This window comes from Malus domestica, chromosome 16 (genome assembly GCF_042453785.1).
Source record: "Malus domestica chromosome 16, GDT2T_hap1".
NCBI lineage: Eukaryota > Viridiplantae > Streptophyta > Magnoliopsida > Rosales > Rosaceae > Malus > Malus domestica.
In genome coordinates, this window is record NC_091676.1 from 17,088,222 (window position 1) to 17,229,418 (window position 141,197).

At 40.0% G+C, this 141,197-nt stretch overlaps 11 protein-coding genes and 2 long non-coding RNA genes across 30 annotated transcripts; 9 read left to right on the top strand and 4 right to left on the bottom strand.

Annotated features, from left to right (window-relative positions):
- The first annotated feature begins 5,747 nt into the window (after nt 1–5,747).
- Nucleotides 5,748–7,597, top strand: LOC103416852 (acireductone dioxygenase 1). Its single transcript, XM_008355065.4, has 5 exons — nt 5,748–5,889; nt 6,012–6,099; nt 6,204–6,298; nt 6,665–6,904; nt 7,325–7,597. Exons 1-5 carry the CDS (start codon nt 5,878–5,880, stop codon nt 7,451–7,453), a joined length of 564 nt encoding a protein of 187 aa, XP_008353287.4. The 5' UTR covers nt 5,748–5,877; the 3' UTR covers nt 7,454–7,597.
- A 1,076-nt stretch (nt 7,598–8,673) lies between these two features.
- LOC103403944 (acireductone dioxygenase 2) lies at nt 8,674–12,386 on the top strand. Of its 2 annotated transcripts, XR_003769965.2 has the most exons (8): nt 8,674–8,893; nt 9,468–9,579; nt 9,963–10,057; nt 10,401–10,515; nt 10,601–10,725; nt 11,270–11,340; nt 11,449–11,663; nt 11,795–12,386. XR_003769965.2 is itself a non-coding variant. In XM_008342786.4 (7 exons), the coding sequence occupies exons 1-7, from the start codon at nt 8,876–8,878 to the stop codon at nt 11,513–11,515; spliced, it is 603 nt and encodes a 200-aa protein (XP_008341008.3). In that variant the 5' UTR covers nt 8,674–8,875; the 3' UTR covers nt 11,516–11,770. The 2 variants fall into 2 exon arrangements, 1 of the variants encoding a protein (XP_008341008.3); XM_008342786.4 differs by lacking the exon at nt 11,795–12,386 and having other exon boundaries at nt 11,449–11,770.
- Nucleotides 12,387–16,130: 3,744 nt separating this feature from the next.
- On the top strand, nt 16,131–17,468 carry LOC139193189 (uncharacterized). Its single transcript, XR_011577599.1, has 2 exons — nt 16,131–16,624; nt 16,912–17,468. It is a non-coding gene; the product is annotated as an uncharacterized lncRNA (long non-coding RNA).
- Nucleotides 17,469–23,988: 6,520 nt separating this feature from the next.
- LOC139193022 (uncharacterized) lies at nt 23,989–24,444 on the bottom strand. Its single transcript, XM_070815981.1, has one exon. The coding sequence runs from the start codon at nt 24,442–24,444 to the stop codon at nt 23,989–23,991; it is 456 nt and encodes a 151-aa protein (XP_070672082.1).
- Nucleotides 24,445–31,141: 6,697 nt separating this feature from the next.
- On the top strand, nt 31,142–33,865 carry LOC103403943 (heat stress transcription factor A-6b). Of its 2 annotated transcripts, XR_011577643.1 has the most exons (3): nt 31,142–31,883; nt 32,422–33,384; nt 33,630–33,865. XR_011577643.1 is itself a non-coding variant. In XM_008342785.4 (2 exons), exons 1-2 carry the CDS (start codon nt 31,608–31,610, stop codon nt 33,214–33,216), a joined length of 1,071 nt encoding a protein of 356 aa, XP_008341007.3. In that variant the 5' UTR covers nt 31,142–31,607; the 3' UTR covers nt 33,217–33,582. The 2 variants fall into 2 exon arrangements, 1 of the variants encoding a protein (XP_008341007.3); XM_008342785.4 differs by lacking the exon at nt 33,630–33,865 and having other exon boundaries at nt 32,422–33,582.
- Nucleotides 33,866–45,151: 11,286 nt separating this feature from the next.
- Nucleotides 45,152–66,959, top strand: LOC103403945 (uncharacterized). 13 transcript variants are annotated; one of them, XR_011577536.1, is made up of 21 exons: nt 45,237–45,681; nt 54,444–54,686; nt 55,574–55,700; nt 55,981–56,044; nt 56,127–56,256; nt 56,340–56,484; nt 56,608–56,856; nt 56,944–57,028; nt 57,621–57,723; nt 57,937–58,062; nt 58,139–58,252; nt 58,490–58,608; nt 58,741–58,828; nt 58,910–59,002; nt 59,125–59,214; nt 59,331–59,450; nt 59,555–59,646; nt 59,930–59,987; nt 66,085–66,203; nt 66,470–66,533; nt 66,730–66,959. XR_011577536.1 is itself a non-coding variant. In XM_008342789.4 (19 exons), the coding sequence occupies exons 1-18, from the start codon at nt 45,477–45,479 to the stop codon at nt 66,163–66,165; spliced, it is 2,205 nt and encodes a 734-aa protein (XP_008341011.3). In that variant the 5' UTR covers nt 45,152–45,476; the 3' UTR covers nt 66,166–66,203; nt 66,539–66,959. The 13 variants fall into 13 exon arrangements, 7 of the variants coding, with proteins under 7 accessions (XP_008341011.3, XP_008341012.3, XP_008341013.3 ...); XR_524253.4 differs by lacking the exon at nt 55,574–55,700 and having other exon boundaries at nt 45,152–45,681; XR_524252.4 differs by lacking the exon at nt 55,574–55,700 and having other exon boundaries at nt 45,152–45,681; nt 66,606–66,778.
- On the top strand, nt 46,855–52,955 carry LOC139192951 (uncharacterized). 2 transcript variants are annotated; one of them, XM_070815883.1, is made up of 2 exons: nt 46,855–48,595; nt 51,423–52,955. In XM_070815883.1, exons 1-2 carry the CDS (start codon nt 47,003–47,005, stop codon nt 52,812–52,814), a joined length of 2,985 nt encoding a protein of 994 aa, XP_070671984.1. In that variant the 5' UTR covers nt 46,855–47,002; the 3' UTR covers nt 52,815–52,955. The 2 variants fall into 2 exon arrangements, with proteins under 2 accessions (XP_070671984.1, XP_070671985.1); XM_070815884.1 differs by having other exon boundaries at nt 46,855–48,217; nt 51,264–52,955.
- LOC103403947 (early light-induced protein 1, chloroplastic) lies at nt 66,950–67,980 on the bottom strand. The gene is made up of 2 exons (XM_008342793.4): nt 67,687–67,980; nt 66,950–67,572 (listed from the first exon to the last, which is right to left on the bottom strand). The coding sequence occupies exons 1-2, from the start codon at nt 67,822–67,824 to the stop codon at nt 67,129–67,131; spliced, it is 582 nt and encodes a 193-aa protein (XP_008341015.3). The 5' UTR covers nt 67,825–67,980; the 3' UTR covers nt 66,950–67,128.
- Nucleotides 67,981–70,359: 2,379 nt separating this feature from the next.
- Nucleotides 70,360–71,338, bottom strand: LOC139192857 (uncharacterized). Its single transcript, XR_011577341.1, has 3 exons — nt 71,260–71,338; nt 70,488–70,605; nt 70,360–70,380 (listed from the first exon to the last, which is right to left on the bottom strand). It is a non-coding gene; the product is annotated as an uncharacterized lncRNA (long non-coding RNA).
- A 4,935-nt stretch (nt 71,339–76,273) lies between these two features.
- LOC103425701 (transmembrane emp24 domain-containing protein p24beta3) lies at nt 76,274–80,828 on the top strand. Its single transcript, XM_029096135.2, has 4 exons — nt 76,274–76,753; nt 78,366–78,552; nt 78,796–78,903; nt 80,511–80,828. The coding sequence occupies exons 1-4, from the start codon at nt 76,547–76,549 to the stop codon at nt 80,642–80,644; spliced, it is 636 nt and encodes a 211-aa protein (XP_028951968.1). The 5' UTR covers nt 76,274–76,546; the 3' UTR covers nt 80,645–80,828.
- Nucleotides 80,829–83,185: 2,357 nt separating this feature from the next.
- Nucleotides 83,186–85,723, top strand: LOC103403948 (stem-specific protein TSJT1). The gene is made up of 4 exons (XM_008342794.4): nt 83,186–83,520; nt 84,473–84,713; nt 84,850–84,970; nt 85,287–85,723. Exons 1-4 carry the CDS (start codon nt 83,321–83,323, stop codon nt 85,475–85,477), a joined length of 753 nt encoding a protein of 250 aa, XP_008341016.1. The 5' UTR covers nt 83,186–83,320; the 3' UTR covers nt 85,478–85,723.
- On the bottom strand, nt 85,633–89,343 carry LOC103403949 (meiotic recombination protein DMC1 homolog). 3 transcript variants are annotated; one of them, XM_070815889.1, is made up of 15 exons: nt 89,203–89,343; nt 89,015–89,100; nt 88,542–88,633; nt 88,390–88,461; nt 88,219–88,257; nt 88,004–88,061; nt 87,870–87,915; nt 87,675–87,720; nt 87,216–87,277; nt 87,007–87,073; nt 86,829–86,921; nt 86,678–86,746; nt 86,521–86,599; nt 86,245–86,425; nt 85,633–86,109 (listed from the first exon to the last, which is right to left on the bottom strand). In XM_070815889.1, the coding sequence occupies exons 1-15, from the start codon at nt 89,217–89,219 to the stop codon at nt 86,106–86,108; spliced, it is 1,011 nt and encodes a 336-aa protein (XP_070671990.1). In that variant the 5' UTR covers nt 89,220–89,343; the 3' UTR covers nt 85,633–86,105. The 3 variants fall into 3 exon arrangements, with proteins under 3 accessions (XP_070671990.1, XP_070671989.1, XP_028951538.2); XM_070815888.1 differs by having other exon boundaries at nt 85,690–86,126; nt 86,262–86,425; XM_029095705.2 differs by having other exon boundaries at nt 85,835–86,118; nt 86,259–86,425.
- A 26,282-nt stretch (nt 89,344–115,625) lies between these two features.
- On the top strand, nt 115,626–128,446 carry LOC103403950 (uncharacterized). The gene is made up of 11 exons (XM_008342797.4): nt 115,626–116,464; nt 123,178–123,442; nt 123,934–124,096; nt 124,221–124,968; nt 125,062–125,467; nt 125,572–125,753; nt 126,020–126,176; nt 126,348–126,575; nt 126,673–127,023; nt 127,442–127,543; nt 127,966–128,446. Exons 1-11 carry the CDS (start codon nt 115,845–115,847, stop codon nt 128,203–128,205), a joined length of 3,462 nt encoding a protein of 1,153 aa, XP_008341019.3. The 5' UTR covers nt 115,626–115,844; the 3' UTR covers nt 128,206–128,446.
- The last annotated feature ends 12,751 nt before the right edge of the window (nt 128,447–141,197 follow it).

Here is a 141,197-nt window from a genome sequence, read left to right on the forward strand (position 1 = left end):
GCACAGAAAAAGATTGCTAAACAATCTTATAATCGACAAGTTAGGTAAAAGACGTTCAGTGAAGTTGAGTTAGTATGGCAAACCCTATTACCAGTTGGTATTAAAGATCCTAGATTTGAGAAATGGTCACCGAATTGGGAAGGCATGTTCATCGTCCACAAAGTTCTCAGTCATGGGGCATACCACCTTAAGGATCGGTTTGGTTTAATTCATAAATTACCAATCAATGGGAAATTCTTAAAGAAATATTATCTGGTCACTTGGGAAATGCAAGAGTAAAATTTTATTTCATTGATTTTAAAAAGGGTGTACAAGTTACAAAAAGTCAATCGGCCTACAACTAAAGACAAAATCCTAAGAAGTCAAAGGAAGAAAAGCTTCAAGAGCGGCTTTCAGTTCTAGCCACCTTACCTCGTCCATCGTAACCTCGGCTTGTCTTGTTCATTTGCCAAGTTGTAGTTACTGTATCCATTTCACGCTTGCCGCGTACTTTGCCAGTCAAGGTTTATTCGACCCGAAATCCTTTTCAAGCTCAGAAGCAACGGCCGACCTTTGACATTGAAGTTTAGCGATTTGACGGTCAAGATTGGCCAATTGCTCATTCTTTACCTTTATCGCATCGAGCTCTGGTTGGATAGCTTCATGATCAACCATTGCAGCCTTAAGGTCATCCTCTGCCTGAAGAGCCTTCTCGAAGGTAGTGAAATATTACCAAGTTCGTTCTAGGACAATAGACAGGTGAACGACACTCTCGTTGCTTAGTAGGCCATCGGTTGCAAGGTCGTTCAAACATTCTCCTACAGAGTCAAGGCCTTTGCGTTGAAGGATTTGTGAGGCTGAAAGAGACAGAAGCTCATGAAGCTTGGTGAGAGCGCTAAACTCGGTCGCGATTACAAAAGGCTCGGTTGCAGTAGCAGAAGGCCCAACTGTCCCTGAAGTATTGGAGAGAAAGGCGTTGAGCTCGACTTCTTATGAAGCCTGGATAGAGAAGAGTTTATTAGGAAAAGGAGAATTCAAAGTAACGGTAGAAAAGGAAGTTGTTTTAGACCTGCCGAGAAGAGACTTTGACCATGTCTGCTGGTTCGTTGCTCGAACCCAGAGAGCTTAATGGCTGAGCCCAGTGTTTAAGGCAGCTTTTTAATTCATGTGGCCGATAAAGGTTATCTATGTTTGATGGCCACTAAGGTAGCCAAGAAATATAAATAACGCCTTTCGGCGTATAGACTTTTCGGTGAAATGAGCGATTGGGCACCTGAAATTTAATGTTTTCTTGGTTTAGAATTCTAAGGTTGGAAATTAATAAAAGAAAATGATTGAGCCGTACAAAAGTCGAAGTGGCCTCCTGAGGAGGAATGCCGAGATTTTGGTCCTAAGGATGAATCGGCATCTTTGTTGTCGCTTTTGGCTCGATTAGAGGCGCCGCTTCATGTCCCGGACCTACTTCGGCCATAAGAGGGTTTACCTGGCCGGCCGGCTAAGGATTGGTAGTTGGTAGTTCAACTTGTCGATAGCGCCTCACCAAAGGTACTTTGCTCTCGTTCTCTTGGTCATATAAACTGATTGTTCGTTAGTCGGGAGATCCAGTTAAAATAAAAAGAGAGTAATCATTAAAGAAAATGGTCGTACCTCTTATTCCAAGACAATTACTTGAGTCTTCTTTGGATTTCGGGGAGGGTTTTTCTCTGCCGTGGTGACTGTCGCCTTCAAAATAGTAGCTGCTGAGCCGACATCAGCAAGAGCAACAACCGGCTTCAGAGGTGCAAGTCCCTCGATCATAGGGATGACGACTGGTTCGACTTCAAAGGCGGCCTGCATGATGGGTTGAACCATGGTCACATGGCCCATGGTTGGGATCGAGGGGTTTTGCGACACTTCTGACGAGACTTGGTTAATGGGAAAATGGAGAGGGACACTAGGAGTGGTTGCTCATGTGGTTTGACTTTAAATGACATGTATATCCCGTTCTCATTTCTTTGCCTTCTTCTTGATGCGTTTTTTGGGTCGGACAAAGTTGCTAATCGTCTTGACCTCCAAACAAAGCCGTTTGCTCAGACCGGTCAGAGTATGGGCCGTTATTGGAGTTGGTCCAGCTGAAGGAAGTGCGATGATCACATCCTTCTTGGGAGGATGAGAGAGTTTCTTTTTTGCCGCGACCATCGCAACCACGTCGACCTGTTTTATGGCACGACCACCTGGAAAAACAAAATAAGTAGATAAACAAAAGAAGTAAAATATATATACCTTGAGCTGTTTCTTTAGATTTTGGGGCGAAGTCTTCCTCGGTCGATCTTTAAAAAGCTTCTTCGAAACTTCCTCTGCCGAGGTGCCGAAGAAATCCTTGACGTAGGCATCCCACCAGTCGGTGAAGGTGCTGGTACAATGATTTCTGGGGTATATGGCCGAAGGCAAAATTTAGTATATCGATCTAGGAATTCTCTTTCGACCTCATCGAATTCCCTATCTGAGGAACCAAGGAGGCGTTCTTGGCTCAAGAGTGAGCGAGAAGCGAGGAGTGGTAAAGGACAGCCCTGGAGGTAGCCTAGTTGGCTGGCTAAGAAGTGAGGATGGTAAACCTCATAGCTAGCCCATCAAGTATCGTAACCGAATGGAAGGTCACAAGCCATGACAAACGACCCCCAGGACTATCGAAGATTGGTTTCCTCTACTTCTCCTCATTCCGATGTAGGGAGCCTGATGGAAGATGGATATTTTTGGCAGTGGTAGACCAGAAACTCCTCGCCAGATAGATCTTCAAGGTCAAAGAAATATTTGAATATGTCTTCGGCCGAGTGAGCAAGAATAGGGTGTGATGCCAGTTGAAGACTCATCACCTCAAAAAAGTTAAAGCTAGGGATCTCCAGCCTCAGCGTGCAGAAGTAAACCTGCAGCAAGAGTTGGAAGACCCAGAATTGGCCGTTATGATGCAGATCGATCTTCCCAATAGAAGCTGCGACCAAGCACCAGTTGAGGTTAGCAAGAATGGTCAGGCTAAGGGCCAGAACATGGCCAAGGCTTCGGCCACGAGCATGCTCTTGGCCAAACACTCATTCAACTTGGTACAAAAAATAAATTTATTGTACCAGTAGAACAAGAAGGCCTTGTGCTCTTCATTTTTTAGAGCTTCCCCTCCGAGCTAGCAAAGTGGGTGATCATGGTGCTATAGTTGAAGAAGTTTTTATGTAGTTAGTGCACACCTTCTTTCGACGGCTCATAACCTTATTTCGGCAATGCTTTAATGGCATGCTCTTCAAAAACAACTTTTAGATCCAAGTTAAAATGATACCGAGAAAGAACGGTATCGACTGGAAGACCAAAAAAATAAGTGCCAAGTATGGCCGTGATGTCTAGCACGGTAGGGCCAATAGAGCCGAGAGGAAAGACCATTGTATTGGTGGCCGAGCACCAAAAGCTCAGGGTGGCAATCAAGAGCTCTCGATTCATGATGATTTCATGGGTTGAAAGTTTGATGGCATCAAAGATACCGAGAGCCTTTCACTCGTCTCCAAAGTGTGGCTCAATTCGAGTAACCCAAGTAGCCCAGGTCGAGGGGGTTAAGAGCCAGGCTCCTTGGGGTTTGGCCGATTCCCATTTCGACCAATTGTACCCTTGAAATAAGGGTTCAAGGCAGTGGGCCTTCAGCATCATAGTGCTGGATTCTGGGACGTCATCATTGAAAAGTGGTCCCAGAGTTTGGTGGGAAGCGCTCGAATCACCCTCAGATCAGAGGGTTTTGATGACGTTCCGATCAATGAAGTCTCGGCACTTGTCACATTCCTCAGTGAGCTTGGTGATGAAGGTGTTGGCAGCTATTGATGAAGACTTGAAGGTTTTTTGGGTTTTAAATTTGGTTTCTTTTCTGGGTTAAGAGCAAATGGCAAGAAGTTTTGAAAATTTGAAAGCGTAAAAGATCGTATGAAGTTGGGCTAGGTATTTATATGCGGTTAAGAAAGAAGATCAAAGGTTTGGGTTTAAAGTGGGAAGGGTAAATCTGATCGAAAGAATTTCATAATCATGACAAATCCTTTGAAATCTAGATGAAGAGGTCGAAAAGCATGGGAATTTAGGTTGCACGATTGTGTGTAATGGTGAAATTTATGATGAAAAGACGTTTCGGCGTCAACACGCCTTGAACCTGGGGCGACGAGGAGCTGCCACGTGTCAAGTTATGCAGAAAGAGACAGAAGTGGGAGAATATGGGAGCTGCCACGTGTCAAGTGGTGCAACGTTGTCAGAAAATTTGATGGGTGAAATACCATGCTTAATAAATGCGTATGGACGTTTGGAGTGTTCGAGGCTTACAATATTCTTTGGATTTCTAGAGGGAATAAGCTAAGGGTTTATTCTTCGACAAAGAATCACTTCAAGGTCGAGGCTCGGCCAAAGATTGTAGGCCGAAGACCTTAGAAGCGATGGGACAATGTTTGGGCCCAAAATATTGTTTTGGTTCGAGCTCAGAGTTGTTCTTGACCCAGTAACATTCATCTAGAATTGTCATGGGCCGTCCAGTCAAGGTTGGCCGAATCCTATTGCGAGGATGATTAGTTTAGATAAGGGTAAGGTAATCGAACCCTAATGTAACAATGAGTCTTAAAGCTACAGATGTTTAGAATTAAGGGATGAATCTGGTTCGTTATGAAACTTGGTTCAAAGTCATATTGGAGCTATGATTGGCCGAAACCTAACCAGATTGGGTTGAGGAGTCCTAATCCGAGTATATTTGTAGTTCGGCCATGAATGGGGTTAACTATTATAAATAAAGAAGAGAGTGCATCATTCAAGGTCCTTCCAATTCAACACACAAATTGCCCTGCGTAAAGCTTCTCAACAACCTTTGAGATTTTATCCTCTCCTCATTTCTTCTCGCCAACACATCTTCAATTTGGATAAATAGCATTGTGAAGGCTACCGGAGACATCTTCAGTTTGGATAAACAACATTGGAGCTATAGAATCAACAGATCATTGAGCACCTTCAGTTTCGATAAACAGCACTGCTTCGAGACTGACTGGTTATTTATCCAATTCTCAATCGATAAGGATTTTTGAGTCCTTGTTGGTAAAGGTCATCTCATCAGCCTTCTTGGCGAAGTGAGATGTTACAGGTTACTAGGCTCGGCACGTTTAATGTTGAGTTGTTTTATGATTGGATATTCACAAGTACACTTTAGAGTTCGGCATTCCGACGGCCGAACCACATTTACCATCAAGACATACATCTCTTTCAAGTATTTGTGTCCATATAGTCTGGTACCAGTTTGACGAGCTTATACTTTCACGAATATAATCACCGTGACCGAACCCAACGCCAACGATTTGTGAACTTCGCAGAACTAGCAGCCTTGTCTTCAGGCTCTAGAACCCGAAGGCCGAGACATGTTCCTTCCTCAACGCGACATCAACATATTTTACTCTTCAACCAAGCTCGACTATCGAGTTGGCACGTCCCGCACATAATCGAATGACGTAGTTAACTTATTAGTTACTCAGTCTGCGCGCCACGTAGGCTTGATAGTTTTTAGTGTCAACACTAACACATACGAAATCATAAAAATATCAAATCCCTTGCAATTTCTTTAACCTTGTGATAGTGATTTGAAAACGATACTTGAACTTTATGTGCACAAAATATTTGTGCTGTACAACTTTCGAATCTGGACCTTTGGTTTTTGATATTTGATAGTCTAGTGATATACACCATAATCAAATGGTGACAAAATTTCCAAGAATAATGTCCACAAATAACTTAAAGGGAAATCGAACCGTACACGTGGCAAAACCATTCATTCTAAACGACAATCCTACACCCCCATAATAAACAGTGTTTGTGTTAGTTTGCTCATCATTAAAAGTTAAAACCGAGCTGGGAAGCGAGTCAGCCATGGCGATGGAGGTGAGTTCATAGTACAACGATGATTTCCATGTCGGTTTTTGATACGAAGAAGAAATGAGTTGGTGTTAAATTGTTAATTTTAATTGAAATTAAGTTAAATGGATTAATGGAAGCTGCTGCAGGCATGGTTCATGGAGGACAGCGATTCAGACCCAAGGCTTCCTCACCATCGCAACCCCAAAGAGTTTGTTCCTTTGGACCATTTGGCAGGTCAGACTAAATCCCTTCCTTAATCAGTAATTATGAATTAATTAGCATCTAATCATTGATCTTAGACTAATTAAAGAAGGATGGTGGGTGTACCGGTGTTGCAGAGCTGGGTGTGCTCCACTGGCGCTTGAACCCAACGGATTATGAAAACGATCAAGAACTGCGCAAAATTAGGGAAACCAGGGGATATAATTACATGGTATTACTATTATTATTACATCACCATTTCTTAGTCAAAAAACTTCATTTCATAGTAAAAAACACTTAAACTACCATTTAACTCTGACCGCAACTGTTATTGCACCCGACTATTATTGAAACCGACGTTAACCGTTGACTTGTTAGGGATTTTTCCTTTCGTTTAATTATTAAGTGTTTTTCGCTAAAATTAACAGTTGAGGTTTAGGGCTTCTATTGTGCTATACATGCTTGCTTTTGTGGGGATTGGTGACATTATAGTTGTTATTTTGTACGTTGGGTTTTCGAAAAAGTTGATTTTTATGCTAATATGCTGTTAGGGTATCATCAAAGAAATAATCTTTCATATGGTTTGGGGATTTTGTAGGATTTGCTTGACATATGCCCAGAGAAATTGAACAATTATGAGGACAAGTTGAAGAACTTCTACACAGAGCACATACATGCTGATGAGGAGATACGCTACTGTTTAGAGGGAAGCGGGTACTTTGATGTCCGAGGGAAGGATGACCGTTGGATTCGAATTTGGTTTAAGGCCGGTGATCTTATCATTTTGCCCGCTGGGATTTACCACAGGTTCACCCTTGATACCACCAATTATGTTAAGGTAAGAGTCCAATACCTAGTATCATGTTCATGGGGCATGTCTTGATGCACACAAAATTTTAGTTGTTAGAAAGAAATGAGATTTTAGCCGACCCCATTTAGTGGGAAAAGGCTTTGTTGTTGTTGTTGTTGTTAGAAAGAAATGAGATTTCACATACCACTAATTTGATTTGAAGTATTTTTTGGTACCAATGTGATGCTTGTGTTCAGAACGACGAGTTCAGGGACAAGTGTACTGTTAAGGTTTAGGATATTTGACCACAATGTAATGAAAGCATAACACGGGGCAGATTGAAAGCATCATATGACTAGAACACCCAGAAAAGAGGATTTTGACCCAATTAATTTACTTGTTGGTACGCATGATTTGTGAATGTTTTGAGTTTGATGTGATTAATTCGTATTTATGGGTGTTTTGCAGTTGATGAGGCTGTTTATGGGAGAGCCTGTGTGGACTGCGTATAATCGGCCACAGGAAGAACATCCGGCTAGGAAGGAGTATGTAGAGAGCTTCACTAAGAAAGTAGGAGTGGCATTAAAAGCTCATTAAAGGGTCCTTCCTTGTAGAGTATGGATATCTATAGTTTGAACGTTTTTATTATGTTTATATGTACTTGAAACTTGAGGTGGAAGTTTCATTCTAAATATGGTGATGTATGTACTCCCTTGTTATGAATTTCATAACTTTTCTGCACTCTCATTTTCATGTTCTGCACTCTGTGCTCTTTTTGCAGTCATTAGATTGAATAAATTAAAAGAAAATCTAGAAACATAATTAGGGGGGGGGGAAATACATAAAGTAAAAACGAAAGTACAGAAATCGCGCCCCATTAAGGGGTGGTTTGGGAGTGAGGTGCTTAAAAAAAGCACCCATGAAAAAAAGCTGTGAGAGTTTTAGGTGTTTGGTAAACTAAAAAAAAAAGGCTTATTTTGGAAGCTGCTGTGAGAATAAGCTGAAATCAAAGGAAAAAGCTGAAGCTACTATTTGCAGCTTTGGAAAACTGGTTTTTTTTCAAAGCACAAGGAGTTACAGTGCTCCTTTAATAAAAAGACCTACTATCAGACTGCTTTTTTTTTTTTTTTTCAAAAGCACTTTTACAAAAAAGTTTACCAAACACTCTGCTAATTTATTTCACAGCCGCTTATTCTCACAGTAGTTTTTTTTTCTTCAAAGCACAGCAATACCAAACCAGCCCTAAAAATCATGCTTTTGTTGAAAGTCCTTTTTATGTCTATGATCCCCCCAGCCAATGGTTATGCTTCTAGTTTTTCTTTTGCTTCTTTTGTGAAGAAAAAGGATGAAAGAAGAAGTGTGACAAGTATTGGGCCTCTTTTCTAACGTAGTGTTTGAATTTGCATCAATCGACCTGACCGCAATAATATTGTGGGAGTCGAAATCTATGAACGATTTGGTTCTTCACTCGGAAAACAGGATGCTTCACCGACTTCAATATTTTTCTTATGGCAAACCGATTTCCCATTGAGAGACGAGTAAACTTTTGGTGCATGCGGAATACATTTATGCGGTGATACTATTCTACTTAAATTATGATATATTTTACATATCTTATAGTTATATTGAACGTGTCGTCTATTCATATAATAGCATGTAAAATAGTAACATCACGTCGTCATGATATTCTAAATAAACACAAAAAATGCGACCATGCTCTAAATATACACAAAAAACATGAAAGGCCAAAATTAGTCATAACAGCATCTTCCTGTTTAGTTTATTTTATAATTACTTTTATGAGGCGTTGAATATTTGTAGCAAAGGATTTTTTTTTCCTTCTAAGTATGGTGTAGGTTGTTTTGTCCTGTATGTCCGGATAAAACGACGACGTAAGCGTCACTCAAAATAACGACGCGACCTTTGGAGTGGGCCGAGGCACGCGTGGTCTCAAAGCCGCTCCAGATTTTTCAGGAATCGTATCGACAGCCAAAACGCATAGCGACACCAGCAGCAGCCATGGTTGCCACCCAAAAGGTACCTCCAAATCCCAATTATCTCTCTCGCTCGAACTTCCTTGTTTCCCCGGAAAAAAGGAGCCATCTTTTTCCCGGAATAATTTTCTGTTGTTTTTGTGGGTTTTGGTTTAATTATATGTTTTTTGGTCAAAGGTTCAAGCTTAATGCATCATTTGTTGATTAATTTCTGTTAATTATGTTTGTAATTGGTTTAATGGGTGATTAAGGTGATTCCAGTAGTATTGTATTGAATTTTGAGTTATTACCAATTAGCTTTGTGTGAAAAGTTGTGAGAATTAAGATATTGCTTGAAAGTAATTTTGTTGAATTGTAGTAGTGGAAAGGCAGCTAGATACAAGTACTAGGCTATGGCGGCGACTGCGCCAATGGGTTTGTTTTGATTATAAATAGTGATTAAAAGGGTTGGAAGTGTGATTGTTGAAGAATTACACACTTTTCCAGCTCCATGGTATTGAATCTTGGGGTTTTCTACGCTATGTTCGATGTTACTTTGTTTGTAGGAATAAAGATGGAAAGAAAAAACATGCATTTTTGTGATCAGGATATCGTTCTCATAATGTTGACATATGCAGGATCCTAGAGAGGAAGTCATCCAAGCATGGTACATGGATGATAGTGATGAAGACCAGAGGCTCCCCCATCACAAGGAGTCCAAGGAATTTGTATCCTTGGACCAACTTGCCGGTAAGCATTTTTTGGGAAACAAATATGTTTTAACATATTGTGCTTGTTTTAGTTTTTCAAAATCAATGTATTAGAGAAACCTTGAGAGTGACATCTCTTATTGATGAAATAAGATGAACTAGTCTTAGGTGGTATTGATTTATACAAAGTAGACCGGCTAGATGGGTTTTTAACCAAATGATACTAGTTAATGTAAGGGATAAAATACCAAGCATGCCAAGACTAATCTAGGAAGAGTTGGAAAAGATTTATAAAACTTAGGTTTCGCAGGAGATACCGTTTATAATGTAAAACGTAGGTTGATTCCACTTGGTTGGGGCAATAAGGATGATGATATTTTTTCCAGTTATTAACTTCTTGGGAGCAATTATGTTGATCTGCAGAGCTTGGAGTGCTCAGTTGGCGTCTAGATGCTTATAACTATGAAACAGATGAGGAGTTGAAGAAGATTCGTGAAGAACGCGGTTACTCCTACATGGTTTGTCACACTACCTTTTGTTGTTCTTTTCTATATTTTTAACTTCTTTGTGTCATGTAACCAAACTCTTTAGTTCATTATGTCAAGGTACTGATTTACAAGAATGTCACGTTTCGTCCATTGATCTCCAATATCTTGTGAAAGTGATTGTTTCTAATTGACTATTAAAATGTTAACCCTTTATGAATGCACACTTTGGAATGTTGTCAGCCTTTTTCCCCTTCCCGTTTATGGTTTGAATACCAATAACCAAATTATGGTAACTGTGAATACGCAAATTCACAATAACTCTCTCTGCACGGTTGTACCGTATATTTAACCGGATAATGTTTTCCTCTTCTAGGACTTCTGTGAGGTTTGCCCTGAAAAGCTTCCTAATTATGAGCAGAAGTTAAAAAATTTCTTTGAGGAACATCTTCACACTGATGAGGAGATCCGATACGCTGTGGATGGAAGTGGTAGGATTAGTTATGCTTTATCTTAGTATGTTATCCCTTCTTTACTCACCTCTTCCGATTAGTGATTGTGTACATTTTTGTGAAGGTTATTTCGATGTTAGGGACCGAAATGAATGTTGGATTCGCGTATGGGTGAAAAAGGGGGGAATGATTGTTTTGCCTGCTGGAATTTATCACCGATTTACATTGGACACAAACAACTACATAAAGGTATTGGTTCATAGCGCCAAAATGTTGCAATGTCTACTTTTTGTTTTTTCCCTCTCTTTTTTTTTTTTTTTCCAGCGATTGGAGACTAATTGTGCTTGTACAAAGACACACTTCTACATTGTGACTTCTTAAAAGCATTCTATTTCTGGGATGATGGTGAAGGTTCAGGATGGGGATCTTCCATTATTTGCTTCAAATTTTTTTCTTACGTAATGAAACAAAATTTCGTCCCCATTCATCGGTGTGCACTTTGTCATCATGATTTCCCACTGAACTTGTGACAAAAAAACACTTAAGTAGTTGAGGCACTGTCACATGACACTAAAGCAGATATCAGCACTTGATACGGCCTTTGATGGACTTGTTCATAAAAAGTGCATTAATTGTAATGTAGATGTGAATCTAATGATTTCATGTGCCTTCGATATGCGAGGCCTGAATTGTTTTTACATTTGTGTTTGTGTCGATTAAGAAGTTGCACATTTAACCTTATAGTGTTTAATTTAATAACTTCAATGTTCTCAAAAACATATGTTTAATGCAGGCAATGCGTCTCTTTATTGGTGATCCAGTTTGGACTCCCTATAATCGTCCTCATGATCATCTTCCCGCAAGGTATGGCTCTGTCTTTCTCTACATTTTGGACATCCCTACTTACATTTATGCATGTGATAGAATGTCGGATAGTCTTTGAGTCTTCTTATAAAGGGACCTTTCTTTCAGGGAGGAGTATCTTAAAGCTTTTGTGCATAAGGAAACTGGTGACCATGCAGTTAATGCTGCGGCATAAAATATGGCTTTTGCTTCTAAATGTGGGTTTACAAATAACGAAGTACGATTATGGCTATGCATGGTAAAGATACATATGGTTGTATTGTCTGGGATGCAACTTGTAACTTTAAGGTGTCGTATGATGCTAGTTAAGCTGTGTTGTGGTGGTAAGCCTGGCCTTTGCGTAAAGCTCCAATAATCTTTACCTGTCGTTCTTTGTGTATTGATACATAAATCGGTAAAAATTTAATAAATATATAGTTATATCGTGTAATATTGTGAGTGCTTGTGTTTGCAGTGTAACCTTTATGCCCTGGCCTGGCATGCTAGAAGGTGTTGGCTCCTTTGTGTTTCTGGTTCAGTCACCTCACTCAGATTTGGAAGCTACGGCATATACTCGTTTTGTGGTGCTCAATTCTTTTAGATGATGTGGCCAAACTCGTGACGTTGGATTTTAGTATGATGGTGACGACATTATGTGGTGTTATTAGTCCCGTAAAGGTAGACAACTATATTGATATGATAGACTAGGAATGCTACGTGGCGGTGTAATGGTTCTACGGAAAAACTTATCGTCATTTTGAGTGGGTTCTTGCTGTGTATAAGGGGTTTGCTTTTGGGCTTTCTACTGAGTTGAAATAGGATGGATTAGAGTTGGTCAATACTTGACATCCAAGTTGAAACGATCCAAAACATGGCTTGATTGCTATCCTTATGATTTAGCTTCTCTCAAATGCTTATACAAATTGAGGAGGCTTTCACTTGGTTTCGATAACGCTAAGTGCAGCGGAATTTGAGAGTAGAGGAATGTACGGGTAATGAACTTGTAATTCAAGTAATTAAGAGTATTTCTCTCGAGTATTGCATATGCAAAGAAACTTTTTGAATCATGCTTTACTTTGGGTTCGATCCAAACACGACTCGATTTTTGTGGTAGTAAATTTCCGTTGTTTACAGTCTTAACAAAATTGTACCTACAAAATTAAATAACACCTTTGACGAGGTGGGGTGGAGTTTGGTCAATAGATTTCCGATGCCTAAGGCAGTTTCTCTAAAAAGAGAGCTTAGGCTTAATTGCGTAGCATAAGCTTAACTGGTGGAGATGAGGTGTTTATAGAGCTAAGGCCAGCATGGGTGTAGGGTTTTGCTACACATGGCAGCATCCGATTGGCCAAGGTGAGTCTTCTGTATGATGGATGAGGAAATAATAATCCCAAAAATATAAATTAAGAGATAATATCTTGAGATTATCTGGCAAGTATCCTTGGTTAGATGTGATTGAAATTCCTTCACTATTTGAGTTGATCTTCAATTAGAAGAGTATTAAGTATAAGATTTGGAACTTAACCCTATTCTTTGACTTTTCTCCTTGCCAGTGGCAAGAGAGCTTGATGACGTCATAGTATCGTCTTCAAGTCTTCAAGGAGATTGAACTGCACCTGTATTAAATGCGCGCCTTGCCAATTTAATTAGGGCATTTGTCTTATTCAAAAAAAATAAAAAAATCTACGTGGCAGTTTCATAATTTTTAAGATTATTTTTGGCTTGCAATTACTATTCCTAGTTGTCAATTATGTCTTTTTTCCTATTTGTTGTGGCATTAGGTGATGACAAAGAACCGGATATCATTGTGGTTGCCGGATCCTGGTGCAATAATTTAAGACCAAAATTGATTCTTGTTAAAGTTAGATTTGGACCCCCCTACTTTGCTTTTTGAAATATATTTTTGTCGGCTATATTCCATGAGTTCTACACACATCTTCGAGCCCTTAAAATATCAGTTCTTTTAAGCACTTGTTTAATCAGAATTGGTCTCCTACACTGTTGATTTGATTGAGTTTTAGGTGACTAGCGAAAATTCCAAGCTGCAATAAAACCTTCACCATCTCCTTCGACCCAATTACATTTACAGGTGTGCTGTTTTCGCACCGTGGTAAGGCCCTCAGTTACAGTAATTTGAAAAAGTTCTAGATTCCAACTAGTATATCACAGTCAACTTATTATTCGTGGATTTTACTCAAATGTATGTTTATCTTCACTCATCACAACCACGTCTCATTTGATTTTGATGTGGTCTCGCTTGTGATATCGCTTATTAATGATCATTTTGTTTGTTTTTTTGTATAGATATTGTTGTATTTGCCGTCTTTGTAGCAAATATATACCAGTGGTACTCGTACTTGTAGTAGCTGTGTAGGGTCTTACAATTTACATTTGTTTGTGCAAATTCTCTTCAAGTCAATGTAATTATAGACTATGTACTCATATAACAATATAACATCTTATGTAACTGTTCTTGTTCATAGATTGTAATAAAAAGGGTTGAATTTAGTTTTGATATAGGTGCTTTTGAAAGGTTTTAATTTTTGTTGTGTTCTTGAGTTTATGTCTCTAAAAGCACCTTAATTTTGTGATTAACTTAAGTCTTTGCGTTTTGAAGCAGAGTAGATTGGCACTTGGGAGAGAATGTTGCGTGAAGATGATCTTGGAGGCCATCCAGGGAGAGCATTTTCAGGTCATTAGGATGTAATATATGTATATACACACTACTCTTGGCACATATATTTCAAAACTCTCTAGACCTTCAACAATGTTTTAAACCCCGCAACAACGCAAGGGTACACCTGCTTGTATTAACTAATTTTATGTCAGATTGTCTTTCTACTTTAATACATTTGCTTATGTATAATCAATCTTGTATTTAGTTTATTAATTTACTTTCTACCATTACTTCTAAATTAAAACGTGATATGTACAACAAGTGGTCCTTTACCACAATAGTGGAAAGATGTTGAGCCTTTACATGACCGCGTGGATTCAAATCTCGTATGTGGCTAATCTAATATTTAATCTAAAAAATACATGATCTTTGTAAAAAAACATAAATATTAAGTTAGATGGTTGGGAGGGTCTAGTAAAGGGATTTTTTTAATTCCATGATTTAATGTCACAACATTATAATGTAAGATGATCTGATTTATGCATATTATATATTTTAGCAAATAATATATTTATATAGAAAGTTGTGGTCCCCGCTCCTCAATTTTATTTTCTCACTCATGTTTTAATGAAATATTTAAGGGGTAATAATACATTTGACCTATTATAAAATGACTTTTAAAGCTCTAATAAAAATTAGGGAGCTTTAATAAAAAAGGATTTCTTCAACTTTTTCTTAACAAAAAACAACCTAATAACTTCATTTAGTAATAAGGGTTGAATTCTAATGAAAATTATAATAAGCAAAAAACCGAAAAAAGGCCGTGAGGCCCCACCTCTCTCTCACTGTTCTCCCTCTCTCTCTTCACTTATAATCACCATCTCTCTCTCATTTTTCACACATCACCATCATCTCTCTCCTCTTTCGTCCTTCACCATTAACTCTCCCTTCTCTCTCTCATGTCATTCCTTCCTCCTCTTCCTTTTATTTTTTAATTTTGTGTCATGTATAAAATTTAAAGATTAGTAATATTTTTTGAGACATAATAATATGAATTATTTATCACATGCCAAAATTCAATAAAATAGTTATAATTTTTTTTAATACACTTAACAATATTTAAAAAAAAATTGTTTCTTAAAAATATTAACTTTTTAGAAATAGTGACACTACTTTTAAAAACAGTGACAATATTTCTAGAAACGGTGACACTATTTTATAAATTGTGTCATTATTTTTAGGAATAGTGATCACTAATTCTATAAAAATAATTTGAAAATTTCTTTTTTAAAAGCATTAACAAAAAATTAAGTGTTTTTCATGAATAAAATTTCATAAAAAATAATTCAAAAAATATATAAAAATAAAAGGAGTGGATGACATGAGAGAAAAGAGAAAGAAAGAGAGAGGGGGTTGAGAGAAGAAAGAGGGGGTGGGGCCTAGTAGAAAGGGAGAGAAAAGAAAAAGACAATCTTATTAGGCCATTTTTATTAGGCTATTTAATCATTAAATATAGTTAATAGGATGCTTATGGTGAAGGTTTAAAGTTTTGAAGCCTTTTTATTAGTTTCATTTAAAAATCATCCTATTCTATTTTCATAGTTGAAAGAAAAAAAAATTAAACATAAGAAAATCTAGAAGAAGACAAAACTACAAAATTAGAGGAAAAAGGAAGAGCCTAGCAAAACCTACACAACCACGAGCCACCCCCGATCCAATTTGACACCTGACTGCAACCATCATCCACCCAACCAAGCCCTATCTGTGGATGCAAATTTTCGCCATCTGTTCCTTTGACGAAAAAATGCACCCGCAAAATAATAACACCTAAGATTAAGGCCAAAAGTCTCACCCACCCATGATGAATGGGGGGCTTTGGCAGAAGAATCTTCGATGCTAAAGTTAGAATTATGAAAAGAATGTGTTTAGTTGTTTGTGGGTAGCAAAAAGCCTCTTAAATTTTAGAGATAAATGGTGTATTTATAGGAGAGGAGAGGAGTATGGACTGGCCCTCTACGTTTAGGGGTGGCCGGTGAAGACAGATGTCTCTTGATCATTGGTTATTGTGTAACCAATGCCACATCACCCTAAGTTGTTAGAATGTTTGTTAGGTGGTTAAATGAGTTGTTAGTTGGTTAATTAGTTACTTTGTGGTTATTGTTCAGTATATAATGTACTTCAACTTACAAATGTAATCAGTTGTCATTTTTCCTCAAATATACAGAAGTTTCATTTCTCTCTAGATCTTCAATCTTTCTCAATTCTTTAATATTCTTTGATTCTTTCTCAATGTAGTTAACATGGTATCAGAGCCAGCAGGCTCACGCCATGGATTTTGGTGGTTACGTTTTCATTAGATTTCATCATCTTCTAGTTTTATTTCTCTTCCGTTTAGTTCTTCAGTGCTTTTGCAATCATTCTCAATTTTTTTTCTCTTCATCGTTCTATAATTTCTAGGTTATTTTTCCTTCTGGATTGTGTACAGAGATTGTTAGGGATATATGGGTTTTTGAAATTGTGGTGTAATCTGGATGCAGTTGGCTAAATGCAGTTGGCTAGTGAGTTCTTGCCTATCACCTGTCTGATCTTATGTGTCAATGAAATTTAGTGTTAGAACAAGTGATCTTGCATGCCATGTGTTCGAGATCAACTATTTGATGGATTGCTCAAGTCAGGGATATAAGAAAGGTTTTATTCTCAGTCCTCTATGATATATTTGGAGTTTGTGTATGATTCATTTCTGAATTCTTGGTTCAATTGATCTATGACCCATGTTGAAGAAATTCAAGAGACGTCTAATCATATGAATGAAAAGCTCACATCCTTGGTTTTTGATTATGGGTTTCTTTATATCTGATGGAGTTGCTAAATTTTTATGGAAAAATTCGTGACACTCATTAATTGTCTGCCATGGGTTTGTCACTACGCCTAAGAGAACTGGGTTTTTTTGTTGGCCTTTTCATTTTGTTGTGAAGATTTCAATGGAGTGAGAGAGTGCGATCAGAGATGTTATGGACACGATCGATTGCCAGAGATCGGATGGTTCTAAGAGACGATTTCTAATTGATTTTGGAATCAATCCATTTGGAAGTAGTGGAACGAGATCTCCCAAGTTTGGTAACTTTCTCTTAATTCACCAAAATCCTAATTCTTGATAACTTGATGTATCTACCAGTGATTTGTGTTAATTGGAGATATTGTCTATATATCGAATTGCTCATGTTTCTCTACTTGAAGACTAATGAAAGTCTGAAACAATCTCAGGCTCAACAATTTGCTCACATTGCTGCAATCTCAGGCTTGGTACCCTAGTTGAGATTGATGGGGGATGAAGACATATGTCTCTTGATCATTGGTTATTGTGTAACCAATGCCACATCACCCTAAGTTGTTAGAATGTTTGTTAGGTGGTTAAATGAGTTGTTAGTTGGTTAATTAGTTACTTTGTGGTTATTGTTCAATATATAATGTACTTCAACTTACAAATGTAATCAATTGTCATTTTTCCTCAAATATACAAAAGTTTCATTTCTCTCTCTAGTTCTTCATTCTTTCTCAATTCTTTAATGTTCTTTGATTCTTTCTCAAAGTAGTTAACAGATGGCCTTAGGTGGTATTTTGGGTGAGAATATTCCAAGATATTTGATTAAATAAATATCTTGGAGTAATTAGGTAAATATCCTAAATTGATGGGATTATGGTTACTTACTTGGAAAAGGTCTTCTATGATTAGGAATGTATTTATGATAAGAATAAGGAATATCCTATCATAAATACCCTTGACTTTTCTTATGGGCAGAGGTGTCTTGAGCAATCGTTGATCTTTATTTGCTTTACCTCAACTGCGCGTGGTGAATGAGACTACTCCCTGCTAATTTAATAAGGGCAGTCTTGTCTTTCTTGGGAAATAATCCATGCGTCAACTCCATGATTTTTGGGATTATGTTTTGCTCCACAAATGCCCCAACACCTGATGGGCTGCTCATAGGAAATGGTAGGAGGTGTAGGACGAAGTTTGTGCCCCAATTTGATGTAGTTCCCTCTTTGTTTTGGAATTTAAATTATTCTAGGAAAAAGGAATGTAATTGCCACCAAAACCTATTTAAGTCTACGTCAAGCAGGGGTTAAATAAATTTGGAGTGCAATTAAAACCCCGCAAGAAAAAGAAGGGTTTAGGGAAGTAGCATGAGGTTGTTGCTGGGTAGACGGCTTGGCAATGAGTCGATGGTTGGTGAGGCTCGGCTCAGCTGATTGTGGCCAGGTGTGTGTGGACCTGGGCACTGAGGTGCCAGTCTTGGGTTGCTTGAGAAAGGCCATTAGGTGCGGGCCTATGTAGCTAAAGGGTCTTTTGGGCTTGGGCCCGTGCAGTGTGAGAGAATGCGAGAGAGAGAGAGAGGCGCAAAGGTGCCAGCCCTCCTCAATTTGAACTTAGGTCGATGATGATAGGAGGTAGCAATGTTGCCTATTTGAGCCGAGAGGTAGGGCCTGGCGTGCTGGGTTCATGGGGCAGCTAACTAGGTTGCGGCTTGGCGCGATGCTTCATGCAAATTTTTCCTATTTTTTTGTTTCTTAAAGCAGCCTTCTAATAATTTTTCCTTGCGCCGTTGTAGGATTTTCGAACATGTCTTCCTCGAGTCATAAGAATAATGAATTTATTCTTTCGTTGTATCATCAGGGCAAAATAGGTTCTAATAAGCAGTTCAAAGACTTCTTTGAGACGTTTAAGCATGCAATTCCGTCTGGGGTTCGCGTGAAGCGGGTCAAGGATGGTAGTGGTCATGAACTGTGTGGGTCTAGGAAAGCTATCAAGTTTCACCCCTACTACTTCGTATTAGGGTTCACCCTTCCTATGCCTCGATTCTTCCAATAAGTGATCTGTTTCATGAAGTGTGCTCTTGCTAAGTGCTCTCTTTGCCTGGGCTACTGTTCTGACTTCTTTCATCGATAATAAGTAGGCTACGTAGTCTCTAAGCTATTTTATACTTTTGTTAAGCTGCCTTCTGACTTATCCTTCTTTGTTTATGTATATTTGGAATGTAACTCAACTCTCAAGACTTTTTTATACATGAAGAAGGTGCACAACAATTTGGGATCCCTACTAAATATCACATGTGGCATTGGTTGCTTAGTCATCTTTGTAGGGAAAAAGGTGGGCTGCCCCTGTTGGAATAGATTAGGAGGATCAAGGGTGAGGCGTTTGCTCATTCGATCGCCACTATGGAGTTTGATGAGTGTGAAGGCGAGAGAAAAAGATCTTCATCGCCTGCTCGAGAGCCGTCAGTGAAGAAAAAGTTGAAGACTTCCTCCGCTGCTCACGAGGGTGCGTCCAGTACAGGAAGGCTCGTGATTGACTTAACCTTTTTTAAGGGGAAGAAAGAGGTTGCTGGATCTGAGCCTGTGAAGCCTGTTGCTCAGAGGGTTGCTAGAACAGTTGCTAACATGATTACGCAGCGGAGGAGTTCTGTCGTGCCCCCTATGCCTAGTTTTATTCCAAGATAACCTTCCGTGCCCAAGTCCAATTCAATTCTAGAGATGCGTGCAACGATGAAGAGCGAGGATGGTGATTCCACTGCTAAGGTGGTGCCAAAGCCGGCCGTTCCTGCTGAGAAGAAAGCGTATACCCGTATGAGCAGCCGTGAACAGCCTGCCAAACCAGCCTTAGGGGAGTTTTCTGAAATTCATGCTTTGTTGAAGCTCGATTTGCTTGAGGACACGGAAGCATTTGCCAAGTTTGTTGATGGCGTAAGCAAGGTTGTCGAGTCCAGTTTCTTCGTGAGGTTTGAAACTCACTCATGGAGGGGTTCCCTGCTTGCTATGATGCAGAAATATGTGATATTATCAGCCGAGTACACGCTTATGGAGTAGGATGATGCCAAGGCTGCTAGGGAGATAGCGGCAGCCATGGTAACAGAAGCTTGCTCGGCTGTTAAGAAAATTAAAGAGTTGGAGTCTGAACTTGCATTTTTAAAGGGATCTGATGCCACTGTTCAGCAGTTTGAGACCACTCGCCAAGAGATTAGTGACTTGAAGGCTCAACCTGACGCGATCCGAGGGATGTATGGCGTTGCAAAAAATGAGATTGAGGTCCAAGCATTGCTAGTGCGAGACCTTGAACGTGCCATTTCAGAATTTTGGTTTACCCATGATGCCAAAGACGTAGAGCTACTCGTCATGCATAATGACGTTGTTTGACTCAGGAAGGTCGTCAGTAGACTTGAGTTCAAGGAAGTGGAGCTACAAGGAGCGTTGTTTGCCAACGATAACCTAAAAAAAGAACTAGATAAGTTGCAAAATGCTCGTACTGACCTGATTGAGAAGAATAAGCAACTAAAGCCCAAGGTCAAGCTGACTTCTACAAGCTTGGCTATATAGATAATTTCCTTAAGATGCCGTTTGACTACGCCTTCTCTGATAAAGACTTTGACCTTTTTGCTATTTCTTCCAATGATCTACTTAAGTTTTCCTTCGAGAGCATCGTTGGTGGAGTAGTTGAGGATCAGGCTGCCTAGGTAGGTGTAGCCGAAGGTGATGCTGCCCAGGCTGGAGCAGCTTGCGACAATACTGCTCAGGATGGGGCAACTGTAGATGAAGCGCGAAAGGTTGATGCTGTTGGAAACGATGCGGCTGGTGAAGATGTCCAAGCTGCTAAGGAGTAGTCTTTTTAGATAGACTCTAGGATTTACTTTCTTTTCCTTTCCTATTTTGCTTTTTCTTTTGCTTGAACTCTGTTGACCTTCATGCCAGTTTACCAATTTGCTAAAAATTAATAAACTATTTTTCTTCACTTTACTTCATCTTTGTCTCTTTGCCTCGCTTCAAGCTTTAGCCGTAGAATGAACAACTAAGCAGACTGATTTGAACGAAGCAATCAACCCTATCTTCATTGCATTAGGCGCTAACTTCGGGTTGTCGGGTGTTGGTCTTTGCTTGCTTGAGGCACCTTTTGAAACTTCTAACTTGCAAGGCTGAATGACCTCTGTAGTTGCATGTTTCATACTAGTGGTCTACTAGATCTTTAATTACAAGGTCGTTAGTGAAACGCGCTGCTTTTTAATAAGCAGACAGGCATGCATGGCTTATGTGGTTGTTGATCTAGGCTTAGGACCTCTACAACCAAAGAGTCAGTAGCTAAACACCTTAGTTACAGAAGTAGGCGAGTTTGCATGATAGCTCGATTGTTAACCTTGATCTTCTAGGGTGTTAAACTGCTAAGCTTTATCTCGCGTTGTTGCCCCCTGACCATTGGTTACTTAGTTGGTCGTCATTTCTCCAATCCTTTAAGTTGTGTGGCCTATATCACAACATACTAAAGATTATTGGGACACAAAATTCGCTACCATTTCGCATCAAAAGTGTGTGCTTCTATGGAATTTTGTGGGCAGTGGTTCAAAAGAACGCTTTGCATTTTATGTAACTAATTATGTAGGCTTCATAGCAAGTAGCACAACACTTTAGGAATCAATGCGAACCTGTTAACTGCTTAAAATTCCATAGAACCACACTAGGGGTTGTTCTGCGCTAGGCAGTGCATATGTGCGTTAACCTTTCACAAGGTTATGCAGTTGTATAGGTTTATATGGCTAACTGCTTGAAGGGTGTACCGTAGATAGTTTTCCAGAAATTGTAGGCTATTCATTGAATTGGCAGCGACTTTAGGTCTATAGGGATCTTTCATAAATCGTAGGCTGCTCGTTGAATTGGCAATGACTTTAGGTTCCTATGTACCTTCCAAAAACCATAGGCTGCTCGTTGAATTGGCAGCGACTTTAGGTTCCCAAGGATCTTCCAGAAATTGTAGGCTGATTGTTGAATTGGCGGCAACTTTAGGTTTCCAAGGATACGCAAAGATCGCTAGTTGGTCACGTATAAGATTCTCAGTTATTTATGCTAGCTGGTTACATCAATGATGCTTAACCGCGTGAACCATGTGCTTGTAGCCGGAGCTAGAATTATGTATCCTCACAGAGATCACGTACGTATTGCAAATGCTAGCTGGTTATATCGCGAATGCTCAAAAGGGATGTTACTCTAATGGGTAAAGGGAATACATTTCATAACACGAAGATCGCTAGTTGGACACATACAGAATGCTCAGCTGGGGGTTGCTAGCAGCTGGTCACATCAAGGATGCTCAACTGCGGTCCATCTTTGTAGGCAGCTGTCCAAATGGTGAGTTGTGCAGCGTGCCTCCTCTATCTTTGAGGCTCGGGTCCACGCAGATCAAACCAAAGCCTAAAATCCTTCAATCTAGCTAAGCCTTGAAAAATACCATTGTGGCTACTTCTAGGGATGCCGGTGCAGGCCATCATGCTCTAGTTACACCAAGGCAGCCTGACCCATCCACGTCTGGATATTCGGAGTGTATAGTTTACCCTGTCATAAGGAGAGAGCATGATTGGTCCTCAAGGACGATGCAATTCATGTGATAGGTCCCTAATTGAGAGCGATCTTCAATGAGAGCAGAAGTAGATAGCTATTGCAAATACGCAATCGAGCCAAGTGATGAATAACTTTAAAAATCTTAATTGAAAAATTAGAAGAAAGATATTGAACTTAGTTGAAAGGTAGAAAATGCGTAACAACTGGATAGTCCTCGGCTTGTGAGGTAGTGCTTGTCGAGCTGCTTAAGTCTTCGACCTTTATTTCTCTTGAGCAGAGCTCAGAGAGAAGTAAGAGGTCATGCGTAGTACTTCCGTAGGTTGTAAGCATTCTACTGCTTATTGATCTCTTTGTTATTCATAATGGTGAGGGTGTAGCTACCCTTGCCGCCTGCTTTGCTGACCTTGTATGGACTTTCCTATATAAGATTCATCATTTTAGAGCATTCTCTTCGGGCAAAGATGAATGCTTTTCTTAGGACTAGATTTTCAGGTTGAAATTGCCAGATCTTTGCCCTTCTCTTGTAGCTGGAGATGAGCTGCTGCTGGTAAGTTGCAATGCGGGTGATGACATTCTCGCGTTCCTCTTCTGCCAGATCTAGATTAATGGTCATCTCCTTTCTGTTTGCTCCAAAGTTGGCACTATGATGTTGATGCTTAGCAAGATGACATTGGGAGGGATGATTGCTTCTGAACCGAATACCAAGGAGAAGAAAGTTTCACTGGTTACTTGTCATTTGTTTGTGCGATACGCCCATAGGATATTAGAAAGTTCATTTGGCCACTTTCCCTGCTTGTCTGTGAGAGATTTCTTGAGATTTCTTGTTGGATGCCTCCGTCTGCTCGTTGCCTTGAGGATATCTAGGCGTAGATGCTTGATGCCATATTTCTGGAAAAACTTCGCCAAGTCTTTGCCCATGAATTACGTGCCGTTGTCGATGATGACAGATTGAATGATGTTGAACCAGCAGATAATGTTCCTCTATATGAATCACTCTATGTCTGATTGAATAGTGGTGGTTATGGACTTAGCTTCTACCTACTTGGTGAAGTAGTTGGTAACAACAATCGGCATACCTCTGCTACCAATAATAGGTGGCATGGGCCATACCAGGTCGATTATCCCTACATGAATGGTCATGAGCTTGTCGACAGGTGGTACTCGCTGATAGGTATTATGGGTACACACTTGAAGCGTTGGCAGCAGTCGCACTTTTGAACAAATTCCTTAGCATTTATATGCACGGTAGGCCAGTGGTAGTCGGCGTTGAAGACCTTCTGTGCTAAGGATCAACCTCCTGAGTGGTTTCCACAAACTCATTCGTGGATTGAACTTAGAACTTTCAAGTCATCTGATGGCACTAGGCAGTAGAGATATGGGCCTAAAAAGGATATTCGAACGAGAATGTCGTTCCACATGTAGTAGCGTGCCACCTTTATTTGGAGCTTTCTAGCTTCCAATCTTTCTACAAGGAGTGTCCCATTGACTAGGTAGTTGTTGATGAGATCTTGCCAACTTGGGGTTATATTAACTTGTAACAACTCGGCTGATGGTTCTTTTTCTATGCTCGTCTTTCCCAAATATTTAATCGGGATAGAATGTTTAAACTGGTAGTCCAAAGTGAAATCTAAGGCTGCCAAGGCGTCTGCATAAGCATTGTCTGCCCGTGGCATTTATGTGAGGGTGTAAGTCTGAAATGCCTCAAGCTGCTTTCGTACATTCTCGAGGTATAGTGCCATCCTTGGATGCTTTACTGCATACTTCTCGATGGTCTGGCTTGTGATAAGCTGAGAATAGAAATGGATTGAGAACTTCTTGACTGCAAGATCTTGTGCCATTCGGAGGCCTGCCAATAAGGCATCGTACTCTGCTTCGTTGTTTGATGCCTTGAAACCTAGAGTGATTGCCCGCTCGAGCATTGAGCCGTCTAGGGTGATGAGAACCAAGCTTGCTCCAGAACCTTTATAGTTGGATGAACCATCGATGTGCATACACCAAAAACCTTTGTCAGAAAGGGTTGGTTCAGCCAAGGCGTGCTCGAAGGCGTATTTGGGTTGTGCTGTCGCGTTTTCCAAGCCAGTAATGAACTCTGCTATGAAGTCCACCAAGGCCTGAGCTTTTTTCGCCATGCAGGGTCGGTAAACAAAGCTATATTGGTTGAGAAGTGTTTAGACCATGTAGAATAGATCGTAGGGGATACTGAGTTAAAACAACGACCGTATATGCTTGAAAGTATGGTCTTAGCTTTCGAGCTGCAACGATTATCTCCAAAATTAGCTTTTCAATCCTCCGGTATCTTGTTTCCCTATCAAGGAAAGCTTTAGAAGTATAAAATACTGGCAGTTGGGCCTCCAACTCTTCTTGTATGAGGGTAGAGCTTACTGCTACGTATGAGACTGCCAAATAGATGTATAATTCCTCGGCTGCTTCCTGCTTGGATAGTAGCGGAGGAGATGTCAAATATCTCTTCAAGTCTTGAAATGCTTTCTCACACTCGTCATCCCACTTATCTCTTTGCGCTTTCCTGATGGCCTTGAAAAAGTGCTTGCATCAATCGGTTGAGCGCAAGAAGAAACGGTTGAGTACGGTTGGGCTCAGTCGTGAATCGATTCTAGCTGTCTTATCCAGCTGCTCAGGATCAAGAATGATGTATTAGGCATCTTCTTCTGGTTTCCATCTTTTTTCTTGTGTCGGTGTGTCCTCCTAAACGCCATTGTCTTGATCCGCCTGTTGTGGTTTCCATTTGGTAGCAACCTTGTCCTTTTGAACCTTAATGGCTTCTATGAGGGTGAATGACTTCATCTTTGAGTCTTTCAGCATTTACACTGTGCATCATCAGGATGCGGTTTGGTCAAACTTGATTTCTCTGACTCATTTTGCCTGGATGTGGAATCAAATTTTCTGGTACTTGACAAAGGTTACGGTGCCTAATTTCACTAGTTAGGGCCTTCCCAAAATCCCGTTATAGAGAGACGGGTCGCTGACTATTCTGAAAGTCTGCTATGAGACTGATGGTAGTGTTCACACATCGAATGTTATGTTGCCAATAACAGTTGAGGTGTATCCATTGAATTCAGTGAGTACCTCTGCTCAGCATATTATCGTGCTTTCTAGGCATATCTTCTAAATGATAAATAGCTGAAGTAGATTTACTAAATTGCCATTGTCCACCATTACTTTGTTAACTATGGCGTGGGCTAATTGGATAGAAGTGATTAGGACGTCGTTGCGTGGAAACTCTATTTCTTCAACGTCTTGTTTGGTGAAGCCGAAGATGGGTCCAAGGTTGATGTCAGTTGTCTGGACCTGCGAGACCAATATGGCTTGCTGAATCTTCCTCTTCTTGGAGTTGTTTGTGGCCCCAAGTATTCAAAATCAGCGAAGATGCTGTTGATTCTAATGGTCTTGGTAGACGGCTCATCGTTTGCATTTGTGTTCCTTTTAGCCTGCACAGCTGGCTTGTTCAGGTATCTGTCGTATTTACCCTTATTCACCAGCTTTTCTAAGTAATCCTTCTAGGTATAGTAGTTGTCAGTCGTGTGATTAAGACCTCGGTGGAACTCACAGTACTTGGTGTGATCTAGTTTGGAGATGTCTCATTTGGTTTATCTTGGCAGCTTGAACCAAGGCTCACTCTTAAGGTCGCGGAGAATCTGGTTGATCGGGATCGTGAACTTAGTATCGTTCTTGGTAGCCTGACTTCTTTTTACAGAGGACCTGTCTCTGCGCTTGGCCCTCTGCCTACTTCATTCATTGGACTACCTCTTATCCACCTTCTTCTAGGCTGCCTCAGACTCATTCTGAGGCTGCTCAGGTGTGTTGTTTGCTCGTCGAGCCTCATCTCAAAGCACATGCTTCTCTGCTAAAGCAAATGGGTCTACTAGAGTCAGGTCTTCTTTCATGATCAATTCTCAGAATAGGGGATGGTTTGCTAGGAATCCCTTTTTAAAGGTTGAGTTGGCAATCGAGTCATTGTAGCTGATTGTCTTTGCCTTCTCCGCCTTGAACCCCTTTACATAGTAGCAGAGCGACTCCTTCAGATTGTTCTTGATGTTGAAGAGATGATCGAACTTCTTCTTGATCGAGTGGTAGGATAAGTATTCCTTAGTAAAAACTACAAAAAGCTAGTCGAAACTCCGAATGGACTGTGAAGGCAAAGTAATGGAAAATATCTTGCACATTAAAGCTTTGTTGGCTCTGTAGAGGATTGTCACGTTGCGGTAATGCTTCAAGTGCATTTCCAAGTCTCTGTCTTCCTTAAATAGGGTGAAATGTAGCATATTGAACTTACGCGAGGGCTCCGTCTGCTCGATCTCATTCGTGAAAAATGATTTGTCCTTGTGTGCCACGTCCCTGCAAAGGGCCTCGTTTGTGGTCTCGGTGCACTAGAATCCACACAACCGCTCAGTAAAGAGCCTTTCTACTTCTTCCTAAATTTGCCTCTGCAGGGGCAATGGGGCTTCCAGCTGCCCCCGTTCATAACTTGAGGGTTTCAGCTGCTCTTCCCTATGCTCAGCTTGTTTATGTTATGGATACGATGCATGTGGTATGTTCCTAACAGGCGAGTGGATTATTCGTAGGTTGCCGGTTGAACTTGAGCCAAATTGAGCGACTTTTTCTCTTCGTCCGTCGTGCTGCCTACTCCGATATGAGGTGGATGACGCTTCTTACGGGCCTAGCCACGAATGAACACTTCGCCTGGAGGTTGTCTATGTTGATCATCGGAGTGTGGCCTCAACTGTCAATGTATGCTCGTCCAGGGGACTAACTAAGAGTGCACGCTCGTCCACGTGCTAAGATGAGAGTATACGTTATCTTGTGAGGCTAGGTGGAAGTGTATGTTACCATAACGCTGAATTTGTGGCTGGTCGAGGGGCTGCTTACCGGGATACTGCTGGAGAGAAACGTCATCACCTGTCCTTGTCCTACTTTAAGACACCTCGTCTGGGGCACAACTGCATCTCGGTGCACTACAGGAGTTGATTCACTAAGGTAGTCTGCTGCGTGAGGGCACTTGTCCATTCGGCTACCTATCGGGATAGGTGTTGTTCACCATTTGGAGTGGAAGAGTTGGGACGGTAGACGTCTACTTGAGTTGTGGAAGTGTAATAGACTCCGAGTGCAAAACTTGAGCCAAGATGGGTCAGATCTGCAGTAAGGTAGGCTGAAAATACCCTTGGTTCAACCGTTGGCCTCAGAATATGGATCTAGGCTGGTTGAACTGGTCTGGGACCATGTTGAATAGTCTCGAAGGCTACGATAGCAGGTCGGGCATATGGGAGCTGGGCCGCCTCGATTTGTCCTGCTTGGCGGCTGGAGGCTCGTTGGGCTCACGTTGGGTTGCAAACTGCGTCGCAATTGATACGGCTTGGGCTGCCTTAGTTTGGGCAGCTTACGTCCAAGTAAATGTGGTAGGCGCCAGGGGTTACTACTGAAGGCAAGCAGCTGTTTGGGTCTGTGCCTGATGGCTACTTATGTTATAGGCCTCCTACCCTAGGGTTTCCTTGCGATGAGTGGGGGTTGCCTCATGGGCCACTACAGCGGTGGCTGCAGCTGCTAGCATGGCCACGGTACCCCATGGAGGTAAAAAAATAGTGGTCCTTGCCATGATAAGCCTCAAGGTGGAACGACGTAGAGCCACGTCGTGATCTCCATTGTTTAGTCCATATCTTTCAACGTGGGAGGTCCTATTGGTTGTAGTTTTTGAATTCCCTGCCATCGTAGTCATGGATCTACAAATGAAGGAAGTTGAAAGCAAGTCTTTTTCGAGACTTTAAATCAGAACTCTCAATGAAAACACCAATTTATGGATGCAAATTTCCGCCGTCAGTTCATTTGACGAAAATGCACCTGTAATATTAATAACCTAAGATTAAAGTCAAAAGTCTCATGTGCCCACGATGAATGGGGGGCTTTGGCCGAAGAATCTTCGATGCCAAAATTAGATTTCTGAAAAGAATGTGTTTAGGTGTTTGTGGTTAGCAAAAAGACTCCTGAATTTTGAAGATAAATGGGTATTTATTGGAGATGAGAGGAGTATGGCTCGGCCCTCTAGGGTTTAGGGTGGTCGGCCCTAGGTGGTATTTTGGGTGAGAATATTCTAAGATATTTGATTAAATAAATATCTTGGAGTAAATAGGTAAATATCCTAAATTGATGGGATTAGGATTACTTACTTGAAATAGGTCTTCTCTGATTAGGAATATATTTATGATAAGAATAAGGAATTATCATATCATAAATACCTTTGACATTTTCTACGAGCAGGGGTGTCTTAAGCAGTCGTTGATCTCGGTCTGTTCTACCTCAGTTGCGCATGGTGAATAAGACTGCTCCCTACTCATTTAATAGGGACATTCTAGTTTTTTTTTATGAAAAATAATCCACGTATCAACTCCATGATTTTTGAGATTATTTTTTACTTGACGTTATGTTTTCCTCCACTCCTAATCTCATTTTTTCTCCATCACAAAAGATTAGGAGTTTAGCAACCCAGCGGCGGGTCAATGAACAATAGCAGCTGAGCCACCACCAAATTCATCGGCCTACTTTGCTCATACCTAGTAGTTCCCCCCCCCCCCCCCCCGCGACGCCATTTTCGAAAACTCCCTCTGATTTTCCTAAACCATCAACTGGTCTATCGTTAAAAAGGTTTAACCCCTAGTGGACTGCATTGGCGAACCCATGGCTCCGGCAATGAGCTAAGAAAATGACCTGAAATTCGACTCAAGGTAAGTGTCAAAGAATTAAGGATGTCGCTCCTCCTCCTAATCAAGGTTTTCTCTTACAAATTTTCATAGAGACAAAAAGTTAGTTGGCAACGAAAAGGGCGTTGGGTTCCCTTTATTTATTCCACAGCCTTCAATTACTCATTCTCTAGCTACGAGTCTTTTTAGCTACAATTACAACACTCACGAACTATTATCTCTCTCTTTCGTTGGAAAAGAATTAAGAGCAATCGTGCATAAGTGCTCGATTATTTCTAATTATTGATATTGTAAATCTTATTATATCTCATAATTTCGTATACATTTGTGATCAGAAATCATATAACTTCACTTCATTATTCTTTATTATGAAAAATGGCCTTTAATAATACTGTTCAACGGGTCCCACTTATACCCACCTCACCTTCCAAAGGAGAACCTTCTGAACTCCCATTTTTTTTATTGGTAAAACAGGAGGACCACGAAATCAAATCTCACAAATTAGTTCTTGGTTTTTTTTTAAAGATAAATCCCAGAACTTGTTCTCCAACCTTCTAATTTAAAATTGATAAAGTACAATTCAATTATTGTTTTGTGAACTTTTCTTTTATTTAAATGCATGCTTGGTCTCTCAATGTCACTTTCTTTGTCCATTGGTCGTGATAGATGTAATGTGCTAGATGGCTTTCCCAAAAGGGAAATAATATTAGGGTTTGGGACGGATTAAAATATCTTAAATTCTGATTTCCATTTTCCATTTGAAAGTGCTTTAGATTACTTTTTTTTTATCTGAAGTGAAATTCAATGATTAAGAATCCAACTCGATCGGATTCAACTTGAAATTTGATCTCTTACAATTGATTAAGGAGAGGATAGTTAAGTTTGTGTTGTCATAGCTCATTTTTCTGTTTGTCATTGCCAATGTTCTTGTTAAAACTGTGACCAACGTTGGCTGATAGAAACTTTTGACGGCTCTTGGTGCTAACCAAGGCTTATGGGTTTGTGGTGGCGCTACGGCGACCATGGCGGCTCGGGCTGAGAATCCCCTTACCACCCATCCTTTTGTGCGATGTCCTATCTACAATTGGCGTCTCAAGTGCCTTGCCTAGCCACACCTTCTGCCAACTCTGTACCCGCCTCTCTTATGTGGACATGTCATCGACTCTACTTTTATTTTTTAGTTTAGTTTATGCTTTTGTTTATACCACTTGGAGCGGGTTAGGTAGTAGTGTTGTTTTGTGTCGCTATGATGATTTGTGTGAACTTGTTTTTTGCGATGGCTTTATGTGACGGTCTAGACTTGTTGTGTCTATCGTTATTGTGAAAAATCTAAATCGGATCTCTTGATTCTAGTGGTATGTGTGGTGGTCGTGTAAGGGTTTAAAATCATTTATGTTTTATGTGAATTACCTCTAGATCAAGAAATTGGTCACTACATAAATGTACCCATCTGACACCTCTTTGTAATTGGTTATTCTAGGTATTCTATGGATTCTGTACAAACAAAAGGTTTGTGTTGCCACATTATCAATCCCAAATTGTTGGAATTGAGTTTGAGTTAGTAGTCCAAAGTCTTGTTTAAATTCTCCACACAAATCATCAATAACTAACTATAGATTACAATGAATCTAAATTATACATTTACACAAAAATACACTTAATAAATGATTATATGTTGTTAGACTATCTGAAAAGACAACATTTTTTATAGTATGTAATAAATATTAGACAAGAGATAATATTTGTCAAACTTACATCTTTTAACTTTTAAGTTAAACCTCACGTGTTCAATTTAGACAATCAAGCTTCACGAAACTTTTCAAGCATTGAGCTTGAATGTATTTGGTCTCCAATTAGTTTGAGCTCAAATCAAATCAAATCAACTCAACTCAATACGGTTCAAATATCATATTAACGTAGGAAGGGAGAATCGAACTTAACTATAAGCTTGATAACGCTCCTTTTTGGATCCGAATCCTTGCCTATTAAACCCGCCTTTACTTGCACCCCTACCCACTATATAACATTAAAGATCATTTCATAAATGAGGAAGAAATTTGGCAAAAGTAAAAATCAGAAGAGGTCTTGTATGACATGTATCATTGTTTCTCAACGAATCCAGCAAATCTTTGCCTAGCCAAAAAGGAAAAAGAAAAAGGGAAGAAATGGGAAAAAAGAAAAAAGGCACTACTAGTACTACCCCCTATTTATAAATTGATGGGTACCCCCCAACTCCCAGCAGCAGCAGCCTATTTCGTTGTTGCCTTTCGTCTTTAAACCAAAAAACCCAGCAGCAGCCTTCTTGTTCCTTAACAACCATTTCTCTCTTGGGCTTCTTCGTCTCCATAGCAACCAGATATCTTTCTCTTTCTCTTTCACTTTCACAACCATTTCTCTGTAACTTTTCGTAGTTCACCCTATCCCTTTGTTATAATAATATTTCTACCTGCATTTCCAAAACCCATTTGACAAACACTCATTGCTACCAGAAAGTTGACTTTTTTTTTTCAGAAGAAGAAAAGAAGAGCAAAAGACAGCAACCCAGACCAGTGATTAGTAGTTAAAGTTTACTACACATACAAAAAATGAATCTTGATCAAGACCCAGTAAGCTTTTCGTCTTCGAGTGCGGCCCTTGATCATCCTCTGCCATTGGAGAGGCTCTATGACCAAGGTCCTCCGGCATTTCTCACCAAAACGTATGACATCGTCGATGACCCATCAACCAACCACATTGTTTCATGGAGCAGAGACAACAACAGCTTTGTTGTTTTGGATCCCAATAGCTTTGCCATGAGTCTTCTCCCCAGATATTTCAAGCACAACAATTTCTCCAGCTTTGTCAGGCAGCTCAACACCTATGTAAGCATCACTCTCTAGCACTCCCCTTTTATCTGCATATTATGCAAAGTTTGCAAACCCGAGCGTAGTCCTGTTGGCTAGAGTAGTTTACTCCCCTTTTGCATGAAGTTGGAATCTCACTTCTCGTAGTTAAGATTGGATTAGATTATCGCTCAAAAATGAAATTTGGATATTGAATACATATTGGTGAGGTTCTTTGGATGTGGCTAGTTTGTGCATTCATGCTCTTGAAACAGCTATAAATGTGTCACTTTTATTTGTTTAATTGGGTCCATTTTGTGTTTTTTTAATGGGGTTACTAAATGTGGACATATTGTTTGTTAAATGGCTTCAAAAGAGAAACTGCAGGAACCAATGTATAAAATATGCACGACTATTACAAAGGGAGCTGCTTTTGCTTCTATTTTAAATCTTGATGAATCAGTTTTTGTTTGTTTGATTTTTTTAATCTCACTTTCCTTTTCCTTGGATGTGTCGGATTTAAAGCTTCATACGGATGATGTGATCATGGAGAAGTTCTTTGATTTGCTTAATGTAGGGATTTAGGAAGGTTGATACAGACAGATGGGAGTTTGCTAATGAAGCGTTTCTCAGAGGGCAAAAGCATCTTTTAAAGAATATCAGGAGGAGGAAGGCATCCCATCTTCCTCAGGCATCACAGAAAACTTTGGACTCTTGTGTAGAAGTTGGGAGGTTTGGATTGGACATAGAGATCGACCAGTTGAGGCGCGATAAACAAGTACTAATGGGGGAACTAGTGAAGCTTCGACAGCAACAGCAAGCTAATAGAGTTTACCTCCAAGGAATGGAAGATAGACTGAAAAGGACAGAGTTGAAACAGCAACATATGTTAAGTTTTTTGGCAAGGGCAATGCAGAATCCTAATTTTGTACAACAATTGTCTCAGCATAAGGACTTAAGGAAGGAACTGGAGGAAGCAGTTACCAAGAAGAGAAGGCGGACTATTGAGAAAGGGCCTAGTAATGTTGAGGTGGATGAATTTGGCCAAGTTGGAGTAGAGACATTTGTTAAAGTTGAACCACAAGAACATGGTGACATTTCTGATCAGTTTGAAGTTTCGGAGTTGGACCAATTTGCTATAGACATGCCGGGGGTAAGCAGAAGCCAAAATGTTCATGGTGACCAAGAATGTAAAGAGAGAGACGAAGAACATGAAGGTAGAGGCAAAGACCTGGATAAGGGTTTTTGGCAAGACTTGTTCAATGAGAATATTGATGAAGAAATTGGTTTGCTTGGTGTTCAAGAAGAGGATGAGGAAGATGTCAATGTGTTAATTGAGGAGCTTGGTTTTTTAGCTCCCAGTCCAAAGTAAAGAAGACGATGAGCTTCTTATGCATACTTTCTTCAAGGGTGTGGGTTTGAGACCCTCATCATCAAGATATCATGAAGTTCCTTGCTCGTTTCTAAGTTGGCATTGACGAGTGAACGAACACATGAATACTGAGAAGTTACACTGTTCCATTGCAAACAGCTACATGTGGTTAGTTTCCTTTTATGATCACTTGAATTTCTTGGTTTTCTTATATCTCTGCTTTCCATTCGTTCCTCGTCTAAAATCTGATTGTATTCCAGCCAGTGTTTGAAAATCAAAGGTATGTACTTATCCTGAACAATCATTAATCTTGACATGACTTTAGAAATTCAGTTATTCAGTTATCCAAACAATAATTTGTACCAATTCTATGTTTTTTTCCCCCTAAGACTATAATTTATCATTCGATGAAGGCGGATCATACATCAGACATGATGGTCTCACCAAGACGATTAAAAGCTCGAAATCTGAATTGCATCCTGAAGGGGGGCATCAAGAGGGTGGATGCCATGTTTCAGTGTTTCCACACTTCATAAAATGACTGCTGCTTGTGTTAGATCACTTATGGTTTTATAAAACGATATTGTTGTTCTACAAGCTATCAAGTTCCACCATGACATATAAAAGATTAACTGAGGAAATGAATTTAGATTTAGGTGTTAGATGGTGGTGGGTGCAAAACTTTTAATTTGGACTTGTAGATCAAATGGTTAAAAGCGTTTACCTCTACATACAAAACGAGGTCATATTTCGACGCCCAAAGCCACTATTAGGGATGGGCAAAATATTCATGGGTTTGGGTAACTGCGGTTATCCGCCCATTTAAAGTTCACAGTTACGGTTATGGGTAACTGTTTAAACGAACAAACGGTTATGGGTATAACCGTTTATCCGTGAAATTTAAATGGACGGTTATGGGTATTACCCGCAGTTATAACAGATATCCATCGATTATGGGTATTACCCGCGATTATACGGATATCCATTTACCCATTTAATTTAATATATGTAAAAAAAAAATTATGGATTTTGAGGGGTTTTAGAAGCAGGCTCTCTCTCTCCTCTCCTTCCCAACGACCTGCAACCCCAACCAACAGAGCCAAACTTCAATTATATTTCTGCACATCGCCAAGTTCGGATTCAAAGCTTCCCCAACTTCGCTTTTTTACCATAATTGAAATAATAGAATAGGCGTAAACTATTATTTTACAATAATTGAAAGTCGCATTTCTCTCCAAGAAATATGAAATAGGCGTAAACTATTATTTTATATAATTGAAATAATAAAATAGGCGTAAACTATTATTTCAATTATTAGAATTATATGAAGACTTAAATGATTAAAATAGAGAAATGCATGCTAAAATGTACTTATAACGGTGTTTAATTATCAGAAAACGAAAATTATGACAAATTTTTATTTTGTAATTTTCAAGTTGTTAAAAAAAACATGTAGACAGATGAAAAAATGATAAATGGGTAAAAAAATAATAAACGGGCTCAAAAACGGGTAAATGTTTATGGTTATGGTTAAATAGGTAAATGATTATGGTTAAATGAGTACACGATTATAGGTATAGATAACCGTTTATAAACGGTTATGGCTATGAGTATAACCGTTTATGCAATTACCCAACGGGTAAACGGTTATGCGGGTATGAACATAAACGGTTATGGGTAAATAACCACAATTACCTGTCCGCTATAACCGTTGCCCATCCTAGCCACTATCACTTGTAATGCGTTATATGGTTGTGATCCTTTTTTAAAGCTTAGGGGGCCAACAGCCTAACAAAATAATGAAGCATACTATACATGTCCAGTTGTTAAAGATACGTGTTGGAAGTATATCACTTTTTCTCTTTCCAGGCCAAAGAGAATAATTTTTGTTTTTTTAGAATATTAGCTTGCTTTAAATGACAGAAAGTGTTACGGTGCAACATCTGCACTTAGTTGGAAGACATGGAAAAGCTTGTCTTCTGAAAGCGATAAGGTTGCACTTGATGTTCATGACTGGCTGCCATTATCGAGGGAGTAATTTTTCCTGAGTTCGTAACACCGCCACGAAGATTTGTAACATTACGTATAGCTGCCATAACCTAGTAGTTTTTATAGATTAATAACATTTCGTAACAGTGTAGCTGCCATTCTCTCTCCCCTCGGCATCCTCCCCACCAATTTCTGAGACCTCGCCACCATCTTGCTCTTCATCAAATAGTGAACCTCCTTCACTAGAACAACCCAGAAAAAAAGGACCAAAGAGATTTTAAATAATCAACTCCACCTAGAAAAGGATTTCAAACAATCAACCCATTTTATTTACAGAAAGAGGTAAAGGATGGTGTGGATGCAGGAGGTTGGATGTAGGGGGCTCGGGTGGTTGCGGGTGGCTAGAGGTAAAGCTTGGTTTAATTTTTTATTTTTAATAATAAAAAGCTAGATCCAATGCTCTACATTAAGCAAAATTTAAAGACTAAAATTAATAGAATTTTAGTTTAAGACGAAGTCTAAACTATAGTGAAAGTTCAAGGACCAAGTTTACTCAATTCACAATTGACAAATTTCCCAAATTTCCTACTTGGGGTCTCTACGCTATTATTTCGCATGTAAAAAAACCTTTCTCCACACAGGATATTTTATTTATTAGAATAAAAAAAAGTACTATTATTCTTACTAATTTGTCTTATTTTCTACTCATATATATATATCTCTCTCTCTCTCTCTCTCTCTCTCTCTCTCTCTCTCTCTCTCTCTCTCTCTCTCTCTCTCTCTCACAGTGGAAATGTTTATAACAAGTTAGAATACAATATAAGCGGAAAAATACAACAAGTAAAGTAGGTGTTATAACATACCTTCTAAATAAACACATGAAATTAAAGGGCGAACAAAGAGGCCATGGTCCATGGTGTTAGCACTAGTAGGGGAATGTTCACTTATTAGTACAATATATATACAAACAATGCACCACTTATGTGATTGTTTTCTATTTGAATTTCTTTCAATGAATGTTAGTGTAACAATCTGTCCCGGAATTTATGGAACGAATGGGTATTTTTGGTAATTTCACTAAGTTTGGGATATTTATTTTAAAATTTGTTTTTGGGTCTTAATATGTGTGCCCGTGGGACCCATTTGTTTGGTTTTGTCCCCCGGGGTCCAAGTCTCTCTCTCTCTCTCTCAGTTTCATTTCTGTCTCTCTCCCTTGTCTTCGCTCTTCTCTCCTCCCCGTGAGCATGAAACCGAGACCACCACTATTATACCCACTCCAACAACCACCACCCACACCACCATTCTTCTTTCCCCTTGAGCTCCACGAAATCTAGAGCAAATGAGAAGCACACAAGCTCTCCGTGTCTCGTGGCACCACGAGTGGCCACTGTACACCTCATCCTCCGCGCGAACCCTTGACCATGGTAAGCTCATTGAACCCCGTAGATCATGTTTATGAGTGTTTTGTAATGTCTCTGAATAGTTTTTGTGGTTTTTGGACGAAGAATACCTCGGAGGAGCTAAACCCAAAATTCAGGCAAATACCCGTGACTTTCAAACCACTTTTCGACCATCACACGTCGTGAGAGTGGTACGGTTTTCTTCCTCATTCATTGAGCTTCAATTTGGTATATTGCATGACGTGTTTTCGTTGAAGTTCGAGGTTGACCGGAGCTTGGGAAGCTTCGGCTTCCTTTTTCCGTCGAAACCAGGCCGTTTGTGTCACATCCCGGCCTAGGCCCCTACCATATCCCGAGCTCGACTCCACCATAACATAATATTGTTCGCTTTGAGCCCTGACCACGCCCTCACGGTTTTGTTTCTGGGAACTCACATGAGAACTTCCCAGTGGGTCACCCATCATGGGATTGCTCTTGCTCGAACTCGCTTAACTTCAGAGTTCTGATGGAACCCGAAGCCAATAAGCTCCCAAAAGGCCTCGTGCTAGGTAAAGATGGGAATATACATATAAGACTTATAGGATCCACTCCCTTGGGCGATGTGGGATGTTACAATCCACCCCCCATAAGGGCCCGACGTCCTCGTCGGCACACATTCGGCCATAGATTGGCTCTGATACCAAATTGTCACATCCCGGTCCGGGCCCCCACCACATCCCAAGCTCAACTATGTCGTAGCACGATATTGTCCGTTTTGGGCCCCGACCATGCCCTCACTATTTTGTTTTTGGGAACTTACACGAGAATTTCCCAATGGGTCACCCATCATGGGATTGCTCTAGCGTGAACTTGCTTAACTTCAGAGTTCCGATGGAACCCAAAGCCAGTGAGCTCCCAAAATGCCTCGTGCTAGGTAGAGATGAAAATATACATATAAGGCTTATAAGATCTACTTCCATGGGCGATGTGGGATGTTTCAGTTGGGCTGTGCCAACCCAAAACCCTTTTACCCTGAACCGGCCCAGGTCTTTGGGCCATGGACTTCAGCCTAGACCTTGACCCTTTAAGCTAAGCCTCACCCAAGCCTTAGGCCTAGCCTAGTTTCCAAACCCATCCACCCTAGAAACCTGTTAGACCCCAGCCCTTGAGCCGTACAAACTTGGGCCTCTGGCCCGGTAGCCTCAAGCCCAAAACCTAGTTGACCCAGCTCATTTGACCAGGCTGTTAACCTGACGGAATATTCTCTGGAATATTCTCGTGTTGACTTTTTCGAAATTTACCCGAGACCCTTCTTAAGGTAATTTGACGTCCTGAATCCATTTTGACGTCCGGTTTCCCAAATTCAATAGTTTGATTAGAGTTTTATTAATTGGACCATTTATCTGCTTAGGGGCAATTGTTTATGGCGCTTCCAACTTCGTTCGTTTGCGTGGTTTTCGATGGCGAAGTATCTGTGAGTGGACCCTTTTTAAAATGCATGTTTTAATAGTAGAAATGCATACATAAAAAGCATGATTTAATGGTTATGTTTTATGAAACGTTTTATGAGTAAATTACATTTACACTTTATGATTATCATGCTTTACTGAGAATATTTTGGAATAGCGAGAATGACGAGTTTTAAGTTTGGCCGGATTATCGAGGCTTTTTCCAACAGGTTTTTGGCGGTTTCAGGGCTCAACTCAAGTACGGTTTGATTCGTCTTGGTGAGATCTTTAAAATGGTTCAAATTTCATTAAGTTTGGTGTTGAAATGAGGGGGAATTAAGGATTTGAAGTTTTTCTAGAAACCAGCGAACAGTTGCCGACGTCCAATGACTCGTCAGGGAAGAAGGAGTATATTCCATCAGTTTTGATGGAATATGCTAATGGCGTAAGGTGACGCCGTTAGTTTTTAGACGGAATATTCCATAATTTAACGAAATATTCCTTAACGTCGTTACTGCCATCGTCATTGTGCCAAACACGTGCTCGCACGTGGACGGCGCGTCTGGCCGTGCCTTGGCCGGCGCGTGGGTGGTAGAATTTTTTTTCTAAAAATATGGGGATGTTCGTGGAGTTGTGTAGATCACAGTGGTATATTCAAACACCCCATTTGAGCATTGTATGAGAAATTATTAGCTAGTTTTGTCTATGTGCTTTAAATAACGTTTTTATAGTTAATTCGCATATAGGTGAGACTTATCCCGAGGACGAGCGCGTTCAAGGGCGACTCGGGGGCTACGACCCTTCGACATACTAGTGAGTGGGCTTTTGGTTTTCAGTATATATTAACATACTTGATATACATTTTAATGAGATTATGCCTTGAATGCCATGCATATAAGTTTATAATTCGTATATGAATTGGTATATGATGCATAATATATAATTGTGGTGCTGTGGATGCTCAGGTAAGCTCAGGTGAGTTATGTTTGGTTATGTGAATTATAGATGATGTGATATGTGATTGAATAACGTTGAGCTCATAAAACTGCACCTAGGGTGATTGTGATTTAGCTAGAGATATGACACATGCCTGTTTATAATGTCACCTCCCGCACCATATGCTCATATTGGATCCAATTTAGGTGCATAGTTTTGTTGTACAGACCTTTACTATGGTTCCGACTCGTAGGTGACTAGCGATTTATCGTCCAGCTATTATGTGAGAGTAGTATTGAGCATAATTATATTACACCCAGTATTGTCGTACAGACCTTTTCCTTTGGTTCCGACTCTTGTGCAGTATAGTGTCGTATAGGTCATCGTAGTGACTTCGGCTAGATTGACTTTTGAGCTATGCATTCAGCCATACAGACTACCACAAAGGTTCCGGCTAATATGTCATATTTCTACGAAGTTATTCTCACCTGAGTTACTACTCTGTTATATCTTGGCATAGCATACATATGAATATGATTATGTGAAGCATGATTTGAATTGATATATTTACATATATATTTATGTATATGCTTACATTCTGATTCTGGGAAAAATTATATATGTTTTACAGCGAGGGGTTAGAAATGTTGATAAATGAATTGGTTTTGTAAAACATTTGTTTTTTCCCACTCACATTTTCTATTTTGCGCCCCTTCAGGTTTTAGGTAAGCTTTCTGTTGGTGGCCTTGAGGACTTCAGCGGTTCTGACATAATAAAATAAATGTAAGACATCTTATGGTACTGTATAACTAGTACTTGTCCTACTGGACTGCACCTAGACTTGTTATGCTCTGATTATGAGTATTTACTTTTGTATCTTACTCCTAACACTTTCTGTTTACTAGTGCACTCTAGTAGTTTCGGTTTTTAATTATTCATGTATTTCTTATCCTTATTGCTTCCGCACTGTGCACATGGCAACGTCACCCTCACGTGACGGCCAGCATGCCTTGATCTCAGTCGAGGTGTGTCAGGTCGAATGAAGATTTATATATTTGGCCTAGGGGTTGGGTGATGTAGGGGCCTACGGGTCGATTATGATACTACTATTTAGCACACTATATATGACATATGTCTTATGAAAGGTTTTATGGCATGCTAGGGTTTTCGGAAAAACCTATCACATATTATGCTATCAGTTTTCATAAAACTTTGGGGGTTAGTACGTTATTGAATAGCTGTTTCAGTATTATATATATATCAACTTGGTTCACTCATGTTCGTTTTGCACCCCTTAGGACTTAGAATCGAGGCATACAATCCCGGCATCAAGGCACTCTCGCATCGACATCTTCGAGTCCCCTCGGTGTAGGACCCATTCTTTTACTCATTCAATTTTATATTATTCTTTTTTAGTGTCCTGGTTTAGTTGTATACTCTGAACACGTTCCTCATTTGCATATTAATTATATTTAAATTCATAACTTTTACTTATGTTGTTATTTCTCATGCATGCCAGTATGGTTTCGTCACCTTCGCATGTCGGCTAGCACGTGCCTACCCTAGTGTTCGATGGATATCAGGGTCAGGTGTGTTAGTTAGGCTAAATCTACTTTGGATTGACAGGGTTTCAAAAGACTTTTTTCATAAAAAATTAAAAAAAAAAACTAAGATTTTGAAACGAAGAAATAGAAAATTAAAATTAAAAAAAAAAACAATCTGACAACTATAAGTTCTATAAGCAAAAAATCCTCATCTTTTCACTTGGATAAAATATTCATCGTCGTTTCACTTGTCATGCTCTAAATGATTCTTGTTGTGAAAATTTTAGTGTTACAAAGTACGTTTCTTTTGAAAAAAACAAAGTAAGTTTTTTTCTTTAATTGAAAAAAAAAAGCACAAAGTGAGTTGAATTTGAATTTTTATTCTCCAAAATGTAACTTTTATGTGAAAAAGGTCTTTGAAAAAAGTCAAACAAAATTCTAGCACTATCATAGTTATACATATACACATGTACAACTTATCAAAATTTAAAAAATTAATTATATTTATTCACCTGTATCAAACTGTAACGGACTTATAATATCATATTTTCATTTGTATTATTATACTATTCTAGAAAAAGTTTAAAGATATTATGTGTACATAAAAAAACAAAACCAAAAGCACAAGAAAATTTGAATAAAGATGTCATTGAAATGCTTTGGAAAGCACTAACTTTTTGTTTTGTTTATTTGGTTGGGGTCGAGATTTCATTTTCTGTTGGTGGATATAACAAAGTTTCCCTAAACACCAATACAAGACCCTATCTTGACATGATAGTAGAAACTAGAAAGCTCGTCCATGGCCACCGACACCCACAACCACAACCACATCCTCATCTATCCACTGGTTTAATTTGTCTCTGTCAAATTGTCAATCCCTACCATTTGATCAACATTTTCCAACACATATAGTATGATTGGTATAAACCATTCCTCAATAACCATGAAGATAATGCCAATTCATCACTAAAATTACCCTACTTATGTTGAAGAATGTGAAAAAGTCTCACTTCGAAAACCTAACAAAATTAAGTATAAGTTACATTCAGTGCTTTTTATAATATGAGTTATGACACGGAGTGAAAGTCACATTGAATAATGACTCGTTAAAAAAATATTTTTATGCTAACTCTGATACGCGCGTATAGATAAGAAATATCCAAATGTATAGTGTAATAATATAAAAAGTGTGACGATTATTATGATTTCAAAGTGCGAATCAATGCCACTATTAATAACTCCAACTTAACTTGTGAATGTCATCCTTTGGAAATGAGGACATTTAAGGCCTGATCAAACTTAATGAGAATATTGATAAATTTTCACGGAATAACTAAAATGATTTACAATGGACAAACTTAGAAATCACTTCAATTGATTTTTATTGTTAGGAACTAAAGTGAAGAGTGATGTAAATCTCAGAGACTATTTTTGGCTTAAAAATGGACAAAGGTAAGATCCGCAACTAAGCTTCAATTGCCATCAAACCCATGAGCCTTGGATCTCCCCAAGTCAATGGTGATGGAAGGCGTGCACGTTAAGTTGGTGGCACGTTGCGCACTCCATCAAAGTTTAGGCTTAAGGGCTGGTTTGGTATTGCTGTGCTTTGAAAAAAAACTGCTGTGAGAATAAGCGGCTGTGCTGTGAGAATAAGCGGCTGTGAAATAAATCAGCAGAGCGTTTGGTAAACTTTTTTGTAAAAGTGCTTTTGGAAAAAAAAGCAGTCTGATAGTGGGTCTTTTCATTAAATGAGCACTGTAGCCCCGTGTGCTTTGAAAAAAAGCCAGTTTTCCAAAGCTGCAAATAGCAGCTTCAGCTTTTTTCTTTGATTTCAGCTTATTCTCACAGCAGCTTCCAAAATAAGCCCTTTTTTTTCAGTTTACCAAACACCTAAAACCCTAACAGCTTTTTTTCATAGGTGCTTTTTTTTTAAGCACCTCACTCCCAAACTAGGTCTTAATCAAAGTGTGGTTAAGAGACTCGCACGCACAAACCATGTACAACATTGTGCGGCTAAAACGTGTTGGCATCGGATGGTACTTGATCAATTAATTCAAACGAGAGTACTTTGGGAAGATTTTCAATGTATCAAAAGCACAGATTTAAATATCGATATTATCGGCGATATTTCGCCGATAATATCGATTTTTCCGGTCGGCGATATTTTAACTGGTTTCCGTGGGGTTTTCGGCCAAATATCGCGATATTATCGATAATATCGATAATATCGCGATATTTGGAAATTATCGGCGAAATATCCATGGACGGTGGAATCGGAATCCGAGGCGACGTCGGAGAAGAACGCCGGAGACCGTGGGGCGATTCCCGGGCCGGTTTCGTCCCAAAAACCTTGCAAAAACACAAATCTTAACATTAATTTCACAAATATACATCAGATTTCACAAATATACAAACGATTCAAGGCAAGGTGAAGTCGGAGAGATTAGGGTTTAGGGTTTCATGGAATCTCACCTGACGAAGCGGAATACGAACGATCCTTGCTCCGCGGCGCACCTCTGACTTCGCCTGAGCCACGATCAACGGCGATCTCTGTGTGTGTGTGTGTTTGGGAGAAGAGAGATCGAAGAAGATGGATCCAGAAACCCGATCGAAGAAGAAGGATCCAGAAACCAGATCGAAGAAGAAGGATCCAGATCGCGGGAGAGACGAAGACGGAGAGACCGAGGGAGAGACGGAGACGGAGAGACCGAGGCAGAGACGGAGACGGAAAGACCGAGGCAGAGATGGAGACGGAGAGACCGAGGGAGAGACGGAGACGGAGAGACCGAGGCAGAGACGAAGACGGAGAGACTGAGGGAGAGACGGAGACGGAGAGACCGAGGCAGAGACAGAGACGTAGAGACGGAGATGGCGATGAGGTGGTGTCGCCGTTGATGTGGTGTGGAAGTGAGGGTGTGGGTTGTTCACGGGGAGAAGGAGAGAGTGCAGAGAGTGCAGAGAGTGCAGAGAGGGCGAAGAGGGAGAATGAGGGTTGTTCACGGGGAGAAGGAGAGAGTGCAGAGAGCGATGAGGGGGTGTCGCCGTTTAAGTGGTGTGAAAGTGAGGGTGTGGCGTGTGGGTTGGTTCATGGGGAGAAGGAGAGAGTGCAGAGAGAGTGCAGAGAGAGAGCACGGTAGAGATGAGAGAGTGAGGGAAAAGAGAGATCTGAGAGAAAAGAGAGACGGTGACACAAAAGCAAGGTGGGCCCTGGGCACACCTATTAAGATCAAAAAATAATTTTAAAAGTAAGATAAATGAAAATACAATTTAAATTGGGGGTGGGTGTAACAATCTACCCCTCTTAAAAGAATTTCGTCTCCGAAATTTAAAATTACTTACTAAACTGAAATACTAGAAAATAGGAAGAAGAATATATGTATAAAGAGAAATCAAGTCCAAATAATTACATCATATTAAAATTTGATTAATTTTTTTTTCAGTTACATATATTCTATATGATAAATTTCTATTTTAAATCAAGTCCAAATAATTACATCATATTAAAATTTGATTATTTTTTTTTCAGTTACATATATTATATATGATAAATTTCTATTTTAAATCAAATCCAAATAATTACATCATATTAAAATTTGATTATTTTTTTTTCAGTTACATATATTATATATGATTAATTTCTATTTTAAATCAAGTCCAAATAATTACATCATACTAAAATTTGATTAATTTCTTTTCAAGTATCTACTTTTGAACTACTCACCACGTTCATTCTATGTGATGCTAAGTCACTCATGTATCTTACCATACAATGTATAAAGTGTAAAATATTGTACTAATTCATTATATATAAATGATTATGGTGTGTTTAAACTTATTTTATTAATTACTACATATTTTCTACACTTACAATGTTTGCCAGCTTGCTATATAATCAACTTAAATCTGTTAAATTCATCATGCAATGCATTTCCTTCCAATTTTTTGTGATAAACTAATAGATAATTGACTAAATAAACATCCTGCAAAGTTTCAATAAAAATTTCCAAGTTTTTCTTACAATTTCCGTGGTTTCCATGTAATTTTTATCGATATCGATATTTTGCCGATATTTCCATCGATATTTCCGTATTTTCGGACTACCGATATTTCTGATATCACCGATATTTTCTTCCTTGATCAAAAGTATGGTCCGATACATTAAATTTTATAATATTATATATTTGTATTATAATATTTGTTGTTCGACATATATAAAAGTCTGCTGATCGACAGAGAAAGACTTTAAATTGAAGTAATGGTTTTCAACAAAATATTGCCTAAAACAAAACCTTCGTAAACGTGGTGCTTTGCCGACAGTGCCAATCACGAAACCTGGAACAAGCAATTTTAGTGAAAAAAATAGTGTTTCTTCCAAGCTATATATAGGATGACTAAAATGCCATTGCAGTTGACTGCTCGAATTTTATTTCTAACGCCTATTTCAGAAAATTCAAACAAGACAATACTCTCAATAATCAATTTGGACAATACTATATTTTAATGATATTTTTCTTCATTTGTAAGTGAAGAGTTTTGGGTTCGAATATTAAAAATAACGAGTTTGTATAAATATCACGAACTTTAATTTTAATTGACCGCCCTGAACTTTTATATAGCCAATTTAGCCCTTGACGTTATATTTTAAAAACCGATAAATGCCCCAAAAAGTCGTAGACTCGCAGTAGTCCCTCTCTGGAAAGTGCCAAAAACACACCTTCCTTTGCAAGCATCCCTTTCTTTCTTCGTCTTCTCCACCGGTGTGACCAAACGCCTCAAATCTCGATTTCAATCTCCGCCGAAGATCCAAACCCCCAAACCCCAAACACTCTCTGTAATTCCATCGCCATTGACGACCTCCGCCAATTGCACCTCCGAGATCTCCTCGCCGGCCCTCTTATCCTAGTCGTCATCGGTTCAATTTCTTCAATCGGTGCATTCGAAACGACTTTTCTGCATTTGTTGAAATGGGAGCCGTGCCTTCTACGCCGCGCTGGGGCAGCAGAAGCAGCTTCGCCGCGCGCCCACTTGACACGGCGGAGTACCTTATTACTACCTTCATCGGCGACGAGTCGTTTCCGATATCCTCCGATTTCTGGAATAAACTCCTCGAATTCCCTCTCAATCTCCAGTGGCAGCCTGACCGCGTTCATCAAGCTTGCCAGACTCTCGGTTCGTCAATCTCTCTCTCTCTCGCTATAACAAAACGCTCCCTTAATATTACTGCGCACCAAAAATGCAATAAGGGTTCTGTTATCTGCGGCATTGGCATTATTACTGATGAAATCGAACCATGACTGTGTCGGTTTGTAGTTTTGGATTATGAATGTTCTAATAAGGATTAGGATCAACGTAGGTTAACAGATTTTGATTATTAGAGTGTAAACCGTTGTTAGAGACAGTTAATTGTCCCCCAATGGACCCAAAATTACTTAATCCACTGCACAGAGCACAATAATTAATTAAATAACTAAAAAAAAGCAACTATCTTGGGGCAGAAATTAGTGGAGAAAAACTTGTGCCGTGCGGAATTTGGTTTTATTTATTTATTTATTTTTTTTTCATGCATTGAATACATTCATGTACAAAATACCTTTTGGTTAGAGATTCGGTCTTTAGAGACTTCCTATGCTTACCTAACTGCTTAATTCTGAGCTTGTGCTAAACCAAGGCCATAGGATCTTTCTACAAGAGGCTTTCTGTTGGACTGGTTGTCAGACTGAGAAAAATACTAAACCATCTGTGGGTAACTGAGATCCCCCAATTGATGTAGGGTAGTATAAATAGATAGGAATCTAGAAGAAGATCCGGACTCACTTTGGCCCTTGGCATCACACCAAAGGTGCATTGGAATCACTCCAGTAGAGAAATTAGAAAATTTTTGGCATCACCCTGAAGGTACCTTGTGTCACGGGCCATGTGTTAAAAACAAAGAAAATGCCCAAGACATCATATATCTAAGCCCATGAAGCCATGTCTTCATGGAAGCTTCTGGAACGTCCCGGAGAAATCAAGAACGTGGCGGAGCATTCAAGATAATCTAGGGCATTCCGGAACATTCCACACAAGTGTACATATTTAAGCCTCACCTAGAATAATCTAGATTAGGCAAGTTGTATCTAGAACTATGCTAGATATTTTTGGATGTAAGTAGGGGATTCTAGAACCCTCCATTGAGGAGGTGACTTAGGCCTATAAATAGGAGGTAAGGCCATTTGGCCAAACCATCCAAGAATTGTAAGCAATTGTAAAGTTCTCTTAACTTTCAATACAAAGCTTCCTTTCTCCCATCTTCTAAGTGATCTTAGCATTCTCCAAGCTATCTTAGCTTTCTTTGTGATTCGATCCGGGGAAGCGAGGCATCGAAGGCTTACTTAGCTTGTTCATCGAGGTATTCAAGTCTAAGTGCCGCACGGGCGGAAGGCTTAAAGAGTCATCCCGTGACAGCTGGTATCAGAGCCAGGTTCGTGAATCACTTGAAGGAAAGTAGGATATGGCAAGTGGAGAGATGGTGTCCGGAGTCTCCGACCTAAGGGAGCGTACTGCCGAGGTCCAAGACGTTGCCAAGAGCAAGCCAAAGTTAAAAGACTTGCAAGCATCGATGGAGACCATGGAAGAGCGACTCGAGAAGGTGGAACGAACCATACTCGAGTTCGATACTCGACTTGATGAGGACGTTGTCGACAAGGAGGAAATCCAAACCATGGTGGACAATGGTAAGGATAAACTGCGTGGCTTGGTGGAAGGGCTACGAGATGAGCTCCTTGGCGCTCTCAACACCATGGCAGACAAGATGCGGAGGGAAGTCCAGGTTCACCTTGACAACATAGAGGCAAGGTTTGTGGCACTTCAAGAAGAGATAAAGGACACAAGGGAACTTAAGGGAGATGTGGCGTTTTGTAAAGAAGCAGTCGTGAAGCAATTCGTGCAAGGGCCGAGGGAAATCAAGGCATTGGACTCAAAGGTAATCGACTCCTTTAAACCCAAATCCTATAATGGGAAGAGGGAAGCAAAAGAGCTCGACACATTCGTGTGGAACGTGGAGCGATACTTCAAGTACCTGAAGCTTGAAGATGACGAGTCCAAAATCTCAACGGCAACCATGTTCTTAGCTGACAATGCCCTTATGTGGTGGCGTCGTCGGAGCATGGAGATTGAGCAAGGTACGTTCTCTCTCACCACTTGGGATGAATTTAAGAAAGATCTTATGTTGCACTTCTATCCCCAAAATGCCAAGTACGAAGCCAAGGAGAAACTAAGGTGGCTCAAGCAAACGGGGAGCGTCAAAGACTATGTCAACGCCTTCGTGAGCTTGTTATTCGAGGTGCCCAACATGTTAGAGGAAGACAAGCTCATGTACTTCCTGAGTGGACTGCAAAATTGGGCAAAACTCGAACTACAAAGGAGACACGTGCAAACATTGTCTGATGCCATTGCCGCCGCCGAATCCTTGATTGAGTTTAAATCAAGCCACCAAGGTGATTCCAAGTCCACGGGGAAGAGGGGTAACCATGAGAGAAGTGGGGGGGAACATAAGCCGAAGGACAAGGCCGAGACAAGCAAACCGAAAGAGAAGAAAGCCGATAAGCATGACAAAGGCAAGGGTAAGTCTTGGCAACCCACTTGTTACTTATGCGACGGCCCTCACATGATGCGAGATTGCCCACAAAAGAAGGCCCTTAAGGCCATGGCCTTCAAGGAGGACAAGGCCGAGGAGAGTAACGATGCAACGATGGGATGCATCCGTCTACTGAATGCCATCCAGACAACCCTCCCACAACCTAAGGCTCAAGTTGGGGGAGGATCATTGTTCGTCGACGTCAAGACTGGTGACAAGACGACGCGTGTGTTGGTGGACACGGGAGCAACACACAACTTCATGACGTCGGAGGAAGCCACAAGGCTTGGCCTCCGAGTCACAAAGGAGCCCGGTAGCGTGAAGACGGTAAATTCCGCTGCCACCCCCATTGTTGGAGTTGCGCGCAATGTACGAGTAGACATTGGCACATGGAAGGGAAAGATCGACTTCACCGTAGTCAAGATAGACGACTATGGCGTAGTCATTGGGTTAGAGTTCATGGACAAGGTACGAGCCTTTCCCATTCCCTTCTACAATATTTTCTGTATCCTGGCCGACGGAAGACAACCTTGCCTGGTGCCATTGGAAAGGCAAGCCAAGAAGTGTACCCAGCACTTGTCGGCAATTCAATTTGCCAAGTCTTGGAAGAAAGGCGAGGCCACATTTCTTGCAACCCTAATGTTGAATGAAGGGGAGGAGAAGTACGGGCCTTTGCCAAAACAAGTGGAAGACGTCCTTATGGAGTTTGCGGACGTGATGCCTAAGGAACTGCCAAAGAAGTTGCCACCAAGGAGAGAGGTCGACCATGCGATTGAGTTGGAGCCTGGTGCTAAGCCTCCCTCCAAATCACCTTATAGGATGTCGCCACCCGAGTTGGAGGAATTGAGGAAGCAACTCAACGAGCTACTTGATGCTGGCTACACGGGGAATAGTCCAGCCGCTTTCAAAACCGCTAAGGAGTGGCAATTAGCCCACGAACTTGCTCGAGCTCATTTGGATAAGGCTTCAAAGAAGATGAAGAAATGGGCGGATCGAAAACGAAGGAATGTGGAGTTCCAAACTGGCGACCAAGTCTTTGTGAAGCTCAATGCGTCTCAGCACAAGAGTACTCGTGGCTTGCACAAGAGCTTGTTGCGGAAATATGAGGGACCATTCCCTATCATCAAGAAGGTTGGCAAAGCCGCGCATGTTGTGGAACTCCCACCCCGCCTCAAGTTTCACCCGGTGTTCCATGTGAGCAACTTGAAGCCTTATCATGCGGACGATGAGGAACCAAGTCGAGGTGAGTCTCATCGAGCACCCCCTTTGATGACGGAGGCATTTGACAAAGAAGTGGAGAGCATTGAAGCCAAGCGTGTCGTGGTGCGACCAAGACAACCAAAGCATGTGGAGTACTTTGTCAAATGGAAGGGGCTACCATACTCCGAAGCAACATGGGAGAAGGAGACGTCCTTATGGCAATATAAGGACTTGATTCAGACATTCGAGAGGCAAGAGTCGACGAGGACGTCGACAACTTAAGTGGGGGAGGATGTCACGGGCCATGTGTTAAAAACAAAGAAAATGCCCAAGACATCATATATCTAAGCCCATGAAGCCATGTCTTCATGGAAGCTTCTGGAACGTCCCGGAGAAATCAAGAACGTGGCGGAGCATTCAAGATAATCTAGGGCATTCCGGAACATTCCACACAAGTGTACATATTTAAGCCTCACCTAGAATAATCTAGATTAGGCAAGTTGTATCTAGAACTATGCTAGATATTTTTGGATGTAAGTAGGGGATTCTAGAACCCTCCATTGAGGAGGTGACTTAGGCCTATAAATAGGAGGTAAGGCCATTTGGCCAAACCATCCAAGAATTGTAAGCAATTGTAAAGTTCTCTTAACTTTCAATACAAAGCTTCCTTTCTCCCATCTTCTAAGTGATCTTAGCATTCTCCAAGCTATCTTAGCTTTCTTTGTGATTCGATCCGGGGAAGCGAGGCATCGAAGGCTTACTTAGCTTGTTCATCGAGGTATTCAAGTCTAAGTGCCGCACGGGCGGAAGGCTTAAAGAGTCATCCCGTGACAGCTGGTATCAGAGCCAGGTTCGTGAATCACTTGAAGGAAAGTAGGATATGGCAAGTGGAGAGATGGTGTCCGGAGTCTCCGACCTAAGGGAGCGTACTGCCGAGGTCCAAGACGTTGCCAAGAGCAAGCCAAAGTTAAAAGACTTGCAAGCATCGATGGAGACCATGGAAGAGCGACTCGAGAAGGTGGAACGAACCATACTCGAGTTCGATACTCGACTTGATGAGGACGTTGTCGACAAGGAGGAAATCCAAACCATGGTGGACAATGGTAAGGATAAACTGCGTGGCTTGGTGGAAGGGCTACGAGATGAGCTCCTTGGCGCTCTCAACACCATGGCAGACAAGATGCGGAGGGAAGTCCAGGTTCACCTTGACAACATAGAGGCAAGGTTTGTGGCACTTCAAGAAGAGATAAAGGACACAAGGGAACTTAAGGGAGATGTGGCGTTTTGTAAAGAAGCAGTCGTGAAGCAATTCGTGCAAGGGCCGAGGGAAATCAAGGCATTGGACTCAAAGGTAATCGACTCCTTTAAACCCAAATCCTATAATGGGAAGAGGGAAGCAAAAGAGCTCGACACATTCGTGTGGAACGTGGAGCGATACTTCAAGTACCTGAAGCTTGAAGATGACGAGTCCAAAATCTCAACGGCAACCATGTTCTTAGCTGACAATGCCCTTATGTGGTGGCGTCGTCGGAGCATGGAGATTGAGCAAGGTACGTTCTCTCTCACCACTTGGGATGAATTTAAGAAAGATCTTATGTTGCACTTCTATCCCCAAAATGCCAAGTACGAAGCCAAGGAGAAACTAAGGTGGCTCAAGCAAACGGGGAGCGTCAAAGACTATGTCAACGCCTTCGTGAGCTTGTTATTCGAGGTGCCCAACATGTTAGAGGAAGACAAGCTCATGTACTTCCTGAGTGGACTGCAAAATTGGGCAAAACTCGAACTACAAAGGAGACACGTGCAAACATTGTCTGATGCCATTGCCGCCGCCGAATCCTTGATTGAGTTTAAATCAAGCCACCAAGGTGATTCCAAGTCCACGGGGAAGAGGGGTAACCATGAGAGAAGTGGGGGGGAACATAAGCCGAAGGACAAGGCCGAGACAAGCAAACCGAAAGAGAAGAAAGCCGATAAGCATGACAAAGGCAAGGGTAAGTCTTGGCAACCCACTTGTTACTTATGCGACGGCCCTCACATGATGCGAGATTGCCCACAAAAGAAGGTCCTTAAGGCCATGGCCTTCAAGGAGGACAAGGCCGAGGAGAGTAACGATGCAACGATGGGATGCATCCGTCTACTGAATGCCATCCAGACAACCCTCCCACAACCTAAGGCTCAAGTTGGGGGAGGATCATTGTTCGTCGACGTCAAGACTGGTGACAAGACGACGCGTGTGTTGGTGGACACGGGAGCAACACACAACTTCATGACGTCGGAGGAAGCCACAAGGCTTGGCCTCCGAGTCACAAAGGAGCCCGGTAGCGTGAAGACGGTAAATTCCGCTGCCACCCCCATTGTTGGAGTTGCGCGCAATGTACGAGTAGACATTGGCACATGGAAGGGAAAGATCGACTTCACCGTAGTCAAGATAGACGACTATGGCGTAGTCATTGGGTTAGAGTTCATGGACAAGGTACGAGCCTTTCCCATTCCCTTCTACAATATTTTCTGTATCCTGGCCGACGGAAGACAACCTTGCCTGGTGCCATTGGAAAGGCAAGCCAAGAAGTGTACCCAGCACTTGTCGGCAATTCAATTTGCCAAGTCTTGGAAGAAAGGCGAGGCCACATTTCTTGCAACCCTAATGTTGAATGAAGGGGAGGAGAAGTACGGGCCTTTGCCAAAACAAGTGGAAGACGTCCTTATGGAGTTTGCGGACGTGATGCCTAAGGAACTGCCAAAGAAGTTGCCACCAAGGAGAGAGGTCGACCATGCGATTGAGTTGGAGCCTGGTGCTAAGCCTCCCTCCAAATCACCTTATAGGATGTCGCCACCCGAGTTGGAGGAATTGAGGAAGCAACTCAACGAGCTACTTGATGCTGGCTACACGGGGAATAGTCCAGCCGCTTTCAAAACCGCTAAGGAGTGGCAATTAGCCCACGAACTTGCTCGAGCTCATTTGGATAAGGCTTCAAAGAAGATGAAGAAATGGGCGGATCGAAAACGAAGGAATGTGGAGTTCCAAACTGGCGACCAAGTCTTTGTGAAGCTCAATGCGTCTCAGCACAAGAGTACTCGTGGCTTGCACAAGAGCTTGTTGCGGAAATATGAGGGACCATTCCCTATCATCAAGAAGGTTGGCAAAGCCGCGCATGTTGTGGAACTCCCACCCCGCCTCAAGTTTCACCCGGTGTTCCATGTGAGCAACTTGAAGCCTTATCATGCGGACGATGAGGAACCAAGTCGAGGTGAGTCTCATCGAGCACCCCCTTTGATGACGGAGGCATTTGACAAAGAAGTGGAGAGCATTGAAGCCAAGCGTGTCGTGGTGCGACCAAGACAACCAAAGCATGTGGAGTACTTTGTCAAATGGAAGGGGCTACCATACTCCGAAGCAACATGGGAGAAGGAGACGTCCTTATGGCAATATAAGGACTTGATTCAGACATTCGAGAGGCAAGAGTCGACGAGGACGTCGACAACTTAAGTGGGGGAGGATGTCACGGGCCATGTGTTAAAAACAAAGAAAATGCCCAAGACATCATATATCTAAGCCCATGAAGCCATGTCTTCATGGAAGCTTCTGGAACGTCCCGGAGAAATCAAGAACGTGGCGGAGCATTCAAGATAATCTAGGGCATTCCGGAACATTCCACACAAGTGTACATATTTAAGCCTCACCTAGAATAATCTAGATTAGGCAAGTTGTATCTAGAACTATGCTAGATATTTTTGGATGTAAGTAGGGGATTCTAGAACCCTCCATTGAGGAGGTGACTTAGGCCTATAAATAGGAGGTAAGGCCATTTGGCCAAACCATCCAAGAATTGTAAGCAATTGTAAAGTTCTCTTAACTTTCAATACAAAGCTTCCTTTCTCCCATCTTCTAAGTGATCTTAGCATTCTCCAAGCTATCTTAGCTTTCTTTGTGATTCGATCCAGGGAAGCGAGGCTTCGAAGGCTTACTTAGCTTGTTCATCGAGGTATTCAAGTCTAAGTGCCGCACGGGCGGAAGGCTTAAAGAGTCATCCCGTGACACTTGGAATCACTGCAAGGTTTCTGTGGCTCACACATAAGAAAGTAGAAAAACTCTAATTTATTGAATGCTCCTTCATCACCAATGCTCTTCGATATTTAGTTGAATACTGTTGTCAAAAGCTATTGTTCGTTTTATTTAAATTTTTTTCTTTCTGGGAGCATTATTTTCAAAGCATTTAAGCTTTCTATCTATTCCACTCTTCCATAGTAGATACAAATAAGGACTATAAAGTTTTGAGCAAAGGAATATCTAGCTCCAGTTCAATAGCATTTAGCAATACAACCAATCACTCCTTCTATCAATTAGTACTAAGCAAAGAAGAGAATTGTCCAAACTTCTGCCCGAGTGTACATAGAAATATTGGGGTAGATTAAATCATAGTATTTATTTTAGAGCAGCCATAGTGCTGCTCACTACCTGAATGTTTTCTGGTCAATTCACCTATGCCATCAAATTAGATTCACATCTCTCCTTATGAAAGTTAAATATCTACAATGGAACCTAAAACTGTTATGGGATGAACTCCTAGAAATATTAGATGTTGGTTAATAAGTTGAGCAGTGACTTAAAACACTTTTTCAGATGACTTTCTAAATAACCCAGCCAAAAGAATGAACTCTGGTGAATCCAAACCCATAATCCATTTGTGGGAACACAATATTTTTCAGAATTCAAATCCTGTAAGTATTTGCAAACTGGCAAATATATCACAAACTCAGCCATGACTGTTTAAGGCTACCGCAAAATATGAAAATTTTTTATTTGCTTCTGGGTATTGAATGATTTGTTTGCTGAGCTTCCCCTTTTTCCAAAAGGGTTATGTAAAGTTTTGATGATATTATTTGGTCATGCTTCTTGAATCTTGAGATTGGTAACTCTGTTCGTACCAAACATGCACCCATAATTCTTGTAAGATCTAGAAATGTGCATGAGAATCCATTTTAAACACATTTCCAGTTGACCATCTGTTAGCTTATATGCATGTGGTTATCTGGCTCTGGCTCCTTGTTATATATATATATATATATATTTATTTATGTTTCTATGTTTCTATATCTCATTTTCCCTCATTTGCAGCACAAAACAACCATCATACCAGGCATCTTGCAAAGATTTTGATCCACATGGCATGGTGTTTGCAAGAATCGATTTCAACTTCTTCTAGTGCACCTTGTCTTGTTTATATGAAGGCTGTAAATGCAATGTACATCTCATCCATCTTTCTAAAGTACTTCATTGAAAATGCAAAGGATGAGAAGATTGAAGAGTTGCATTTATCCCTTGATGAAAGTGAGCCAATGCCAACAGATATTTCAGAAGGTACTTCACTTGTATTCTGTTGACTATAATTAATATCAATCCAAGAATGAGTTTCTGTCAAAGCCCGTTTATGATTTTCTTATGAAATCTTCACGAAATCTGAATGTTCAACTTAAATTCCGTCATAAATTTTTTTATTCAAAATGTCCTGAGACTTGGTAGGTGAAATGGTTGTTTACTCTCCTTCCTAGTCTGATGATAACTGTGGTCTTGTGAATCAAATAGAACCTACTTCTATGCAGATTGGTTAATAGTTGTTAGTATTTTAGACATTTTATGTTGGAAAGTAGAAAAGGGAATAGGTTTACTTGTTCAATTTGGTTTGTATTTTGTATTCTATAAATACCTCCATATGGAGAAGATTTTTGAGGTGTGTGGAATTCTAAAATACTTTGTTTAACTTGGCATCAGAGCCGAATTCGGTCCTTGATTGAACCCTATCGTGCTTGCTTCGCTGTGGGTGTGCGAAGCTAAATATCTTCGTGTACCCACAGGCCATACACCTGCCGATGATTATGTTGTTGATGAAGTTCACGCACAAGTACCTGGATGTCATATGCATGATGATGTGATAAGATGATGCTTCCACTACTTTGTCCTTCCTGTGCTTTGTGTTGCCTTACGTTGCCTTACTTTGCCTTAATTGGTTTTGTCTTGCCTTTGCCTTACTTTGCCCTTGACTTTACTTTTGCCTTGCCTTGCTTTGCCCTTGCCTTTGCCTTGCTTTGCCCTTGCCTTTGCCTTTGAATTTAACTTTCCTTCCCTTGCCTTAATTGGTCTTTGTCTTGCCTTGCCTTGTCTTGCCTTTTCCTTGTCTTGCCCTAAAATTAGGGTTTTATCATGCCTTTGTCATGTTGATTCTGGACACGGAAATCTCATTCTCTTAGTGACAGGGACTGAAGAGAAGATTGGTTTGAATGAAGCTGATGACGACTGTTGTCTACATGCTGCTGAAGGCTTTGTTTTTCTTCTGCAAACTCATTCCTTCTCTACCATCCTTCCGAGTTCAATTATGTCTGTGTTTCATCTTTTATTTGGTTTGGTTATCTTTGAAGTTTTTGCCTTCCTTCTCTACCATCTTTCCGAGTTCAACTATGTGTTTTATCTTTTATTTGGTTTGGTTATCTTTATTACCTGGGTACTCCACCATCTTTCTGAGTTCAATTATGTTTATGTTCCTTTTTTGTTGGTTTATTTATCTTTATTACCTGGGTTAGGCTTCATTTGATCTTAAAATATGATATACATGACCACAACATAAATCTATAGTTATTTTTGTTTATCAATTTTGCAGATTTAAACATTCAGGAATTTGTTATGCATAGTGTGCTTAGCTTTATTGGGTCAATAGATGTAAGGTACATCCTCAAGCACCCACTTGTTCCTTATCACTGAGATTATGTTGTGTTTTTTCTAATTATGTATCATCTTTGTCACAAGTCCTGATACGTACCTCCTTCATTTGGAGCTGCTTAACTTCATGCTGGTTGCGATGTCAACCCAGCTTCTTTCTGGGCCGTCTCCAGGACTGGAAGATGTGAACCCATTTATCGATGCAGCAATGTCTCAGGTTACTTGATGAAACTCTTGGGTTGTGTTTCATCCAAATATTCCGTTGTTTCAATTATCTTACACCACTTCTGCAATGCTCAGGAAAGTTCTTTGGTTCTCTTGGTTGTCCGTAGACTGCTCCTCAGTTACATTACGGGACCTTCCATATCCCTAAATACTTCATCTTATTCTGTATATTCTGAAGGAAGTCAGCCTGGTGTTTTACAAAGAGTTGGTTCTGCAGCTGGTATGGCAGTATCCTTGATGCATTATTAAAACTTATTGTTTGCTTATAGAAAGATTGTTTACCTGGGCAGTATTGAAGCTTCAATTTCTCAGGGAGTTGTTGACATAAATTTTTGATGTGCAGCAAATTTCATGTTATTGCCATTCAAAATTCTTGTCAGTTCAAGTGGTGAAGGCTCAAGAAGTCTGTTGGCAGACAGCAGTCTCCACGTGCTACTTATTCTCATTCATTATCGTAAATGTGTTGTGGGCAATGAACCAATTACAGATAAAAGTAATGATACAACTGCTTCAGACTCCCTTTTGAAAGGGAGTACACATTTTTCTGACAACCCTTACTGCAAGGTGTTGGAACATGCAACAGATGTTGAATGTGAGATACTTTCTTGTCTGTCTCTTTACGTAATCTTATTTCGAAGGTATATTCACATAACTTGAGGAGATACTTCCTTGCTTGCAGTTGATCGAGCAGATACTGAGGGTAATGCACATATTGGTCCAGTTTTGAGGTTACCTTTTGCCTCTCTGTTTGATGCTTTTGGGATGTGAGTGGCTCTCTTTCCTTTTTATTCTTTTATTTTTAGATTAGATTTACTATTTATCAAGTATAGGCTAACTCTTTGTCTGCATGTAGACAATAAGATTGTTGACACCAAATTAGGGTTTAATAAGATCTTAGTGGTGTTGGAGAGGAAAAATGTTTTGTTAGACCATCTCCAAAGGAGATGTCAAAAATGCCACGTAGACATATAACGGTGACTCGTACCATTTACTCCAACCGAGGTAAAATGAATATTGTTTTGTAATTTGGTGTTCATGTGCTTAGCTCTTTTATCGTTTTCTTTTGGTTGCACATAACTTTTATGTCTTTGATTCCTACATAATCGGTGAATTACCTATTTATCAATAGGTTGTTGCCTAGATTCAAATGCCTTTGTGGTTTCATCTTGATTTACATGGGTACAATATGTTATCCTTGTTCAACCCCCAAGTTGCAATTCAAGAGCAAAAATAGAAATCTCTAATTCGTAATTCAAACAGATATAATCTCTGTTCCTTATTTCAACCTTGCTCCAAGTTTGTTTCCCGTTTTTGTTTTTTGAGTATCACCAAACAGTTCTGTTGTGTTTTCTGCAGGTACTTGGCTGATGAGGCTGCTGCTCTTTTACTTTACTCTTTGTTGCAAGGGAATGCCGCCTTTCTGGAGTATGTCTTGGTGCGGACTGATTTAGATACACTGGTATGGAACAGAGCTTATCCTGTCATGAAAAAATGTTAATAAGATGCATATTGTATTTCTGCCTTATTATGTGCTCGAGTGTTAGTCTTTGGATATATTTCATAGGTAGTGATATACCAATTTTGTGTTTCATATTATTTTGGACTAGTCATTTCTGTTTGCTTCTACATTGATATGAAAACTTAATGCTAATATGTTTTATGAAATAAACAGTTGATGCCTATTCTGGAAGCTTTATACAATGCTCCAAAGAGGACACCTAATCAAATTTACATGTTGCTGATTATTCTTCTCATACTTAGTCAGGATTCTTCTTTTAATGCCAGCATTCACAAATTGGTAAGGATCGCCTGCGGTAGCCAGCACAAATTTTTTATACGTAAGGCTCCTATTAATGTATTTATCACGTCAACAGATAGTTCCTAGTGTGCCATGGTATAAAGAACGTCTCCTCCATCAGACATCTCTTGGTTCCTTAATGGTCATTACTCTGATACGGACAGTGCAGTATAACCTATCTAAGTTGCGGGTATCCATCTTTTCATTTTCAATCTGAACTTTCATTAATTTTCTTGCGAGTGTTACTGTCAGATTGCTTATATGACTTGATATTTATGTCAATTGGATGTAAAACCTCGAGATTAAGCTTTTAAATACTTTAACAAAGTCATGACAATAGTTTTTGGGTGGTATGTTCATGTGCAGCATTTCTTTGAAGATTTGTAACTTACCTAATTATCATGTCTGGTTTGTTAAATTGTTATAGGATGTTTATCTCCATACAACTTGTCTGGCAACTTTGGTGAACATGGCACCTCACGTCCACCGTTTGAGTGCATATGCATCCCAGAGATTGGTCAGCCTTTTTGATATGCTCTCTCGAAAGTATGCCCTTTTATGTCTATGGTGTTTTCCATGAGCTTTATATTTTAGTTTACAATGTTATTCTTTCATACACTTCTGGCATGAGTTTTTGTTAACATATTTAAAAATATTTCTCTGTAACATTTGATTTAGGTATAACAAATTAGCAGAAATGCGAGATAAGCAGATGGGATTAGCCAAAGGCAACCCATTTGAAGGAAATGGTCTTGCAGATGATACAGTAATGACAGCATTCCTTAACTTATCATTGTCACCCTTTCACATTCTTTTGTCGACTCAGCTAGAATTTTTCCAATTGCAGTCAACGGAGATGCATATATATACCGACTTCTTGAGACTAGTCCTTGAAATATTAAATGCAATTTTGACTTATGCCCTGCCACGAAATCCTGAGGTACTATCATGTACACTAGCAGGGGTCTGTGTGTGTAGTGTTATATTGTTCACACAATTATTAATGCTGTCACATTGTAAAGTTTTATGTTTTCCGTATACCTCACTGTATGCAATGGACAGGTTGTATATGCAATAATGCACAGGCAGGAGGTTTTTCAGCCTTTCAGGAATCATCCACGCTTCAGCGAGCTGCTTGAAAACATCTACACTGTATGTTACAGAACTTGTAGCATATCCTGTTTTTATATAAATGGGCAAGTTTCGGCGAATACTTGGACCATTTTTTCTTAGTGTATTTGAATTGTATTGTTTGTTTGGCTTTGTAGGTATTAGATTTTTTCAATAGTCGCATGGATGCCCAGAGAACGGATGGTGAATGGTCAGTTGAGAAAGTACTCCAAGTCATAATAATGAATTGCAGATCATGGCGGGGTGAAGGGATGAAGGTAAAAAAAGAAAAGAAATGAAAAAAATGAATTTTCATTTGGCCTGAGAGCGCAGTTGCTACCTGGAGATTGTTTATAATGTCATGAAAATCTTGTTTTCTCAGATGTTTACTCAGTTGCGGTTCACATATGAACAAGAGAGTCATCCAGAGGAGTTCTTTATTCCGTACTTGTGGCAGCTAGTTCTATCCCGATGGTAAACTGTCTTCTCTCCTTATAGAGGGGAAAAAAAAATTTAAAAAGCAACAATGTGCTCATTTTCCCCGCTTCTGTCCTTATTTGAAATAGGTTATATATTAGTCAATTTTGCACAGTGCAGAACTTCCCGTGTTAATATCGAACATGTTGGATGTTCATCGATTCAATTATGAATCTTATTATCCATTTTGCATCCCTTGCTGGTTGAGTGCAGTTGCGATTAGGTGCTATCTTTGGGTCATCTTTATAACTGACATCTGTTTTCTTTCATGTGTTTTCAGCACACTCGGTTTCAATCCTCGATCCATAAATTTGTTTCCAGTTGATCCTCCTTCCGAAGTATGTACATATCTTCATATGCTGGCAAAGGCATATATGCTTGTACTTTTTATGCATGAAATTTGACGAAGATTGATGGAAAGATATAGAGATGGGAAAAAGGATTTACACATGGTCTTTATAGATTTGGAAAAAGCGTATGATAGGGTCCCAAGAGACATTCTTTGGAGGATTTTAGAGAAGAAAGGAGTACGAGTAGCATATATCCAAGCTATAAAGGATATGTATGAAGGAGCAAAGACTGCCGTAAGAACTCATGAAGGACAGACCGAAAGCTTTCCCATAACTGTAGGATTACATCAAGGCTCATCCTTAAGTCCTTACCTTTTTGCGTTGGTAATGGATGAGTTAACAGGACATATTCAAGATGATATTCCTTGGTGTATGCTTTTCGCAGACGATATAGTGTTGATAGATGAAACTCAGGAAGGGGTAAATGCAAAGCTTAACCTTTGGAGAGAAGTGTTGGAATCTAAAGGTCTTCGCCTAAGCCGATCAAAGACAGAATATATGGAGTGCAAGTTCAGTGCAAATGGAGGCCAAAACGAGTTAGGGGTGAGGATCGGAGATCAAGAAATGCCAAAGAGCGACCGTTTTCGTTACCTAGGATCTATCTTGCAAAAGAACGGAGAATTAGATGGAGATCTCAACCATAGAATACAAGCTGGATGGATGAAGTGGAAGAGTGCATCCGGCGTGTTGTGTGACCGCCGTATGCCACTGAAGCTCAAGGGAAAATTTTATAGGACGGCAATAAGGCCGGCGATGCTGTATGGCACAGAATGTTGGGCGGTGAAACATCAACACGTACACAAAATGGGTGTAGCGGAGATGAGGATGCTTCGTTGGATGTGTGGGCACACGAGAAAGGATAAGATTAGGAATGAGGATATCCGGGGTAAAGTAGGAGTAGCCGAAATTGAAGGAAAGATGAGAGAAAATCGGTTACGGTGGTTTGGACATGTGCAAAGAAGGCCTACTGACGCTCCAATTAGAAGATGCGACTATGGGACAGAGGTTCAGGGCCGAAGGGGTAGAGGAAGACCTAGGAAAACTTTGGAAGAGACTCTAAGAAAAGACTTAGAGTACTTGGATCTAACGAAGGACATGACACAGGATCGAGCACAATGGCGTTCTAAGATTCATATAGCCGATCCCACTCAGTGACTTGGATTTTCCAAGTCTCCAACCGAGAAGTTTTCCTCACTCGGGAAATTAAGGGAACACTACCCCAACCTACATGCTCCACTCAGAAAGCTTCAACATACAAGCTTCAACAAAAGAAAATTCAAAGAACTTAGCGAAGAAGGCTTTGGTGTATTTAACACAATACGTTGAAATGAAGGAAAGCTTATTTATTGATATCCCCGATAAGCTACAAATATGTACATATACATGAGTCAAAATAAACACACAAGAGGGAGCCTTCACAAAGGTTGCTTAGGAGAAGTCTCAGCAGTCGGTAGAGCCCCAGAAAGAGAAGGCACCGGAGGGGGATCATTTGGAGCCTCAGTACTGGACAGAACCCTAGAAGGAGGAGGCATCAGAGGTTGATCATTTGGAGCTTCATTACGCGGTACAGCCCCAGAAGACGAAGGCAATAAATGTCTTTGGAACAAACCCACAAATCTCTGATGATCAAGTAAAACCTGACCATCAGTTTCCTTCATCTGGTCAAGCTTCCTCTTCATGTTTGTAGCATAGTCATGTGCGAGCCGGTGCAACTGTTTATTCTCATGCTTGAGCCCTCTAATCTCCTGTTTGAGACTCATCACTTCAGCCGCCAATGATTCAACTTGGCGGGTTCGAGCAAATAGGCGTTGGGCCATATTAGACACAGAACCTGCACACTGAACACTAAGAGCCAGCGAATCCTTAACAGCTAACTCATCAGACCGTTTGGAAAGTAGTCTGTTATCTTTGGGAGTGAGAAGGTTCCTGGCCACCACCGCAGCGGTCATATCATTCATCATCACGGAATCCCCAACGGTAAGAGGACCAGTAGGGGAGACGAAGGATGGGCGCCATATGTTGTCTGGAGAAGGCGGGGCTGCCTCTTCAACAAGGTTCAAGTCAAAACGACGGTCGGAGGGGCCAGACATTTTCAAAGGTGTTGAAGAGAGAAGAGGTCGGACAAATCAAGATCTTAGAAGTGCAAGAATGAAGCTTCTACTGGTGGAGATTCAAGTGTGCTTTAGAACTTAATGCCAGCCCCTATAAAAATCTGCACTCGACGGAGCTTCAGAAATCGAAGAGGCGCCTGCTCAGAAATCGAAGAGGCGTTTGCTTTCTCAAAAGCTGAGCTGCTTAGAGATCACGAGGGTTGATCTCAGAAATCGAAGAGGCTTTTGCTTTCTCAAAAGTTGGGCTGCTCAAAGACCACGAAGGCCGATCTCAGAAATCGAAGAGGCGCTCGCTTTCTCAAAAGCTGGGCTCCCCAGAGACCACGAGGGCCGATCTCAGAAATCGAAGAGGCACCTATTTTTCCAGCCTTGTCAGCACCTGTCACACGCACACTCAGCTTTGCGGAAATTATGGGCATTCTGTCGAAGACTTCTGGGGAAGTAGAAAACACATGAATCTTACTGTTCAATCACCCACTTCCCACACGCAACAATAGCTCATGGGTACCACAGATAACTTTGCCAAAGTTGAGCACGTGAAGCTTACAGCTCCCACTACATCGCTCTGACCAAGAAGGGTAAAAGAATAGCAAAGAAACAGCACTAACAAAGTTTAGACCCATAAATTTTGAAGGTCTAGCTACCATATTATTACCCACAAGGGTAAAGGAACAGTACCACTGCTGGATAATTGGAAAGTCCCTGTGTGTCAACCTCTGTGCTTCGTGGCAAGGTAGACTAGCAAACATGCCTAACCTTTACTCACATTCGAGAAAACACTCCCAACAAGATTGCTTGCTCCAAAATCGAAGAGGCACCGCCTTCCGAATCTCGAGAGCCAGACTCCCAACATGATTACTTTCTCAAAAATCGAAGAGACACTGCTCCCCGAATCTTCGAGAGCCAAACCCCCAGCATGATTGTTTTCTCAAAAATCGATGAGGCATCGTTCTCCGAATCAATCGAAGAGGCGCTCGCTTTCTCAAAAGCTGGGCTGCTCAGAGACCACGAGGGCCGATCTCAGAAATCGAAGAGGCACCTACTTTTCTAGCCTTGTCAGCACCTGTCACACGCACACTCAGCTTTGCAGAAATTATGGGCATTCTGTCGAAGATTTCTAGTGAAGTAGAAAGCACATGAATCTTACTGTTCAATTACCCACTTCCCACACGCAACAATAGCTCATGGGTACCACAGATAACTTTGTCAAAGTTCTCTGCCAAAGTTGAGCACGTGAAGCTTGCAGCTCCCACTACATCGCTCTGACCAAGAAAGGTAAAAGAATAGCAAAGAAACAGCACTAACAAAGTTTAGACACATAAATTTTGAAGGTCTAGCTACCATAATATTACCCACAAGGGTAAAGGAACAGTACCACTGCTGGATAATTGGAAAGTCCCTGTGTGTCAACCTCTGTGCTTCGTGGCAAGGTAGACTAGCAAACATGCCCAACCTTTACTCACATTCGAGAAAACACTCCCAACAAGATTGCTTGCTCCAAAATCGAAGAGGCACCGTCCTCCGAATCTCGAGAGCCAGACTCCCAACATGACTACTTTCTCAAAATCAAAGAGAGGGTAAAGGAACAGTACCATTGCTGGATAATTGGAAAGTCCCTATGTGTCAACCTTTGTGCTTCGTGGCAAGGTAGACTAGCAAACATGCCCAACCTTTACTCAAATTCGAGACAACACTCCCAACAAGATTGCTTGCTCCAAAATCGAAGAGGCACCGCCCTCCGAATCTCGAGAGCCAGACTCCCAACATGATTACTTACTCAAAAATCGAAGAGACACTGCTCTCCGAATCTCGAGAGCCAGACCCCCAGCATGATTGCTTTCTCAAAAATCGAAGAGGCATCGTTCTCCGAATCTCGAGAGCCAGATACCACAGACCACTTTTTCAAAGTGCTCTGACAGAGTTAAAACATGTGAAACTGACAGCTCCCACTACCGTGCTATGACCAAGCAGGGTAAAGGAATAGCATTACTACTTGTTGTTAGGGAGACGCCTATATATGTCAACCTCCATCCCCAACGGACAGGCAGACCTGCAAAAATGCTCAACCCTTCATCATATCTGAGAGGGCACTCCCAACGAAGCCTTTCGAAATATTCAGCTTTCTTTCCCCCCGATAATACCTCTGCAAACAAGCTATACTAGAGCAAGAATATCTCATATCATCAGGGTTAAAAGCAAGAGTATCCCATATCATGCTTTTTCCCTATCTTTTCCTTTGGCCTTGTTTTTACCTGCAAGACAAGGAGAAAGAGAGCAATCAGTCAGCACTTGGAATCAAGCTTCCAGCCAGGAACTGACTGCCTGGAACCCCTTACCTGATTACTTACCTGGCATTGCTCTCGAGTACTCATCTTCAACATCTTATGTTTCCAAGGAAGATTCCGCATCTGCTTGAGGAACAGATAGGGCAAGTGCGAAGGATACAAGGAAGCATGTGGAGACAAGCGTAACAGCACACGTGCCGATACATCCATTACTCTGTCAAAAGCAAAAGTATCCCATATCAGCAGGGTGGAACGTACTCTAGATTTGATGGACTTGTTTTGACCCTCAAATTCTTCAGTCGGCCTTATACTCTGGAGGAAACCAGAAAACCCTCCAGCTCAGTTCAAGAATAAGCCTGTGGAAAGTTACTTCTTCAAAAGCAAAAGTATCTCATATCATCTCTTCTCATTTTTCTTCTCTTTATCCTTCATGCTGTTGCAAGATGGGGAGAAGGTGAACAATCAGTCGGAGCTCTGATTGCTTACCTTGTCTGTCACCTCTTTCAGCAGACCCCCTAGCTCGGCGACTTGGGGGACTCCTACTACATGGTTTGTATCGCGCTTGACCAAGCCTGAAACTACAAGTAAGCTTCAAGTGAAATTGATACATTACCTTGTGCATCTCCACCAGTTAAAGATACCACCCCTGGATGGAGGAAAAGTACTTCCAGAGAAGATGCCACATCTACCTATGAGACAGATAAGGCAAGTCAAGACGACACACCACTCCGATACTTAGAAGTTTCGTGATTACGAGATCATTCTCCCACAATATTTCCTAATGTCATTTGTACTAAATCATTCACTTGTACTCACTAAAGGAGAGCTTGAACCTATGTACTTGTGTAAACCCTTCACAATTAATGAGAACTCTTCTATTCCGTGGACGTAGCCAATCTGGGTGAACCACGTACATCTTGTGTTTGCTTTCCTATCTCTATCCATTTATATACTTATCCACACTAATGACCGGAGCAATCTAGCGAAGATCACAAAAAGCGACCGTTTTCGCTACCTAGGATCTATCTTGCAAGAGAACGGAGAATTAGATGGAAATCTCAACCATAGAATACGAGCTGGATGGATGGAGTGTAAGAGCGCATCCGGCGTGTTGTGTGACCGTCGTAGGCCACTGAAGCTCAAGGGAAAATTTTATAGGATGGCAATAAGGCCAGCGATGTTGTATGGCACAGAATGTTGGGCGGTGAAGCATCAACACGTACACAAAATGGGTGTAGCGGAGATGAGGATGCTTCGTGGGATGTGTGGGCACACGAGAAAGGATAAGATTGGGAATGAGGATATCCGAGGTAAAGTAGGAGTAGCCGAAATTGTAGGAAAGATGAGAGAAAATCGGCTCCGGTGATTTGGACATGTGCAAAGAAGGCCGACTGACACTCCGGTTCGAAGATGTGACTACGGGACAGAGGTTCAGGGCCGAAGGGGTAGAGGAAGACCTAGGAAAACTTTGGAAGAGACTCTAAGAAAAGACTTAGAGTACTTGGATCTAACGGATGACATGACACAAAACCGAGCGCAATGGCGTTCTAGGATTCATATAGCCGACCCCACTTAGTGGGAAAAGGCTTTGTTGTTGTTGTTGTTGTTGTTGTTGTTGTAGTCTCTTAATATTCTCTCCGTCAGCATGTTTGATTATTGTTCTAGTAACAATTATTTGGTGTTGTGCAGAAACAGAGTGATTATGAACTGGAGTCCAACGATCACGTAAATGGGGAGTCGACCAAGCAAGCAGTCTTTCTTGATCCGTAAATGCAACACTTAAAGATGCCGCAAGACGAGACATTGAGGTTTGTCAGTGGATGTGTAAATACGTGAATAGTAGCAAAGTTGTATTCTTGTCATTCTTTTCTGTTTATATGTTTGCAACGCTACGCGAGGTCTTTCACGAAAATGTATTCCAAAATCCAAATCTCCATTGTAATGGTGAATAAGGAGAAGATGCTCATTTTCCATCTTCCATATCTCCACAATATTTTGTTTCGATAAGTTGTCTCTTTTTGTCATATTTGTACCGAGAACATGTTACCGTTAATCTGACCGTTGCTATTTGCAGTTCAATTATTCTGTCTATATAAAGTTGAGGGCCAATCTGACATGCACTATTTTTCTATCTCATCGTAAGCTTCATACTTGCTACAATTTCATCTCTCAATATTACAATGAGCAAGAGCAGGAGCATGGTTATGCAGATGCTACTAGATGATTCGGACGATGAATGCGATGAACAAATAAATGTGGCAGCGGTTGCTGCAGGGACGGCATTGTTGGTGGCCCATGCTAACAAACGCTTGAAACATGGTGGTTCGGTTGCAGGTGGTGATCGTGTCGGGCAAGAAGGGTAAGCCATTTCCGCAAAGGCCAAGGATGATAGTAAGAAGCTTCCTTCTGCGTCGGGCAAGTTTGGAGAAATAATTGAGAGAGTAGCACCAACGGCTGCCATTTGGGACAGAAACTATGAATTTGAATCATGCTGTTATTTGTTCTTAGTTTCAATGTTTGTTGTAGTCGTTTAGTTTCAATGAAATGACAATAATTTTCCGGAATTAACGGCTCGTTTAGTATTTTTCTTGGATTCAATTTCTTCGTTTTTAAAAACTAATGAGTACTAGTTACATTCATTGTTTTAAAAACTAGAGATAATTTTCAAATCGAATACCAAACAATTCCTAAGCTTCTTTCCAAGTACACTGGAGATACTTTTACAAGACCTAATCAAACAAGAGTCCCTCCCTTCACATACTCAGTGAAGGCCAAAGCAACCAAACCTAACATGGCCAACCTTCCGTTCCAGAGCTCGGCATCTGACGTCATGATCCCATTTGATTTGGACTCCACGCTGACTCCTTTGAAAAGAGGAATCACGGATGCGACTGAGAGCAAAATACTAGTTCCAAGGAACAACGAAACTCCGCCGTCGGAGATCTGAGAAAACACATCCTGGCCCTTGGATAGCTCCACTGCCAAAGCTGAAACAAACCCCACCATTGCAAGTCTGCCGTTGATTCTCTCCGGGGCTGGCCCACTGAATGCAAACACGCTTGAGAACTTAGTGCTGACCTTCTTTGGACGAGGAGGAAAAGGACTAGGTGTAGGAGGCGGTGGTGGGATTTTGGATGCCTCTGGTATTGTAGAAGAAGGTTGCTCCTCCTGACCATTCTGCAAATGAAAGAAGATTAATCAAATCAATTACATGGTTAACTACGATATTGTTCAATATGATTATCATGTTATTCAAATGACCTAACTAGACATGCAAATACGTAGTATTACCTCGGCCATGGAGCGGACAACCATGTGGCGGTACTTATTAGCAGGAACAAGGTGGCTGACTCTCACCGATCTGCTCTTTCCAGCTCCATAAACTACCGAGCTAACTAGAAGCGATTGCATGGAAGCTGATGCTGCCATTATAATTTGCAGTATACTGTGAAGCTCTTAAGCACTAATGCAAGCAATTCAGATTCAAGAACGAAACTAGTGCTTTGTTGAAGATGCTTGTTCTTGATCGATGTTATCAAAGTTTGCGAGCCTTGTGTAGGGTTTTATAGTGCAGTGGCCAAAAGAATGGGAAACAAAATGGACGGTGGATATTTTGGCAACCGTCTCTCGTTAATTTGCTTACTCAGTAACATTGTGACACGCGTTCTCTTGTCCACACTTGGTGGTCTGAGAGACGTAGCTCAAGCACACACCACAATGTGCTAGGCAGTGATTTATGAGGTCACATTGTTCAAATGTTTCAACTACAGGGGAGGACATTTATATTGTAATTGCTCATGAGTTATGAGTACCCTTTCCGAGTAGAAAGAAATTAATATGTTTTATTGCATCATATTGACACGGGATGTTACTATAATGATATATCTTTATGAAACAAATCTATCTCTCTCTCACAGTCATTACTTGCATTTGTTTGATTTGTGGGCATTTGTTGTTGTCTTGTCCACATACATACATGGTGGTTTAAGAGATGTGGCTCCCCAAACATAGCACAAAGAACAAGTTATAAATCTTATCACTATAATTTTTCAAGGTTTAACTTCTCTAATATTTTCAGTAATGCAGCTAGATTATTGCATGCCCAACACAAAGAAATTCTAATTAGCACAAAGTTGAGCTTTATGTTGCTGTGTTATGATTGTATGTATATATATGTGTGTGTGTGTGTGTGTATTTTGGCACTTTGTTCTATATATCAGATTAATTAATATGTTTTAAAACATTATGGCAAGTGAAAATCGAAGCATAATTTTCATCAGCTTCTTAGTTATAGGTTTTGTTAGAAGTGGTTTTGATTCGTTGTTCATATAGCTGTTTAAGGTCCCTCTTGACATATGTATTTTTGTTGTTCTTTTAATAAGTTTGCCTTATAGTTTCTTCACATGATAGCAATGCTGAAATGAGATTGATTGTGTGATTTTTTACTAGAACAAATTAAAAATTAAAGCATCAATCATTGATAAATAAGAAGAAGATGTTTTTATTTTATTTTTTAATGATGAGAAGAGGATAGTCCGGAATACATCTTTACAAATAGAGCTTACTAGAAACTTTAACCCGCGCTCTGCTGCGGGATTGAAAATTGTATGGAAGATTATGTTTGAAAGATAAGAGAACAATTCATCAGTTGTGCAATGGAAAACATAGCATTAGAACACTCCAACAGAGGAAAAAAAATTACAACAAACCTTCATTAATTGTCGATGGAATACTAACAACAAAAAATTTCTTTGTTATGAAATCATTGCCAAAGATTTTCAAACTCACGATCATTAAGCACGAAATCATCTGGAAGAGGAAGGAGCAGTCGTCATTCCTTTTTAAGTCTCATAAGTTGTGCCCACTGCATTAGGTGTCCCTAAAGCAACACATAATTATGTAAGCAAAAAAAAAAAGAAAAAATCATAAAAGACCATTGAAATCAATTTTCAAAATACAAACATTTAAGAAGCTTAAACCTGAATCAAATGTCACTATTCGATAAAAATAAAATGGACGGTGGATATTTTGGCAACCGTCTCTTGTTAATTTGCTTACTCAGTAACATTGTGACACGCGTTCTCTTGTCCACACTTGGTGGTCTGAGAGACGTAGCTCAAGCACACACCACAATGTGCTAGGCAGTGATTTATGAGGTCACATTGTTCAAATGTTTCAACTAGGGGGAGGACATTTATATTGTAATTGCTCATGAGTTATGACTACCCTCTCCGAGTAGAAAGAAATTAATATGTTTTATTGCATCATATTGACACGGAATGTTACTGTAATGATATATCTTTATGAAACAAGTCTATCTCTCTCTCACAGTCATTACTTGCATTTGTTTGATTTGTGGGCATTTGTTGTTGTCTTGTCCACATACATACATGGTGGTTTAAGAGATGTGGCTCCCCAAACACAGCACAAAGAACAAGTTATAAATCTTATCACTATAATTTTTCAAGGTTTAACTTCTCTAATATTTTTAGTAATGCAGCTAGATTATTGCATGCCCAACACAAAGAAATTCTAATTAGCACAAAGTTGAGCTTTATGTTTCTGTGTTATGATTGTATGTATATATATATATATATATATATATATATACACACATACATATGTGTGTGTGTGTGTGTGTGTGTGTGTGCAGTGGCGAAGCCAGGAATTTTTGGGAGGAGGGGCGGGACTTCAAAGTAGGGGTGGTTCGGTATGGGATCCCATACCGAAACCCTTGTCCCGATTCCCATACCGAAATTTTCGGGAATCCCAATTTCAATACCAATCCCAAACCAAATTTTCGGGAATCCCAATTTTCGGGAATCCCGAAATAGTTTCGGGATTTCGGGACAAATCGGGAATCCCAAAATAATTTTGGGCTTTTGGGCTTTTGGGCTTTTGGCAAGCGGCCCAGCCTCAAACTTGATTTATACGGCCGGCACGATGATCAACAAGACCGGCCAGCAGCTCCGGCACCACACCAACCTGTACAATAAATGTTCAGAATTATACGTAGGCTGAGAGTGGTAATGAACAAAATTAATCAACTGCCTAGAAATGTATTTTCAGCCAAAGATCTTTCTTTTCTTTACCTGTTCCTTTCATGAAAAGAAAGAAGGGAAGTTCACAAATTTGACTCCTTGGTCGGTGGGGAAGGAAGAAAACACAATTCTCTTCATCAACCATCGCATCTGAACCATGTGCTTGAACCTGTAAGAAGATGAGTTTCAGACAAGAATGCTTCATAAGAAGATGAATAATCCGGTTCATGCTCAAAAACTTCACCAATCCATACTTGCCAGTATCCCGATGTTGACAAAGTGCAATGGAAAAATGATCAAATGCACAAAAAACAGGTTTAGCCTGTGTACTAATACTAGAACTGAGAATAACTATCCTTTTCTGCCTATAGCAGCATATGGCACACGGACAAGGTGGGCGGTAGCTTTTTGACTCAAAACAGAAACAAGTGTTGATGATTCCAAACTAAAATCTTACAAATTAAAATGTAGGAAAATGCAGTCTTCAAATATCAACTCAGCTTTCCCAGGAGTTGGTGCAATAAGTGTTAATACAGTTGAACTTCCGAAATAAGCATTCACTCAATGATTTTAGAGTGAGACTATTTTAGACACTCATGCTTTCGAACTCAGCATTTACTCAATATTAAGTTCAGAAACTAAGAGTAACTCGCACTACTTAAAAAAATTCAACAAAACATCATAAGAGAAGAGGTGATATACAAACATGTATAAAATTATACCGATAGTGATGTGAAATTGCACCCATACACATTGCAAAAACTTCACCATTGCAAAAGAAAAAAAATGCAGAGCAACAATCAAAATCATTCCTTGTCCTTACCACATAAATCTCTCGCTTAAACTTTGTGGCAAGACACTCAATTGCAATGTCATCTCCGAAAGCTGCAGCATGACCTTCTCTGACCCAAACTCACGCAGTACTTCAACTAATAACCCTCGAATCAATGCTCCCTAGAAAACCACAACAAACCTGCCTAAATTCTGTGAAGAGACAAAATCGCAAAAGAAAAGAGAAAGAGCGAGAGGTGTGTGTGTGACAGTGAGATAGAGAGATTTTAGAAAACTAAATTAATTACCTAATTTCAGAAAACCAAGTGAGACCGTGAGAGAGATCCCCAGTTCTGTCCGTGAGAGAGAACCCTCGAATCAATGCAGTTCTGTGACCATGAGAGAGAGAGATCGCGAGAGAGAGTGGTGGTTGTGTGGTGAAGGAAGGCTGGAGAGTCAGAGACGAGAGTATGGTGTGGTGGTGGGCCGGTGGCTGGTCGGAATTCAACAGTCTGGTGAGGGACGGACGACGTTGGTGAGGGCCGGAGGCTAAGGGTCAGGGCTGCACTTCGAAACAAATGAACGGAGGAACTGAAATGTTCAAATGTGATCTGACCTAAAAAAGAAATCAACGGCACAGATTAAATCCAAAACAATCAACGGTTGAAATAATTCTCTTATAATTAAAAAATTATATATATATATATATTTTTTTTTTTTCGGTTCGGTATGGGAATACCGAAAAAATGAAATGCAATACCGAATCCCATACCAAAACTTTCGGTTTGGTTTGGGATTACATCCCGAAAATTTCGGGAATTTTGGTTTGGGATTTGTTTGGTTTGGGATCGGGATTTTTTTGGTTTGGTTTGGGATTTTTGGGATTTTTTTCCAGCCCTACTTCAAAGGGTAGAAGGTCTTAAAAAATTTAGACAACCAAATAGTGGACAATATTAATGTCTGTTATAATCAATACCTATCAAATGACCAAAATACCCCTGGTGATGGTGTCTTGAATAAATATAGGTTGAATTGTGATTTTTGGGAAGAGCAAAATGATAAAATGTTGTCATATTTGATAACCATTGACTCTCTACTACACATTTCAAGAATGATCAGAAGAAAGTTGTGATGCCTAATGTTTATTAGTTCTAGTTTATCGGGAAATGCACTTGTTATACTTGGTCATTTAAGTTGAATTCCTTGTACAGTTTGTTGTACAAACCAAATTCTATATGTATTAGTCCTATATATAGTTCTTTTAAATACCAGAGTGCTTCCAAACCTTATATGGTTTACGATCATAAATTCATGAATTTCATGAAGAACTGATTAATAAAAATGTCCAGATTAAAAGAAACAAAAAAGAGAGAGGAATAAAAAGAAAAATTTAGCACAATAATGCCTAAATAATAATAAATTGTGCAAGTGGTCATTTACCACAGTGGTGGAAAGGTATTATGTCATTGCGTGATGGTGTGGGTTATAACTCCGTTGATGGCTAATCTAACATTTAACTTACTAACGCTATCGTTTCACTAAAATAAATAAATAAATTGTTTACTTATGCTGCTCTTTTTTTTTTTTTTTTTTTTTTTACTGTTTTACTTAGGAATGCTTAGCTCAATAGAGCACTGTAATTTTTGTTGTTTCAACCACTTGCCAGGGAGATACTCCTTATCCCATAAAGGTAAAAGCTTTTGCTTTTGGTTATCTACTGTAGTTCTCCCACGTGGGTAGTTTGGTAAAGGTAAAATAAGTTAAAAAGATTGCATCTTTAAAGCCAAACAACAATGTTTAAAGTTTTCTTTTTGGTTTTTTTTTTTATAACAGAATGTAGCTGCTCCGCATCGCTGCAACAAACATGGATTCAGTTTGCAAGTTTTCCGACGACACCAGAGGGGCGAACCGCAATTTCTGGGCTTGATTTCCGGCGAGGGAAGGGCAGCGTTGCTGCACCTTTTGCTCTGATTGGAGATTGAAAAAGAGCACAGAAAGAGAGACTGAATGGAAGTTATGGAACGGAGGAGATGAAGAGCAGTAGCAGCAGGAGTGGAAGGGCTGGCCAGTGCTCCAGCCTTGTTTTTCCGACGAGGGGAGTGGCAGCCGCCACTCCTCGCCCTCACGTGGCTTCGCCACTATGTGTGTGTGTATTTTGGCACTTTGTTCTATATATCAGATTAATTAATTTGTTTTAAAACATTATGGCAAGTGAAAATCGAAGCATAATTTTCATCAGCTTCTTTGTTATAGGTTTTGTTATAAATGGTTTTGATTCGTTGTTCATATAGCTGTTTAAGGTCCCTCTTGACATATGTATTTTTGCTGTTCTTTTAATAAGTTTGCCTTATAGTTTCTTCACATGATAGCAATGCTGAAATAAGATTGATTGTGTGATTTTTTACTAGAACAAATTAAAAATTAAAGCATCAATCATTGACAAATAAGAAAAAGATGTTTTTATTTTATTTTTTAATGATGAGAAGAGGATAGTCCGGAATACATCTTTACAAATAGAGCTTACTAGAAACTTCAACCCGTGCTCTGCTGCGGGATTGAAAATTGTATGGAAGATTATGTTTGAAAGATAAGAGAACAATTCATCAGTTGTGCAATGGAAAACATAGCATTAGAACACTCCAACAAAGGAAAAAAATTACAACAAACCTTCATTAATTGTCGATGGATTACTAACAACAAAAATTTCTTTGTTTTGAAATCGTTGCCAAAGATTTTCAAACTCACGATCATTAAGCACGAGATCATCTGGAAGAGGAAGGAGCAGTCGTCATTCCTTCTGAGTCTCATAAGTTGTGCCCACTGCAGTAGGTGTCCCTGAAGCAGCACATAATTATGTAAGCAAAAAAAAAAATTCATAAAAGACCATTGAAATCAATTTTCAAAATACAAACATTTAAGAAGCTTAAACCTGAATCAAATGTCACTATTCGATAAAAATAAACTCAATATTTACTAAATGAATGTAGAACTTGTATTGCATAATATGCCTACTTCATATAAGTGCTAATAAAAGGAAAAATTCCTTATCCATTGCTTTCATTCTCACAATACAAATAAACCAACGAAGGATTAAACTCTTAAGTGAACTAATCAATGTCATTATATATTTACTAATTGCTGTAACTCAAAAACACGGAATTGTCTTTAACTTTTTTTCTCAATTCTCCATGCAATAAATCATAACATATAACAACAGTGTATATTTATATTTATTTATTATTTCTATACTAAAACCGGGTGTACTGTTGACCATCTATCTTTTCTTCATACAACCCCATTGTTCCTATTTGCCAATATAAAATACACACAAAAAAGGCAAGGAGACCAATACCTACCATCCAAGGGTGGAGCTAGGATTTTTTTTGTTGAGTGGACTAGTTGAAAATGGTACCATAAAATCATATGTTTATTTTTTTTTTTTGCTTATATAAAATATATAATAATCAATATAATATAAACTATTCTCAAAATCATAACCCTAACCGATAAATTCAAGGACCATATAAATAATTAACCTACTAATTAAATCAAGAATAAGTAAATAAAGAGATTAAGAACATACCAAATATGACATCCATTGAAAAAGTGCAACAGAAAGTCAGGAATTGCAGAGATAGGGATTTAATTGTGTATTTAAAGAACTTATTAATCTTTTCTTGAGTAAGAAGCATAGAGGCTAAACTACATAAGGTAAATGGTTTTTTCCTTTAAAGAATAGAATAACGGGGGACTAGAGATACAATTAATTTATAATTTTTAGCATAAAACTAGGGATGTGCTATCCACACACCCTATTTTACTTCTCACACACCCCTTGATGATTTCTGTCCGTTGATCTTCTTCAATTCATCTGATCCGACGGCCGAAAATTAAAAAGGTGCGTGAGAAGTACAATGGGGTGTGTGGATATCACACCCCGTTAAAACTATTATTTACTACCTCTCCTCTACTAAATATACATTAATAATAATATGTATTGAAATTGAGTAGGCTATAAGCATGAGTTTACAAAAGAATAGATCTATTCACAAACCCATTTTTACTTCCAACACATCTTTATTAATATTTTGTCAGTGATCATTTTCAATTCATTCGATCTGAACAACCGACAATTAAGAGAAGTGTGTACGAAGTAAAAATAAGTGCATGAATAATACTACACTTACAGAAAACCTCATTGGGCACCTTAGCCTTGTGAATGGCTATGCCATTGCTACCATCCCATTTAATAACATCCAAAGTCATTATGTGGGTGCTAACACTATTAATACGACAAACGTCTATTTGTTAATATTGTTTGATATAAGCATACCAAGAAAAAACATTTAAATCATACAAAGAGACAAACTTTTCACATTCTCACACACCCAACAAAAGTCTGATTTAACGGAAGAAAAATCTCACAATGGGACAAATTTTTAAAAGCCAACAAATACTTTAAATAAACAATCAAATCTTTATGTATTGTGAGATGTAATAGTGGTGGTTGTTATCATTACAAAGTAATGAAAATCAGAATGGTCAACGGTACACCCTGTTTTATTGTAAATAATAAATAAATATAAATATGTATAATAATCTTGATCACAATTGGAAAGTTGCACTTGTTTTTTCTACATGCAGAAAAAGTAGATGATAATAAAAAAAGCAGGGTGTTTTGTCTACATGCAGAAAAAGTAGATAATAAAAATATGTATAATATAGTTGATTTCAGAGGAATTGATGTGAGATGAAAACATGCTTACCTCCAATCCTTGACTGCCTAGTTTAACTAAAGGGGTTTGAAACTTTTCTTCCATCTTCAACTAATCAGAAATACTTGTGCAATAAAAAGCTAAACAAACTGATGACATTGCCACGACAATTCACATTTTGAGATCAAAAGACTTACATAGGCATACTTGGCTATTGAATATACTAATGAAAGATGGAACCCAACCCATAGAGTAACCTCTAGTTAACTCAAACTTATTCAAAACTCGACTCAAACTTGGGTTGAGTTCGACTAAATTCAAGTTAGCCCAACCCAAGTTCGAGTCGTATATGCAGACGACATACAGAATGTTAACTGGCCCAAAACTAACAACCAAAGCCAATCCCACAAAGAAAATCCCGTAGGCGCAATGATACTAAGTTGAACCGGCTGCTTACGTGGCCCGAGTGAGCGACGTGTCAAGGACGTATAGTCAATCGCCACGTATCAATCTCCGTTTTCACCGTCCCTGCTTCTTCTTCTCCGTCGTCTTCTTCTTCTTCAACTTCAAGCTGTCGTCATCGAGTTTGAATCTCTCAGACCCCAAAACTGAAAAGACAAAAAAATGGAGGGAAGCGCGAAGGGTTTGATGCTGATTGGTCTTCTTCTCGTGAGCTTCGTCCGAAAGATCGCATCGCTATCGGTGACAGTGAACGATGTCGAATGCTTGTACGAGTATGTGCTCTACGAAGGCGACACCGTTTCGGGCAACTTCGTGGTCGTCGATCACGATATTTTCTGGGGCGCGGATCATCCTGGCCTCGACTTAATCGTGAGTTCTGTTTTTATCTTTTCACATTTTATCCCCAAACCGCTATTGCATCGAAATTTTGCCAAATTGGGTTTTAGGGTTTATGCAGGGGGCTAATTTTGGGGGGTTTTGTGAGTTGTGGAATGGATCTGCTTATAGATTGTCGATTTTAAATTGTTTGGTATTAAAATTTGTTGGAATTTTTTGAAGATATCGATTTTTGAACTAAAATTGGTAATTGAAGCTGCAATCTTGATGTTGTAAGTCAAAGCCAGTTCTGAAGACTATTTGATATTCTTAGTTTATTGGTTTCGAAATTCAAACCCCCGAATCGAAAATATTGATAACTGATAAGATTATTAAGCAAAGGTCTGCTCTTTTTCAAGTGTTTGTAGCAGCATCAAGGAAGTAGACATAGTTCAAGTAGGTGGGAACTGATGAGAACCCAGGGAAGGTCTTGGAGAAATTGTCAAAAATAGGGCTACATTGGCTGTCTGAATATCCCGCTATAGTCTGTGCTTCAAAAAGAATAGAAGAAGTAGTGGATCGTAATGGTGACGGTTACTAATCCTTACAGGTGTGCTTAGTAGGGAGAACCCGTTTCAGATAGTCACGCCTCTCTCCATCTTGCACAAATTTTTTAAACAACCTTGTCTGTGATTTTAGTAAAACTACTGCTCAAGATTTCCATTTTGTTTCCTTCCTGGATTAATAATATTCTGTGGTAATTCATAAAATTGGTAAGTTAAAATTCAGTTTGGTTGTGTCATTTAAGTTGAAATTTATGTTAAATTTTATTATTCGAACCTTCAAAGTATTGCTAGATATATTTCAATAATACTACTGCATTAGACATATACTTGAGATGCTTTGCTTATAACTTTAAATTTAGATGTGGAGTATAGGGGTTTGAACCATTGTGATACTGAATGCATGCAGTACTTGTAAAATAGATTATGACAATGTGCATCATTAGGAACCAAAATATGGTGTTATATGAAAATATCATGTATCCAATTTTATAAGAATTATTAGTTTTCAGCTGCAAATAATTTGGATCTTATTACGTTTCACTGTTGGGTATGTTTATATCCACCCAGTTTTTCCATGGCGGCAATTTAAGTTCTTGCTTAAATAAGGGATTTTGACATTGGATAATTGGACCAAAAAGGGGTGAGGTTCTTGTTCATAAGAACTAAGAACTCAAAAGAGTCGGTTCATGACATACCTATTCTCTACTTTGTAGCTTGGGCACTATGACTTCTGTTTTCTCTAGCTTGGTATTGGTTGGGACTTGGGTATTGCATAAGAGTGTAGGAAATGGTATCTGGCTAGATTGGAGTTTAGCGAGCAGATTGTTAGTGATTTTTGGTCTTTGGAGGGCAGGTTCGATATTTGTTTCTTAGAGTTGGTGGGTTGAGAGGGATCACCAAGCATTTGAAGGCATGCAACTCTCTTTCTGTAAATGGACCAAGAAGGATTATCTATCTTTCCTTCCTCTTCTAGAGATTTTGTTTTCTTAACATCCTTGATTTTTGTTATTGTATGCGTCTTGTCTGCATTGGCTGCACCTATTCTTTCAAAAAAACTTTTACTTGATGAAAAAAATTCCTAATGGTTGTATTTTGTGCAGGTGACATCTCCTGGTGGTAATACGGTGCACACTTCAAAGGGAACATCTGGGGATAAGTTTGAGTTTAAAGCCCCAAGAAGTGGGATGTACAAATTTTGTTTCCACAATCCTTACTCAACACCAGAGACTGTTTCCTTTAACATTCATGTTGGACATATTCCCAACGAGCACAATATTGCGAAAGATGGTTTGTGAAATTCTCTGTCAATATGTTTTCATTGTGTTATTTTCTTTTCAACTTTCGATATGCAATTTGAAGTAATTGTTGTCCTGAATGGCCAAAAGGAAAATACTTTTCCGCTTTAACTGTCAACTACTATGAATTGCTTGCTGAAGTATGTTAGTCTCAGTAACACATATGAGACTAATTTCAGTTTTTTCTCTGCCCCCCTTTGATTTTCTTTAACCTTTAGATGTTTGTTTGTTGCAGAGCATCTAGACCCTATAAATGTTAAAATTGCTGAGCTTAGAGAGGCGTTGGAATCAGTTACATTAGAGCAGAAGTACTTGAAAGCACGTGATGTTCGACATCGTCATAGTAAGTTTTGGTCTCTCTTTACCAAGAAAATTGTCAATGTTGCAGTCATGCTATATCATTATAGTGTACTGCAATTAGATCTATGCCCTACTTGTTAACGAGGACCCTTGCTCCCCACTTTGTGTGAGCGTATGGGAATTTCTTGAATTTTAATCTCTATGGGTGCGTTTGTTACATCGGACTGTCTCGGACTGGACTAGTTTCAGGGACTAAACTGGACTGGCTTAGACTAGACTAAGCTGGACTAACTTAGTGAAGCGTTTGGTGCAGTGTCGGACTAAGAAGCAGGACTATAATATTATATTATTTAATCTATATTTATTAATATTTTTTTAAAAATTTAATCTATATCAATTAATATTTTATTATTTCTTTATCATTTTCCATTTTTTCTACTCCTCTTCTTCTCTGTTTTATATGCCTCCCTCTTTATCATTTTCCATTTTTTTCTCCGCCCTCCGTCTCCTCCTTCCCCCTTCCTTTTTCTTCTGTTTCACATATGTACCACTGTCCCCTCTCCCCTCTCTCCCCTTGTATTCATTTCGTTTCGCCTCCAAGGAAACGCTTGGAGTAGGAGTTGCAGTGTGGCAGAGGGATCTCAAATTGCGAAGATCGTTTTCGGATCCAAAGTTCTTTAGGCGAAGACTGTTATCTTTGTTTTATGGGTCTAATTCCAGTTCAATCGACGAAAATGGAGAACCCGTTTCTGCATATCGATTAAGTGTTAAATGTTCTTTTGTCTGTTCGTCGGGAAATTTAGGTTGTGGGTTCGTCGGAAAGCAAATACGGGGTTGGGTTCGCTGGGTTCGCTGGATGATGGAGGTTGGCAAAAAGGCTAGATTTTGATGACTGGGTTCGCGGGATATTGGTGGTGGTGGAGACGGGATTAGCAATCCCGTCGTTTTCGAGGGGTTTAGCTAAGATCAGCGAGCGAAGGAGTTAGTCGGCACGAGTCCGAGCTAATCCCATTTAACCTAGTCCCTTGCTATACCAAACATGGGTTATTAGTCCTAGCTAGTCCAGTCCTAGCTAAGGAGGTCAAACAAACGAGGCCTATATGTCCTCATTACCATATGTATCTGTGTTTACAATATCTTCCGTTTGATTTGTTTATTATTCCCTTTGCAATTCTATACTCACATGTTATGATGCTAATAGTAATACTTAGTTATGCTTTGATAAAACTGAAAATGTATCTTTGCTGATAACTATCTACTGAATGTGTAGTACTGTACAACCCGCGTTTAGCTAACTTATCAAATATTAGTTCATTAGATCAAAATTTTCGACAGCTTATTTTAGGTATTAACTGAGATGGTAATAAAACGTTGAGTCATGTGCAAGTGTTAAAATTAATGCTGGACCGATGTGGGCTACTTGGTTACTTTTGTGATACTCCAATGTTGTTGATTGTGTGCATAGGTTATGAAGTCAAGAACTCTCATGACAACCATTTTACAGTGGCTACCCACATATCATTAACCTGCTTCTTGTTAGCTCATGCCAGTACTAAGTAACGAAATAATGCGGTAGATAATACATCCACGTTTTAGGACCTGGTAACATCTTATGATTCTGATCACATTCTGTTTTTGTGCCTGCCACAGCAAACGAGAGCACAAGGAGACGGGTTGTGTTGTATACAGTGGCAGAGTATCTTGCGCTGGCTGCTGCGAGTGCTTTACAAGTCGTATACATTCGCAAACTTTTCAGCAAATCGGTTGCATACAATCGGGTTTGAGCTGCTTGGGTCGTGTCATTGTCTATTTTAACAGCAGGATGAGCCTTATAGATTAGTTCAGATACGTCTTTTGTGTAACAAGTTATGAAAAGTTCATACGATTTTGGTTGTCTGGCACTTTGAAATGTCATGGAATTAGTTGACTGCAAAATGACAAGAATAGCGTGTTGCTGATTATCCGAAAGGAGCTTCTTATTCTTTTGCCATAAAAAAAAGGGATCTTTAACGAAAAGCACCTAGTACTGTTCACTTTAACGAAAAATTACATTTTTACACTAAAAAGTCAATTCTGGTACTATTCATTTTACCCTTTATTTTGTCCTTATCATTAAAACTCAAAGTTTTCAAGCCTTTTTCATTAGTTTTCCTTAAAAAAAAAGGGAAATGAGCTTCTTAATGCATGCAAGAGAATTTCCCAGAATAGCACTTACGTAAATGTTCCAAAAATAAATAAATATTTGTTATTAGCACTCTAAAAAAATCATTATGTAATTCAAATTTTTTATAATCAGAAAGAGAAATACACTTGTAAGTAAGAAGTGCAGAATGAGATTTTTGGAGTACTAATTGACAGTTTACAAAAAAATTAGATCTAAAATCAATACCAAACAGACCCTAAGCTATCACTGCATGTGGTTAGTTTTAAGTTTTAACTAGATACTGAACTTGTTACAAATACGACATGGTTAGTTTTATTCATAGATCAGGGAAGCATACAATAAAAAAGGAGAGTGTCCCGAATTGAATCTACAAGTCGATGTGGTATATTCATATACCCAAATTGAGCACCGTATGAGAAGTTATTTCGAATTGTTGGTTATGTGTTTAAATTAACGTTTTTATAGTTGTTTCGCATATAGGTGACACCTATCCCGAGGACGAGCGCATCCAGGGACGTCACGGGGGTTACGACCCATCGACTTACCAGTGAGTGGGCAGTATTTTTCTGTATTTACCTATATGCTATCTATTTTTCCCAAAAATCGAAATTAAATGAAATTATATTTCTAAAATACCATGCATGCATATTATGAGTTATGAATTGATAATTGATGCATATATATGTGTGAATTGATGCCGTGGACGCACAGGTGAGTATCAGGTGAGTTTATATGGTTTATATGAATGATGATGTGATTGCGTTGTGAGCTCATAAACTGCACCTTTGGTATTAGTGCTTATAGTATTCACCACACCGCACGCTCGCCTTGGATCCAAGTAGGTGGATGTCGTACAGACCACTAGAGGTGGTTCCGACATGCCAGTCGTACAGACCATTAGAGGGGTTCCGACTGGTGGGTTATGTGCACAGATGATTGATGAGAGAAGCACTAGAGCGTATTATTTCACCATCTTAGTCGTACAGACTACTATAGGTAGTTCCGACTTATGTGCAGTGTAGTGCCGTACAGGTCACAGTTGGTGACTCCGGCTGGATGGGATATTGAGCTATAGAATCAGCCGTACAGGACCACTATAGGGTCTCCGGTTGATTTATTATTTCACCTGATTTATATTGATGCATTCATATTATATTTTGGCATGGCATGACATATTCTTTTTGAGATGTTATGTTGATAGATGGTGAGCGGAGTTTTGATGATATATGTATATATACGTTTATATACTATTTTTCTGAGAAATCATACAGGTTTTACGGTGAAGGGTTAGAAACGTTTTAAATGAAATGTTTTTGGAAAATCTTTGGTTTTACTGACCCACTCATCTTTGTTTTGCGCCCCTCCAAGTTCTAGTTAGCCGTTGGTGACTCTCGAGGTCTTTTTCGGCATTCTGACAGACGTACTGCATGTAGGACTTACCTGCGGGTGTTGCACTTTTAATTATGGTCCTACTTGACTGCACTTGATACCTACGCTCTGAATTCGTGTGTTTTACTTTATAATTCCCTCTTTTATGCTAGTAGGTTATTACTGCTAGTGGTTGGTTTAAATTCCTTCATATTTCTGTTATATCTTGCTTCTGTGTCGCACTTTTGGCTACGTCACGCTCACGTGACGACCAGCACGTCTTGATTCTAAGATCGGGGTGTGTCACAAGTAATACTCCATGCGATCTTTCCTTTGTATTGAAAAATAGTCAACTCAACTTAAATGCATTTAACCCAAATTCCAAGGTGGCGGATTTGCTTGTGGAGATAAATAAGGTGATATTTTTAGTAGTCTTTTAGAACTTTAAAAGAACGTATGACCGTTGATTGTCAACAGTGGTCATTTTTAAAAGAAAATTACAAATTAGTGTTCATGTACATTGATATGTAGCAACTAAAATATTACAACTCAAAAGAACAAAGAAAGAATATTATTATTACAAAACCTGTGTGACACTAATTATTGCAGAGAATTTACTCGTAAATGTAATTGTAACCAATTTTTCCTGGTTTTGGCAAAACCAATTATAGTCAATAGAAAAGATATTTACTGGCAAGATGGGAACAAATAGTTGTAATTTGTACAAAGTAGTAAGGGTAACATTGGAAGACCAAAAGTCCTTTCTAAAAGCTTATAATATTAATCGGTGATTACCCATAGAAGACAAATTATCAATTTTAGATCATACATCCAACTCTCTCTCTCTCTCTCTCTCTCTCCCTCCCTGCGTTTATCCGCCATTTCTTTGTGTGTGTTTGACTCATCGATAAACTAAGCGATCCAGAAAATGTTGGCAGTGTTCGACAAGTCGGTCGCCAAATGCCCGGAGGCGCTGCAGAGCCCTCAGTCCGGATCAGCCTCCGCCCTGAAAGATGGGTTTCTGGCGCAGCAGTTTGCTTCTGTGCATCCTTCCTCCGTCACTGTCAATCTTGGCGCTTCTGGTCTAATCGCCTACTCTCTCGACAGACAGAACCCTCTTCTTCCAAGGTACAACATCATTGAAGATCATCTCTCTTTTTGGGAAAATTAGTGAAATGGATAATACCCTTCAGAGAAAACAACAAATTAAGACTGCCCATTTCTTTGTTTTTGTAGTTTTTGGTTGATCCGAACTCGATGATTCCTGGGTCGGTTTTTTTTTTTTTTGGTTAAAATAAACAAAGTGGAAGATACCCTTTAAAGAAAACAAGAAATTATGATTGCCCATTTCTTTGTTTTCGGTCGTTTTTGTAGTTTTTGGTCGATCTTAGCTTTTAGATTCGTGGGTCGTTGGCTTTTTCTGTGTGTGTTTGTTGATCTTAGTTTTGGTACAGATTGATATCAGTTTTTTGACGATCGGAGAACGTTGGTTTGGATTAAATCTGTTCCAGAGTGTTTTCATGGAGTTTGACAAAAAAATAATAAAAATTATGTTTGATCATATGTATTTAGGCCTTATTTGTAAGAAATCGTGAGTTTGGCCATTCAATTTAATTTGTTTATCTGCTTTTATTATTTTTGAATTTTGTAAAGGGCTTATAAGGCATGATCTGCATAAATTTGGTGATGTAGTTTTACCTCCTGTAAATTCTTTGTTTTTTTGAGAAGGACAAAGAACATATGGTTTGTTTGGTGGAGATTTGGAGCAAAAAGACAGTTTTAACTCTTTGGCAATATCCTCCTAGTAATTTAAGTATAATTTCATATATTAATTGGACTGAGATCATAGCTTTATTGCTTTTCATTCATTTGAATGCCATTTTTTTTAATTGTTTTGTAGTGCAGAAGATTGATTCTTATGATTTTGTTGTGGTTAATGATCACTAGCTTTGGAATTGCATTGAGAAATTAACTCCGACTTTGTTCTCGTATCAATTCTCTCCCAAAAAAAAAAAAAAAAAAAACGAAATTTTCTGTTGCATTTAATGTTTGACATATTCATTCATTGTATGTTGGTTAGGTTGTTTGCGGTTGTGGACGACATTTTCTGCCTGTTCCAAGGCCACATAGAGAATGTTGCTCTTCTTAAGCAACAATATGGATTGAACAAGACAGCCAATGAGGTGATCATTGTTATTGAAGCTTTCAGGACTCTGAGAGACCGAGGTCCTTATCCTGCCGACCAGGTTGTGAGAGATATCCAAGGGAAGTTTGCATTTGTTCTCTTTGACAGTGCTTCCAAAGCCACTTTTATAGCTACTGTAAGTAAACCTCCTTCCGTAGAATGTGTCCTCAATTGGCACTTGCCCTTCCTTGTTTACTTTCAAGTTCTTGTGATCTCTTTCTTTCCACTGGTCATTTGGTTTTGTAGTTGAGCCAACCCCTTTTCTTGTGCAGGATCCTGATGGGAATGTTCCGTTCTTCTGGGGAACTGATTCTGAAGGCCATCTTGTTCTTTCAGATGATTCAGAAGTTGTGAAGAAGGGCTGCGGGAATTCTTTTGCACCATTTCCTAAAGGTATATAACTATAACCAAATGTATTAGGCCCGATAGAACAAAATGTGTAGCATTTCCACGTTGTATAATGTTTCGGCTATATCTCAATCGTGGAAGAATATGATGCCACAAATGTAGTATGGAATCCATGGTTTTGTGTATCAGAATTTGGAATTGATTCACATGTAAACATGTAATGGATCTCTCATCTTGCTCATTGGGATAATCTAGGTCTTTTGTCTGCTTACCTTTCTTGTTTCACATGGCATTGCTTTCCTTTGAATCCTCGGTATGAGAGGTAGACTGCTAATAACTATGTGGGTATTGTTCCTCTCAGGTTGTTTTTTCACTTCCTCTGGAGGCTTGAGGAGTTATGAGCATCCCCACAATGAGTTGAAGGCGGTGCCACGTGTGGATAGCTCGGGTGAAATGTGCGGAGCAAACTTCAAGGTCGATGCTGATACTAAGAAGGAATCGAGTGGCATCCCAAGAGTTGGGAGTGCTGCCAACTGGTCGTCAAATTACTAAGTTCGTAACTAATTTCACTGAGAAGGCTATTAAGTAGGCCTCGAATTAGTTCTGATCTGACTTTTCTCTATCATTTTTCCGTAATGAGACTCCGTTTGCCTTAATATGGCTACCATGGTTTATATGGTTATTGAAAATTTGAAAGTAAGACACGATTATGTAATTGCTCACTATCAAAACAAAGCTGTAACGGCCCTTAGAACCTTATGGCATAGAACATCAAATAATACTGCTTTCTAGATGAAATTGTCTCTCGTACCGCGCCCTTGGGGGCCGATCTTTTCCCCGAAGCTTCTGAGTTGATTCGGGAGAAAGAAACACAAGAGATACATTCAAGAACCGTGTAATGGAAGCATGTTAAAGTGAAGTAGATGTTTTGGTATTCGACTAGTAATTTCTAACATATGTTGTTGCTACTGCACCATGTTTATGCTCAGCAAAATTAAGCTATACCTCGGAGCACAGGCAAGAGTGAACATGCTCTCGTGCGCCAACTCTTAGGAAAGTTACTTCGCGTGTCACTAAAGTTTTGAACCAATTTACGATTATATAGATAGCATCTCCATTGCCTCTTGTGTTGACGAAGGCCGTCAACTTCAGTCCTTTGCATCGGCAATGCCTCCTGCGGTTATCTGAAAAACGTGCGTTTCTGTCAAGAATAACAACGAATGAATATAGGCAGTTCCTGCAATTTTTCGTCATCTTGGATTTACGATCATATTCTTGCTATAGATGATGAGGACAATCAGAAAATTCAAAGTGTAGACTCTGTGAAGGATATTGCTTCAGCCTCGGGCAGGTTTGGGGCATCAAACACCTTGCAGACACGCTGTTCGCCTTTGCCCTTCCTGAACATCAGCCTGATTGTTGCAGCATGGGCAAGCACATGTCCTCCTGCTGGTTTCTTTGGGTCTGATATGAACACTCCGCCACCAGGGTCGGCTATCACTGCACAATTATATGATTCACCAGTAAGCCCTGAGCTTTTTTATTGATTTCAAAATGATTTGAGTACAGAAAAATCCTCAAAAGTCGGGCGTTACCTTGGTTGGTCATGTAGACAGCAACGTTGAACTCCTCAGCTATCTTCGTTAGTCGGGAAAGCATCTGAGCTAGTTTTTGCTGCATATAAAAGTTTTCTCATGTCAGAACAACACCAAATCTAAATCTAAGACATTGCAGGGAGTCTTTGGAGCAGACCTGACGGTCTGCAAGCTCTCCTCGTCCTGTAAAGTCAACTCGAAAGAGGGCAATCACCGAATCCACAATCTGAAAAAACATGACGATATGAATCAATATTCCTGGACTGTTGATATTTGTCCGTAAAGAGTTTCGGTTAGTGAAGTCTTACCAGAAGTCTGAATGGCTCTTCAGACATTTTTGCAGCCAGACCAAGAAGCAGGTTATACTGATGCTCATATGTATATGCACGAGCATAAATGATCTTTGCAGCAGAAGAAAATCGGTTAGTTCTGAAATATAATCGCTCGCAGCTTTAACTGCTGTATATGGAGAAAATGAAAGCTTACATTGTCCAGGACAGCTCCTGGATCCAAGCCAAATCTTTCAGCTATTGGCACAATTCGATCAGGTCGGCTGCAGGTGCATATGGTTAAGAAGACAACATACTTGAATTGAACTAAATTGGATTTGTTTAAGCTAATTCTAATTTTGTTCATTTTTTCATCGAAATACGTTGTACGAAATATTAAAAGAGATGGACAAACAGAAAGGATACAAGGTTCCTTCAGTATCAATGTAAGCAACTTTTCCATTCCCTCCCTTCATGTTGGTGGGAAGCTGCAAAGTAATAGACAATCTCAGTCAGCAAGGCTTGATGCGTATCTTCTGATATTCGAGTTAAAACTCATATTCCAATACGTGATATCCTGGCATTACGCCTTAGAATGTTTGGCGTGCAGCAGTTCGAAAACCACAATTATCACTAAACCACACAGCACAGCACGATTATCAACGGATCATATATAACCCTTATAGCAAATCGAAGTCTATCATCTTAGATTCTTAAAACTAATGCAAGAAAAATTGTGAATTGCAGTCAATAGACGCTGACATTTCAAAACTCTACTCAAATCCCAGACTTATTTTCGAGTTAGTAAAAGAACCTGACAGAGTTCTACCCAATGGCTAAATGATTTCCCTGTATGATATGAAATAACTCAGGAGAGAGAGGAACCTGTGTAGAAACGCAGAGAGTATGAGCAAGCTGTGTTTTCCCACACCTGATATCAACATTTTATATGGCAGTAAAGAAGTTCGTGTCAAAATATTAGAATTGCAATTGCAAATGAAAGCTTCCTAGTTTCGATACAAGCAATGGACGGCAATAATGCATCAAAGAAACAGTGCTATATATGACTAATGTCCTCACCGGAATTCTCCAAACGCTTCCGTGATTGACATAGTTTCAACTCCACCTTCATTTTATTTTCACACAAATTACCTCAAACAAACAAGTAATCACAATAAACCATACCAGATTGAATAACTAACAGCGAAAATTACCGCCTAGAAGTTCATCAAGGGCATGGCTTCCGGTTGTAATCTTAATCACAGACTTTCTCTGTACACAAAAACAAAATTCAACTTCTCAATTTTACATTAGAGCATGACCTCTGCTCTTGATAAATCTGTGCGAGAGAAAGAGGACTTAATCTGACGGCTCAGATCTACTGGATTTGCATAGAGTCAAATCACAACTATAGCAACTGTGAACTTACTTTGATCAGAGCGTCACTTCCAGTAATATATCCAAAGTTCTGAAAAGCAAAAACATAAACGAAAAAAGTACATTACGAAAAACAAAACTAAGGCTAGCAATCGCAGAAATTCAAAGAAAATCACACATGAATGTTTCAAAATATGGAAAATCTTGAGTGCTAAGTGCTAACCACTATCTTTTCAGCAGCTTCGCATATCTTATCAACTTTTGCCTCTGATAATCCTTTGATTCCAGTCAAGTTCTGCCAAACAGAAATCGGAGTAAGGAAAAGGAACTTTAACACGCACAGATTAAGAAATCGGAACTGAAATTCGTTTGTACCTTCTTTGTATGCATCATCAAGCCATTGCAGGTGTAGATCCCTGCATCCTGAAGCTTCTTAATATCTCCGGCATTGATTCCCTGAGCAATCACTGCACAAAACTCGCTTTTGAGGCAAATATCCCTCAAAATTTACGTCTAGTGTGAGAATCATATGAAACTAATTCTATTTCACCAAGAAATTAAACTTAATTACTTAAACGAAGTGATACCGCTAGGATTTGAGGAGTTTTTGAGAGAAATAAAGCAAATCCAACAGAAATTAACAAATGAGAGGCAAAAAGGTGAAATGGAATTCGATAACAGAAACCAATCGAGCTAGAAACAATAAATATTCAAATAAATCGAGAAAATTAGTTTTACGATTTCGATTTTCCTAAAATTAAACGAGAACACTGTTGAAACTGTAGAAATCGAGAATTGAAGTACGTAATCGGAAAGTGAACGGAAGAGAAGGTCGTGAGGAAGCTTACACTTGTCGATCGCTTCGAACAGGTCCTCTTCATCCTCAATGTCCTCGCGCTCGACGAGCTGCAGCTGCTGGCTCTGCTCTTCGGCCCTGAGCATCATCGCAGATAAAGTTAGTCTTCAACTTCAGAGAAGAACACTCGGTGACTCGAGCTGAAAGGAAGAAAATGGAGCTTTCAGATCTGCGATTTACTTGAGAGTGGCGAGCATCTTTGTTGTGGTTGAACGTTTGAGTGAGTGTTTGGCTTCTGGGAAACGAGAGAGAGAGGTTTGGATTTTTTAAATGTGGAGGGATGTGAGGAAGGGGTTCTATTTAAGGGGCGGGAAGAAGGGAAGCGAAGAGGCGTCGGTTTTTTTTATTTTTAATTTTGGTCTTTATGTTTTGATAATTTATCAATTTAATCCTTTATAATTCAAACTCGTACTTTTGCCACGTCAATCATAAGTGGGCCATAATTATGCCACTTAAGTAAACTTAACGGTTAACTACACAATACATAAAACAAGAGAAATTGGAGTAAATAGTGAGTTTCCGAGAATAAGGTGGTGACTTTTAAGCTTTAGAGGCAATTGAGAGCAAAATCGAGTTTCAGGGAATAAAGTGGCTATTTTTTAGTTTCAGATGGCAAAGTTGGATCAAAATCGAATGTCAGGTAGCAAAGTGGCGACTTTTCAGTTTCAGAGGACACAATGAGATCGAAATTGAGTTCTACCTTCAACACTTAGAATTATAACTGCTCAAGTGAAGTTCAACCCGAAAGGTGTGATAGGGCGCTCAAGGGGGCTTCCTCTAGCTAAACAAAAACAAATTACAAATTTTTTAAAAACAAAAGTTTGTTTCCTAAGTAGTCGTTTGATAATTATTTCATTTTTTGTTGAAACCCTTTTTTGTTGTTTTTTTTTTTAAATTGAAATTTTGTTTAGTAACTATTTCAATTTTCAATATTCAGAGAAAGAGACTAAAAACTAATTTCTTGATTTTTTTTAAAATTTGACTTTGATATTTCACTATTTTTTTTCAATTTTTTTTTTAAATTGAAAGTAGTTATATTTTTTTTTCCCAGTTTTCCAAAAAGTGAAAACTGAAAAAAACAAAATGGTTATCAAATGGCTAAATCAAATGACTGAAAAATTTTAATTTGTTTAAACAGTTTCCTCCTTACTCATGTTAATTCTACCACTCATTTGAATTGTTTCATTTTGGCATTCCACAGTAGTTCAACTGCATTTGATTTTTAAATATAGAAATCAGACAATCTAAGTTTGATTTCTACCGTACAAATTGATACAATGATGTGAGTTTGATAGATATTTCTCAAAAAGTGAGTCATTTATTTTATCAAACTCAAGAGTTCAATATATTGAATCAATAATTGGAATCACCCTCATAAACTTAAATTTTCTAGTTTATTATGGGAGTTTGATTCATATTGCTGACACACCCCGACCCGGGATATCTACTAGGACTTCGAATCGAGCTGTGCTGGCCGACACTTGGAGGGTGACGAAACCATAAAGTATGATGATGTGGAAACATGTGAATAAATTTAAACCTAAGAGTGCCTAAATACCAGAATGCGCTGGTGAGCGAGAATGAACCCACTTCACATGTGACGTTAAAGCATAAGCAAGTACAGTAGAGTGAATTAAGAATCGTACCCTCGAAATAATCTCCAATACTAAGAATCGCCATGAATCTTCGACGATAAGAAAGCTCAGCTAATAAAACCTGGAGGGTGAAGCCAAAACAAGGGTGAATGGCCCTGGAAATGAAATTTTAATAAAAACCATATAAAACATTATAACCCCTTGCCACAACACCTGTATAGTTTCCAGAAAAATCATAAATATACCACAACACAACATCTCATCAACAATATCAATAATCATGTGATTAATAACCCATACTAGCACGCAAGTTGGAGTCACCTATGGTGACCTGTATGACTTACTCATATCTCATCACACATGCTAGCTCATCACATATTTCATCACATATGCTAGCTTATCACATATTTTATCACATATGTTAGCTCATCACATATTTCATCGCATATGCTAGCTTATCACATATTTCATCACATATGTTAGCTTATCACATATCTCATCACATATGCTAGCTCATCACATATTTCATCACATATGCTAGCTCATCACATATTTCATCACATATGCTAGCTTATCACATATCTCATCACATATGCTAGCTCATCACATATTTCATCACATATGCTAGCTTATCACATATTTCATCACATATGCTAGCTCATCACATATTTCATCACATATGCTAGCTTATAACATATCTCATTACATATGCTAGCTCATCACATATTTCATCACATATGCTAACTCATAAGTCGGAGTAACCTCTAGTGATCTGTACGACTTATCCATAGCTCAATAAGTATACCTGCACACGAGTCGGAACCACCTAAAGTGGTATGTACGACAAGACTGGGTGTAAATAAATACGCTTAAGTGCTACGATCACGTGAAGACTGTGCGAATAATCACAGGTCGCCTACGAGTCGGAACCACCTATAGTGGTCTGTACGACATGACTGTGCACTTATCTTGGATCCAAGGTGAGCGTAAGGTGCGGGAGGTGAACATCATATGAAGGACTGTGCCCTGGCCATGGGCGGGAGCACTAACACCGAGGTGCATGTTTATGAGCTCTAACTGTATCTATTGTAACATATACGATTCATGGGCAACCAGTACGACAGTGTCGAAGTTGCCTATCATTGCAACCTATACGACAAGGTCGAAGTTGCCTAAACATACATGTAGTCATACCAGAACCCCGTTATTTTAGCTAATACCATAAACTCACCTGAACTTACCTGGGTGTCCTGCGTCCACCTTTGCACTTCAAAGCGTTCATAATAATTGTGTGCAGGTAATATACACATGGATATGCCATAATGCAAATCTAAAACTCAACCATATCATAGTATTTTTCCAATACACACACACACACACACACATATATATATATATATATATATAATGTGGCATAAAATGCACAATCTATAACGCCCTACTCCCAAATTATTTATTTTTGGAAGTAATTATCGAGGATAAGTCCAACTAAACACTAGTTTAATTAACTATTATTACTTACGTTTCCTTATTTCAATTTCTTGATTCCTTCCACATTGATTTATGACCAACATCCAATCACTAAAAACATAAGGTTAAATCTCATACTTTTAACAATTTCCTTCACATTGCTTAATTCCCAAACAAAGTTTTTGTTTCAATTATTGTATGGCTGCATCTAACGTCTCGTTAGACTGCCTACGTACCATGAATAGGGATCAAGCCATTTATAATTCATATTAGTACTTCAAAGCATTCACAGTAATTATACGCAATAAGCAATTTATAAACGTTGTGGAATTATCAATCACATATATATAATATACGATAAAAAGGAAAAGACCCACTTACCTGAGGTCCGCGCTACAACTCCCTAGCACGCATATCAAGGCATCACAAACCATGGTCGCCTATGACCAATTATCAAATTACATCTCAGAGTTTGTACCGATAAAATACACAATTTACATAAAACACATCCCTACATAATTCAATTCGGAAGATATGCATCACGGATTTCTGATATGTTGCTTCCAAAGATACACATTATACTTCTAGAACAACATCCTAAAGTTCCATTACGATCCAACGGTCGGATCTCCGCCAATTGTCAAAACCAAGAGGCGGTTAACCTTTTATTTTATGAACTTACAAATCCAATTTCGGGAAGATCCGTATATCGGATTCCTGATTCGTAAGTTTCTATGGTCCTCCAATAGTACGTACTATAACGTATTAAAGTTTGGTGACGATCCAACGGCCGGATCGTCGATTCATACAACGACCTATTAACGTAACGTAGAGAATTTAGATTCCAACAATCAACCTACGTCATACAACTACCAAAACTGAACTAAAGGCATCTAATTAGCCTAAGAATAACATCGACGCCCCCTGGCCACTTGCCGCCGCACCAGCTGCCGTGGATGGCGGTCGGCCGCCCCGACTCGCCAGAAAATCCAACTATTTCAAAAAATTATCAAAATTTACAAGAATGAATATCTCAATGAGTAGAGTAAACTTTATACCTGTGGTCAAGTCCAATTTGGCCTGGAAGAGCCCCAATTTTGCTAAAACCTGTCGGAAACCCTAGTTTTAGGTGTCCTCAATTCGGCTCCATTGCAACTCCGACGCCCCTAAACTTGTTTAGGCTTTGTTCCTGAGCTTGAGGGGAGTATTTTGGTGGTGGTAATTTGATGAAATCATTTAAGAATTTGGTGAATCTCGGCCAAGAACCGTCTCACCCACAAGTGCGATTTTTCCTAAAATTACCACCAAATTCCTTCTAATTTGGATGGAAAAGGAAGAAGGAAGGTTATGGAGTAGGTTGCAGGTAGTGGGAATGTAAGATCCCACATCGCCCAGGGGAATGATCCTTATATGTATATTCTTATCCTTACTTAGCATGAGGCCTTTTGGAAGCTCACTGCTTCGGATTCCATCGGAACTCCGAAGTTAAGCGAGCTTGTGCGAGAGCAATCCCATGATGGGTGACCCATTGGGAAGTTCTCGTGTGAGTTCCCAGAAATAAAATCGTGAGGGCGTAGTCGGGGCCCAAAGCGGAGAATATCGTGCTATGGAGGAGTCGAGTCTGGGATGTCGTGGGGACCCAGGCCAGGATGTGACAATTTGGTATGAGAGCCTAACCTTGGCCGTGGTGTGCCGACGAGGTCGTCGGGCCCTTTAAGGGGGGGGTGGATTGTAAGATCCCACATCGCTTAGGGGAATGATCCTTATATGTATATTCTCATCCATACTTAGCATGAGGCTTTTTGGGAGCTCACTAGCTTCGGGTTCCATCAAAACTCCGAAGTTAAGCGAGTTCGCGCAAGAGCAATCCCATGATGGGTAACCCATTGGGAAGTTCTCGTGTGAGTTCCCAGAAACAAAATCGTGAGGGCGTAGTCGGGGCCCAAAACGGACAATATCGTGCTATAGAGGAGTTGAGCCTGGGATGTGGTGGGGGCCCGGACCGAGATGTGATAGGGAAGGTTTGAATCGCCGAAAAAATGGCCAAATTTGGCAGTGTGCTTGTCGGGTTGAGCAAGTCAAGGGGGAAACCTAGTTTTTCCCTCCTTCTCACCTTCCCTCATTTCCGTTATTTCTCTTCTCTCTGGTTGGTCAGTCTTCTTTCTTCCTCTCTTCCGATTGGGCAGCAGCCCTTCTCTTATGTTCTTTCTCTCGTTCCCCCCTTCTTCTTCCACTTTTTAAAATCACTAAATGATAAACAAAATATAATCATTATAAAAATGTATAAAATATATAAATAGTGACTAAACAAAAGTACTTCTCGGGTTTATAGTTTCGTAATGTCGAGTACTTCAAGAAAACGCTAAAGGATTAATTCTTACACCTCGCTATACGTTGGTCAACAGAAGTCAAGACCCTCGCCTCTAAGGGCATTTTCATAAAATCACACTTTTAAAATTTATAAAATGTAAAATTTGGGACGGGATGTCACATTTCTGTGGAGGTAATTCTCCTCATAAGTGTTTTTGTTAAAATTTCTTTCACTATAAACACGTTGAAATTTTACTAAATCCAAGTGATTTAAAAAAAAAATACTTATGACTACTTCTTAAAAGATAACTAAAAAGTGCTTACATAGAAAGTTTGTTATGACCCATAAACACTTTTACATTTTTTTTCGCAACACTCAATTCGAAGCACAAGTGCTTTTGTGACACACCCTAACCCGAATCAGGGCATGCTAGCCATCACGTGAGGGTGACGTAGCCATATGCACATTGCAGAAGCAATAATGATAATAGAGAAAACTAATAAATAAAAACCAACTCATAAGAGTACTAGTTAAGACAAGTGCTATAATATGTGTCAATACACAATCAGAGCATAAGTAGTCTAAGTTCAGTCCAGAAAATAAGTACTAATTAAACGACACCCAAAGATGCCCTACATTTGTGATAGTCTGTTAGAACCTCCAATCAATCCTCGTGAGCCACCAACGAACAAGCTTATCTAAAACCTGGAGGGGCGCAAAATAGAAAGTATGAGTGGGCAAAAATAAAGTTTTTCAAGACCATTTCATTTATCAAATGCTCTAACCCTTTGCCTTAAAACATGTATAACTTTCCCATAAATGGAATATATACGTAAAACATGTATAACTTTCCCAGAAATGGAATATATATATATATATATATTCAAATCATGCTGCACTTATCCATATTCATAAGTATGTCATGCCAAAATATAAAACAGAATAAGTAACTCAAGTGAAAATAAATTCATGGATAAATAACATATTAGCTAGAACCATTGCAGAGATATGTACGGCTGAATTTATAGCTCATTAGTCAATCTAGCCGGAGTCACCGTAGGTGACCTATATGACACGACATTGCACACGAGTTGGAACCACTGTAAAGGTCTGTACAACAAGACTGGGTGTAATATAGTTATGCTCAATACTACGCTTTCATGATAGCTGTGCGATAAATCGCTAGTCACCTACGAGTCGGAACCACCTATGATGGTCTGTACGACAAGACTGTGCACCTAAATTGGATCCAATGTGAGCATATGGTGTGAGAGGTGACATTATAAATAAGCATGTACTATATCTCTGGCTAAATCACAATCACTCGGGGTGCAGGTTTATGAGCTCTCAATCACGTGTCACATTATCAATATCTCATATAACAAAACAATACTCACCTGGTACTAAGCTGAGTGTCCACAACACCAATTCATATTATGCATCATATACTAATTCATATGCTGAATATAAATTTATATGCATGACATTTCAAAGCATACTTTCATTTAAACACATTTTCTGGGAAAATATCAAGTATATAAATATATACTGAAAACCAAAAGCTCACACACTAGTATGTCGAAGGGTCGTAACCCCCGAGTCGTCCTTGACTGCGCTCGTCCTCGGGATAGGTCTCACCTATATGCGAAATAACTGAATAAATGTTATTTAAAGCACATAGACAAAACTAGTTAATAACTTCTCATACATTGCTCAAATGGGATGTTTGAATAACCAACGTGATCTACACAACCTCATGAACATCCCCATATTTTTAGAAAAATTTTCCGGCCACCCATGCGCCGGTGGAGGCACGACAACACTCTCAGCCACGTGCAGGGAATCCTAACGGAATCCCTAATTGCCGTTAGGAATATTCCATCAAAATAAAGGAATATTTCATCCAAATTACCTGACGCCATTACCCTCTGTTAGGAATATTCCGTCAATTTTGACGGAATATTCTTCTTTCTTCTCCGATGAACCTTGCCGGTCGCCACCTTCGCCGGAAAACTAGAAAATGATAAAACCTTCATTTCTCTTCCATTTCTTAACCAAATTTCATGAAATCTTAACCAAAATGAAGCTTAGGACTAGAATAACACAATCTTACCAATTTCAAGCTCCAAAAACCACAGGATCTCGTTGGAGAAAGCACAACGATTCCGGCCAAATTTTAAACTCGCCAAACTCGACTTCCCAACGTCCAAAACACTTCGTTTTTCTTCTCCGAGCTTCGTAAGGACGTTCTAAAGCTTCCTAGAGGCTTAAAATGTTATAAAAACTTCACATTTACGTGTGCATGAACAGTACCTCGAATCTGGGTTCTCGGAAAATCGAGGGTTTCATGTCCAAAGAAAGGTATGGTTGTGATCCTTAGCTTGCCAAGAACTCAAAGACACCAAGTTTAGCCTTAATCCGTGAGTGATCAAGGGGTTTTGAAACTAGTCCGTACGTTGTACGGAAAATGGAAAGAAACCCGAAAGGGAGGAGAGAAAGAGTGTGTCAACGGGAGAGAGAGGGAGAGTGGGTGTGTGTGTGTGTGTTCACGTGGGTCACCTACCAAAACCAACAAAATCTTACTTCCAATTGGGTCCAATTAATTAGGAATTGAACTAATTGGTCCTCAAGCTTAAGTCTAAACCACACTCCACAATGAAACTCAACATCCAAGGTTATATAAGTAATTTCACGCCGTCGAAAATAAATATTTCGGGACGGGCTGTCACATTTTGGTTGTCAGAATCACTCATTCAAAATAGTCTCAAGCATACCCCTTTTTGGCGTACATGTCACATGCTCCTAGACTACTTAAAAATGACTTAAAGCAGTGACTAAAAAAAAATTATCATTCAACTGCAATTAAGGGAAATTTTTATTCCATGGCCGCTTCGCACTATGTTAAGGACACCACACCATGCTTTGGCTCTTTTTTTTTTTTCCAACAATTTGCTTTTGTCACATGTCCAGGGAAAGGTTCGCGTAGAGCATTTGTTTGTGTAAAACTAACAATATGACACACAGACCAAGTACTTAAAAACTAAATATGACTTTTCGTGGCTTGTATGTTGATGCGAGCATGCCAATTCGTCGTCGAGCTCGATCGGGTGAATAACTTCGATGTGGTGGTGGTGTGGATGCACTACTATTAACACCTAAATCAAGCAACTAAGGCTGAGGAAAGGACCTATTTGCCTTGAGTTCTACAACCAGAAGGCAAAGTTATGAAAATCATTGTGAAGCTTTAGGTCTTGTAAAAATATAGGTTCTCCAAACTAGTGTCAAACAATATGGGCAAAGATACTTAAAGAAAATGTCTTAACCATGAATGTGGTTTAGTCGTTTGCATGTCATAGAAATAGTCAAGCATAGAATGCCTCACTCACCAAGAAGACTAATGAAGCGACCTATTTCGACAGAAATATCAAAGATACTTCGTTGTTCAAGAATGAGGTTAAACAGCCAGCCACAAACTCAGAGAGAATCCCTATCTATCCAGTCGATTGAGATTCCTAACACAATTTGACAGCTCCAGCCCAGTCTATCTAGCCGGTCTCCTTCATTAGTTGCTTTTGGAAAATTATATATATAGTAATTTATAATTAAATAATATTATTAAATATACAATTCTTATTATTATAGGTTGTTGGATTTGAGATTTAATCTCAACCGTTCATTCATAACTAAAAACTCTCTTCAGTTGCTCTCGAGTCTCGACCTCCCCTCTTGCTCTATCTCTCTTTTTACTCGTCTTCACTCTTCTCCGGCCAAACCCAAAACTCTCTCTCGACTCATCTCCTTCTTAGTCCTCCCACACCACCTAAATCCTTGCCTAAATTGCGACTCCACCACCCACACCAATCACACACTCTAATTTTCTCTCTCAAAAGTCCCAAAATGAACTCAGTCTCGGTCTGAGTCTAGACGTCGTGTTCATGGAGAGGCATCATTTTGAATCGCATCATCAACGATTTCTAAGGTTTGATTTCTACGATTTGAATTATTTTTATGTGGCTGATTTCTAGGGTTTGTGAAAATTGGGGTTTCTGCAATTTTGTTTGTTTCTGGAATTGGATTTATGCAATTGGATTTGAATTTGGATTGTTAATTTGAATAACTTGAATTTCTAAGCATGCATGTAAGGGTGGGCAAGGTCTTGTTCGCCCCAGTTGAACCCTTACATTGGAACCAGAATAAAAAAGTATCAACGGTTCGGTTCGGTTTGGTTATGTTTAAATTTATTAGTAAAATCAATTGGGTTCCTACTTGTTTACAATTCTAACCAAAATTATATTTATATCTTTTCAAATCTTCTACTTCCTTGTTTTTTGTGCCCCCTAGTACCTAGCTAGACCATGCTATACATACACAAATATGTGCTAGCAAGAAACATAAATCCAAATAATGACTAACAATACTACTTCCTGCAACACTCTTTAATAAAATAAATTCTAATATTGTTAAACCATAACATCAAGCAAAGCACATAGGGAAGAAAACTTATGTTTGGGGTATTATGAGATGGAGGCTACGTGTTGGGATAATGGATGAAGAGAAGAACTGAAGGAAAAAAAAATGAAAAGAGAAGAATTGAAGAAAAATGGGAAAGTGGAGTGGTGCAAAAGAAGAGAGGAAGATATGAGGAAAAAACGATAATGTCAACTTTAAGGGGTTTTGAGAGTTCTGCCAAAATAAAAATAGGAATTGGAACCAATTAGAACGGTTTGGTTCGGCTCTTGAACTTATGATGACTTTTTTTTGTTAACACGGTTTTTACGTTTTATTTTGTCGCGACTCGATTCGGTTTCGTAGTTCCACAATTTTTATGTCACCCCTACATGCATGTCAAATAATCTTGTCGGAGGAGGAAGGAACCAACCTTTTATGTATGGACCTCTCTATGAAAGGAGGAGAACACCCTTGCTTTGTAGTTCATCTATTTCCCGAACAATGTTGAAATACCGAAATTTGTTTGAAATTATGGAATTCGGACATATTGAGGTTCGGTTTCAATTTTTGAAATCATGTCCCATAAAGAATCAATTCGAGATTCAGTATAACGTTTTCAAATAGGATCTCGACCCAAAACACCCCTGGTTCAGAGAGTCAGACAGTTTTACTCCTAAAAATAGGAAAAGGATCGATGACTCCGTGATTGTGGTTATTTATCGTATATTGTGCGGTTAGAAATCATTTGAAATTTAAAATTTAAAATTAAATATAAATAGTGTTTGTACCATACTTGACCAATCCTGAAACTACTGAGCACCGGTCAACGTTATACCGTCAAGGACCTAGAAGAGTTTCCCTCCAACCAGGAGGCCAATCACAGCGCGACACGTGTCGACATCAGAAGCCAATCATAACGTGACACGTGTCAACATCAGAAGCCAATTACAACACAACACGTGTCAATGTCAGAATGGAACTAGAAACTCTCTTCTATAAATAGAGATCATTCTCTCACAATATTTCCTAATGTGATTTGTACTAAATCATTCACTAGTACTCACTAAAGGAGAGCTTGAACCTATGTACTTGTGTAAACCCTTCACAATTAATGAGAACTCATCTACTCCGTGGATGTAGCCAATCTGGGTGAACCATGTACATCTTGTGTTTGCTTCCCTGTCCCTATCCATTTACTTACTTATCCACACTAGTGACCGGAGCAATCTAGCAAAGGTCACAAACTTAACACTTTTTGTTGTACCAAGGTCCTCGCTGATTTTGTGCATCAACAAATAGTATCTAACAAAAACTGACAGCACGATGTACGATAAACAGCCACGATCATGAAAATGATCTGGTGAGCCCTAAAAGGAATATGTAAATGTCATTTCCTTTTGCCAAGTAGCACAACTTTATTTTTTTTCCCAAAAATTTCATTAATAAAAATCCAATGCGGTTGTCGTTTTAGGCACGTCCTCCAAAAATAGGTTACATATTTAATTCAAGATTCTACACAACTTGTGAAAGAAAGTCACGGTGCTGCGGCGGAGTGCCCTAAGAGCAAGTCCAGCCTTGCTAATTGCTGGGGGGACGGGCTGCAGGAAAGGGCCCAGGGGTCGGTTGGTTCTTCTCCAGCCATGAAGAGCCTGAGTGAGGGTGGGAGCCATAGGGCCGAGGGGTGGGCAATTGACAGGCCTGTGGCCCGAGGCCCGTGACGTCATGCCTGAGTCTGGGCATTTTTTTTTATTTTTTTTGTGTCAGGCGCGTGCCCCTCACTCTCGAGTGGGGGCGCATCGCCCGACAGGATTTCAGGCAAGTGGCCCGCGCGCCCAGTTACCGTTGGGAAGCCACGTGGCTTCCCACAGTCCGTTCGATCCCAACGGCTCTTTAATACGAGTCGTCCGATTTGCAACGGTAATAAAAAAAACTGATTTTATATCAACCGTTCGATCTAAGATCAACGGTTGATATTAATCTGCTTTATAAATTTTAAAAAAAAAAAAGGTTTTAAAATTAAGAAAAGTTACCGTTATGACACGTGACACAATCTGGAGTATTGAAATTCAATTTTTTTAAAATCCAACGGCAGAGATTAATTATTTGAATAAAAATTAAAAAAAATTGTAAAAAATCCGAAAAAATTGTAAAAAATCTGAAAAAAAATTTGTAAAAAATTGTTTTTACTTTTCTATAAATACCACTTCTTCTCCATCTACCTTACACCACAATTTCATATTTTCTCAACTACTTTCAATCAAATTCCTATCTTTCTTTCAAAGTTTCAATCCAATTTTTTTTCCACAAAATGACTACTGATGCATGTACGAATTGGTCGCTTCTTGAAGATGTTGCGTTGTGCACTAGCTGGGTTGAAGTTACTCATAATTCCCTTACGGGTAATGAGATGCAGTTGCAAGAAATGTGGAGTTTAATTCATACCAAATTTCTTGAGCAAATAGGTGGGAAAAGAACCAAAGAATCGATGTCCAGTCGTTGGAAAATCTTTGCCATTCCTTTAGTACGTGGAGAGATACCTTGACACAAGCTAGTAGTAATGTTCGAAGTGGGGCAAATTATGCGGATGAGGTAAGAATATATTATAATTATTTGTTTGTATTATTTATTTGTTACCTAATAATTTCATTATTATTACTTGTTTGTATTATTTATTTGTTACCTAATAATTTCATTATTATTATTTGTTTGTATTATTTATTTGTTACCTAATAATAATTTCATTATTATTATTTGTTTGTATTATTTATTTGTATTATTCATTTGTTTGTATTATTTATTTGTTACCTAATAATTTCATTATTATTATTTGTTTGTATTATTTATTTGTTACCTAATAATAATTTCATTATTATTATTTGTTTGTATTATTTATTTGTTACCTAGTAATTTCATTATTATTCATTTGTTTGTATTATTTATTTGTTACCTAATAATTTCATTATTATTATTTGTTTGTATTATTTATTTGTTACCTAATAATTTCATTATTATTCATTTGTAGCAACTTCAAGCACAAGCATGGTATGCTGCCAAAATCAAATCAAGAAACAAATCATTCCACCGGTGGGAATGTTTGAATATTGTTTAAGATTGTCCTAAATTCAAAGTTGTGCCTATTGGTCCAGAAGTATGCATGAACAGCACCCCTCTACACAGCATCTTTGTACACAGCACCCCTCCACACTCTACACCCGATCATGGCTCCCATGTTGATGAAGAAGATGGAGAAAAAGTGCCTGAAACGCCCATTCCTGAACAAGCGTCGGGGTCGACCCGTTATCCAATTAGGCCTCTAGGTAAGAAGGCTTCAAAGAGGAAAGGGAGTGCTTCCAAGAATGATTATGGAAAGTACATGCAAGAACTTGCTCGTCAAGGTGAATTGGCGTTGGCACGGGAATTGGCGAAATATGAGGCTGAAAAGGCTAGAGATGAGGCAAAAGCTGCAGTTATTCAACAAGCATTTCAAGCTGAACAGAGGGAAAGATAGCTACTTAGGCAAGAAATGGAGTTGCTTAGAGAAGAAAGAATTGCACAACGAGATCGTGACATTATGAACATGCATTTAGAAGGGATGTCTCCAAATTCTAAATATTTTTGGCAGTTGGAGAAAGCGGATGTGGTGCAAAGGAGGCGTGCAAGAGAAGCGAGATCAAGACAAGATGGTCCTAGCACAACAAGACAAGATGATCCTAGCACCACAGATTGGTTAAGTGGTGATGAATAGGGTACTTTTGTAATCGGAGCCCATAGTTTTCCAATCACTTTGGGTTGTAATTTATTATTTATGTTGTTTCCATTTTATTGAAGTTAGTACTTTATTTAAAGTGAGAGTACATGTATTTAATTTTGTAATATATTTATCCTAATAATAGAATCTTTATTCATCAAATTGTTCACGTATAATGACGTAATTATAAAACTCACCAATTGGAATTACATAAACACACCAAATAAAATTACATAAACATACGAAATAATAAAAAACTCACTACAAAATACACACCAAATAAAATTACATAAACATACCAAATAATTCACACCAAATAAAATTACATAAACATACGAAATAATAAAAAACTCACTACAAAAAACACAACAAATAAAATTACATAAACACACCAAATACAAACAAACATACTAAATAAACTTAAGTATCTTCAGCTTGTTTCAATGCCCACTGGTGCTTTATCAAGTCAATTTGCCGATCATTTTGCATAGATGACCTTTGAAGTGCAGTATATCGTTAAATGACCCTTTCATTGTAACGTCCATCCCTTTCTAATGGCTCGTGTTGCACGAGTTCTTCGGTGGCATCATGCGCACAATATATCCGTGTTCTTGAATTGTTCATCATGTCTGGCTCTGGCTCATATTCATCAACCGCATCATAATCGAACTCATCTTCCACAATCATGTTGTGAAGAATGACGCACGTCATCATGATGGATCGAAGTGACTCTACATCGAACATTCTGGCAGCACCCTTGACGATCGCCCAACGAGCTTGAAGGATACCAAAACAACGCTCCACATCTTTCCTGCACCCCTGTTGATAGCTTGCAAAGTGTTTTTCCTTTGCACTTCGTGGACGTGGCACTGTTTTGACAAATGTTTCCCACCGTGGGTAAATGCTGTCAGCTAGGTAGTATGGCCCGTCGTACCTACGTCCGTTGACGACGTACGTGACTTTTGGTGCCTTTCCTTGCAGGACGTCGTTGAACACTGGGGATTGGGCAAGGACGTTGAGATCATTTTAAGCCCCTGGAACCCCAAAAAAGGCGTGCCATATCCATGTATCAAAAGATGCCACTACCTCCAAAATGATAGATTTTGCTCTTTTTCTGTCCCCATATGCGCCTTGCCATGCATTTGGACAGTTTTTCCACGTCCAGTGCATACAATCGATGCTTCCTATCATCCCAGGAAAACCTCGCATCTCGCCCTTCTTCAGAAGCCTTTACAAGTCCATGCGAGTAGGTTTTCGGAGGTACTCTGCGGTGTACAAAGATTCGACTGCTCTGCAAAACCTCATTAGGGCCTCAAGAATGGTTGATTTCCCCATCCTCGTTATCTCATCCACTTGGTCTGCAGATGCTCTATACGCAAGCATCCGCAACGCAGCAGTGATTTTTTGCTCAGGCAGGAGACCCATAACACCACAAGCATCCTTCTTTTTCACAAAGTAAGAATCATGGTTGCAAACATCAGTCATGATTTTGTTGAACAAATGTCGTTCCATTCTAAAACGGCGTCTGAAGTACGTATTAGGAAATGCACTGTTATGGACAAAGTAATCGTCCAACAACTCTTCACCCTGTCGTTGCCTGCTTCTATCAAGGTTTCTTGAACGGTTAGGCCTGCATATCTGAGCAACAGTCTGGATGACTCGACGGGAATGTGAGGCTCTAGCCATTCTTGTTTCGTCATTGTGAACACGAAAATTTCCTGAAACGAAAGAGACAAGAACAACGTGCACAAAATAATATTTTGGTGTTAATGGATTTGTAGGGTTACAATCTCTCTCTATTTTGATCCTCTGATTCGATCTCCGTAAGGTATTGATTTATGGATGTTTCGTTGATCCAAGGGCCGTCGAGGCTTGATCTTGGATGAACTATTGGAAGTTTCTTCAAGGGGCCGTGGGCTTGATCTTTGAAGGTGGATTTGAGCGGATCTTCAAGGAGCCGTTGGGGCTTGATCTTGAGGATGAGTGTTTCTTCAAGGGCCGTTAAGGCTTGATCTTGAATAACGGTGATGAACGAATCTTCAAGGGCTTTTGGGCTTGATCTTGAAAAACGGTTGGATTTGTTGATGTTGTTGATCCAAGGGCCGTTAGGCTTGATCTTGGAAGAACGAATGATGAACGATGGTGCTTTCTTCAAGGGCCGTCGGGGCTTGATCTTGAATTGGTGGAAGTTCTTCAAGGGCCTTTGGGGCTTGATCTTGAATTGGTGGATGGTTGATCCAAGGGGCCGTTGGGGCTTGATCTTGGAAGAACGATGAACGAAGAACACTTTCTTCAAGGGCCGTCGGGGCTTGATCTTGAATTAGTGGATGATTGTTGATCCAAAGGGCCGTTGGGGCTTGATCTTGGAAGAACGATGAACGAAGAACGAAGAACACTTTCTTCAAGGGCCGTCGGGGCTTGATCTTGAATTGGTGGATGATTGTTGATCCAAAGGGCCGTTGGGGCTTGATCTTGGAAGAACGATGAACGAAGAACAAAGAGAGCTTTCTTGATTCTTCGGGAACCTGGATGCTTGAGAGCTTAGGAGTTTCAGAGCTTCAGAGCTTCAAGAATTTTGCCTAATGATTTTGGTTCCTTTAAATGAATGAATTAGCCTTCTATTTATAGAAATTTCCAAGGCCTAATTTTGAATATAATATTCCAGATGAAATAAGTCGTTTCTGCCAGGTGTTGACACGTGTCCTGTTTGATGACTTTTCCAACTTATTTCGATTTTTTGTTTAGACACACGCTACGTGTAAAATTTATGTAATACATGAGCGTTGATACTTTAATTTATCGGTCAACATTTATTTACCGAAATTTCGATGTCTACAAATGCCCCCACTTCAAGGCGCGTCATATACATGTGCTTGTCACGTGTAGGAGATGCGTTTTGAAGTCCATTATTGTAGATGTCTATCCAAGGGCCATCGAGGCTTAATCTTGAATTGGGCTGGAGATTTCTTCAAGGGCCGTTGAGGCTTGATCTTGAATTGGGCTTGAGATTTCTTCAAGGGCCGTTGAGGCTTGTTCTTGAACTTTTGTTTGAAATTTCTTCAAGGGTCGTCGAGGATTGATCTTAAAGGTTGAAATTGGACCACAAGGAGCTTCATGTGGTAGATGATCTTTGGCTTTGGTAGTGGATGAATCGGCACGTATTTGTTTTTGCGCTTTGTTGACGTTCCACAGCTTTGATCTTGAACTGGGTTGGAGGATTTTCTGGATTCCTCAAATTGTTGATTTTCCACAGCTTATTCTTGAACTAGGTTGGAGGATTTTCTGGTTTCCTCTAATTGTTAACTTTCCACAGCTTATTCTTGAACTGGATTTGATTCAAGAGTGGTAGACACTTGATCTTGAATCGGACTTGTGATTTCCTCAAAGGCCGTTGAGGCTTGATCTTGAATTTGGCTGGAAGCTTCTTCAAGGGCCGTTAAGGCTTGATTCTTGAAGGTTGACTCGAACACATGGCAAGCAGGCACGAGGTGAAGGTGACGACTTGTTGCTTTGTTCAAGCTTTCTAATTCACACCTGAGCAGTTTGGTCAACGGTATGATCTTCAAGATTGATGGGCTATTCTTCCAGTTGGTGACTTGATCTTTAAAGATTTGATTCAAGGGTGGTGAAACGGCACATGCAGCCCACAACGCCTAGCAAGTCGACCCAAGAATTTGAGGGTCAAAACGAGTCATCTACCCAGAGTGATTGCAAACCTGATGATATGAGATACTTTTGATTTTGAAGAAGTAGCCGATGAATCGGCACGTGCTTTGTTGTGCTTGTCTCCACATGCTTCAATGTATCATTTTCCCTTGTCTTATCTATTCTTCTGGCAGAATGTAGCATTTTCTTGAGTTCTTCAGCTCAGACTTCTTCTGCTGAGCTGACTGTGCAGGCTGCATTCTTCTCTGCTTGTTTCTTCAGGCAGATGTGGCAGCTGTGAACATGGAAAATTCTTGAAACGAAAGAGACAAGAACAACGTGCACAAAATAATATTTTGGTGTTAATGGATTTGTAGGGTTACAATCTCTCTCTATTTTGATCCTCTGATTCGATCTCCGTAAGGTATTGATTTGTGGATGTTTCGTTGATCCAAGGGCCGTCGAGGCTTGATCTTGGATGAACTGTTGGAAGTTTCTTCAAGGGGCCGTGGGCTTGATCTTTGAAGGTGGATTTGAGCGGATCTTCAAGGAGCCGTTGGGGCTTGATCTTGAGGATGAGCGTTTCTTCAAGAGCTGTTGAGGCTTGATCTTGAATAACGGTGATGAACGGATCTTTAAGGGCTTTTGGGCTTGATCTTGAAGAATAGTGATGAACGGATATTCAAGGGCTTTTGGGCTTGATCTTGAAGATGGATGATTGTTGATCCAAGGGCCGTCGGGGCTTGATCTTGGGATGAACAGTTGTGTGGATTTATTGATGTTGTTGATCCAAAGGGCCATTGGGTCTTGATCTTAGGATGAACAGTTGTGTGGATTTGTTGATGTTGTTGATCCAAAGGGCCGTTGGGGCTTGATTTTAGAATGAACAGTTGTGTGGATTTATTGATGTTGTTGATCCAAAGGGCCGTTGGGGCTTGATCTTAGGATGAACAGTTGTGTGGATTTGTTGATGTTGTTGATCCAAAGGGCCATTGGGGCTTGATCTTAGGATGAACAGTTGTGTGGATTTGGTGATGTTGTTGATCCAAAAGGGCCGTCGGGGCTTGATCTCAGGATGAACAGTTGTGTGGATTTGTTGATGTTATTGATCCAAAGGGCCGTCGGGGCTTGATCTTAGGATGAACAATTGTGTGGATTTGTTGATGTTATTGATCCAAAGGGCCATCGGGGCTTGATCTTAAGATGAACAATTGTGTGGATTTGTTGATGTTGTTGATCCAAAGGGCCGTTGGGGCTTGATCTTAGGATGAACAGTTATGTGGATTTGGTGATGTTGTTGATCCAAAAGGGCCGTCGGGGCTTGATCTTAGGATGAACAGTTGTGTGGATTTGTTGAACACTTTCTTCAAGGCCCGTCGAGACTTGATCTTGAATTGGTGGAAGTTCTTCAAGGGCCGTTGGGGCTTGATCTTAAAGGAGAAATTTCTTCAAGGGCCGTTAGGGCTTGATCTTGAAGGATGATTTGACGAAGAACGAAGAGGACTTTCTTGATCCTTCGGGAGTTGCTTGAATTTGGGAGGTTGGATGCTTGAAAGCTTTAGAGTTTCAAAGCTTCAAGGATTTTGGATGTGTGGGGAGTATTCTCTTCCATTTTGGGAGTAGAGAAATGTATTTGTGAATTGGTTTCTTGATTCTTTGATGGAGGAGCCTATTTATAGGCTTTGGGAACGAATCACCACCATCCATTTGTTTTGGTGGATGTTGTAGGTGAATTTTGGTGGATGTTGTAGGTGAAACTTGGTGGATGTTTGTAGGTGAAACTTGGTGGATGTTGTAGGTGAACTTAGTGTATGATGTAGGTGAAGTGAATGAAGGTTGTAATTTTAATACAATGGTCAACATTTATTTCACCAAAATTTCAATGTTTACAAATGTAATCTTAATGCAATGGCTAACATTTATGCCACCGAAATTTCAATGTCTACAAATGCCCCCACTTCAAGGCGCGTTGTATACATGTGCTTGTTACATGTAGGAGATGCTTTTTGAAGTTCTTTAATGTAGTTGTCAATCTATGGGCCATCGAGGCTTGATCTTGAGTTGGGCTGGAGATTTCTTTAAGGGCCGTTAAGGCTTGTTCTTGGACTTTGTTTGAAATTTCTTCAAGGGCCGTCGAGGCTTGATCTTGAAGGTTGAAATTGGACCACAATGAGCTTTATGTGGTAGATGATCTTTGGCTTTGGTAGTGGATGAATCGGCACGTATTTGTTTTTGCGCTTTGTTGACTTTCCACAGCTTTGATCTTGAACTGGGTTGGAGGATTTTTTTGGATTCCTCCAATTGTTGATTTTCCACAGCTTATTCTTGAACTGGATTTGATTCAAATATGGTGGACGCTTGATCTTGAATCGGACTTGTGATTTCCTCAAGGGCCGTCGATGCTTGATCTTGAATTTGGCCGGAAACTTCTTCAAGGGTCGTTGATGCTTGATTCTTGAAGGTTGACTCGAACACATGGCAAGCAGGCACGAGGTGAAGGTGACGACTTGTTGCTTTGTTCAATCTTTCTAATTCACACCTGAGCAGTTTGGTTAACGGTATGATCTTCAAGATTGATGGGCTCTTCTTCCAGTTGGTGACTTGATCTTTAAGGACTTGATTCAAGGGTGGTGAAACGGCACATGCAGCCCACAACGCCTAGCAAGTCGACCCAAGAATTTGAGGGTCAAAATGAGTCCTCCACCCAGAGTGATTGCAAACCTGATGATATGAGATACTTTTGATTTTGAAGAAGTAGCTGATGAATCGACACGTGCTTTGTTGTGCTTGTCTCCACATGCTTCAATGTATAATTTTCCCTTGTCTTATCTATTCTTCTGGTAGAATGTAGCATCTTCTCGAGTTCTTCAGCTCAGACTCCTTTTGCTGAGCTGACTGTGCAGGCTGCATTATTCTCTGCTTGTTTCTTTAGGCAGATGTGGCAGCTTCTTGAGTTCCTCAGCTCGGACTCATTCTGCTGAGCTGACTGTGAAGACTGCATTCTTCTCTGCTTGTTTCTTCTGCACGTTGTCTCCACATGCTGCAAGGTATCATTTTCACTTGCCTTATCTGTTCTCCAGGCAAATGTGGCATCCGAGTTTGAGTGGAGGTTCCGGCATATTGTTTTCTTTATCCTTGTCTTTGTAGGTAAGAACAAGGACAAAGGAAAGGACAGGGAGAACGCATGATATGAGATACTCTTGCTTTCTACCCTGGTGATATGAGATACTTTTGCTTTGGTGTCATTTGTTTGCAGAGGTACCCCAAGGAATAAGAAACACTGAGTGACTCGAGAGGCTTCGTTGGGAAGGCATTCTCGGAGATGAAGAAAGGTTATGTATGTCTGCCTTGCTATGGAGGGTGAAGGTGAACAGTTATAGGAAATTCTTTAGTACCTGTAGAGGTACTATTCTTTTACTCGTGTCGGCAACCAATGCGTGATTGATCAGTATGGCTTCACGTGCTTTCTTCTTTATCAGAAATCTTCGACAAATTGTCCGTAATTTTTGTCAAGCTGAGTGTGCATGTGACAGGTGTTGACGAGGCTGAAAAAGACTGGCGCCTCTTCGATATCTGGGATCGGCGCTTCGACAAATTGCCTGTGATTTCCGCAAAGCTGAGTTTGCGTGTGACGGGTGCTGACGAGGCTGAAAAAGACTGGCGCCTCTTCGATATCTGGGATTGGCGCTTTAACAAATTGCCCGTGATTTCCGCAAAGCTGAGTTTGGGTGTGACGGGTGCTAACGTGTCTGGAAAAGCAAGATGCTTCTCCGATTTCTGAGCTTGCCTCTTTGATTTTTGAATTGGCCTCTTCGAATTCTGAGCTCGCCTCTTCGATCTTTGAAATCCCGTCGAGTGTTGATCTTTATAGAGGCACGCAGTTCGTTTCAAAGCATACTTGAATTTTCGCTTGTAGAAACTTCCTTCTTGCACTTCTAAGATCTTGATTTGTCCGACCTCTTCTTTCTTTAACACCTTTGAAAATGTCTGGACCCTCCGACCGTCGTTTTGATTTGAACCTTGGTGAAGAGGTAGTCCCGTCTTCTCCAGATAACATATGGCGCCCATCATTCATATCCCCTACTGGTTCTCTTACCGTTGGGGATTCGGTGGTGAAGAATGATATGACCGCTGCGGTGGTGGCCCGAAACCTTGTCACTCCCAGAGATAACAGACTACATTCCAAACGGTCTGATGAGTTGGCTGTTAAGGATTCTCTGGCTCTCAGTATGCAGTGTGCAGGTTCTGTGTCTAATATGGCCCAACGCCTATTCGCTCGAACCCGTCAAGTTGAATCATTGGCGGCTGAAGTGATGAGTCTCAAATAGGAGATTAGAGGGCTCAAGCAGGAGAATAAACAGTTGCATAAGCTCGCACATAGCTATGCGACAAACATGAAGAGGAAGATTAACCAGATGCAGGAATCTGATGGTCAGATTTTACTTGATCATCAGAGGTTTGTGGGTTTGTTCCAGCAGCATTTGCCTTCGTCTTCTGGGGCTGTACCGCGTAATGAACCTCCAAATGATCAACCTTTGGCTCCTCTTCTTCCTGGAGTTCCGCCGAGTGGTGTGGCTTCAAACAGTCAACCTCCGGTGCCTCTCATTTCTGGAGCTCTGCCGAGTGGTGAGGCGGCACCTGATCGTCCTTGAAGATCCCCTCTTGTAAATTTGATTTTTTTTTTTTTAAGTATGTATAATGCAAATTTATGTAAAATTTCCAGAAAAAATAAATAAAAACGGACTTTATTTCTCTCAATGCATTTGTTTTGTTTTGTTTTTTGTTTTTTTTTTGTAAATACATAATAACATATGTATTTATTTATTTATTCTTTTGTAATAAAATTGACTTTCTTTAATAAAACTTTTATATTTTTTTTTTATTTTGATATGACTGAACTCGAAATTGAATGTTCGAGCCGCCTACGTACCCTTCCAAAGAAGAGATCAAGCCATAACGTAGTTCAAATGAGTGATGAATTTAACAGTAATTTTGATGATGATTTTGCCGTACACAGTTTATGTTCTTGCGGGCAAGGAGCTTTGGTGCTGCCTTTTATGCTCGTGCAGACCAGGAGCGTTGATGTCGCCTTTTATGCTCGTGCGGGTCAGGAGCGTTGATGTTGCCTTTTATACTCGTGCAGACCAGGAGCTTTGTGCCATGTAGTTTAGACTCGTGCGGGCAAGGAGCTTTGGTTCGTGCAGTTTAGGCTCGTGCGAACAAGGAGCATTGGTTCATGCAGTTTAGGCTCGTGCGAACAAGGAGCATTGGTGTTGCCTTTTATGCTCGTGCAGACCAGGAGCTTTGTGCCATGCAGTTTAGACTCGTGCGGGCGAGGAGAATTTGTGAATTTTGTCAAGCAATTTTGGAGAGGCGTTCCTCACAATCTTCATAGGAATGAGCCTTGACCGAGTGATTGAAGAAGTCTTTGGGAAAGAAATCGCGCATCGTGATGGGGATGGACGATCTATGTGTCGAAATTTCATCATCTTCAACACGTTCACGTTGCTTTGAAGGTTGACAAGAGCTGCTTTGCCCCCTTTCCGATTGACGGACTTGTGGATGAGACGTATGCTTCTTGTGCAATTTCTTAGGAGTGACTTGAGTCCATCCTTCAACTTTTCTTGTCTTGGAGGATGCCCCCTGAGGTTAAGGTAAAAATTTTGAGTCGGAAGAGCCAGAAGTGATGGTGGTATAGTTTGACTTCACCACATCGTCAAAATCTAGCTCGATGATTCCTTTCTGAGCCAGCTTCATGATGAGATCTTTCAGCACGAAGCACTTTTCTGTCGGATGACTGATGAAGCGGTGGAATTTACAGTACCTTGGACTGTCGGTGCGATTCATCTCTTCTGGCCGTCTGCACTCAGGCAAGCCGATCACCTTCTTTTCCAACAAGTCTTCTAACATGGCAACCACATCAGAGTCGGGGAATGGATAAGTTTTCTCCTCAAGCTCCTTCAAAGTGCGTCTACGCATCTCTTGATCACGAAAAGCTTCAGCTTGAATCGCCTTGCCTCATGTAGGGATTTTGACGGGAGATGTGTTGACTGTCATTGCTTCCTTGGTGGATTTCCACGTAGCCTTCTCCACCTTTGTCTCAAGAATTTTGTCGTTCTTATAGTCGGCGATCGGTTCCTTCTTCCCATGATGGGCGATGCTCAACTCCATGTCATGGGCGCGGGTGGCCAATTCCTCGAAGGTCCGTGGTTTAATGCCTTGAATGATGTATTGCAAACCCCATTGCATGCCTTGGATGCACATCTCGATTGAAGAGGTTTCCGAGAGCCTGTCTTTACAGTTGAGGCTTAGAGTGCGCCATCTGTTGATGTAGTCAATGACTGGCTCGTCCTTCCACTGCTTTGTGTTCGTTAGCTCTAGCATCCTCACAGTGCGGCGGGTGTTATAGAAGCGGTTGAGGAATTCCCGCTCTAATTGCTCCCAGCTGTTGATGGACTCAGGCTCTAGGTCCGTGTACCACTCAAAGGCGTTTCCTTTCAGCGAGCGCACAAACTGCTTGGCGAGGTAGTCCCCTTCGGTCCATGCGTTGTTGCAAGTTTCAACAAAGTGGGCAATGTGCTGTTTCGGGTTTCCCTTTCCATCAAATTGCATGAACTTTGGCGGTTGATAACCCTTCGGCATCCTTAAGGCGTCGATCTTCTTTGAATACGGCTTCGAGTACAACCCGGAGGTATTTGAGCTCCCTTCGTACTGTGCCTTGATGGTGTTGGTGATCATCTCCTGCAGCTGCTGGATAGAAAGAGATCCCATGAGTACTGCTGCTTGGTCTGGCTCAGGCTTCACATCGATTCTCTCCACCGTAAGCTCATCTTCTTCGTCATCTCTTCTCTTTAGTGGATCATCCTCTGGGTCGGGTTTCTCGCCATCCTGCGCCTCCAGTCGGTTGACCAGTGTTACAATTTGTAAGTCTTTTTCTTCCACAATTCGGGTTAACCTTGCAATTGCTTCATTCATCTGAGCCAGTTGTTCTTCGATGGAGGTAACGCCGATGGTCATGACTTGTGCAACCAATAGACGTGACTTTCCTTTAGACATCCAAGATGCTGACGAAGAACGTCGTTGGTTGTTTTGGGATGTCATCTTGTGTGCCTCAGCAGCATGCTTCGGTGCCCCCAGCGAGGTCAGGTTGATGACAGACTCACACCTTTGATGCTCCATTTGCTCTTTTAGCGGCACCAACTTTGAAGTGGCATGTTGAGGAGCGGTTGTGGCGCCAATGGATTGTCCATTTGCGGCAGAAGTGCTTAGGATCCTTCCCTCAGTGATTGCGAGAACGGCTTGTTCCTTGTTTGATGTCATTGACTTTGAGGTGTGTTTGGATTCCTTGAACGGAGAATGAGATGAGAGGTAGAGATTGTCCCACTAGGCGTGCCAATTTGTGAACACGAAAATTTCCTGAAACGAAAGAGACAAGAACAACGCGCACAAACAAATATTTGTATTTGATGATTTTGGGTTACAATCTCTCTCTATTTTGATCCTCTGATTCGATCTCCGTAAGGTATTGATTTGTGGATGTTTCGTTGATCCAAGGGCCGTCGAGATTTGATCTTGGATGAACTGTTGGAAGTTTCTTCAAGGGGCCGTGGGCTTGATCTTTGAAGGTGGATTTGAGCGGATCTTCAAGGAGCCGTTGGGGCTTGATCTTGAGGATGAGTGTTTCTTCAAGGGCCGTTAAGGCTTGATCTTGAAGAACGGTTGAATGTGTGGATTTGTTGATGTTGTTGATCCAAGGGCCGTCGGGGCTTGATCTTGGAAGAACGGATGATGAACGATGGTGTTTTCTTCAAGGGCCGTCGGGGCTTGATCTTGAATTGGTGGAAGTTCTTCAAGGGCTTTTGGGGCTTGATCTTGAATTGGTGGATGGTTGATCCAAGGGGCCGTTGGGGCTTGATCTTGGAATAACGATGAACGAAGAACGAAGAACACTTTCTTCAAGGGCTGTCGGGGCTTGATCTTGAATTGGTGGATGATTGTTGATCCAAAGGGCCGTTGGGGCTTGATCTTGGAAGAATGATGAACGAAGAACGAAGAGAGTTTTCTTGATTCTTCGGGAACCTGGATGCTTGAGAGCTTCGGAGTTTCAGAGCTTCAGAGCTTTAAGAATTTTGCCTAATGATTTTGGTTCATTTAAATGAATGAATTAGCCTTCTATTTATAGAAATTTCCAAGGCCTAATTTTGAATATAATATTCCAGATGAAATAAGTCGTTTCTGCCAGGTGTTGACACGTGTCCTGTTTGATGACTTTTCCAACTTATTTCGATTTTTTGTTTAGACACACGCTACGTGTAAAATTGATGTAATACATGAGCGTTGACACTTTGATTTATCGGTCAACATTTATTTACCGAAATTTCGATGTCTACAGTCATCTCTCTTTCTACGCTCCTCATCCTCTTCCATCTCATTTTCGGCTATCTGAAGGTTGAACATTCCTTCAGATTGGTTAAACAATTCTTCATCTTGCTGATCGATTTCCCACATCATCCTTGATGAAGAAGAAGACATTGTAATGATGAATGGTGAAGAAGAAGCAGAAACTATGAATAATGAGATAGAGATGTTGAGAAAATTAGTGTGAGATTTGTGAGGATGGATGGTGGATTATATGGACGATTCAGAAATGATTGGATTGTAGATAAGGCCACGTGGTATGCCGTCATTCCTTAAAAATCTGATCGAAATCTATCCTCAAAGATTCTGAAAAGATAATGACACGTGGCACGATCGTATTGGATAAAAATCTTATCGAAATCGATCTCCAATAATTATCTTTTCGGATAATGACACGTGGCGCAATTTTGATTGAGTTAAAATTTGATCGAAATCTATCGTCAAAGATTCTCAAAAGATAACGACACGTGGCACGATGACATTGGATAAAAATCTTATCGAAATCCATCGCTAAATAATTGTTTTTTTTTATAAAATGACACGTGACGCAACGAGAACGATTTAAAAAATCTTATCCGAAATTACAAATAATTTATTTTGTATTATTTAAACAAACAAAAAAAACTAATATTTTATTGCCTATTGCCCAAGGGGGAGGGCTCCAAGGATGGAGATGCAAATGGCAATTACTGTTCATTAATGGTAATTACTATTCATTAAAGGTAGTTACCGTTCAAAATGGTGGATTCAATAGTGGATTGTCAGGGAGGAGGACTCTATGGGTGGAGTTGCTCTAATAAGGTATTCGTTTTAATTCAAATTGAATGCCACGTATGTTCAGTGGTATTTCTTTTCATTCAAAAGTATCAAATTTTAGGTTTAGATTTCGTCAATGATAAATTCGATATCAAATTAAGTTGTTTATTATATCATTTAGCAGCGATGCACTCCATAAAAAAAAAAAATCAAATTGAAAGTAAAGAAATGAAAGCATCGACCATTTTTCTGTAACTATATATCAGTGCGACCGATGCAAAGGGCTCCTTTTGCTTCGTGGAAACTAGAGTGAGAAGGACTCATTTCCAAGTTTTCTAGGGTTTTTCTCTCTCTAAATTATTCACCGAAGGAGCGGTCCGTCTACTTCCCCGCTCCTCTTTCGATTTTCCCTCTCATTTCTTTTCCTCCAATGCCATTATTCCTATATTTTCTCGCCTCCCAAACAGATCTCTCAGCCTGCCCGCTTCAGAAATTCGCGTTTTTTTTCCCCGGATTCCGGCTCCAATTTTCAATGCAAGTCCCCAATTCTGACGAAGCTGCCCCCGAAGGCACTAAGGTACCTGAGCAATCAGAAGCTGAAGCCTCCAATCCGACTGTGGAAGATGAAGACTGCGGTGCCGCTGCCGACGGCGACGACGACCCTAGGGTTGTCGACATATCCGGCAAAAGCTTGGACTTTTCGATTAGGGAGAATTCTGAGGATGCCGGGGCTTTGTATTTGTACAAAAACGTGTTTAATTTATTGCCCAAGTCGATTGGCTCTCACAAGCGGTTGAGGACGCTGAAGTTCTTTGGGAATGAGATTAATTTATTTTCGCCGTCAGCGGCAATGGAGTTTGAGAGCTTGGAATGCTTGCAAGTGAGGATGTCGTCGCCGGAGTTTGGTGGGTTGCCGTTGGATAAATTGATTGGCTTGAAGGAGCTTGAGCTTTCCAAAGTGCTGACGAGGCCTTCGGGGTTTCAGATATTGAGCGAGATTGCTCGGCTCAAGTGCCTCACCAAGCTCTCTGTTTGTCACTTCTCCATAAGGTAAAGCTTTTTTTCTGCTCAAATACAACGCTGATTGCTGTGTTTTTCATTTGAGTGCCTTTGATTCGAGTTTTTATGTAGTGAAGTAGACTGCATGGGCAATGAGATTGTTCATATGTTATCAAAGGTTTTCTTTGGAGCTGTTTTGACTAGTAAAAGATGAACCCACATAAAAGAACTCTTAAATGGTTTCAGTATATGTGTGTTTTGGCTAGTGAGTGAGCTTGAATGTGTTCGGAAGGAGTGAAGGTCGAGTTGCAAGGATCATAGGCTAGATGATGTAGTAGGATGACTTCATTAGTTACTTGGGTTTTTACCCCTAGACGTTTCGTGATTCTCTCTCTTAAGAGATAATATAAAGTTTTTAACTTTTTATGTGATCGATGTTTCACCATTCTGATGGTTATACAATTCCGTTTCTGCAAACTCTCTGATATGCAACTGTTAACAAACACTCAGAAAAGTAACATAAAGAAGAGAAATCATAATTAATGGGATTGTAAAGTTAGACCTTTGTATTGGTGAAAGATATAATATTAATATGTATTTCTTACGAAGATTGATGGAAAGATATAGAGATGGGAAAAAGGATTTACACATGGTCTTTATAGATTTGGAAAAAGCGTATGATAGGGTCCCAAGAGACATTCTTTGGAGGATTTTTGAGAAGAAAGGAGTACGAGTAGCATATATCCAAGCTATACAGGATATGTATGAAGGAGCAAAGACTGCCGTAAGAACTCATGAAGGACAAACCGAAAGCTTTCCCATAACTGTAGGATTACATCAAGGCTCATCCTTAAGTCCTTACCTTTTTGCGTTGGTAATGGATGAGTTAACAGGACATATTCAAGATGATATTCCTTGGTGTATGCTTTTCGCAGACGATATAGTGTTGATAGATGAAACTCAAGAAGGGGTAAATGCAAAGCTTAACCTTTGGAGAGAAGTGTTGGAATCTAAAGGTCTTCGCCTAAGCCGATCAAAGACAGAATATATGGAGTGCAAGTTCAGTGCAAATGAAGGCCAAAACGAGTTAGGGGTGAGGATCGGAGATCAAGAAATACCAAAGAGCGACCGTTTTCGTTACCTAGGATCTATCTTGCAAAAGAACGGAGAATTAGATGGAGATCTCAACCATAGAATACAAGCTGGATGGATGAAGTGGAAGAGTGCATCCGGCGTGTTGTGTGACCGCCGTATGCCACTGAAGCTCAAGGGAAAATTTTATAGGACGACAATAAGGCCGGCGATGCTGTATGGCACAAAATGTTGGGCGGTGAAGCATCAACACGTACACAAAATGGGTGTAGCGGAGATGAGGATGCTTCGTTGGATGTGTGGGCACACGAGAAAGGATAAGATTAGGAATGAGGATATCCGGGGTAAAGTAGGAGTAGCCGAAATTGAAGGAAAGATGAGAGAAAATCGGTTACGGTGGTTTGGACATGTGCAAAGAAGGCCTACTGACGCTCCGATTAGAAGATGCGACTATGGGACAGAGGTTCAGGGCCGAAGGGGTAGAGGAAGACCCAGGAAAACTTTGAGAGAGACCCTAAGAAAAGACTTAGAGTACTTGGATCTAACGGAGGACATGACACAGGACAGAACACAATGGCGTTCTAAGATTCATATAGCCGATCCCACTCAGTGACTTGGATTTTCCAAGTCTCCAACCGAGAAGTTGTCCTCGCTCGGGAAATTAAGGGAACACTACCTCAACCTACATGCTCCACTCACAAAGCTCCAACATACAAGCTTCAACAAAAGAAAATTCAAAGAACTTAGCGAAGAAGGCTTTGGTGATTTAACACAATACGTTGAAATGAAGGAAAGCTTATTTATTGATATCCCCGATAAATTACAAATATGTACATATACTTGAGTCAAAATAAACAAACAAGAGGGAGCCTTCACAAAGGTTGCTTAGGAGAAGTCTCGGCAGTCGGTAGAGCCCCAGAAAGAGAAGGCACCGGAGGGGGATCATTCGGAGCCTCAGTACTGGACAGAACCCTAGAAGGAGGAGGCATCAGAGGTTGATCATTTGGAGCTTCATTACGCGGTACAGCCCCAGAAGACGAAGGCAATAAATGCCTTTGGAACAAACCCACAAATCTCTGATGATCAAGTAAAACCTGACCATCAGATTCCTTCATCTGGTCAAGCTTCCTCTTCATGTTTGTAGCATAGTCATGTGCGAGCCGGTGCAACTGTTTATTCTCATGCTTGAGCCCTCTAATCTCCTGTTTGAGACTCATCACTTCAGCCGCCAATGATTCAACTTGGCGGGTTCGAGCAAATAGGCGTTGGGCCATATTAGACACAGAACCTGCACACTGAACACTAAGAGCCAGAGAATCCTTAACAGCCAACTCATCAGACCGTTTGGAAAGTAGTCTGTTATCTTTGGGAGTGAGAAGGTTCCTGGCCACTACCGCAGCGGTCATATCATTCTTCATCACGGAATCCCCAACGGTAAGAGGACCAGTAGGGGAGACGAAGGATGGGCGCCATATGTTGTCTGGAGAAGGCGGGGCTGCCTCTTCAACAAGGTTCAAGTCAAAACGACGGTCGGAGGGGCCAGACATTTTCAAAGGTGTAGAAAAGAGAAGAGGTCGGACAAATCAAGATCTTAGAAGTGCAAGAATGGAGCTTCTACTGGTGGATATTCAAGTGTGCTTTGGAACTTAATGTCAGCCTCTATAAAAATCTGCACTCGACGAAGCTTCAGAAATCGAAGAGGCGTTTGCTTTCTCAAAAGCTGGGCTGCTCAGAGACCACGAGGGTCGATCTCAGAAATCGAAGAGGCGTTTGCTTTCTCAAAAGCTGGGCTGCTCAAAGACCACGAAGGCCGATCTCAGAAATCGAAGAGGTTTGCTTTCTCAAAAGCTGGGCTGCTCAGAGACCACGAGGGCCGATCTCAGAAATCGAAGAGGTTTGCTTTCTCAAAAGCTGGGCTGCTCAGAGACCACGAGGGCCGATCTCAGAAATCGAAGAGGTTTGCTTTCTCAAAAGCTGGGCTGCTCAGAGACCACGAGGGTCGATCTCAGAAATCGAAGAGGCACCTACTTTTCCAGCCTTGTCAGCACCTGTCACACGCACACTCAGCTTTGCGGAAATTATGGGCATTCTGTCGAAGATTTCTGGCGAAGTAGAAAGCACATGAATCGTACTGTTCAATCACCCACTTCCCACACGCAACAGTAGCTCATGGGTACCACATATAACTTTGCCAAAGTCCTCTGACAAAGTTGAGACTACTTTTCCAGCCTTGTCAGCACCTGTCACACGCACACTCAGCTTTGCGGAAATTATGGGCATTCTGTCGAAGATTTCTGGCGAAGTAGAAAGCACATGAATCGTACTGTTCAATCACCCACTTCCCACACGCAACAGTAGCTCATGGGTACCACATATAACTTTGCCAAAGTTCTCTGACAAAGTCGAGACACGTGAAGCTTACAACTCTCACTACATCGCTCTGACCAAGAAGGGTAAAAGAATAGCAAAGAAACAACACTAACAAAGTTTAGACACATAAATTTTGACGGCCTAGCTACCATATTATTACCCACAAGGGTAAAGGAACAGTACCACTGCTGGATAATTGGAAAGTCCCGGTGTGTCAACCTCTGTGCTTCATGGCAAGGTAGACTAGCAAACATGCCCAACCTTTACTCACATTCGAGAAAACACTCCTAACAAGATTGCTTGCCCCAAAATCGAAGAGGCATCGCCCTCCGAATCTCGAGAGCCAGACTCCCAACATGATTACTTTCTCAAAAATCGAAGAGAGGGTAAAGGAACAGTACCACTGCTGGATAATTTGAAAGTCCCTGTGTGTCATCCTCTGTGCTTCGTGGCAAGGTAGACTAGCAAACATGCCCAACCTTTACTCACATTCGAGATAACACCCCCAACAAGATTGCTTGCTCCAAAATCGAAGAGGCACCGCCCTCCGAATCTCGAGAGCCAGACTCCTAACATGATTACTTTCTCAAAAATCGAAGAGAGGGTAAAGGAACAGTACCACTGCTGGATAATTGGAAAGTCCCTGTGTGTCAACCTCTGTGCTTCGTGGCAAGGTAGACTAGCAAACATGCCCAACCTTTACTCATATTCGAGAAAACACTCCCAACTCCCAACATGATTACTTTCTCAAAAATCGAAGACACCGCTCTCCGAATCTCGAGAGCCAGACCCCCAGCATGATTGCTTTCTCAAAAATCGAAGAGGCATCGTTCTCCGAATCTCGAGAGCCAGATCCCCGACAGGATTGCTTGTTCGAAAACCGAAGAGGCACCACTTTCCCAACTTCAAGAGATGGATCTCCTTGGATAAAGCTTGTCTGTAATCTTCACACGCAACAACAGCTTTCCAGATACCACAGACCACTTTTTCAAAGTGCTCTGACATAGTTAAAACTTGTGAAGCTGGCAGCTCCCACTACCGTGCTATGACCAAGCAGGGTAAAGGAATAGCATTATTACTTGATGTTAGGGAGACTCCTATATATGTCGACCTCCATTCCCAACGGACAGGCAGACCTGCAAAAATGCTCAACCCTTCCTCTTATCTGAGAGGGCACTCCCAACGAAGCCTTTCGAAATATTCAGCTTTCTTTCCCCCCGATAATACCTCTGTAAACAAGCTATACTAGAGCAAGAATATCTCATATCATCAGGGTTAAAAGCAAGAGTATCCCATATCATGCTTTTTCCCTGTCTTTTCCTTTGGCCTTGTTCTTACCTGCAAGACAAGGAGAAAGAGAGCAATCAGTCAGCACTTGGAATCAAGCTTCCAGCCAGGAACTGACTGCCTGGAACCCCTTACCTTGGCATTGCTCTCGAGTACTCATCTTCAACATCTTATGCTTCCAAGGAAGATACCGCATCTGCCTGAGGAACAGATAGGGCAAGTGAGAAGGATACAAGGAAGCATGTGGAGACAAGCGTAACAGCACACGTGCCGATACATCCACTACTCTGTCAAAAGCAAAAGTATCCCATATCAGCAGGGTCGAACGTACTCTAGATTTGATGGACTTGTTTTGACCCTCAAATTCTTCAGTCGGCCTTATACTTTGGAGGAAACCAGAAAACCCTCCAGCCCAGTTCAAGAATAAGCCTGTGGAAAGTTACTTCTTCAAAAGCAAAAGTATCCCATATCATCTCTTCTCATTTTTCTTCTCTTTATCCTTCATGCTGCCTGCAAGATAGGGAGAATGTGAACAATCAGCCGGAGCTCTGATTGCTTACCTTGTCTGTTACCTCTTTCAGCAGATCCCCTAGCTCGGCGACTTGGGGGACTCCTACTACATGGTTTGTATCGCGCTTGACCAAGCCTGAAACTACAAGTAAGCTTCAAGTAACATTGATACATTACCTTGTGCATCTCCACCAGTTACAGATACCACCCCTGGATGGAGGAAGAGTACTTCCAGAGAAGATTCCACATCTACCTATGAGACAGATAAGGAAAGTCAAGCCGATACCACACTCCGGGACTTAGAAGTTTCGTGGTTACGAGATCATTCTCCCACAATATTTCCTAATGTCATTTGTACTAAATCATTCACTTGTACTCCCTAAAGGAGAGCTTGAACCTATGTACTTGTGTAAACCCTTCACAATTAATGAGAACTCCTCTATTCCGTGGACGTAGCCAATCTGGGTGAATCACGTACATCTTGTGTTTGCTTTCCTATCTCTATCCATTTATATACTTATCCACACTAATGACCGGAGCAATCTAGCGAAGATCACAAAAAGTGACCGTTTTCGCTACCTAGGATCTGTCTTGCAAGAGAACGGAGAATTAGATGGAGATCTCAACCATAGAATACAAGTTGGATGGATGAAGTGTAAGAGTGTATCCGGCGTGTTGTGTGATCGTCGTAGGCCACTGAAGCTCAAGGGAAAATTTTATAGGACGGCAATAAGGCCAACGATGTTGTATGGCACAGAATGTTGGGCGGTGAAGCATCAACACGTACACAAAATGGGTGTAGCGGAGATGAGGATGCTTCGTGGGATGTATGGGCACACGAGAAAGGATAAGATTGGGAATGAGGATATCCAAGGTAAAGTAGGAGTAGCCAAAATTGAAGGAAATATGAGAGAAAATCGGTTCCGGTGGTTTGGACATGTGCAAAGAAGGCCTACTGAAGCTCCGGTTCGAAAATGTGACTACGGGACAGAAGTTCAGGGCCGAAGGGGTAGAGGAAGACCTAGGAAAACTTTGGAAGAGACCCTAAGAAAAGACTTGATTACTTGGATCTAACGGAGGACATGACACAAAACCGAGCGCAATGGCGTTCTAGGATTCATATAGCCGACCCCACTTAGTGGGAAAAGGCTTTGTTGTTGTTGTTGTATTAGAGGTGTTTCTATGCAAGTTTAATGTACTGGTAACATGATGTCTTCAAGAACATTTTCTTATTCAATAATCGACCTTTCTGATAAAACACTGATGGGAGTTTTGTTTGTCGTCTGGAACTTAAGGATCTGGTAATCTTCTTGTTAATTATCGCTATTTGGTTAGCTATTGAGTGAAATTCGGTTTTTTATTATTGTAATAACCATTAAAATGGTTGGCTATGTTCGTGTATTTTAGGCATCTAGTAAATCATAAAGAATGGTTTTATTTATTTATTTCATGGAAAAAATAGTTACCTACTTTAACTTGTCCATTTTATGGTGTGTTTACTGCAGATACCTCCCTCCAGAAATTGGCTGCTTAAACACTTTGGAATATCTAGATCTTTCATTCAACAAGATGAAGAATTTGCCTGCTGAAATCAGTAATTTAAATGCCTTGATATCGTTAAAAGTTGCTAATAATAAATTGGTGGAATTACCTTCGACTTTGTCCTCTTTGCAAAGGTTGGAGATCATGGACCTGTCAAATAATAGGTTGACATCACTAGGGTCTCTTGAACTTGACTTGATGCACAACCTCCAGATTTTAAATCTTCAGGTAGTTACATACTACCACAAACTAGGATTATTATAGTCAAGTATTCCTTTTCAGGGTTTGTATTCTTCTATCTGTTATTTACAGTGATGACATTCCAACACTTAATTCATTGGATCAAGATTTTATTTTATTCCCATACTATCCGTTATAACTTGCTGAAAATCATATTCTGCTGCTACTCTCTTCATGATGGCTGTGTGCTTATTCTTTTGTGCTGAACCACTTAAAACCTTAACATAAACTTTAAAGTTTTAGGCGATCATGTTTCTTACAACCATGGTGCATATGCTTTTTTAATTCATTTTGTTTCTACTTCTGCAACCAGTGTTTAAGTTCACTTGCAAAGCCATGGTTTATTAATGGGGTTTCTTTTATTTTTGAATTGTATTATGTATGGTCTTAACTTTCTTTTAGAGTAATTGTTATTTAGTTGTTTTTTAATATGATATGTAAACCTAACGTGGTTTGTTTCGTGATCTTCTATGATTCAGTACAACACGCTTCTCAATTTCTGTCAAATACCCTCATGGATATGTTGCAATTTGGAAGGAAGTGGGAAGGACACACACAGTGATGATGTTACCATTTCCCCTGTTGAAATGGATGTATATGAAATTCCCCTTCAGAAAAATAATGAAAGCCATTTTCGTAGGGGTAAGGCTGTGGAATTACATATGTACTTTATTTAGGTTTCAGTTTTAGGTAGTCAACGCTCTCTCCTTGATTCTCTCTATTATAGATATTAGTATGTGATATCATACTGTTAATGTGTTTACAGGCTTTCATCATAACTCAGCAAGTCTAATTTTCACGCATTCATCAACCAGTAGGTGCTGTGCAACTCGGAGGTCAGGTAGGTGGAGGAAGCAAGGGTATAGGTTGCAGCTGAGAACTCGTCAAGAACGCTTAAACAACAGCAGGAAGTTGAAAGGTCTTGATCTTTCCAATCAGTTACACGTGAAGGAAGATGGAGAATGCAAACCAGGCAACCCTGATCTTCTTGCTTCTGAATCTTATCTTGAAGGTGCATCAGACATTATCAATCTGCATGATGATGGTGAGAAAGATTTACAATCTAGGGAAGTGCGAAGTGAAAATGTTGTGTGCTATGATATGAATTCGAAGGAGCATTTTGTAGGAAATTCCTCATCAGTGAGTCCAGACTCTAGTGCAGTAGATGAAAGTGATGAAAAGGATTGTTGTGAGTTTGATGCATCGTTGGCCCCCAATCAACGGGTTTATGGTGAGGATTATGAAGGTTCATCTTCAGATACATCAAAAAGTATTTGTCAACCCAAAAGGCACCTTGATGGCCACCTTGATAATCCAAGACGGCCCAAACATCCTAGATACAGTCCTAATAGTTCAAACTTGTCTCGGAAATATAATGACATCTCGGTTTGCAGCACTGAGGACCATCTTTCAGATGGCTTTTATGATGCAGGGCGTGACAGGCCATTCATGCCACTAGAACTTTATGATGAAAAGTTCCGTCTTGACTCACGTGAAGTCATTCTCGTGGACAGGTTATTATTTATGCAAGTCGTTTATGTTGACACGTATTTGCTGTCCTCTTGGTTTTCTACTGATAATGGTCGTATCGTTTAATTTATCTCCAGGCAATGGGATAAAGAGTTGGATGTAATTTTACGTTCTGCCCAAGAATTGGTGAATCGTTTAAATACAGATGGAAATAAGGCTGATATGCTGCAGATTGCATCATTGCTTGCTCTGTTTGTATCAGATCACTTTGGGGGGAGTGATAGGAGTGCTCTTGTTGAATGGTCACGAAAAGCTAATCCTCTTTCAGACTACAAAAAGCCTTTTGTTTGCACCTGCCCAACTGGAAACAAGGGCTTTATTAGTTTGCCCACTAAACCAGTTGTAAGGAATGTTGAAAATATCGTTTTTTCTGATGTCTCTGAGAAATCTCTTCATTCTATCAAAGCACGACGAAATTCCATTGTAGTTCCCATTGGAACCTTGCAGTTTGGTGTGTGTCGGCATAGAGCATTGCTATTGAAGGTTATTCTTGTATTAAATTTATCATTTATTATTTGCACCGATGTCTATTATTTGCAATAGGTTTTAATTTGGTATTCTAATCTGATGAAACTTTATTTCTGTAGTATCTTTGTGATTGGGTGGAGCCTCGAGTACCTTGTGAGCTTATTAGGGGTTATTTGGATTTCATGCCACATGCGTGGAATAATGTATTAATCAAGAGAGGTGCCAAAGAGATTCGAATGTTAGTTGATGCATGTCGTCCATGTGATATAAGAGCGGAGACGGATCCTGAATATTATTGCAGGTCAGTATATAGTGTAAATGATCTTGGTAATTCTTCACTATTGAAGATGTTATGATTACAGTAAAATGTATTTTTTAGAGCTTATTCATGTTCTGGGTCACTGTATTTGCAATGCCAAACTAATTTTGCCTGCTTGGGTGGTAAACATATGGTGATTTTTTCGAATATAAATTTTATTACATACCAAAAACATGGCATAATATGTTTATTTTTTAGAGGATATTTATTGCCGAGACTTTGTGTGTAATTTCAATTTGTGATGGCAGGTATGTTCCTCTCAGTCGGACCAAAGTTTATCTTCCAATTCGAAACAGCCCTGCTCCTACCTCCTTCCCTTCTATGCCCTCTTGTGATGAAACTCTGAAAAACTCTGTTACTTCTCTTGTCCGGCGCAAATATGGATCAAATGAGGCAGCAGGAAAGGTGTGTTTCTTGAACTTTAATCCGTTGCCTGGCTGGAATACTTTGGAGCTATTTTCAGGCCTTAAGTAGTTGGCTGTGCTGGCAATTATTTGATAGGTCTGAAAATTCCTAGGCTTGTTACTACAATTAATGATCTAAAATCTTGCTTTTGTTTGCTTATGGATGCTGCAGATGCGTACTTCTGTGGTATATGGAACTCCAACGGATGAAATTAGGAACTTTGACTACAACTGCTTAGGGGAAATAAGGATTTTAGGTGCTTTGAAACACCCTTGCATAGTGGAAATGTATGGACATCAGATATCTTCCGAGTGGGTTCCTCCAGGAGATGGTAGTCGTGAGCATCGTATATTGCAGTCTATAATTTGGATGGAGGACATAAAAGGGGGTTCCTTACAGGTGAATTTAACTGTAGATTGTAAAGTTTCAGGTTTCATTTTTGCTAGGGTCGATTTGTATTTTTTTTAATAATATTTTCATCCCCATCATCTGACAGAATTATATAGAAAAGTTATCAAAAGCTGGTGAGAAGCATCTCCCAGTGGAGTTAGCTTTGTGCATTGCTAAAAATGTTGCATGTGCACTGGTGGAGCTGCATTCAAAGCACATTATTCACCGGGACATAAAAAGTGCAAACATATTGATTGATCTGGATAGAAAGAGAGCTGATGGAACACCTGTTGTGAAGCTCTGTGATTTTGATAGGGCGATTCCCCTTCGATCTTACTTGCATACATGCTGCATTGCCCACGTTGGAATACCTCCTGCTAATGTTTGTGCTGGAACACCTCGCTGGATGGCCCCAGAGGTTTTGCTAGCGGTGCATGAACAAAATATTTATGGATTGGTAAGTTCCTCCTCTGGTCAGTTTGTCACATCTCTAAAAATTGATTTATTCTCTGATCTATACGTCTTTTACATCTGTTTGGTAGTGAACTATTTGTGTACAAAATGATATAGATATGCATTGAAGTGCTCATTTACCATGTTCATGAAGTTATAGACAAGTTTTCTTTTGAACTATGTTAGAATAGGATCTAGTTAGTATAATCGAGCATATCTTTTGTTGACAAACAACTGTATTAAAGCTAGGACAACCACAATAGCACTGCATGAAATCAACCTATCTAAAAAAAAAGTTCCCATTGGTGTATGTATGAGATGGTTCGAACTGTTCCAACACCAATATTGTAGCTTTTTTCTATCTTTAATTTGTGTCACTTTGCTTTTTTGTGTTGTTAAGTTTGTTTCCCTTTTGGTAACAGGAAATTGATATCTGGTCATTTGGGTGCTTGCTGTTGGAAATGTTGACTTTGCAAATTCCGTACTTCGGAGTACCTGACTTGGAGATTCATGAACTTCTGACGGTACTACTACTCCTCTTGTTCTATCTTTATTTTATGGACAATTTTGTATGGATTGTTAGAGAATGTGTAATATGAATGAGTAGTGGGATTTATTTGTAAGATTTTGAGGTCTCCATACTTATGTTGATTTGAATTCGTACATGCTGCTGCATACGTGGAATACATCAGTAGTTGTTGTTTGTTGAACCAGATTTCTATTCTTGACGGTGAAGTGAGAAAGTGAATATGTTTTTCTCATATGATATCGCTTGATTATTCCACAGCCTAAGTTGGCTTGGCATTAAGACTCAATCAAGCATGTAGACTGTCGAGAGTGTTAGCTAATTTTTTTAGGTTGCCCCTGTTTATCTTTTAATGAAATTGTACATTGAATGTTTTGTTACCTCTGAAGTAATCTGCTGCTTCTTGTTTGTTGCGCGCAGAAGGGAAAACGACCAAATTTAACAGATGACTTGGAGGCGTTTCGGTCGTTGAATGAGCCAGTAATGACTCAAGCCGGCGCAGAACTTGATGGAACAGAGGCTGACTTCGACAAACTGAGATTTCTTGTTGACTTGTTTTACCAATGTACGGAGGAGAATCCGGAGAATCGTCCTACGGCTGACAACCTCCACGAATTGATACTGGAGCACAGCAAAACTCATACAAACTCCGAAACTTAGAAATCCTAGATTGAACTTTTGAGTAATCATAATTTTATGTCCCAATGATGTATTCCTAAGTAATTTTATTTCTTTTGGGCCTGAAGTGTTTGGGAATGCCCTGGAATCATTGTAGTCGGTTGTATCAGTAGGGTTTGTAATTTTCTTGGTAGCTATAACTGCGATTTACGACGAACAGGGGACTCAAAAAAGCCTCCAAATTATTATTCTATATATTAGGAGTTTGGTGTTTGGCTGCCCATGTTTACTGGTTAGAAATTTAGTTGTTCAGGGTTATCTGCAACTAGTTAGCAACTTAACACTAGGTTCTCAACATGTACGGTACCAGAGAGCGTTTGTTGGTGCTCCATGTGGTGATTTGGAGCCTGTTTTGGAAAAGGGATGTGATATCCACTCTTTTTTACTTCTCTCGTACCTTTTTAATTTTCGGTCGTCGGATCGGATGAATTGAAGAAAATCAAATGACAAAAATTAACAAAGGGTGTGAGATAAGTAAAAATGGGTGTGTGGATAGCACATTCTTTAGAAAAAGCACTTGTCATTTATGCTCGTGAGAAGTCTACCAAATATTTTATTAGAAATTCATAATTCTTGTTGAAAAAGCACTTTTAAAAGCTCCCTTCAAAATCACTTCTGAGGGGAAGCACTTTTCCAAGAGTGATTGTCAGAGGGTCCTCTTAGAATGATGAATCACACTTAGGGGTGGGCACGGGCCGGGCCGGGCCCAAATTTGGAGGAATGGAACTTGACCCGTTTTAAATTGCAACGGGCTGGGCTAAATTTCTGAAATTGGAACTGAACTTAACCTGGGCCGTTTGAAATGGGCCGGGTCCACGGGTCCAATAACATTTTTTTCAAGAACATATTTGAGTTTACAATTTTTTTATTAAAACAGGCTTGGTCCATTTGAAGACAACAACTTCATTCAATCAGTTTTCCCGTTTTTATCATCCAACAACATTTAAAGTGTAAAATATGCAGACAACCATTCCCAATCATCAAATTATAACTGCAAATCATAAAGCGTAGCAATTTAAAGCATATGGAATTTGGTAAGAAAACTAATGAACATGAATAAGTTCAATATTAGTCTATTTCGCCCTACAAGTCCAGCAAGATCCTTTACAGAATGATTTTCCAAAGCAAAACTAAAATCAAAACCCAAGCAAAACCAATTAAATCCGTAAAATTTAGAAATTACATCCCCAAATTCAGTAACCCAAAAATTTCAAAAATCCTAATTCAAAAGTCCTAAATCCCTAAATTTAGAAACCCAGATAATTCAAAAATCCTAATTTAGAAATTACCTTAATGTGAGAGAAGATGATATGATATTTCGAATCACAGGATGATGGTGGTGATCTTGACAGTGGTGACGGGTGGTCGTGTTTGGGAGGAGACCATGGTGATGGTGCTGTTCACGAGAAGACTCGACTCGAGTGGGAAAGGGAGAGTGACAACTATGATCTGGGAGCAGATGGTGTAGGGGAAGCACCGATGTACACCGTCGTGGCTTCAACGAGAGGAATAACGAACAATGGAGGAGGCGCTGAGGAAGCGGTGGGAGGCGAAGTGATGGCAAAACGGCCTGCGGGGAAAAGAAACCAAGGTTCTAGAGACGACGGAGGTGGTGGAGGAGGAGAAAAATCAAGCCTTAGAATATATGAGGAGGCAACTTGGAAGTTGAGAGAGGATGGCTCCTGGAAAAATATACTTCCAGGCTTCGAGAGAGAAGGCGAGAGTCAGTGACAGAGAGGTGGAAATAAGATATGTGGTAGAAATTAATGGTGGAGATTTAATCTCCATATAATGGATGGTGGAAACAGTCCTACTTAGGTACCTGTTTTTTTAGAAATTTGGACCCACCCCGCCCCGCCAATTACATGGACCCGTCCCGTTTTGAGTTTACAAAACTTGGACCTGCCCCAAATCAGTTATACCCCCCTAATCACACTCCCAAACTGGCCCGAAGCTTTGTGGGAAAGCATCCAAAAGCGTTTTTAGTTTTCAAAACAACAAAGATGCAAGGAAAAGAATGGGAGACATAAAACCTAACCCCTCTAAAGCCGAACCTAAAGGTCTAAACCTACAAAATAGAATAAGGAACATCACAAGGTTAAGAAAAAAAATAAAACAAGAACGTTAGACAAACATGTATGCCGAGACACACATTAATTTGAGAAGTGGAAACCAAGAAAGCCAACATAGTATGGAAAAAAAGTGGCACGAAGCGCAATCGGAGGGGAATCATGTTATACCAAAGTTGGAGAAGACAAGCCCACGTTAGCAAAAGTGTCTGCAACTACATTTCCTTCGCGATATATGTTAGAGGCATAGAAAGTCATCTTTTATGTCCACATTACCACCAATTGCCTTTTTATCCATAAAATTGAACCCTTCTGAAACTAGGCCAATGAAATCAGAAATACGTCAACCCTTAAAAAATGCCAATTGATGCGAAGAAATTATGCGAGTGGCAATAGAGCCATGTCAATCAGCGAGAATCTTGGGAATAATTTTGAATAGAAAGTTAGCAAGAGCAATTGGCCGAAACTGAGCAATGGTGGTAGCCCATTCTACTTTAGGGATAAGGACTGCAAATTTGCAATTAGCATTTGGATAAAGTCAGCCTGCTTAAAAAAACTTGTACGAATGCAATAACATCTAAATCAACAATATCCCAGCATGATTGATAGAAATAACCTGGAAAGCCATAAGGTATCCTATATTGCCAATATAGAGCATGATCTTTTGCTGAGATTATTATGGACTAGTTAGTAGTTGTACCAAAAACCAATTCATGGACATGATTGTCAATTGAACTGACCTCAATCCATATGTAGCTACCACCAATACCACTGGATGAATAAACTTACCAACCAGAAATACATGTTATGACGTCTTGATTATGTACTTGTAACTAGACCTGGCAATTTTTGACACGACACGAAAACGACACGAAAATAACGGGTTTCGGGTCAACACGATAACTTATCGGGTCACTATCGGGTGACCCGTTAAGAACCCGTTAATAACGGGTTCTTAACAAGTATACACGCGGGTAACACGTGGGTAACCCGTTTCGACCCGTTAAGAAAAAAATTATTTTAATAATTATAAAGTTTAATTACTAAAAGATTTATTATAAAATACAATAGTCATATTAATATATACAATATATTCTATATTAAATATATAGTTTTGTATTATTGTTCTATATAAATTATAAAAAAAATAAAAAAAAATTTTAGTCATTATTTATTTTTATTATGAGAGTTCCTTATTATCATTACTAGGATAAATTTTACATAACATATTCTTGTCCAAAATTAAAATATACTAGTATAGTATTTGTATATGCAAGAACTAAGAAGACATACATACAAGTATGAAAAATGTGAAAGAATATATAAACACTCGTGATTTATCATTATTCCTTCACGAATAGATAATTGTTACACTTATATTATCGTTTAGATTTTTAAAATCCTTCAAACCCTCATGAATAATTTTTTTTATTTGAGAGCAAAATTAATAAAATTAATAATAATTATTGTAGAAGTGTAAAAAATGTAAAAAAATATATATACAATCACTCATATATAAAAAATGTAAATACTTTAAATTAAAGATCAAATTTATTCATTACATTCTTATAGGGTCGAGGAGTGTATATGTACAAAATCATCAAAATCGGAGCTAAAATAACCGTTAAATTGTGATTTTTCGTTTATAACCGTCGAAAACTTTTGTTCCGTTGCGTAATATCTGAATGTTTGTTTTTTACAATTTTTTACGTTTGCAATCCCGGAAAGTGTACAAATAAGTTTGATGGTTGGATCGTTGAAAATTTTTTCGTAGAATGCATATTGCATCAAAACGGTAGATTAAACAAACACTTAGAGTTAATATTATACTTCTATTAAATATAAAATAAGTTTTTGTGGTATCCACTAGTGTAAATACTTTAAATTAAAGATCAAATTTATTTATTACATTCTTATAGGGTCGAGGAGTGTATCTGTAAAGAATCATCAAAATCGGAGTCAAAATAACCGTTAAATTGTGATTTTTCGTTTATAACCGTTGATAACTTTTGTTCCGTTACGTAATCTCTAAATGTTTGTTTTTTACGATTTTTTACGTATGCAATCTTGGAATGTGTACAAATAAGTTTGACGGTTGGATCGTTAAAAAAAGTTTCGTACAATGCATATTGCGTCAAAATAGTAGATTAAACAAACACTTAAAGTTAATATTATACTTCTATTAAGTATAAAAAAAGATTTTGTGGTATCCATTAGTGTAAATACTTTAAATTAAAGATCAAATTTATTCATTACATTCTTATAGGGTCGAGGAGTGTATCTGTAAAAAATCATCAAAATCGGAGCTAAAATAACTGTTAAATTGTGATTTTTCGTTTATAACCGTCGAAAACTTTTATTCCGTTACGTAATCTCTGAATGTTTGTTTTTTACGATTTTTTATGTATGCGATCTCGGAATGTGTACAAATAAGTTTGATTGTTGGATCGTTGAAAAAGGTTTCGTAGAATGCATATTGCGTCAAAATAGTAGATTAAACAAACATTTAGAGTTAATATTATACTTCTATTAAGTATAAAATAAGTTTTTGTGGTATCTACTAGTCTAAATACTTTAAATTAAAGATCAAATTTATTCATTACATTCTTATAGGGTCGAGGAGTGTATCTGTAAAAAAATCATCAAAATCGAAGCTAAAATAACCGTTAAATTGTGATTTTTCGTTTATAACCGTCGAAAACTTTTGTTCCGTTACGTAATCTCTGAATGTTTGTTTTTTACGATTTTTTATGTATGCGATATCGGAATGTGTACAAATAAGTTTGACGGTTGGATCGTTGAAAAAAGTTTCGTAGAATGCATATTGCGTCAAAACAGTAGATTAAACAAACACTTAGAGTTAATATTATACTTCTATTAAGTATAAAATAAGTTTTTGTGGTATCTACTAGTGTAAATACTTTAAATTAAAGATCAAATTTATTCATTACATTCTTATAGGGTCGAGGAGTGTATCTATAAAAAATCATCAAAATCGGAGCTAAAATAACCGTTAAATTGTGATTTTTCGTTTATAACCGTCGAAAACTTTTGTTCCGTTACGTAATCTCTGAATGTTTGTTTTTTACGATTTTTTATGTATGCGATCTCGGAATGTGTACAAATAAGTTTGATGGTTGGATCGTTGAAAAAAGTTTCGTAGAATGCATATTGCGTCAAAACAATAGATTAAACAAACACTTAAAGTTAATATTATACTTCTATTAAGTATAAAATAAGTTTTTGTGGTATCTACTAGTCTAAATACTTTAAATTAAAGATCAAATTTATTAATTACATTCTTATAGGGTCGAGGAGTGTATCTTTAAAAAAATCATCAAAATCGGAGCTAAAATAACCGTTAAATTGTGATTTTTCGTTTATAACCGTCGATAACTTTTGTTCCGTTACGTAATATTTGAATGTTTGTTTTTTTACAATTTTTTACGTATGCAATCTTGGAATGTGTACAAATAAGTTTGACGGTTGGATCGTTGAAAAAAGCTTGTCATTACGAGTGTTTATATATTTTTTCTATATTTTTTTACACTTCTACATTAATTAAAAAACTATTAAAGACTTTAGGTAAGCGAAAATATACTTAAAACAAAATTGCGTTTTTATGTTTTGGATGTGATAATATGGAATGTATATACTTATTTAGTATTATGTTTTTCATTTGATTATTTATTGGTTTAAAATATATTTTCCTTAACGGGTAACGGGTCGGGTCATATTACCTGTTAATATTATCGGGTCGATTTCGGGTCAGGTCAATTTACCCGTTTATTTTAACGGGTGTTACACGACACGACCCGTTAAGATATCGGGTATGACACGAAAACGACACGAACACGGAAAACAGGACACGAATGCCAGGTCTACTTGTAACGTCTGATGAAGGGCCAGCAGCCTTGAGGTACCACAGATACATCAACTCGAATTTCGCATCGCTTAATGCTTCATGTGGGAGTTATTGCTATGCAATTTCGCATTATGTAGCGGTAGTGCATGGGGCCCAAAGAGATTGAAGGCTTTGATTACAGAACAAAAGGACATTTTTGTAATTTCACTAAGTTTGGGATATTTATTTTTAAAATTATTTTTGGGTCTTAATGTGTGTGCCCGTGAGGCCCACTTGCCTTGGTGTTGTCCCCCATTTGGCCAACTCTCCTCTTCTTCTCTCCCCTTTACCGTGACTCATCTTTCTCTCTCTCAGCTCATTCTTTCTTTCCCTCCACACAACTCTCGGACCTCCCTCTTATCTCTCTTTTCCGAGGCACCAAACCCCCCAACCCAGACACTTGGCGATGACAACACCACTACCACCACCCTCAAGCCCTCCCCATCTCGACCCTGGATCACTAAGACTCATTCTCTACCTTCCCCTCACGGAACAGTGTCACTTGCACTGTTCAAATTGAACTCTGACGAGCTCCAACGTAGTTCATGGTATCTCTGACCATGGCAAGCTCCTAGAACCCTTTTGATCATGTTTAGGAATGAGTTTGAGACATTTCTGAGTAGTTTTGTGGTTTTTGGACGAAGAACACCTCGGGAAGATTTTCCCTAGCTTCCGGGGAGATTGTTGTACCTTGCAGACCGTTTTCTGGCCAACTCTAGCCACCTCTCGACCTCTCATTGGTAAGAATCGTTTCCTTGTTCTTTGGGCTTTATTTTGATATATTGCATGACTTGTTTTAGTTAGGTTTGGGGGTTGAACGGAGCTTGGAAAGCTCTGGCTTCCTTCTCAGTCGAGCTCGACCAACCCGGCCTGAAAACGAGTCAAAACCCGATCCACCATCTTAGACCGGCCCAACAAGTTGGGCCACTGAATTCGGCCTAATTGGTCAGCCCAAATACCTTAGGTCCACCTTTATAACCCAGCCCAGTTATAAGTCTAAACCTAATTGAGAATCAATCCACTAACCCAAGCTCAACCCATTGACCCAGATCCAAACCCAAGTTGAAGCCCGGCCCAACTTTGAGGCCCGATCCCAGAACCCAGGTCTTGGCTTGCGCGTAGAGCAGTGGCGTTGACGACTTTTCCGGTGACCCAAAATGGCGCATGGCGGTGCGTGGGGGTACCCGAGGATCCCCTTTATGTTTTTCGACATCCTGAATCCGTTTATGACGTCCGTTTTTTGAAATTCAATCATTATGGTAGAGTTGTATTAATTGTACCCTTTATGTGCTTATGTGCGTTTGTTAGTGGTGTTTCCATCCACCCTTGTTTGCATGGCTCTTCACCAACGGTGTAAGGTGAGTGGACCCCTTAAAAATGCATATTTTACTATTAGAAATGCATACATGAAAAACATGATTTATTGGTTACGTTTTATGAAACGTTTATGAGTAAATTGGTTTCATGCTTTATGAATTATCATGCTTTATCGACTTTACATTTCTTGTGGTATATATGATTGATGACTATATAAATACTTGTGAACGTGGTTTTGCGATATGACGTTTTAGCTATTGAACTCCTATTTAGATATATATCTATATATATATATATATATATATATATTAGAAATATTATGTTAATGCTTTTATGTACTTACGTAGTGACTATTTAAATGATCTACCTATAGGCGAATGTCCTGCCTATGGGCGAATGTTTTGCCTATGGACGAATGTTTTGCTTACGGGCGAATGATATTGCCTACGTGTGAATGATACTTCTATATATGCCTTCGGGTAGGTGCTGTAAAAGCCTACGGGCGATTGATATTTATATTGGCTACGGTCGGACATTTGGTTGGTGCCTACGGGTGGAAGATATTTATATTGGCTACGGTCGGGCATTGGTTGGTGCCTATGGGCGGAAGATATTTATATTGGCTTTGACCGGGTGTAGGTTAGCGGCTTCGGCCGAAAGATATTTATATTGGCTTCGGCCGGGAGATGTAATGCCCACGGGCGAATGATCTACCTACGAGCGTGTGCTTTAGAACCTTCGAATGAATGAATAAGTGTTCTATATGCCTTTGGGCAAATGAAATATTATATATATGAATATGCCTTACATATATACCACTACTAAGCACACTACATACGATATATGCTTTATGAAAGGTTTTATGGCATGCTAGGGTTTTGGGAAAAACCTATTACATATTATGCTATACAAGTTTTCTAAACTTGGGGGTTAGTACGTTAAAGATTAATTGTTTTGGTAATATTTATATATCAACTTGGTCCACTCATGTTTTGTTTTGTGCCCCCTCAGGACTTAGAATCGAGGCGTACAATCCCGACGTCAAGGCACTCTCGCATCGGCATCTTCGAGTCCTCTTAGTGTAGGACCCATATCTTTGTTCATTCAATTATATATTATTCTTCTTTAGTGTCTAGGATTAGTTGTATGCTTTGAACACGTTCCATAATTGCATAATCATTGTATTTAAATTTATAAGTATTGTTTATATTTATTATTTCTCATGCATCCTAATATGGCTTCGTCACATTTGGGTGTCGGCTAGCATGTGCCTACCCTGATGTTTGGAGAATATCAGGTTCAGGCGTGTAAATTTGGTATCAGAGTGTGGTTTGTTCAGAGTATACTTAGGATCATATCATACTCTAGTAATGTGTCGGTCATGACATCATTTAAAAGTCATATTTGTACCATACTTGACTAATCCCGAAACTACTGAGCACCGGTCAACGTTATACCGTCAAGGACCCAGAAGAGTTTCCCTCAAACCAGGAGGCCAATCACAGTGCGACACGTGTCGACATCATAAGCCAATCATAGCGCGACACGTGTCAACATCAGAAGCCAATCACAACACGACACGTGTCAATGTCAGAATGAAACTAGAAACTCTCTTCTATAAATAGAGATCATTTTCTCACAATATTTCCTAATGTCATTTGTACTAAATCATTCACTTGTACTCACTAAAGGAGAGCTTGAACCTATGTACTTGTGTAAACCCTTCACAATTAATGAAAACTTCTCTACTCCGTGGATGTAGCCAATCTGGGTGAACCACGTACATCTTGTGTTTGCTTCCCTATCTCTATCAATTTACATACTTATCCATATTAGTGCCTGGAGCAATCTAGAGAAGGTCACAAACTTAACACTTTCTGTTGTACCAAAGTCCTCACTGATTTTGTGCATCGACATTTGGCGTCGTCTGTGGGAACGACACTTACTCCCATTCTCTTCAGCTTTGTTAAGCTGGTTTCTACCATTCGTACACTCTCTTTTGACCAAGCATCCCTCTCCAACATGGGGAGCGAAGGAAGCCACAACACACAAAATGACACCCCTCTTGCACCTAGTGGACATCAACCATCATCTGGATGCCTCCCAACAAGGAGGGTCACCTTCCTTCGACATGGGTATCCCTGATGAGGAGCGAGTTAATCATCATAACATTGATCAACATGAGACTTCTCTCAACCCAGTTGCTTCGACCCGAAGCAGGAGAAGTGGAGGAAGACACCTCATTGCAGAAAGGTTGGAAGGATCGAAAGCCGTTTATCGTGACTGTCGAGACTTCCTAAAGCAACATCGAGAGAATCCCCTCCACATAAGCTCGAAGATCAATGACCCAAGGGTTTCTAAAAGACTCGGTCCCCTTCCACGTCCCAGGCCGGCTACCAATTTGGGGAAGGGGCAACAAGTCTTAGAGAAACACGAAGGTATAAGGGACTCAGAGATGTTTCGACAGACATACCTTGAAAGTCGGTACAGCGAGTCCAGGGAAAAATCACATGCTCTTGATCAAACCTTCCTACTTCCAAGAGGAGATGGAGATTTACGAAAGAAAGCTCCAGTGGTACATGACTCCACTCAGGACCCTATTGTCTTACAACTTCTTAAGGAAGTAAACAAGTTGAAGGCCGAACGACAAGCTGAGATACCTGATTGGAACCAACCTAGGCCAGACCCTCTAACAAGAAGGATCCTTGACACCCCCCTCCAAGCAAAGACAAAGTAGAAGCTTGGCTTGCAACTCTATACTGGAAAGGAGGACCCGATTGAACACCTTAACCTCTTTGAGTCGACCATGGCATACCGGATGCACACCGACGAAGAGCGATGTCTTTGCTTCACCTCCACCCTCTCTGGCGGAGCTCTAAACTGGTATTGCCATCTTCCACCTGAGACGGTAGACTCATTTAAGGAATTGAGGAAACTGTTTGTTTCTCAACACATTTTCTAGATCGATCACTTGCATTCTGCAGATGACTTGTACACTATTCGCCAGAAGTCGAACGAGTAACTACGAGAGTATGCCGGTCGCTTCAGCCATGAGTATTCTCGCTGCGTTGAGGCAGATGACAAGACCGCCCTCAAGGCCTTCACGGCAGGCCTACGTGATTGCTTCTTCAAGTACATGATCAATGCCAACACTTGGAAGACTTACTCTGAGGTGATGGCACAGGCTTACAACCATGCCTCCGCCGAGGCAAGGACATATCAAGGGAAACCCCATACAGCCACCTCTTATCAGCAAGTAGGGAGTAGAAGCCAGATTCAACCAAATGAGAAGACCTCGACCTTACTAACGGTAGCGGTACCTCCCTCTGCCTTACTTAATACTTTGCCAAGTCAACAGACATATCAATCTTAGGAAAAAATGAAAGATTTCCATCTTCACCAGTCTCATTTTAGTAAAAGAAGTAAGGGACACTACCGCGATAACCAAGGGTATCACCACGATAATCCCCGACCTCAGGCAGTCAACACAGTGGGTCAAACACATGTTAGGACAGCCCCTACCCCAAGGTATGAGGCATACACACCTTTGAACGCCACATGCTTGACCATTTACCCTAGCATAGCACACCTGATACCGAAGCTAAAGCCGAGGCACCCGGATTACAAGTCCACGAAGAACACTGGCACGTTTTGCTGCTACCACGAGTATAACGGCCATGACGGCGAGAAGTGTATCACCATTCGTGATCATATTGAAGTTTTGGCACGTGAAGGAAAAATTGATCAATTCCTCCTTCACCCTCCAAGGGGTAACCGTAACCAACGCCAGGTGAATGTGATATATTCCATAAGTGGTGGCACACCTATATCTAAATCTTCAAACAGGGCCATGAAAAATAGTGAAGACATCAGGGGAGGCAAGTATCAAAAGCCTAATTGGGATCCAATATGTTTCTACCCTGAGGAAGAAAGAGGTATCATCTACCCTCACAACGACCCACTGATCGTGGAAGCTCACATAGCCAACTGTGAAGTACGACGAATCTTGGTATACACGGGGGCTTCGGTCAATATCATGTTTGCTGAAGCTTTCAGGGCACTTAATGTAGCTGAACACTTGCTCGATTGCTCGATTTCCCCTATGATAAGCTTCTCCGGTGATATCGTGCAACCTTTGGGGAGCATACACTTACTTTTCACCATTGGTACAGGCCCTTACATAGCTACCATTACCACTAACTTCCTGGTGGTTGATTGCCCAACGACATACAATGTCATCTTCGGACGCACGGGCATCAATGATCTCAAGGCCATGGTATCCACACATATGTTGTTGATGAAATTTCCAACCCCTTATGGCAATGGTTACATCAGAGGAGATCAACTTAGTGCACGATCATGTTACAACACTTCGGTCAAGCAACAACACCTGCCTGTGCCCAATGAAACCCTTTTTATACATGACCAAGTCATAAAGACCAGCCCAGAAGAAGCCAACTTGGATCTTCACGATGGCAGCAGTCAACCCGACGATCCTCGAGATGACTCTTTCACCCAGCAAGCACAACCCGCTGAAGAGTTGGAGAAGGTCTCTATCTCAAAAGATTATCCGGATCGCATGGTGAAGATTGGTACCACCTTGTCACGACCTATTCGGTTGGCATTGATCTCTTTTTTGCAAGAGAACACTGAGGTCTTTGCCTAGTCATACGAGGACATGCTAGGCATCTCTCCCGATATAATCTGTCATCGTTTAAGTATTGACCCCAAGACCAAGCCAGTGAGACAGAAGCGAAGATCTTATGACGCTGAACCGTACTAGGCAATGAAGGCAGAAGTTGAAAAACTCAAAGGCATAGGCTTCGTCCACAAAGTCAATTATCCAATGTGGGTAGCAAATGTTGTCCTTGTTAAGAAGAATCCGACCAAGGAAAGTCTCCTGCTCCAAAAGGTCTTATGGAGAATGTGTGTCGATTACACCGACCTAAACAAAGGATGCCCGAATGATAGCTTTCCTCTTCCTCTCATAGACAGACTTATAGACTCTACTGCAAGGTGTGAACTCCTGAGCTTCATGGATGCTTACTCAAGATACAACCAAATCCTCATGAACCCTCCGGAACAAGAACACACAGCCTTCACTAGTGACAGATGACTATATTGCTATAAAGTCATGCCCTTCGGCCTAAAGAATGCAGGAGCAACTTATCAGAGATTGGTTAATTCAATGTTCGCCGAACAGATTAGGAAGAGCATGGAAGTTTACGTTGATGATATGCTAGTCAAGAGCAAACATACTGACCAACACATCACCAACCTATCTGAAACTTTCACCATTCTGAAGAGGTATCGAATGAGGTTGAACCCCAACAAATGTGCCTTCGGCGTAGGCTCTGGAAAATTCTTAGGTTTCATGATAAGCCAACGAGGCATTGAGGCTAATCCCGAGAAGATCAAAGTAATCCTCGATATGAAGGAACCGGTAACTTCAAAAGACATCCAGAGCCTTAATGGCAAGGTGGCAGCTTTAACTAGGTTCATCTCTAAGGCCACAGACAGATGTGCTCATTTCTTCAAAGCACTTAAGGGAAGTAAGAAGTACATTACATGGACTGATGAATGTGCTTAGGCATTCAAGAACCACAAAGACTACATGAGTAAAGCTCATATGCTCTCCAAACCTGAAGTTGGTGACACTCTCATTATTTATCTGTTGGTATCGG

Excerpts from the sequence above, each read along its gene's own strand:
- LOC103416852 (XM_008355065.4), top strand. Across the intron at positions 6,100-6,203 it reads TCCTTTGGACCATTTGGCAG|AGCTGGGTGTGCTCCACTGG; the intron begins GTCAGACTAAAT and ends CCGGTGTTGCAG. Across the intron at positions 6,299-6,664 it reads CCAGGGGATATAATTACATG|GATTTGCTTGACATATGCCC; the intron begins GTATTACTATTA and ends GGGATTTTGTAG.
- LOC103403944 (XM_008342786.4), top strand. Across the intron at positions 10,516-10,600 it reads ATACGCTGTGGATGGAAGTG|GTTATTTCGATGTTAGGGAC; the intron begins GTAGGATTAGTT and ends ATTTTTGTGAAG. Across the intron at positions 11,341-11,448 it reads CATGATCATCTTCCCGCAAG|GGAGGAGTATCTTAAAGCTT; the intron begins GTATGGCTCTGT and ends CCTTTCTTTCAG.
- LOC139193022 (XM_070815981.1), bottom strand. The coding sequence starts at position 24,444 with ATGGCGAAAAAAGCTCAGGCCTTGGTGGACTTCATAGCAGAGTTCATT.
- LOC103403943 (XM_008342785.4), top strand. The coding sequence starts at position 31,608 with ATGAATCTTGATCAAGACCCAGTAAGCTTTTCGTCTTCGAGTGCGGCC. Across the intron at positions 31,884-32,421 it reads TCAGGCAGCTCAACACCTAT|GGATTTAGGAAGGTTGATAC; the intron begins GTAAGCATCACT and ends TGCTTAATGTAG.
- LOC103403945 (XM_008342789.4), top strand. The coding sequence starts at position 45,477 with ATGGGAGCCGTGCCTTCTACGCCGCGCTGGGGCAGCAGAAGCAGCTTC. Across the intron at positions 54,687-55,980 it reads GCCAACAGATATTTCAGAAG|ATTTAAACATTCAGGAATTT; the intron begins GTACTTCACTTG and ends TCAATTTTGCAG. Across the intron at positions 59,647-59,929 it reads CAGCTAGTTCTATCCCGATG|CACACTCGGTTTCAATCCTC; the intron begins GTAAACTGTCTT and ends ATGTGTTTTCAG.
- LOC139192951 (XM_070815883.1), top strand. The coding sequence starts at position 47,003 with ATGGCAAGTGGAGAGATGGTGTCCGGAGTCTCCGACCTAAGGGAGCGT. Across the intron at positions 48,596-51,422 it reads GGTTAGAGTTCATGGACAAG|GCCGAGGAGAGTAACGATGC; the intron begins GTACGAGCCTTT and ends AAGGAGGACAAG.
- LOC103403947 (XM_008342793.4), bottom strand. The coding sequence starts at position 67,824 with ATGGCAGCATCAGCTTCCATGCAATCGCTTCTAGTTAGCTCGGTAGTT. Across the intron at positions 67,573-67,686 it reads TTGTCCGCTCCATGGCCGAG|AATGGTCAGGAGGAGCAACC; the intron begins GTAATACTACGT and ends TTTCATTTGCAG.
- LOC103425701 (XM_029096135.2), top strand. The coding sequence starts at position 76,547 with ATGGAGGGAAGCGCGAAGGGTTTGATGCTGATTGGTCTTCTTCTCGTG. Across the intron at positions 78,553-78,795 it reads GCACAATATTGCGAAAGATG|AGCATCTAGACCCTATAAAT; the intron begins GTTTGTGAAATT and ends TGTTTGTTGCAG. Across the intron at positions 78,904-80,510 it reads TGATGTTCGACATCGTCATA|CAAACGAGAGCACAAGGAGA; the intron begins GTAAGTTTTGGT and ends TGCCTGCCACAG.
- LOC103403948 (XM_008342794.4), top strand. The coding sequence starts at position 83,321 with ATGTTGGCAGTGTTCGACAAGTCGGTCGCCAAATGCCCGGAGGCGCTG. Across the intron at positions 83,521-84,472 it reads CAGAACCCTCTTCTTCCAAG|GTTGTTTGCGGTTGTGGACG; the intron begins GTACAACATCAT and ends TATGTTGGTTAG. Across the intron at positions 84,971-85,286 it reads TTTTGCACCATTTCCTAAAG|GTTGTTTTTTCACTTCCTCT; the intron begins GTATATAACTAT and ends TGTTCCTCTCAG.
- LOC103403949 (XM_029095705.2), bottom strand. Across the intron at positions 88,062-88,218 it reads GAAGTGACGCTCTGATCAAA|AGAAAGTCTGTGATTAAGAT; the intron begins GTAAGTTCACAG and ends TTTTGTGTACAG. Across the intron at positions 86,119-86,258 it reads ACCTGCCCGAGGCTGAAGCA|GTTTTTCAGATAACCGCAGG; the intron begins ATATCCTTCACA and ends ACAGAAACGCAC.
- LOC103403950 (XM_008342797.4), top strand. The coding sequence starts at position 115,845 with ATGCCATTATTCCTATATTTTCTCGCCTCCCAAACAGATCTCTCAGCC. Across the intron at positions 125,468-125,571 it reads ATAGAGCATTGCTATTGAAG|TATCTTTGTGATTGGGTGGA; the intron begins GTTATTCTTGTA and ends TTATTTCTGTAG. Across the intron at positions 127,544-127,965 it reads AGATTCATGAACTTCTGACG|AAGGGAAAACGACCAAATTT; the intron begins GTACTACTACTC and ends TGTTGCGCGCAG.